The 144,179-nt window shown below is 42.0% G+C and overlaps 4 protein-coding genes across 4 annotated transcripts; 2 read left to right on the forward strand and 2 right to left on the reverse strand.

Moving 5' to 3' along the window:
- Positions 1-5,692: 5,692 nt before the first annotated feature.
- hmcn1 (hemicentin 1) lies at positions 5,693-100,951 on the forward strand. Its single transcript, XM_018754230.2, has 107 exons — positions 5,693-6,216; positions 22,353-22,423; positions 23,569-23,727; positions 23,812-23,934; positions 27,655-27,826; positions 27,981-28,087; positions 33,754-33,874; positions 34,016-34,279; positions 34,602-34,746; positions 34,841-34,962; positions 40,023-40,292; positions 42,942-43,083; positions 43,178-43,305; positions 43,588-43,701; positions 43,897-44,055; positions 44,150-44,344; positions 44,530-44,625; positions 47,513-47,640; positions 48,644-48,788; positions 50,312-50,424; positions 52,003-52,162; positions 52,367-52,538; positions 53,531-53,658; positions 55,053-55,325; positions 55,451-55,546; positions 55,644-55,838; positions 55,921-56,051; positions 56,477-56,624; positions 56,730-56,856; positions 57,216-57,370; positions 57,601-57,879; positions 58,124-58,405; positions 59,533-59,641; positions 60,032-60,201; positions 60,534-60,688; positions 60,789-60,912; positions 62,196-62,297; positions 62,433-62,609; positions 63,124-63,275; positions 64,026-64,149; positions 65,555-65,730; positions 67,196-67,292; positions 69,213-69,335; positions 69,796-69,957; positions 70,172-70,453; positions 70,863-71,030; positions 71,815-71,928; positions 72,042-72,128; positions 72,601-72,792; positions 73,215-73,388; positions 73,556-73,669; positions 73,767-73,912; positions 74,052-74,202; positions 74,448-74,636; positions 74,823-74,936; positions 75,451-75,638; positions 75,903-75,999; positions 76,130-76,291; positions 76,722-76,835; positions 77,214-77,416; positions 77,520-77,601; positions 77,856-77,987; positions 78,110-78,259; positions 78,357-78,510; positions 78,608-78,732; positions 79,192-79,375; positions 79,711-79,808; positions 80,498-80,776; positions 81,089-81,285; positions 81,382-81,463; positions 81,702-81,838; positions 82,067-82,208; positions 82,376-82,520; positions 82,622-82,749; positions 82,889-83,045; positions 83,245-83,366; positions 83,462-83,626; positions 83,715-83,822; positions 83,925-84,062; positions 84,173-84,307; positions 84,750-85,019; positions 86,246-86,436; positions 86,533-86,746; positions 86,833-86,967; positions 87,059-87,249; positions 87,504-87,585; positions 87,729-87,998; positions 88,079-88,249; positions 88,927-89,097; positions 89,249-89,419; positions 89,512-89,682; positions 89,885-90,055; positions 90,854-91,024; positions 92,111-92,260; positions 92,843-92,980; positions 93,079-93,200; positions 93,344-93,581; positions 93,670-93,732; positions 93,835-93,954; positions 95,113-95,247; positions 95,351-95,464; positions 96,876-97,001; positions 97,156-97,284; positions 98,292-98,639; positions 99,081-99,200; positions 99,518-99,644; positions 99,915-100,951. Exons 1-107 carry the CDS (start codon positions 5,907-5,909, stop codon positions 100,279-100,281), a joined length of 16,932 nt encoding a protein of 5,643 aa, XP_018609746.2. The 5' UTR covers positions 5,693-5,906; the 3' UTR covers positions 100,282-100,951.
- Positions 100,952-101,286: 335 nt separating this feature from the next.
- On the reverse strand, positions 101,287-107,640 carry arpc5b (actin related protein 2/3 complex, subunit 5B). Its single transcript, XM_018754287.1, has 4 exons — positions 106,978-107,640; positions 105,185-105,257; positions 104,120-104,296; positions 101,287-103,357 (listed from the first exon to the last, which is right to left on the reverse strand). The coding sequence occupies exons 1-4, from the start codon at positions 107,115-107,117 to the stop codon at positions 103,295-103,297; spliced, it is 453 nt and encodes a 150-aa protein (XP_018609803.1). The 5' UTR covers positions 107,118-107,640; the 3' UTR covers positions 101,287-103,294.
- A 3,965-nt stretch (positions 107,641-111,605) lies between these two features.
- Positions 111,606-127,896, reverse strand: LOC108935392 (cytosolic phospholipase A2). Its single transcript, XM_074559705.1, is given in 18 exon segments — positions 111,606-111,687; positions 111,689-111,741; positions 112,010-112,167; positions 113,326-113,515; positions 113,816-114,000; positions 114,641-114,862; positions 115,197-115,262; positions 116,537-116,626; positions 117,759-117,896; positions 119,827-119,941; positions 120,265-120,487; positions 123,715-123,851; positions 124,711-124,855; positions 126,073-126,110; positions 126,479-126,592; positions 126,722-126,870; positions 127,116-127,197; positions 127,793-127,896. Coding segments are annotated over 18 exon segments (2,220 nt in total). The 5' UTR covers positions 127,826-127,896.
- A 2,789-nt stretch (positions 127,897-130,685) lies between these two features.
- Positions 130,686-134,852, forward strand: ptgs2b (prostaglandin-endoperoxide synthase 2b). Its single transcript, XM_018753818.1, has 10 exons — positions 130,686-130,840; positions 131,047-131,163; positions 131,694-131,837; positions 131,968-132,111; positions 132,414-132,595; positions 132,698-132,781; positions 132,972-133,218; positions 133,406-133,692; positions 133,806-133,953; positions 134,276-134,852. The coding sequence occupies exons 1-10, from the start codon at positions 130,771-130,773 to the stop codon at positions 134,686-134,688; spliced, it is 1,836 nt and encodes a 611-aa protein (XP_018609334.1). The 5' UTR covers positions 130,686-130,770; the 3' UTR covers positions 134,689-134,852.
- The last annotated feature ends 9,327 nt before the right edge of the window (positions 134,853-144,179 follow it).

A 144,179-nucleotide genomic window follows, 5' to 3' on the forward strand; every position in this document is an offset into this window, starting at 1 on the left:
AGTTTTTCAAAGCCTTTGTCCGGCTGTGCTGATGTCATCCAACAAAGTCTGCCCATTGACAGAAATACAAAAACAAAAACAAGCACAGCAGTCACCCCAGTGAGAGTTTGTCCTGTGGTGATTAAAAAAACCCATGACTTCCAACTATAAACTTTGTGGAAAATCACTTGCACATGGAGAGAGCCAATGGCGAGTCATTTTCCCTTGCACTCCTTTTGAATAAGAAGAGCCTTTTTCCTTAATTTTTGACCAATATGTCATTTTAAACATTATGTTTTCACGCACAGTGAACATTTAAATATTTCTGTTGCCATATTCCCATGCATGTTCTGCTGAGGAAGTAAAAGAATAAAGTAAACAAGTCAAAATGTCAATTTTAGGTACTGCAGGGTTGCATTACAAAAGAGTTTAATTAATAATCATCCTGATTTTACACTTATTCTGAAAAAAGCAACCTTGCCATGCGATATATTCTTGGCAAGCATATAGGAAGCCGTGTGCGTATTGCTCATGTATTGCTTTGATTCAGTCTTTTTGTACCAATTTGTTTGTTTTGGCAACACAACCAAACATATTCACTGTTTGGAATGCATATTAAAGTGCAATTGCTGGGGTAGAAGGATTTTACATTTATATATTTAACAGACACTTTTCTCCAAAGCAACTTTCAATGAACTCTATGTAGTGTTATTAGCTCACACACCTTATTCACCAAGGTGACTAACGCTGCTAGATACACTACTTACAATGGGTCTCTCATCCATACACCAGTGGAACACACTCTCTCTGTCACTCACACACTATGGGGGAACCTGACCAGCATGTCTTTGGACTGTAGGAGGAAACCAGAGCACCCAGAGGAAACCCACTCAAACAGGGAGAACATGCAAACTCCACACAGACTGAGTGGGGATCAAATCCACGTCCTCTCGCACCACCCAGGTGCTATGAGACAGCAGCGCTACTCGCTGTGCCACCATACCACCCATGGTCAATTATATAAGGAACATTTAAGTGACTAATTTCTCTGACTTTCAACAGTTTCATTTGGACAAATTTTTTGGCGCAGCTATTAAAACAAAAAAAAAAAATTCAATATTTTGGAAAAGTCAAGTGAGTAAAATCAAAATCGACTAATAACAGAAAACAGAAATACCAACATTGAAGTTGTTGATGAGGATTCCTTGAGTCTTTAATGTAAACATTTGTCAAAACTGTAGTTTTACAAAGGAATTTATAATTTGTTGGGACATTTTTGCTAAGTAATACACTAGAAATGGCTTTTCTATATGTCGGATCCATTTTGCAGGTCAGGTTTCATAATCTATAGAATCTCGAGATTCTTACTTTTTTGTCTTGCATTTTTCATAAGTAAAGTTTAAACAAACTGAAAGGCAATTTAATATTTTTCTCAGTCAGAATTACAAAAGATACGTTTTCTTCAGGTGAACTCTCATGGCTTGAAAAAGCTATTTTGTTAGAGCACAGCTAAGCTTTGAAATAGGACAACAGTGTTACATCTGCCCCTTTGTGAATTTTATGTACCTCTCTTATTTTATGTTTTTTTTATGTTTCTTTTTACATATTGTCCCTCCCTCTTTAGAAATGTACAGGTTTTAGAACCAGATCATTCTGCACTATCATAGATGCAAGATTGTTGTTCTGAATGTTTCCTTGTTTTAAATTCCTTGCAGAAACTTTCATTGCGGAGCACTTTTCTTGATAACTTTGCTATTAATTTCATTTGTTGTTTCTGACACTGTTTTAGTATGCAATTGTATACTCACTCAACATAATTATTCATATGATTGCTGCAAGATGTAGTTTTCATGATGACCCAGATTTAAGTTATTACTCCCTCTTGTGGCCTACAGATGAAGTTACATATGTTTTTTAATTTAATTTTTTTTTTTTGCAGTGGTGAAATCTGATTGCTAAGAAAAACGGAGTAGTCAAAACCTCTCAACAAAAAACCATCATAAAAAGTATAAAAAGCTCCTCAAAGGTCACAAGTATATACTGTACTCATATATTTTTATTAGTTATTATGTACAGGGGGGTGCGGTGGCGCAGTGGGTTGGACCGCAGTCCTGCTCTCCGGTGGGTCTGGGGTTCGAGTCCCGCTTGGGGTGCCTTGTGGCGGACTGGCGTCCCGTCCTGGGTGTGTCCCCTTCCCCCTCCGGCCTTACGCCCTGTGTTGCCGGGTAGGCTCCGGTTCCCCGTGACCCCGTAAGGGACAAGCGGTTCTGAAAATGTGTGTGTGTGTATTATGTACAGTAGTAGTACATTAAAAATGGATTGTGATGAGAATTATGGACAAATGTGTTTTTGAAAATGTATTGTTATGATGGGGAACGTGGTGGCGCAGTGGGTTTGACCGGGTCCTGCTCTTCAGTGGGTCTGGGGTTTGAGTCCCGCTTGGGGTGCCTTGTGATGGACTGGTGTCCTGTCCTGGGTGTGTCCCCTCCAGCCTTACGCCCTGTGTTGCCGGGTTAGGCTCCGGCTCCCCGTGACCCTGCATGGGACAAGCGGTTTCAGAAAATGTGTGTGTGTATTGTTATGATAATTATGGATATTTGAAAACATGTTGTTATGAGAATTGTAAATATATGCCTGTATCTAAAAATCATGTTGTTATGAAAAATAATCATATATGCGTGTATCTATTTGACAGTGCCTGCTTTCTGTTGACTTGTGTTTGTACGTTGCAGTGCAATAACATTTTCAGTGCAGATGGGCACTGTTTGTGAATAATGTGTCCCCTAACTGTTACAGTTACAGCAACGTAGAAGTGTTCATGTTTTTTAAACAGGGGTGGCCAGTGTTGTGGACCAAGGCTGGAAACCAGAGCTCATGGAGGAAAACCATACCAGCACGAAAAATACATGCAAACTCAGCCCTGCTTATGCGAGATCCGAACCGATGTCAGCGCACGGCCCAAGAGCTGTGATGCTGTCCCACATTTGGAAATGTTGTCTTAATTTAATAAGTGCTCTTTCCTATGCCACTCCTGTTTTATTAATTTCAACTTGTACAACGCGTTGGAGTAGCACACGCTCACCTTCATTCTTTAAGGAAATTCACTCAGCTGCAATATGTAAATCTCTCACTTTTTGAAATGCGTTTATTCAAAAGAAACAGCCTTTCCATTTAACTGCCACTCTTTCAGAACTGAGAATTCATCGCATATTGAGCTGAATACACTGACAAACCGTAAACTATATTAGTGATTTCAGAGAGTGTCTGATGAGAAGACGAAACACCCACACTGTCTCGAGAGACAAGACTCATGGGGACTGGCAGCCTCTCGTCAACAGACTGAGGATGTCCCTTTGGTGGCCTTGGTCTGAGGGAGGAGATGGCAGCAGAACTGTATAATGTGTAACCACATGTCTTCTCTCGGAATTAACGTACTCATGCTATTATTCATAATTTATGAAGCAGAGTACAATTTACAGTGCAAGATTCTGGTATTATGAGTTTTGTTTTCTGTACTTATTTTCAGGATCTTTGCATGCATTTGTACTCCTGGAAGCCCTATCCATGATGAAATTGCACAGTATGCAGTGATTTGATTGAGTAAATGTGAACAGTAACATTGCTCTATCTTCTTTTGAAAAGACAAGAGTGGAGAAACAAAAGTGCAGAATTCCCATAAGGACTGCTACTTGTAGCTTTTCTTCAACACTTCCTTGGAATTTCTTTTTTTAGTGAAAGGAAGGAAACAGACACGTATGCAGAATTAAGTTAATCGCTGGAAGTACCACTTTCATCTAATATTATGGTGGAAGTAAAGATTTCAAATTTTCCTGGATTACTGTTGAAAAGAACAGGAAATTTGAGCCTTTTTTCCGTTTCAAAAATTACTAGAGGACATAACCACAGAATTAACATAGCCAGATCAACTTCGCACAATTTTTCTTACGTAGTTTGTTTTTCTCTATTTTATTGATTCACTTGTTTCCCCTAAAGTGACTAATAGCATTAAGCTATTTATAATAATTTTCCCCATTGATACAGCTAGGTTTTGTTGGAGCTGCCTAGGGTAAGCACCTTGCTCAAAGGTACTACAGCTCAAGCTGGGATTCAAACCCAAGTCCTTTAATCAAAAGGCAACAGCACTAACCACTACACTAGATCACAGTGCAACCCATCGCCTGTGTTATGACGGAGATGTTTGCAAAGTGACCACAAAGTGAAAGAAACATAAAAGACAGTTAATGTCTGCCCTTCTTCAAGCTCTTCTTGTTTCTGATTGATTGTGAAGAGTGTATTATAAAGCTTATATTGTGAAAATATATTTACATAGACGAAATGAAATCTTTGATCATATTGCTGGGGGGGGGGGGGGGGGGGGGGATATTGTTAATCCAAGTGTGTGTGCTTTTGTAAAATAATAACCCATGCTCTCCTTGACTTTTTAATGAATTTGTTGTGCCATTATGTACTGTAAATGTTAACACTGTTTATTGCAGTATAGAGAAAGGAAAATGAAAACTGTTTGAATTTAAATAAACCAGCTCAGTCCTGTCCAGTTATTTTATTTGGTTCTTAAAAAATACTTTTTTGGTTAGACTTTTCATAAATTAACTATCAAACTGATTACTCACACGTGTAGTGTTTCCACTTTCCTAATCTGTGTAAACCTGTCTGTTTTTTGTATTGTTTTGTATTTTTTGTATTGTTGTATCAACCTTTTTGCTGGAGTGTCTGTCAACGGCACAACAAACTTCTGTAGATCCACCTGAATGCCCTGTCTCAGTCCTCCTTCAATTATCCGTCACATAAATCATACCCTTACATACCCTTATGTCCAGTGAATATCCATTCTCATGCCTCAAGTTGCCAGGATAGACTCCGGTCCACCATGACCCATCATTAAGGACAGGTGGTTACTGATAGTGAATCAATGAATGAATATTTTCAAAAACAAATTGCAGTAGCTTTTCACAGACATTATTATTATACCTCCAGTAGGTGGCGCTGCAGCGCTATGAATTGCGACACAGGTTCCGCACTAACAAGTTCAGTACTCGTCGTTCGTTGGGAATCTTTTGACAAATTCGTATACATTCATTTTAGAGATAATCCTTTTTGAAGTTATGAAATTATGAACATTACAGGTACTTTATCACACCCCAACACTGGTGTGTCACAGCAAGATCATCTGAATCGAATAATTTTTACAGGCATCACTTGTTTCAATTTACATTTACATTTATTTATTTAGCAGACGCTTTTCTCCAACGTGACTTCCAATGAACTGTAGTGTTACCAGCCCACACCTTATTTTACCAAAGTGACTTACACTGCTAGATACACTATGGGTCACTAATACATACATCAACACACCAATATTTTCTCTAATAATCAGTGGACGTCATAAACGGCCATCCACTGTTAAACGGACAATTTGTTTGTCAGTGTTTTCTGCACAAACATCGCATCGTACGTGTTTTTTCTTTTTTCTTTTGGCTGTTCGACTGAGAGGCACGAGACCCCACGGGGCGCGCGGAACGCCGGCTCCTCCAATCAGAGCGCAGAGCGCTTCTCCGCACGGACTCCGGCTCCGCGCGTGCCTCCTCATCCTTCCGAGGAAGTGTAAGTGGGGAGTGGGAGTGGAAGTGGGAGTGAGAGGGTGAGGGCTCCCTCCACTAGCTCCTCCTTCACCACTCAGTGTGGTGTAGTTCCTCCTGGTCCTGGAGGAGCGAAAAAACGTCTCAGAGATTCGCAGCAGCACCAGCAGCAGCACCACTGACTCTCTGTCCTCCGTCTCCTTGCCGCCGCGCATCCTCCTCGTCAGCTCATCGCGCCCGTGGAAACAGATGTCTCCCCTGCCTCCGCGGCACTTTCCCTGAGCTTTTCCTCAGTCCGAACCTGAGCTCTGAAGAACTCTTGCTGCGAACATGATGATGATGGGCTTTGCAGCCTGCTTTGCGCGCCGCGGCTGTACGCGCGCGTGGGCGTGTGCGTGGGTGTGGACGCTGCTCCTCGCGCTCGTCCCAGCCACCCAGCAGCAGCAGGACGCGGGCACCGGGGGCGCGGAGGAGATCCCCGAAGGCGCGTCCACGCTGGCCTTCGTGTTCGATGTCACGGGCTCCATGTACGACGACCTGGTGCAGGTGATCGAGGGCGCCTCCAAGATCCTGGAGACGTCGCTGAGCAGACCCAAGAAGACCCTGTACAACTTCGCCCTGGTGCCCTTCCACGATCCAGGTAAGAGGGCAGTGAGGGAAGGAGGGAAGGAGGGGAGGGGGGGTTGGGTCACATCTGGACTGATGCTTACTTTGATCTCCAGTGGCTGCATCTCTGCTCAGAACCAGAACAGTGTGTCACCTACTAGCCCTGCAGTGTGTTCACGAACCCATCCCCCCCCCCCCCCAGACTGTCATCTCTTGCTTTATAAATCTATGACTGATCCTTATGAAACACTGAAGAAGCAAAAGTTGGGTTCCTTTCTTTGTCCACTTTAGTACTATATATGACAAGAGAAAAAATCTCTACATGCACTCTTTTGTTTTCGCTACATTAGTAAATAGGATTATAAGGAGGAAAGTCAGCACAACTCGACGTTGACCGGATTTACCACATTCATCCTCAGATTTAAACACGTGCAGAGCAGAGGAAACGGCAGTGCTTTCGAGCAAACGTACACAGTTCATTCACACAAGGAAGAGGATCTTTGCTCTTTACAAGGTGTGAAATGTGTTGGTTTGTCGACACGCGCTGCCCTGGTGGTATCAAAGCAGTGTGAGCAATGTTACACTGTGACACTGACCCCGTGACACTGATGTTACACCATCACCGTATCCCACGGTCCGAACCATCCACCAAAGTAAAGTCAGTAAGTGCACATGGCAAGCAATCTAAACACCTCACCTATAATGACTTTCTTTTTGTCAAAAATATGGGTTTCTAAACATGATATAGTATCATGCATGAAATACAAGGTTAAAGGCAGCTGCACGGTTAGTCAACCCCTGGTAATGAATTAAAAACGACTTTGTCAGCACATGCATTCATTCACAGAGCTGGCACATTTCTCCAAAGCAATTTTCAGTGTTGGCTTTTATACCAAGTTCTTTACAATGCTTTGCCCATTTGTACAGCTGGGCAGTTTTGCTGGAGCAATTCACAGTAACTCCTTGCTCAGGTCTGTGCTGTGGAAGTTCCTGTCACCAAGACAAATTCCTTGTATGTGTGAACATACTTGGCAATAAAGCTCATTCTGATTCTGATTCTGATTCTGATTCTCAAGGGCATTATAGTATGAGCAGGATTTAAACCTGCGTCCTTCTAGTTGAAGGCAGCGGTCCTAATCCCTATGCTACCGGCTCAACCTTTATTTACAATGATACAGTTAATCCAAAGACATTTGACAATGAGCCTTTTGCCAACCATTTGACTCATTGTTCTCTTAGTGCCCATAGTGCCCAGTCTCATTTGAAAGTGAAAACTTACAATATCCAGTGACCTCCTCAGCACTATCATGAGCTGCTATGAATGACTCTAGGTGGCTCCACTCCATTTGTGGCTAGGCTCTCTTGTTTGTTTGAAGAAAATAGCCTTTTTCTACCTTAGTACTGTACAAAAGAGACTGGCCAAGCCAATTTGATCATATCTGAGTTGAATGATGTCGGTGTTTGTCCCTATATTGCTGTTTACAGGAGGTAGATTCACTCCTTATTGTCCCACATTCCATAGTGTAGAAGGAGAAGCAGAGGTGTGAACAGCTGCCGAGAGAAACACTGGGAGAGCAACGGGGAAGGGAGAACTTGGGTAATCACTGGGCCGCATACTAGGGTCCTCTCGGGAGCAGACACTTACAGAACATATTTCCACACACACACACACACACACACACACACACACACACACACACAAAGCATGTTACTAGGCAGACATATAAATCATGACATATACAAAGCCCGTTTCTGCACATACAGATATATGAAGCATTTTTCCACATAGAGACACAAGCTGAACTTGTCCTGTATGGATGGCCATTATTAAAATAAACGTATCTAATCTTAAAGGAATGTTATAAACTGAATGAATGGTTGTGATTCTACTTACCTACTTGTTTTAACAAATGCAACTTGTGATTCATTTATGTTTACACCTGCACTGCGTCTGTTTTTGTTCTGCACACATAGATTTTCTCTAAATCAACATGTGGTATTGGTAATTATATACCTATTATCTTAGAAGAGAAATTCTGGTTCTCTTTAAATAATCTTTGTAGTAACTAAGAGAGAAGGGGGTGCGGTGGCGCAGTGGGTTGGGCCGCAGTCCTGCTCTCTGGTGGGTCTGGGGTTCGAGTCCCGCTTGGGGTGCCTTGCGGCGGACTGGCGTCCCGTCCTGGGTGTGTCCCCCTCCCTTTCTGGCCTTACGCCCTGTGTTACCGGGTAGGCTCCGGTTCCCTGTGACCCCGTATGGGACAAGCAGTTCTGAAAATGTGTGTGTGTGTAACTAAGAGACACAAGGGGTTCACATACTTCCATCAGTACTGTATATAAAGTATGTTTCTACACACACTGTACCAAATGTATTTTCCATCTATTCCTTGGACCACTTCGGTCTCCTTTGATGAACTGGTATCTGGTTATCGTTTCAAGTCATCCTCGACTGAAAAAAGAGAGAGAAAGGGAGGAGAGAAGTTCCATAGAGGCAACCTTTCAAACGTTTTCTAATTATTATTCCAGATGTTGCGTTTCTTGCTGAAGCCATGTTAAATTCACCATGTTAAATTCCTGAAGCATTTTTATACCATTTTAAGCTGCAGTTGTAACTCTGGCTGTTGTGCAAAGAAAAATGAATACTTTAAGGGGTTCATGCATCAAAGACATGAAGTGATGTGCATCAGTTCTATGTGTCATATGGAATTCGTAAGAGTACATTTCTATTCTGAAATAGTCAAGTGAAGCAGAGACCAATTTTATAAAGCACAGACAAGAAAAGGAATGATGTACCCATGAATATCCCAGATCATATATTTTGACTACCCTTTCTCAAAAAGCCCAGATTTAAGTGACTTAGGTCTCGCAGCATTTATTGCGGTATTGGGATATGAGCTCAATTCATAAGAGATTCACAAAACAGTTGGTTCCAGTGAATCACGTCTAGCTTTAGAATAGCTCCTTGTACTGTTTTATTCTTGTGTTCATGTATTTAATTCTTTCCATATGTTGCCTGGATGCTATATAATAAGTGATGCCAGAAGTACATTATTACACATGCAGTAACTCACATTTCTTATGCCAGAAGATAATTAACAGCATGAATGATCAAAAAATAATCTTTTTCAGTTACAAGACTATAAATGGTTGTTTACTACATGTGCCTTAGCTGAGTTTTTTTTCAGTAAAGGCCTGTCCGTCTTACTAAAGCTTCATATTTCCTGAGGAGCTTGACTTGCAGGAGATGAGAATACATTTTTATCCCTTCCCCATCCCACAGGGTGATAAGGAAGTGCTGCTTGTTTGATTTGGCTCACTTTGAATCAGGAGTACATCCACACTGTATTTACATTGTAAAGTGACCCGGTAAACATGCAGAGGGAAACATGCAGGCTGTCGGTCAGGCCACATCAGAATAAAACTCAAGGGGACTTCTTTTTCCATATGATATTATTTGCAGTGATGCACCATACATTGGAAGTCAGTGTTATTCCTTCTTTGATACCAGGAAACTTAATTTTCTGCTGTATGTGATCAGAGTAGACCAACAGCATGTTACACATATTAAATTTGCTCTTTAGTTGTTGTTTAGGATTTTGGAGATGATCAGAAGTCCCCATCTGCGACATCAGGAAATGACAAAGTATTGTGTTCTCAAAATCTGCGATTAACTTAAAAAACCCGTTTCTATAGTGTACAAATATTGTCTTGTTATTGCTGTTATTATTACTAATTTGATGCTTTTTCCAAGTAGGTTTGCAAGCTAAGCTGTTTATAATGACTTACCCATTTACACAGCTGGGTAATTCTTACTGGTGCAATTCAGGGTAAGTAACTTGCTCAAGGGTACTGAAGCAGGATTCAATTTGTCTGACGTGACATGCAATAGTTACCAACATGTTTTTCCATGGGAAATCTTTAAATAATGTACATGCTTATTAAAACACACACACGCACACACACACACAGAGAAAAGCTACTAGTTTCCTTGTTTTTGTTAAAGAGCTGCATTTTATTACTACTGGTAAAGTAGGTCAGTGTACCATGCTGGGTCAGCAGGAAACTTGTAGGCTCATCAGAGGGCGACTGATGGAAGTTCACACCACTCTGTTCAGGAAATGAGCTCATGCAGTGTGTCCAGTCCCCCTTGTCCCATCACACCGCTGATCTCTTGTCCATTTCAGTAAATGTGACACCCCTGAGCGTTTGTGCAAATTCTTAATGTGCTTAAATCTTCAGTCACTTTCAGAACTGAGCCGTATTTGGAGGATGTCATCTTGAGTGTCATTTTAAGGACAGTGGTGCAGAGTGCAGTGCACTTGGCATGGGATATTTAATCTGTGCAAGGATACATAATGCGACTGGCTGTCAGGCAGTCGGCCGCTTGCAGGAAAGGAGTTTGTTACATTTGGGAAGTTAATAATAGCCTCTGATTCCAAAGCAAATAGATTGGGCCTCTGTCGTAGGAAAATTATTTTGTGTGCGCCTGTGTGTGTGTGTGTGTGTGTGTGAGACTGTCTCCTCTGTGTGTAACAGCTGCCAGGACTGCTTCATCACTGATTTTCAACATTGGTTCAATCAGCTGGTGCTTTTTCAGGACAATTAGTTTAAAGCTCCAAGGAGCCTTTGCTCTTATCCGTCATTTAACCCTCATCTCAGCTCTCTACTCCAAAGATATGTTCAGTACCCTGTATTTAAGTGGTGAAATAAAGCTCTTGGAATGACACGGGAGGTGTTGATAGATGGCCTTTAAAGCAGTATAAGTTCAAAGCCTAAAACGTGCTCCTTTGTCAACTTTTAGGTTTTCTAGGGTTTGTTAGCTTTTTGCCTTGTCAGATTACAAGTGCCATGAAATTATCGTGAACAAAGCTATGACGCTATTATACAGGAATTCAAAGAAAAAGCCCTAAACAGGGATCTGGTGTGGAGTATAATTCTGTGTCTCACATCTTAAATGATGTGGTTATCGTATTAAAATGATCTTTGATTTCAGTGTCTCACTTACTTGTCTTTGGCATCTAGCTTTGAAACATAAATCTTCTCTTTTAATTTCTTTTGAAGAAACATATCCACGAGTTCCCTTTTTCCTTTTCGAATTTCATAATGTTATAATTAAAAAACATGTTGACTGCAGTAACTTGTTTGAGGTCAGCGGACAACACACAATGTCTTCAACCATTTGTCCCAAGTGGGGTTGCAGCAAACCAGAGCCTAACCTGGCAACACAGGGTGCAAGGTTAAGGGGCAGGGGACACACCCACATCTACCACAAGCAGGACTTGAACCCCTAACCCACCACAGCACAAGACCCAGCTAAATCCACTGTGCCACCATGTCCCTCGGATTAGCAGACATAAAAAATATGTATAGTTTCGGAAAAAATGATGTCATAAGCTGAAACTGCTAGGTATGCAGACTAACTATATTGTCTGCTTCAGTGATGTTATGTTAGGATAATGAGAAGCTCTCAACCCTTGTGACTGAATGGTTTTGTGAGGTCATGTTACCCCGGAGGGGATACATAAGAGTCCATACAGATTCCTGAACTTGAAGGTTAAATTGGCCTGTATCATCAAGGGGCTTTGAACATAGAAATGAGTTTCTGTGTGCAGTGTGACATTATTTTTAAGTCCAAATAATGTGAAATTGTTCAGCTGAATGTGTGCGAAGTTGCAATGTTAGCTTCATACATTTGAAATTTCAATCCTTTGAAGCATATTTCCTTTCAACATGAAATCCCATAATGAGCGCTGACGTGTTCCATGTTTGGTCAAGATGCCGAAATTGATGGTAAAGGTGTGAATTTTGTGTTTATGGTTTCATGTAGGTTAGAGAAATGCCTGGGAGATGCTTTGGTACTCGTGGCAGGAGGAGGCTCCCTCTCCACGGAGTTGAGCCATATTGTTTGAATTACTGTGCTGGCCCAGAGGAAGCTGTCAAAGCCATTGGTGGCTGAGATGTTTTTGGTATTTCGCTGAGCAGAAGCTTGGCACCCCCAGGGAGGCTGCATACTGCTGAAACGTTTTCTGAGCCAATGCAAGCACCACAGCACCGGTTCATCCGACTCCCTCCGTCTTCTCCGGGATAGGGTTAGAAGTGGGAGGGATTGCCATGCACTTCACACGGCTGAGTTTTCTTCGATATGCAGCAGAGTCAGGGTTAATGCTTGCAGGGTAATGAGAACGTGCACGGAGGAGATTCACAAGAACAGCAAACAACTGCTCTTTGTCCCCGTCTGTCCCCGTAGTCCCTTACTGGAAGTCCATCCTGTTGATAACAGGTACCGTTCCACTAAGCTTGACGCGTTTTGCCACACTAAACGAGACAGCTAAGTGAACAAAATGCATCAGTGTGAATGTTTCCTGACTGTATGGCCCAGGGAAAAGTTCACCCAAAATAGAGTTTCAACAAAAGAGAGTTTCTTCTGAATCCAAAGATAACAGAGAAGTCGCTAAAACACATTGTTAGCTGCCGCATTGCTGTGCACAGGTCCACCCACCACACTTCTGCCAGGCAACACAACAGAGGTTCTGCATACCTGATGTTAATCACATTTTTTGGAAAAATCAGATCCACATGTATAAGACATACAGTAGATCTACCCAGAGAGCAATCTGATTTGAGTTTAGTGGATGCTGCTACTGAGAGAATTTTTGTCACCTTCTATTTGAATTCAATTATGTATGAAAATGAATGAATGAATCCATTAATATGATTTTAGCATGAATAATGTGTGAAATTAGTGGAAAAAAAAAAATAGCAAAGCCCTAGACTCAATATAACATTTGTGCATGTTAACCTTCTCCAGGCAGACGTTGCAAATTAGCATCAGCTGAAATTAATTCTATAAATATTCATATGGTTATATATTTATGATTCTCTGCACTTAGATACCACTGCACTAGTATTCATTTCTGAGAGGATTAATGGTTTAATAGTCAAATAGTTTATTCTTATGGTTTAAATAATACACTATAAGTTGTCAGACTGGAAGTCAAGGACTGTCTGTATATTTAAGGGCATGTTCACAGCTACGGAAAAAGTGGCAAAAGCTTTGTTACTGTAAACGTGGGCCACAGAACCTAGAAAGGTGCCCTACTTCTGCAGTTAGGCAGCGAAGTTGACACTGGTGCTGCTGAACCAAATGTAGAAGGCAACTTGAACATAGCATTAAATAAGAGAGCCTCATGATGGAGGAGACGGCAGTAATGGTTTGGTACAAGTATTGATCAGGGAGCCCTAAAGAGGCCGGCAGATGCTGCTTGAAGCCTCCTGGTGGAACGCCATCTCCCTTTTGTGCTCTTTGGTCTCTCTGGAAACCAGAGACCTTTAACAAGCAATTCTTGGCCTCCCAGAAATGTTTCCTGGGAAATTCACCTTTGCTTATGTGTTTGACTTCCAGACTTGGAGTTTTGTAAGGTGCTGACTGTGACTTGTGTGTCTTCTGTCACTTCGCCTTGTTATTGACAGCGAAGATTTAACAGCCTGCGGAGGATCAAGTAATGATGGCCTGAAGCTGTTCTCACTGTGTTGGTGTACAACTTGCTTTTTCTGGGTTTTGATGCTTTGATCTGAGTAGTCCCAAGGCATGAGAGCTTTGCAGCAGGAAGATGCCGCACATTGTTGCCTCTTGTGTAACAAACGGGGGCCGAAGTGTATAATGCTGGCTTAATTTCAGCAGTCGTGTTAGACAGCACGCTGCCTTCTTAGTTTTCCGCATGTCTTTGTGTTACCTTTATAACAGCTGGCCTTCAACCGGTGCTGTGATGTCTGCTCCAAACAGTGTATGATCTCCTCTCTCTCTATATGGGCCACTTCTTCAATAAATACTCATGACTGATCTTTCAAAAATGGAGTGAATGTTTATGACATAATTTTTTTCAAAAAACTTTATTTTTAAGAGTATATCATCTGTCTCTTCTGTACAGACACATTTGAAAGAGCATATCAAAGACAGAAGTTTTCAATTTGCATTTTACTGTCATTTGCGTTCTGCTTTTAAACCTCTCCTGCCAAAGTCTGTCGCTTTGTGGTGGGTCATCATTATCCATTTTGTTTACAATTGGTCCCAGCTGTATTCCTGCATTGTTTGTACAGCCAGTTCAGGTTGTGCATGTGTCCAACAGCCAAACAGAGGTTACAGCCTTCAGGGGAATCAAAGTCAAAGTCATCTGTAAGAATAACATAGCCACATAGCCTTGAGTGACATCCTTGCACAGGAATCCTGGGGTTATCTATAGAGCTCATGAGGAATGTTATGACATAAGGAAGAATCTTCTAGAAGAGTGCTTTGGGATGAACAAACTTTGAAAGCAACTGTGAGACTGAATTCAAATATTCCCAAAGTTTAAACTGCTGGAAATCATTGTTATAATGGAATACAGTTTGGGGAATAAGATTTCTAAAACATCAGTTGGCTATGAAAAATTGAAGTGTCTACTGGAAGTAAATAAGAAAAGGTTTCCAATCTGATTAAGCTCTCATCGGGCAATCAGTTTCACTGAAATTGTTGTGGTGTCAGAATGCAGCTCGTGATTTTTCCTCATGAGTCCTGAGAATCGAATCGAAACGCTGCCGAACTTGGTGATGCTAAATTAACCAGTGTACCCAGCACTGACTCACAGTACCGCATCTCTGTAATCAAAGAGGGTATAAGAACTAGAAGGATCGTTGTGGAATCTACAGAGAGCTCCTCTGTCTCCTTAGTTTCTGTTGTGCCATTCTACTGGTTACAGCCATCATGTTCAGTGTTGCCCCCATCATCATCATTGTGTCATTAGTGTATCTTCACTCATCTCCATTATCCAGGAACACCAACACAATTGTAAATACACTCTGAAGTTGGGTTCTTTACTAAACACATTGTTGATTCCTTGCTTATGTATACTGTATTAGAACTTAACTCACCTTAGATTATTCTTATGTGCTCATTTTTTCTCAACATGATTCTATATTTAGTCCTTTGATTTTATAGTTGGAATAACTGGTCAGTACATGCTGGACAAGATTAAAAAAAAGTCTATTAAATCATACTGGTGGGTATTGTTGAAATATGTGGGACAAACCACGTGTGGCTGAAAAAATAAAGAAATCATTCAGATTTTTCATGGGAGTCAGTAATCTTCAGTACAGTTTAGTTGCTCTCCATTTAGTAATTTTTTCTACCCAGCTAACCAGCATGCTGGTAAACTGAGACCATTGCTACTATGACACTGAGTCGTGCTGTCATGAACCTTACCATTCAGCCTGCTTCCTCAAGGCTGTGGCTCCAGACACAGGCCCCTTTCTTGCGTTCACATCCTGAGAAATTGTAACCAGGCTCCTGTAGATCCGCCCTGGGCATATACTGAGTCAGAGACCCTTTGCTTCCTATGGCAACAAACCACCTCTGCTCCCACTTTTTCAAAGGCTCCTCCATTAAACCTATTGTATCGGATACAGCAGTGTATCTGGTATAACGTCAGATGTTCCTTGGTGGTGCTGCAGATAATCCCCCTCTTCAACTGATGCACCCCTCTTTGCTGCCTGACCACTACCTTGAACAGGTCTTTGAAGCACTCCCATGAAAGAAAGATGGTTTTTGGCTATGCTGAACAGGATTAATCTTTCCACTTTGGTTAGGTTACGGCTTCGGAGTTCCACAGCCTCTAGACTTGTTTTGGTCTCGCTTCTTAATACGTAATAAAGTGGTTCAGGACCCTGTGTGTGGCGGAGCGGTGTGGTCTGTACTCCCTTTCATAACAGGCCAACAGTCAGACGGAAGACAAATTGAATGATTGCGGAATGTTAGTGGTGAGGGTCTTATTACTCATTTTTTTTTTTAACTGAACAAATGTCAACCCAAGAGATTCCCTCACAGAGATCAGGCAGAGAGCTCAGTATGCTGCCCATGGGAGTGGTCTGTCACCACAAAGTCTCACTCATCAGTGGTTTATGAAGTCAGAGTAATAACTGGAGCGTAGCGGAACAAAGAGGCATTTCACACAACCTTCTTTCTGGGGTTTAAAATGAATGTGGTTCCTCTGTTTGGGACATGTGGTTTCCATTGGAGCGCAAGATTGCGTTTTATCATTTTATTTCTTTTGTCCTGTGTGACGCCCATCTGTGTAGCGAACTGTAATGTAGGAGTGCGGTGCGTTTAAATGGATTAACGTGACGTGCGGGGTTGTTCTAGATATTATGTTAAAAGTTATATTTTTTTTAAAGGGTAAACAATGTGCATGGCAATGCGTGAACCGTAAACATGTTACCCTGCTCAGAATTAAGGGTATTGAGTCTTAATAAGATATGGTCTGTGGGATAAGCCAGTGGGTCTGAGTTTCTCTTTCCATGTTCATTGTATTACAGTCCACCCCCTCTGACCAGTTGATCTCACCCATCAGAACCGCCCTACTGAATGTCCTTACTTTTTTGCTGTCCTGTGCCACCCAGACAGTACCATAACATCCCCCCAATAGAGGGATGCTGTATTGCAGAAAGTGGTCCATACAGTGCTCTGGAGATCAGGATCAACAAAGCCTCAAGAGAAGGAGCCTAGAGTCTGGCCCGCAGCAACCGGTGATTAATGGCCCTGTCACACTGCTGCGAAGGGGAGAGAGGAATGGAGAAGCAGCTAATTACTGTAAAAGACAGCCCCCTCAGGAGACCCTTACCACTAGGTCAGGAGTGTGTAGTCCCACAATGTGTTACCCTTACAGAACATCGGAAGGAAGCTGGTAATTGCACTGAGTTTTAGGGATTGCTTTCTTAAATGCATGAGTCCAGTAATGCAATTCAACATTTTTGGCCATTGCAAGCATTCAGGATGTCAACAACTTACACATTTCCCAGATTCTTACATTAGCCAGCTGCTTATTTTCCTAACGGGGAGGTATTCTTCCACACACTGAATTCTGTTGAAATGTTGCTACTGATTTTTCCGAAAACAAAAAATAAGAAATAGAGTAAAAATTACACACCAAATCAATGCTTTGGCACCTTTTTCTGTGCTGTTCACTTAAAGATGAGCTTTGGTTAGATGCTACACTGCAAGGAGGAACTTGCCTGTTGGTGTACAGGTCTGTATATTTTTATATTATTAGTTGTGTCACCTCCTTGACAGCAGTGTCTTTTTTTGTTGTACCAGAGGTTCATCAGCAGTGTGGAGAGGCCAGTGCATTGTTCATTGTGGCATCCATTTGTGACATTAACCTTCTTCTGCATGCTTCTCTTTCAAGGACTCAGACATTCAGTGTGAAGACCATTCTGGATGTTCAAGCAGGCTGTGCAACAAATGCTCAGTGATTTATTTTCATATATCATTGAGACATTACTGCTTGCACAGATGAGTGTATCAAGTTAACAAAATTTTGTGAGTTTTAGAATGTTTCATGATTTTTATACCACCTTCTACTGTAGTACCCTTGATCAAGGTACTTATCCTGCATTGCTCCGGTCAAAATTATGCCGATGAATAAATGGGTATACACACACACACACAATGAAATTGCTTGTACCAAGTGGAGTCGCAGTGAACCGGAGCCTAACCCGGCAACACGGGGCACAAGGCTGGAGGGGACACACCCAGGACCGCACGCCAGTCCGTCACAAGGCACCCCAAGCGGGACTCGAACCCCAGACCCACCAGAGAGCGGGACCCAGCCAAACCCGTTGCACCACCGCGTCCAATAAATGGGTAACTAATTGTAATTAATTTAGTGTGCAACATTGTATGTCCATCAGAGAACGGTGTCGGCTAAATGAATAAATAATCAAATAACTAACTAAATAACTTTTATGCTTGTCATTTTTGGGTCAAATCAAATAAACTCTGTTGAGGCACAAATAATGAGACTGAAGGTATCGTACTTTGGATGTATCATGAAAATTTTGGATTCTTTTGTAAAGACAGTAATGCTTGGAAAACTTGGAGAAAAAGAGGTGAACAGCCCCTGGTGGATGCGCTCAGTCAAAGTGACAGTGGACACACCTCTCCAGCCTAAACATGCAAATAGAGGACAGAACATTCCAGTGACACCCTACAGATGTAGTCATCAACTTGATGGCATATAATAACAACAAGAGCACCAGTCTTTTCATGTGGTATACATTTCTTTTTTCACACTTTGCTCTAGATGGTTTCTTGTATAATATAATGGGACAACATTTATCTAATAACAAGGCTGCAACAAGAATCTTTATTCAGATTCACCAAGTAGTAGCATATTGCCTGTGAAATAACGAGTGGTTCCAAACATATTTCTCCTTTGGATATGAACTGTAAGCACTGTAAGGAAAATAAAAGATGATATAAAAAATAGCAGAACAAGGATGACTCCAGCTTCTGCATTATGCCAATAAACCAGGACCAAAATGCTTCCAAAACAAGAAAAAAAATACCTATCAAGAGAAATAAGTGTTCCGGATAGCTCAAGTGCTCATAAATTTAATCTGCTATAGCAGGAAAACTGCTTAGTAATTGAAAAAGGAAGCAATGCTGCTGATTTATGGTGGAAAGGCTCTTATGATAAAAGAAATAAATGAGGGGGTTGGATATGCTTGGAATAAAGCATCATGTCGGAACATCTTGTTAAACGATTGCAAAGGCACCATGCAAGCTTAGTGAAGAATCCTGGGCTCCTGCACAATGAAAGAATATGGGAGCCGTTGAACCCTGAGCTCTGATTTATAGTCGTTTGGCTCCTGTTGAAAAAGTCAAGACCTGTCATTCGTCCTTGTTTGACGAGCCTTAATTTGTCTTTCATTGAGCACTGCAGTGGGGTATTCAGAGTTCAGGACTTCACCCTGAGAGCCAAAACAATTGAAAAGAATGTTCTAGACTGTTAATATGAGCACTTCCACAACCAGATCAACTTTCTCACCTGTGGAATGGGGAAAAACTGGACAGATCTCCTGGACTTCTATACTTTTTTCAATTGTGCTGGATGAGGCGAGACTAACTGTTGCCTTTTCTGAGGAATTTCCTCACGTTCCCCAATCCCTAAAGTGTGGGAAAGGTTGACCCAGTAATGTTTCATTGAAGGATAAAACACAGTAATAGCCATGACCTTTTTGTTTGTAGTACTGGAATTCCCCAGCATCCCTGCCAAGGGCAAAGCACATAAATGTGATTCCCAGTGAATGAGCTTAACCTAATGTCCAAAGCAAAGTTTGGATTGTGCTGGAAGACGGCCTGGTTTGCTTTGCTTCGTCTCCTCCTCCTCCGTTAGTACTTGAGCACTTGTGATTTGCCAAGGCAAGATAATTCAGTGTATTACCACAGACAAATGTTGACAGAAATCAGGATATTTTTTCTTTCCTTCTATCTGTTTAGTCCCTGAGGGGGCCCGGTGGCGCAGTAGGTTGGACCGGGTCCTGCTCTCCGGTGGGTCTGGGGTTCAAGTCCTGCTTGGGGTGCCTTGCAATGGACTGGTGTCCCGTCCTGGGTGTGTCCCCTCCTCTTCCAGCCTTATGCCCTGAGTTGCTGGGTTAGGCTCTGGTTCTCCGCGACCCCATATGGGACAGGCGGTTCAGGAAGTGTGTGTTTAGTCCCTAAGTATTTGATATTTCTATAAAAATTTTCAAAGAAGCTTGAACTCTAGATAAATGCTCTGAACTGATGAATATTTGACATGTTTATCATTGCTTTTTAAAATTTTTCTGGTCAAACTTCTAAGCATTCTTCTACACTTAGTTCAAGCACATGTTTCTGTTTACTCCATTTTTCTGGTCTTTATCGTCTGAAAAAAGTTTCTGTTCTAATCTAGCCTGGCCCAAGTTTAGCTAAAGGTTTAAAGGTGAGCATATTTTCATAATATTTTTGATAACTTTATTCCTACATTGTCTTTATGTACATTTGGTCCGGAGCGTACCCTGGCTCACACGCTATGGTAAGGAAGGCTTTGGAACATCATGACCCTGCATTGAAATGGTTATTGTGAATGGGAAAATAAGGAGCTGCATTTAACTTTTTTGATTCACTTCATTTTACTGAGGTGCTGTTCTTTCAGTGGTTCTGACTTATTTTTAAAGTTTGTTTTTAGCTTTCTACATTCAGTAGTCAAAAAAGTCTGTTACAGTTTCCTTAGCTTTCATTTACTCATTCGAAGTATGGTGGCGCAGTGGGTTGGACTGCAGTCCTGCTCTCCGGTGGATCTGGGGTTCGAGTCCCGCTGGGGGTGCCTTGTGACGGACTGGCATCCCGTCCTGGGTGTGTCCCCTCCCCTTATGCCCTGTGTTGCCAGGTTAGGCTCCGGCGACCCCGTCTGGGACAAGCGGCTCTGAAAATGTGTGTGTGTACTTGTATAAAGCTTTTACTGACTTAAAATTAGTAAGAAATACTAAAAAATACCTGAAAATTACAAGCAAATGTTATGAAGCATTGATTAAATAACATCCAGGACTCTGAGTTACCATTATAAGTGATCTCAACTCAGCATGAAAAATGTCATAAAGTTCCCAAAAGCAGGTTGATGAAACTGCAAACAATACATTTACTGTTTGCCACAGATCCCATCTACGCGTAATTTCACTGCAGGTCCATTTATCTGCGTATTTACACAATGTAGGGATATGCCGCAGCTGCAGTCACAGAAATCATCTTGTAAGCTTTATGAAAGCTTGTAAAATCTGAAAAATATGGTTGTAAATACTAAGCAACTCATCAAAGGAAGCAAAGTCAGCTTGATTAAATGATAATAAAACTCCCAGTGCTGGAGGGAAATGAAACTTTTCAACAGCGCATGAATTCACAGCACAGTTTGCATCATTTTAATCAATGAAAGATGGAAAGAAGAAAGAGCCTACCTGAGCCACAGGGATGATTGGAGTTGAAATGAACTGGTGAAAGGGACGCTTTGATAATGGAACCATCAGCAATCACTACCAGATGCTTCCATTGTTGTTGCATAGTTTAATGAACATCATTAGAAGCATGACATCAGATGCTTTTTATGTAAATTTTCCTTCATGGAATGCAGCTTAACATTTCATACAATTAGTTATTAAGCAGGGGGTGCGGTTGCACAGTGGGTTGGTCCGGGTCCTGCTCTTCGGTGGGTCTGGGGCTCAAGTCCTGCTTGGGGTGCTTTGCGACGGACTGGCGTCCCGTCCTGGGTGTGTCCCCTCCCAACCCCGCCTTGTGCCCTGTGTTGCCAAGTAGGCTCCGGTTCCCCGCGACCCCGTTGGAACAAGCGGTTCAGAAAATGTGTGTGTGTGTGTGTGTGTGTGTGTAGTTATTAAGCATTATTTAAATCACATGAAGAGAAGAACTGAATGGACCGAAAAATATTTTTAAGGTCCTCTCATACATTTTTGCTTTTGAATCTCAATATACATACAGTATTTATTTTTTTTACATGAAACAAGCTGCTAAATAGAATCATTTTCATTAGTAGAACAGCTGACTGAAACCTAAATATGGATGTTATCTTTTTTTTTTAACAGAGGTGATTTTTTTGGAGGACAAATTTATGTGACTTTTGCAGAAGTGATCAACTGCTGTAGTCATTTTAATAAACCACTGAAGGATGACAATGGCTGCTTCTTTGGGGCTGTCAGTCAACCCCCCTGGAGAAATAATAGGTCTCATTTGCTTGGACACACATGCCTCATAGGAGTGGGTGTCTGGCAGTCTATGAGGATTACACACTCTCACACACACACATTTTCTGAACCGCTTGTTCCATTTGGGGTCATGGGGAGCCAGAGCCTAACCTGGAAACACAGGGCATAAGGCTGGAGGGGGAGGGGACACACCCAGGGCGGGACACCAGTCTGTCTCAAGGCACCCCAAGCAGGACTTGAACCCCAGACCCACTAGAGAGCAGGACTCAGTCCAACCCACTGCGCCACCGCACCCTCCATTCTATGAGGATCATGTAGGGTAAAATTAAATCTGCACCGCTAGAGAACCATTATCGTGACCAGATGAAGTGCAAATGAGTGTTTTGTTATCATGCTGTGTAAATGCCATGCAGTAGAATTGGTAATGATTCCCGTGTGTAAGTGCACTGTCAGCTGAACTCAGGTACTTACATGTAAACTCCAGTATCCTCTGTAATGTGCCAGAGCAAATGTTTCCCAGGGCTGAAAGTGTTCTGAAAAAAATATTAATTTCAATGAAGTCATTGGTTTAAAAATAACATTGATTTTAGATACAGCTCATTATAATTTTTCCCTTTTGTTTTTTTGTAGAAATTGGACCAGTTACAATCACCACAGATCCAAAGAAGTTCCAGTATGAGCTCAGAGAGCTTTATGTCCAGGTAAAGTATTGAGAGTATCACATAAATGGATGTGATATGAAGAGACCTTTGGAGACCTAGTTGTGCATATATAATTCACCTGATTAATTTTGAACATAATTACAAATACAGAACTGAGAGATCTCATGAGTAAAAAGTGACAAAATATTTTGTGATCCTATTAATATGGCAATGTATGGAAGTTTTCAAAAGGTTCCCAAAAGGTTTCATAAGGTTCCCAAAGTGGACTGCTGTAGTGTGATTTTTTTTTTTTTAACTTTCAACAATGGGAAGGTTTTTTGAGTAAGGGAAGCATTAGTTTTACAACAGTATTGCAAGCAATTCAGCCACTGCGCAGGAAGGGAACATCTTTGGCATGTGTTGTGTTTCATGCAACAGAGCACCTCCTCAGAGAGCTTACTTCCTCTGCCTCTCGCATGTGTAACCCCCTTCACCTTCTCACAGCTTGCTGCTTTTGGAGGGTTCTGCTAAATAAAAGACATTCAGTCCCCCATGAGCAGGAACTTTAAATTTCCAAACTGTTTGCAAAATTCAAAAGGCGCCGTCTGCAAGGCAGTGTCGACACACAGCTCCGTGTGCAATGTTGACATGTCTGCTTGCTAATAAGATATGGAGACCTGTTGTCCTTGGGTGATCGTAGGGAGAACATGAGGGTGATGATTCGACTTTCTGGTGCCTTGGGGTTTTAGAACATTACTCTGCAGAGATTAGTGCTGCTGGGGGGAGGTTGGTGGGTGGGATTTGGGAAAGGAACACAGAGCTGCTCACATTCCATTCCTTCTGGAGGAAACAAAGATAGGACACTTCCAGATGTGCATGGCCACTTGGCCCCAAGCCATCTTGAACCCCACCACACATCTCCAGGTATGCTGGGAGAAGATCATTTCCTTAGTCCTGGGGGCTTTCTTGTAGCACTACGGAACTGCACTGTGCTAAACTGCACAACCACTTAATCAATCAGTGAGAATTCCCTTATTGAGACTTACAGGTCTGACCTCATACCACTGCTCACTATTACTTCTGTTTAATGTCAAATGTGGAAATAGTTTGATTTTAAGATGCTGAACAGCTCCATGATGAAATGTTTGCGGTGTTACAAGAAATATGTAGGGTTGGATCTATAGTACATTTTTATTTTCTCCCAGGGAGGAGGAGATTGTCCAGAGATGAGCATTGGAGCAATAAAGATTGCTCTTGAGATCTCCCTCCCAGGGTCCTTTATCTACGTCTTCACCGATGCCCGATCTAAAGACTACAAACTCACGCATGAAGTCTTGCAGCTCATCCAACAGAAACAGTCACAGGTAACGCTACGTCTATGCACGGTCCAACCACTGTAGTTGGGTTTCATGCTTTACATAGTCAATCAGTAATTATGTGTTGTCCAGGTTGTGTTTGTGCTGACCGGTGACTGTGATGATCGAGGCCACATCGGCTACAAGGTGTACGAGGAGATTGCTTCCACAAGCTCAGGGCAGGTCTTTCATCTGGATAAGAAGCAGGTCAATGAGGTAAGTTACCTTTTGTTATTGGTCTCTCAAGAGTTTTGTATTATTTTTTCACAGATCACTGACATTCATACAAACATGGTTTCTCTTCCATACCCAGCTCACATTTCTAAGTTTCCAGACTTGTTGAAATTGTGTTTATGTTTTGATACACTGTGTAGGTGGACCTAATGCATGTTTACCCCCAGTTTATACTGTAAAGTGATTAGGGCAGTGATTACTGTTTATCAATACAGAGTTTGTTATACAGCAGAAAATATGATCTTTGTTGTTTTCTAAAGGTTTTCTGTTGTCTGCATCACCATCAAGCTGTACAACTTCACTAGAAGCAATCTGTTTTAAGTTCCCATCATGAGTACAAACTGAAATACAGAAAGTTACTTAATTGCTCCCTCCACTTACTGGTGTGCTAATATCTCAAAAAAGGGTAAAAATACACATGTAAAAATACAGCCTCGAGTGATTTGTGCACAGGTTTAGAAATTAATACCCTATGCTTAAGTTGAAATAACCCATCCGAGAGTTGAGGAACGTATTTTAGAAGGAATTAAGGGACTGACCATTTAGCCTGAAATTTCCCAGAAGCTATTTAGCTATTATGTTATTGTTTCTGAGCAGGTGATTCAGCCTCACATATGCTGATATATGTGTATTTATACAACATTTAATATGTTATGTTTTTCACAGTTACTAATGTTAACTGTTTGAGAACTTTTAATTATTTCCTGCACAGTGAAATTGACAGTTTAGTTACGAGAGATGAATGTAAATTCTGTGGTGGGTTTAAGCAGACACGGGTTAAATGAAATCATTTAACTGTACATGTTTATGCTGTATTTGACAGTTTGTAACACAGTCTCAGACCACTAATGACAAAAGTTCCACTACATTCTTCAGAGTCATACTATAGCCACTGGTTTGGAGTTTTGTGGAGAAGGATTCATACTGCAGCAGAATAATGACCCTAATCATACCTTCAAGCTTTGCATGAACTACTAGGGAGTACTGTCATAGACTTTCCTCTACAGTAACCTGACCTCAATCCCGTGGAACATTTATGAGACACATGAAGACTGAGAAAGTCAAGCATTCAGTAACATCATGAGATGCTCTTTGGAACATTTTCAGATCATGCCGGGATAACGTGGGTTATCCGGTTTTGTGCAAACCATGCCAGTTTCAGTGCACACTGTCATTAAAGCAATAGGGGGCGATACCAAATCCTAAGAAATTCTGAAATTTTTTAAAATTTCTACATTTCACTGGAATTGTTATGCTGATGATATGACTTATAATGAAAAATTTTGTACTAAATTAGAAAGTAATGCAAAATAGAAACATTTTCATTGGTGGACTCTACTGTATGTACATAAATACATTTACTCATTTAGCTAATACTTTTCTCAACTTACAGCTTTAAGCTAACTGCAAACATTTATACAACTAGGTAATTTTTCTGAACCAATTTAGATGTCAAGAGTACCTTGCTCAAGGGTACTACAGCAGTAGGTAAGATTCAAAGCCGCAACCTTTGGATCCATAAGCAGCACCTCCAGCCAACTAAAGAGAATGAATTTCACTAAACATTCCTACTTTAATCTGCCATTGAAAATTTTTTTTAAAGAAATTCTTATGTATTCAGGGGGGCGCGGTGGTGCAGCAGGTTTGGCCCGGGCCTGCTCTCTGGTGGGTCTGAGGTTCGAGTCCTGCTTGAGGTGTCTTGTCCTGGGTGTGTCTCCTCCCCCTCCAGCCTTGCACCCTGCATTGCTGGGTTAGCCTCAGGCTTGCCGTGACCCTGCTCGAGACAAGCGGTTTCAGTCAATGTGTGTGTGTGTGTGTGTGTGTGTGCTTATGTATTCACCACGGCATATATATATGAGTGAAAATTCCTGATGCAAGCAGCCATTTTCTTTGTGGAGGAGGAAGGACCCCAGAAGCACAGAGGAATGGTTCCCATATGGTGGGGAACATACAGATATCTCCATTCTTCAGTGTTCTGCACCTGGGGTTCCCTCACATGACCCTCCCAGACAAAGACATGCAAATCTTTTGTGCAGCTTCTGGCATTTAAGTGGTTAACAGCCAACACTCAGTGGGTGTGGGGGTTATGGAGGGGTCATGTGGTTAAAAAAAAAAACAGAAGCAGAAGCTGAAAATGTGCACATTGTCCAGAAATCCACACAGATTCAAGATATTACGTTACAGGCAGGACCCAGGAGGGTTAAGCATTGCTGCAGTCAACCATTTGTTCGCAGAAGTTCTCATAATGCTCCATGGGACTTACAGGCTTGCAGCTTAAATTGACGGGATGTGTAATCCTAGGTAAAAATTCATACATTTCATAGGTATGGAACTGTCCATAGTTCCACATTCCCTTTTTCCTGGCGACATTGTGTGCTCGCTCAGAGATGGCTGAGGGCAAGTTAGCCCAGTTCTGATCACAGTGCCTTGTTCTGTACTGCCAACCAGGCACTGGCCCTGTGGAGTTTACACAGCACACAGCCATGCTCAGTTTACCTGTTGTGAGTCTTTAGATTTGAAGGCCAGTGTACCGTACTGATTAATAAGTAATTTATAAAAGAAGATGTAATTACATTACCTTAACTGTACTGTTACAGCACCAGTCAAAAGTATGAGTACACATGCTGAAACATTTTAACTGAATGCCTTGTGATTATGAAACTATCGTTACGGCAACAGGCGGTTGTTTTAAGGAATCTGAAATTCAGAGAAAAAAGGTTTTCAGTTTTTTTTTTTATTATTCTCAAATTTTACAGAAGAAAAAGCATTGTGGTTAAAGCTGCTGCCTTGCACTAAAAGGGCGTTTTAAGGACACGTTTGAATCCCACCTCTTGCTGTAGTGTCTTTGAAGGAGTGACTAATTAACCAGCGTTTAGCGGATGCCTGTGTTCAAGGAAACTTATAGTGATAGATGCACTGCACAATACTACCTTCACTCATTTCTACTTTAGAGCAATGCCACACAGTCACATATAGTACACCAAAGACAATTTAGTCACAAATTCACTTGAAACACGTCTTTGGATTTTAACCCACATCCAGATGCACAGGCCATATGTTGTGAGGCACCAGTTCTAGCCACTGTGAAAATGTGCCCTGAATTACCCCAGTAAAAATTTCACAGCTGTACGAATGGGTAAATAATTGTAAATAGGTTAACACTGTAAGCTGCTTTTTAGAAACAGTGTCCATAAAATGAATACGCAGACTAACAAAATTTGTACAGCATAAAATGTTTTCAGGTATGCAATAAACTAGTTTCCAACAAATGTGCTCTAATGTATGACTGGTAGTGTACATCTACTTTGGTCGCAGACAGGGATGCAAGGAAGACCACAATGTGGGTCACCAGTGATCTGAGATGAGACTGATAGGTACCAGTTACCAGGCATTACTGAAATGAGATGTAGTGATCTGTAGAATTTCAGCAGTGTGAGGAGGGAACTGGACAAGAAATGTTCTATTTCAGCTTTGTTTTTATGGTTTCCCAGGTTTTCGTTGAACTGTAACGTGTGCAATTCCAAACCACTCACAAACACATATATTTAATTTTGCTGGAAATTTGTTTAGGTCAAAATTAAATCCTTTTCTGGTTACTTTAATGAGAAATTTTGTTTGATTCCAGATGCACACAACATTCTTGTAGCAGTAGATCATTTAGTGGTGTACAGGCTAAATGAGGTGATTTTTCTTCCACTGTAGGTTCTGAAATGGGTGGAAGAGGCTGTACAATCATCCAAGGTCCACCTGCTGTCTACAGACCACTACACTGGTGTGTCCAATACATGGCAGATCCCTTTTGACCCCAGTCTGAAGGAGGTCACGGTAGCCTTGAGCGGCCCTGCACCGGACATCGAGATCCGGGACCCGCAGGGTAGGCTGTTGAGCACACATGTTGTGTTCTTCTCACATTGTCTTTTTTCTTCACTTTTGTATCATGCAGTAGCACTTGGCCACACGGTGAGAAATTGCTTAGTGACGACTTACAGAATCATAACACAGCTCCGGGGATTGATGTGTATTTGCAGGAAGACTAATAGAAAAGACCAGGGGTCTGAATGAACTCCTGCACATTCCCAACTCTGCTAAGATTGTCAATATCAAGGATCCTGCCCCTGGCATGTGGTCCATTAAGGTAAGTAGCATATTTCTGGTGTTCTTCAAACACTTTTTAAAATTCTCAGCCCTTGAGAAAGGCTTCTTTAACCATTTTAATAATATAGAACTGTGACTAAAATTCTGATGTTAAATAAGCTAAACCTGAAGAACATACAACAGGATGATGCAGTTCATCAAACTCTTGCTTTGCCTGGTCAGTTCTGATGTGCTGTGACATTTATTTGAAGGCATCCTTCCTGTTAAAGTGCCACTGGAGGGAATGACATACTTGCTTGCATGATTTGCGTAGCCAAGGCCTGGTGTGTGCTGTGACAGCAGGGTCCTGACCCTTCTTAGAATCTGGAACCAAACTTGACTGAAGAAATATTCCTACCAAAACAACCTGGTGATCACTTTGATATTTCAGGACCTTGTACAGTTCAGGCGACTGCAAGATGTGTATCGTGCAGCTTGGGTACTGACAACTGTTGTTGTGCCAGCTGTGGCTAAAAGAAGGGTTTTCCCCGACAAATCAACTGTAAAGACTCCAGGATCCAGACTTCAAACTGTTTGATTCAGTCATGGAAAGAAGGCCTTCTTTGTTTTGAAAAGTAAACTATGTTTACTGTGTGAATAAGCTGTTTATTTACTCGGAATAACTGTGTTTGGTTGCATAGTGAACCAGGATTTTTGTATTGCCCTTATTTTCCAGTGAAATCTGAAGAAAGTTGTTTCTGTGGCCTCCGATAAACATGGGGCTGTAAAATGCACAGCGTTTACCTCGTATGCGGCATTCGTCTGCCATGCTGCACTGTTGTACGCTGACCTCAGGATGCACTAAGCCAGACATTCCTGGAGTATTATTGAGTAGCGCCTGGGAATGGGCCCAGTGATAATACAGGCGTGCTGCTCCGCACAAACGCCTGTTATTACTTCTGCTAACAGAGGACACAAAACACACCGGTGTTTCACCACTCCATTTCTGTGGCTTGTGTCTGTTCGAGTGCCTCATTTTTCAAGGTTTCTGTCAAAATATTACAAGTGGACAACTTTATTTTTTTCCTCTCGAATGCCTCGCAGTCCGACATTAGTGAGAAATTATGTTGTTATTGTGTGTTCCTCCAGTGAGCAGAGCCAAGGATCAGAAGGAATGCAAACTTTTTAGTACATATCTAGGAGAAAAAAGCCACCTTCCCAGGCGACAACCAGAATTATTCTGAAAAGTTGCAACGTGTAGCGGGTTTTACTTGTAAACATCACCACAAATGAGAGATTTTACTTTAACTGTGATAGTCATCAGCTCTGTGTGAACATATTTGATCCGTTTTTAATCTTGTTATAATTGGGCTTAGTAGTAAATGTCTCTGTGCCACTCCACCCCTGCTGTCTGATTTCTTCTACAGCTGTCCAGAACATGATTTTCTCTCCAGTCTGCCAAATATCTAAATGTACATTGCAGTTAAGGGCAGCTGGTAGCGTAATGTTTGAAGTTACTGCCTTTGCATCCAAAGGTTGCAGGTTTGATCCCCACCTCTGGTTACAGTATCCTCGAGCAAGATACTTCCTGCAAAATGCTCCTGTCAAGTTATCCAGCTGCATAAATGGGTAAATAATTAGAATTGTGTAACTGTGACCTTAATATAGTTACATCTCAGAAAAAAGTACAATGCACCACTACCATTGAAATGGATATGTACAGAACCCGTCAAAAGTTTGAATGGTGTTTTGCTGGAGGCATTCAGTTTAATTTTCGTAGCTCTAACATTCAATTCAATTTATTTTTATAGAGCACTCTTCTCACGCAGTGACACAGAGCACTTGAACACAGGCATAAGGCAAAGAAACAAATACATCAGAACAAAGAAACAAAGAAGACAGTTGACTACAGACTAGTGCTTTTATAAAGCTATAAATACGCCTATTGGCCACGGAGGAAAGGAACAAAAACTCCCAACTGAAAGTCGAGGGAGAAAAAAAACCTCTGGGGGTCCAAGTGCCAGTAGCTGCGCACCCCTCCTGGGCATTGTAGATTAAATAAGAATTATAAGACAGTTTACAGGTAATAATAGCATTGTTGTTATATGATAACTTGATTTCCCAGTTCAGCAAGGTACATCTCGTCCATCATGGTGGTTGGTCATTATCTTCAGTCAGCATGGGGTGCTTCTGTAACGACTGGCCGGCCTCCTCGGGTCTTATTTACATTTAAATTACATTTATTTTTTTATTGTACGGAACAATGCTCAACAAGAAAAAAATTGTTAGTAATTTATCATGTAAAAAAAATATGTTTTGGTCCAGAGGTGGGAAAAACAGAAACGCAGCTAAGTGGAATTAATTTTGTGGTGATATGCCCGAGTGAACATGGAAGTCCTTAGTTTGGTTTTGAAAACCGAGACAGGCGATCCATTTCTGACAGTAACTGGTAGATGATTCCTCAGTTTAGGTGCCTTGTAGCTAAAGGCATGACCTCCTACTGAGGTCTTATTGGTCACGGGTACTTCAAGGTAACCCCCATCCAGTGAACAAAGATATTGTCCTGGGATGTAAGAATCAATAATCTCACAAAGATAAGCCGGAGCAATGCCGCGTACTCTCTTATAGGTCGGAAGTAGGATTTTATAATGAACTCTTAGTGTAACCAGGAGCCAATGCAGTGATTTCGGTACCAGTGTTATATGGTCATACTTCTGAGTTCTAGTGACAGTTCTCGCAGCAGCATTTTGTACCAACTGTAGCCTGGATACAATCTGGTATGGACAACCCAATAATAAAGCATTACAATACTCCAGCCTGCTTGAAACATTTACATTTATTCATTTAGTAGATGCTTTTCTCCCAAGTGATGTACATCTCCTAGAAAAAATACAATTTGTGCATTACCTTAGGAGAAAGAGACATAGCTGCAGATGTGTGATTCTTAGGTACAATTAGTTTGTTTCCTTCACCGTATGCACTGACCTTCATGACGCAAGTAGTAGTATAAAACTTTACCCAAATATTGCTGATTCCTAATCACCTTCCTAGTAGTTTCTTTTTTTTTTTTTGGAGATACATGTAAACATTTATGTTACATTGCAGGAGTGGCTCTGTAAAGGATTGATCTGAGCATAAGAGATCATGGGCGAAGTGAGTCTGGAAGAGATGAGTTTTAAGACCGTTTTTAAATGTGGACAGAGATTCAGCAGTTCTGAGCGAGAAGGGTAGGTTGTTCCACCACAACGGAGCCAGAACCAAGAACCTCTGTGCTTTACCTTCCGTGCATGAGACCACCGAGCGGGCAGATATGGAAGAGTATAGCAGTCTGGCTGGCGTGTAGCGAATGATCAAGTCCTGTAGATAGCTAAGAGCACTTCAGAAACAAAAGCATGAACAAGTTTTCAACATCCTGCTTACATTGGAATCACCTTAATTTAGCTATGTTTTTCAACTGAAGGAAGCACAACTTAGTCAAAGCATTTATATGACATACAAATAACAGCTTTCCAGATCCTTGACACAATCTGTATGCTTGAAGCTTATACCATTTGTGGTAAAGATTGGTGTGATTGTGTCAAGAGTTTTGGCATCACCACCCACCATAAGTCCTTTTTTTTTTTTTTTTTTTTACTGGCATTTAGAGATAAAAAACATGTCTTTCCAGCTCTTCTGCAGCATTTCTCAGACATGTAGGACACTTGCAGACTGGCTATCACTCTTCTGTCTGCTTTGTCCCATATAAGTGTTCTTAAGGTTTCTCAAACTTTTCACTTGTACTGTGGATCCTGGCAGTGCTGTGAGATGAACAAATCTTTTCCTCCCCTTCAGTTCTCTGATTTTTCCGACTAAATCTTCTCCATGCAAAGGACACCGGTGATGCGTTCCTTTGGTGTCAAGCTATGTTATATTTTATGACCCATGATAATGGTCTAGGAAGGCTGTAATTTGAAAAGTATGCAAACAACTTCAAGAAACTGTTGTATTGCCTTCAGCCATGCGTTGTTCTGCTTTTCCCCAAAGCTTCAGAGCGTCAAATCATTTTAAATCCTTCATCTGAGATAAAGAAAAGTAGAAAACATATTCAACAGAAACTGCTGGGGTGATTGTTTGGTTGGCCAGGCTTATCTTACCACCTACGGGCTTGAGCCTGAGGTCCGACATCTTTGCCGCTGTTTGTGTCCCAGGAGGCAGGGGACGATTGCGGGGTCTCACAGAAGGTTATTGTTTCTGTCAAAGCTGGCCTTTGAAGTGTCTTACTCTCTCCTGTTATTAAATAAAGATGTGTGTCTCCTCTCGTTATTGAAGCACAGTAAGGGAACTGTTACCGTACTGAACACTTTGTTCCTGTCAGTACAATGAGTTCATGCTTTTTATCGAGAACAGCCTCATTTTCACAATTAATTTCTGTTCCTTTGGTGGCAATAGTACTGATTGCTTACGTCCAGTTTACTTTGTTGCCTCACAGAGTTCTCTCATGCAGAAAGCAGCAGTTTACTTAAATGTAAAGTGTAAATTTTGAGAAGTTATATTTTTTGTACACTTTTCAGTTTAATGTTTTTGGATTTCTACAAAGATTTCAGCACAGAAAAACACATTGTATATACATATTTTATTCATTTTTGAAAACAGAAACACTCTTTTTCTTTACATGGAGTCTTTTTGCTGTTGATAAGTTGTGTGGTCATTTTGTTCTTGTCATTTCTTTTCTCAGTTAAGTGAAAACATTCAAAGCGAATTGCACCTGAATACTCCAGTACATAATATTTGTATTACCTAAAGGCAATGAGTTTGGGATCAGTCACAAAAATCATACTGGACTTCAGTTCATTTTGAAACTGTTGCCTTTAAATTAAGCCAATAGATTTTCCAGTTGTTTGCTTTTAAAAGTGGCGGAAAATAGAAAATGACCAGAATGTCCATTTGTCTCTGTTACACACACACTGAATGAAACCACTTGTCCCAAGTGGAGTCACGGCAAGCCGGAGTCTAGCCCGGCAACACAGGGTGCAGAGCAGGAGCGCGAAAGGACACACCCAGGGCAGGACGCCAGTCTGTCGCAAGGCACCCCAAGCAGGACTCGAACCCCAGACCTACCAGAGAGCGAGACCCGACCAAACCCGCTGCGTCATCGCATCCCGTGGTGCCTTCAAAAATGTTGATATTTACTTTTAATTAGACAAAGTAAGACCTCGGTTTGTGAAATGCGATGCCTATGTGTGTTATTCTAACCAGCGTTGGATTTAGCTGGTTTTGGCCAGTCTCTCCCAGTAAACCTATGTCAGTCAACACCTCCCTCATGTCCTCTCTGCACAGCTGTAAACATGGAAGGATCTCCTCAGTGTAGCCTTTTGAAGTGTGTGTTACACATCTGTAGGTTAAACAGCCAGGGGAGAGCACTGTTGTCTGAGACCTCTACATGTTGTGTGGCAGATAGAATAAATATTCTGTGACAAAGAAGAGAAGTGAAATAGGGGGGTTGTTTCCCTTTAGGCCATTCTGTAATGAACGCTCCCAATTTAGAAATGGCTGCAGCACTATGATGAGAAAAGCCTTTGAACGTGCTTTTTGCACAGCTATATATCAAAATGATTCTGTTTCTTTTGGAGAGCGATGCAAAGCTGCTCATGGCACATTTCCTGATTCTGATTCAAAACACAAGTGAGGAATTTGTAGCCCTGAGGAGTAGTGAATATTAAATGCCATTTGCTACCATCCCATTTGCAGACATCCAGTGATGGGCGCCACTCAGTTAGAATCTCAGGGCTCAGTACCATCGACTTCCGGGCTGGGTTCTCCAGAAAGCCCACTTTGGACTTTAAAATGACATCCAGCAGGCCTGTGAAAGGTCAGTGAGACATTACATTTTTCTGTTTGTTGCATGAGATGACTCATGTTTATATTTCAGAAGGTTTTGGATGATTGGCCTTGTTTATTTCACAGTCACCCTTAGACTCTGCTGATGTTCCTCATGATCTGTTTCTGCTAGGCATTCCCACGTTCATCCTCCTCAACACCACAGGGATCTTACCCCCAGCGCGAGCTGACCGCCTGGAGCTCCTCAGCATCACTGGTGGGGTGCTGAAGACCCTGCCCATTCGTTACTATCCTGACCGCGAGCCCTTCGGTATTTGGAACATTACCGAGATCGTGCCCCCAGCGGAGGCATTCTTCCTCAGGGTCACAGGCTATGACAAGGATGGATTCCTCTTCCAGCGGGTCTCCAGTGTCTCCTTCTCCAGCATCATCCCTGGTCAGTCCTGACTGCCTGGGTCTCAGAAGGGTTCCATGTAAAACAATACACACCACTTAGCACTTCTGCATCTTAAAATGCAGAGATAAGCATATGTAGGTCTGCAAAGATTGTTGGCAGGCTGTTGCTCCAGGGTTTCACAGCCCTGCCTCTGGAACCATTCCATATGTACTGCTGCATTTCTGATGTTCATATGGGCTCAGTTTTATGTCTTGGTTTTTTCAATAACTGTCAGTCTGGTTTTCAACAGTTTATAGACTGCTATGATTGAATGCCCCTGAGTATTATTTCAGCATCTGTGTCTGTCTGTGGTGGTTCAAAGATGCTCCTAGGGTGATGATGCCCCCACGCACCCATGGCTATTACTTGCAGAGAGGTGCCATCTCATGTCAGGTGGACAGCCTGATCCCATTCACGCTCCGCTTCAGCCGAGATGGAGTAAAACTTGGGGAGGACCAGCTTTTCAGGTATACTGGCTCTGAAAATATTCATTACTCCTTAAAAGCACTGTTTTTTTTAGTTTTTTGAAAATGTTCCCCATACTTTTTTCCTCATTGACAGAGAATCATCTAATGCCTCTTTAGAGATTGGGCAAGTCTCTCTCAAAGATGAGGGATACTATGAATGTATTGCCATCAACAGTGTTGGGACAGGACGAGCTCAGACCTTTCTGGATGTCTCTGGTAGGTCAGCTTTTCATATTAACATGGGATCCTGCTTCATAATGTGGCTGATATAATGTAAAGGATAAGGGACTCAATGTTTCTAACTCTAATTTTTAATCATTTGCCATTTATTTGCATTTCGCACATAATACATTACATCTGGGAAAGTCTATGCCAGGGTACTGGAAAGGAGAATCCGACCGATAGTCGAACCTCGGATTCAGGAGGAGCAATGCGGTTTTCGCCCTGGCCGTGGAACACTGGACCAGCTCTATACCCTCACTAGGGTGTTGGAGGGTTCGTGGGAGTTTGCCCAACCAGTCCATATGTGTTTTGTGGACCTGGAGAAGGCATTCGACCGTGTCCCTCGTGGCATCCTGTGGGGGGTGCTTCGGGATTATGGGGTTTGAGGCTCGTTGCTACGGGCTGTTCGTTCCCTGTATGACCGGAGCAGGAGCTTGGTTCGCATTGCCGGCAGTAAGTCAGACCTGTTCCCGGTGCATGTTGGACTCCGCCAGGGCTGCCCTTTGTCACCGATTCTGTTCATTATTTTTATGGACAGAATTTCTAGGCGCAGTCAGGGAACGGAGGGTGTCTGTTTTGGTGGCCGCGAGATCTCGTCTCTGCTTTTTGCGGACGATGTGGTCCTGTTGGCTTCATCAAGTCAAGACTTGCAGCGTGCACTAGGGAGGTTTGCAGCCAAGTGCGAAGCGGCGGGGATGAGAATCAGCACCTCCAAATCCGAGGCCATGGTTCTCAGTCGGAAAAAGGTGGATTGCTCCCTCCGGGTTAGGGGGGAGTTGCTCCCTCAAGTGGAGGAGTTTAAGTATCTTGGGGTCTTGTTCACGAGTGAGGGAAAAATGGAGCGGCAGGTCGACAGACGGATCGGTGCGGCGTCTGCAGTAATGCGGTCATTGTACCGGTCTGTTGTGGTGAAGAGGGAGCTGAGTCGTAAGGCGAAGCTCTCAATTTACCGGTCGATCTACGTTCCTACCCTCACCTATGGTCATGAACTCTGGATCATGACCGAAAGAATGAGATCGCGGATACAAGCGGCAGAAATGAGTTTCCTCCGCAGAGTGGCTGGGCGCACCCTTAGGGATAGGGTGAGGAGCTCAGTCACCCGGGAGGAGCTCGGAGTAGAGCCGCTGCTCCTCCGCATCGAGAGGAGCCAGTTGAGGTGGCTCGGGCATCTGTTCCGGATGCCTCCTGGACGCCTCCCTGGGGAGGTGCTCCGGGCTTGTCCCACTGGGAGGAGGCCTCGGGGCAGACCCAGGACACGTTGGAGAGACTATGTCTCCCGGCTGGCCTGGGAACGCCTTGGGGTTCCCCCAGAGGAACTGGAGGAGGTGTGCGGGGAGAGGGAGGTCTGGAGTACTCTGCTCGGACTGCTGCCCCCGCGACCCGGCCCCGGATAAAAGCGGAGGAAGATGGATGGATGGATACATTACATCTGATCTTAACTATGATGTGTTTGAAAATGCCTGACTGTAGTTAAATTAATACCATTATTGCTCAGGTAAAATCCAAAATCCACACAAAAGCAAAAAACAAAATGATCAGATTCTAATTGGTATTCATTGAAATACTAACCACTTAAAATTTTCAGTGCTCTCTTTGTCTTCTAGCTTACGTTATCTAGTGAAGTGACACAGCTAAAACCACGTTCTAAGCCCTTAGATACATTGTTAGATTAACAACCCAGTCATTTTCTAGAATGTCATAGCAATAGAAAATATTTTGCTGTTTCTGACTCCAAGAATCCCAGCATTACTGGTATTTTCTATGAGATCTCAGTCACATATGAGTCTTGTAGAGGTTCTGATGGGTCTGGGAGTCCAACCTTCCCGAGTGAAGAGTGTCATAAAGACTCCTTAAGGCAATTAGTCTCCAGAAGAGACCTTTGATAAATCTTCAGGAGAGGAAAGTGATACCCAATACCCTAGGAGGCAGCCTGGGAAATAAATCCAGAAAATTGTAAGGGAGAACACAGTTCTATACACTGTACAGTAAGCAGCATAAGTACTAGGATACTAACCAACCACCGTCAACAATCGCTCGTCCTGAGCGGGGTTGCGGCGAGCCAGAGCCTACCCGGCCAAAAGGGCAGGGGACGCACCCAGGACGGGACACCAGTACGTTTCATTTCATTTTAAAAATTACTTTTCCATCATAGTAATCAGGTAATTTTGACAATTAAATTATGGTGAATGCCAGTTGGAGTTGAAGAACAACTGGGCATCATAAAATCAACACTATAGGACATCCCTGAAAAAGACAGAAATTACGGGGGGTGTAAGGTCAACCAATTAAGACTACAACAACTGACGACAGAAAAATCATTGGAGCTGCAAAGGAGGAAAAATGACAGCATAGAAATTGCAGACAGTGTGAACAGGGCATGGGTGAGATAACCACAATCCACCGTTCAAAGAACTAGAAATACAGAAGCCACACTGCAAGATATGTAGTTTACTATTATAAAAGTTACATATGGTTTCTATATCTGTTAAAAGTAACATGTTTGATTTAACCTGCAAAGAGATCACCAGACTACCAGTATGTCCATGTTCATTCTGTGAAGCAAGCACAAAGTTTACAAGTTAACGAAAGTGGTGGAGAAAAAGCAGATTGCTGATTAAATCTGTAGGCACTGTGAGTAATGGTTCCTGGGAATCAACACACACATGCAAGCCATTAAAACTCATTTCACACCATTTTCTCGCAAGGCTCAGTGGTACTCAGTCATGACTGAAACATGCAGATGGTGGATCTCAATATCTGAGATAATTGCCTAAAATTAGATTTATAGGCTGTGTCGTGCGGAATTAAAACTAAGACTCTGTTTGATAACTGGGACATGTTAGTGGTTTGCAAAATAACATTTTGAGGTTTGGCAATCTAAGTGCTGAAGAAATGCAAAAATGCCTCTCCTAATGTTTAAAATACAGTGATGACAACTATAACAACATTGATTGATGACATGTTTGGAAAAAATTTGGAAAAGAAACACAAAATATTGGCAAATGTGTAGCTTTTATTCTAAGTGCTTGACTTAGAATACTTCCCTGATTAGGGAGTTGAAATATTCAGCTGTACAGTATTTACTTATATGTAGTTTATCCAAGGTGACTTACAGTTCTAGAGACACTACTCAGCATTTGCATTTATTCATTTAGCAGATGGTTTTCTCCAAAACAACATACATCTCACAGGAAAATAAAATGAGTTCATTTCATCAACAACCTACACTAAACTACCTAAAATCATTCATCCATTTATACAGTACTGCATTCAGATCCAGTGGTAGGTGTAAATTTAGTATTAAATGGTTAAAAGCAGAAATGTGTTTGCTAGAAACATTTTAAAATAATATATGCCTAAATTGTGCCAAATTATATAACCGAGAAACCTCAACCAAGGTAAAACCACTAAAAATTCAGTGATTGGTTCAGCTCAAGGTTTCAATTACTCTACAAGGCAAAACTCAAATAAGGATCCCTGGTTTTAGTTCATTTTTAAAAACATGCCATTCTTCTATTCCCTTAATTTTCAGTAGTTTACTATTTAATTCAAGATCACATTAATGTTGACAGTAGGCATTGCTATCAGATATGTGCATTGAAATGCTCAAAATAGGAAAATGTGATTATTTGCGAAAAAAACAGTACAAGTTCAACAGGGTCATTTTAAATGGATATGTGTGCTGTCATGAGATGGCTTTAAAAACTTTCTGCAGTATGTTTTTTCGATACTGTTTAAGCCACACGGTAAAGTTCCATACTTTGGTTACTTGTAGTAATTTGTTTTTATCTTATAAGATGTTACGGTTTTCTATCCTTATCTAATTTTTCTTTTTTATAGATTTACTTAGGATTAGTGTATTTTATAGTCTACTATGTCTATGATTCATTGTATTTTAAGACAATGGATTTCCATGATGCAACAGGGGGCCCCAAGTTGAGTAGTAAAGGCTGCCCTCTTGCCCCAGGAAACCTGGGTTTGAATCCTACCTCCTGCTGTAGTACCCTTGAGTGAGGTCCTTACTCTGGATTGCTCTAGTAAAAACTACTATGTACATGTATATGGCTATTCATAAAGGCAAATCACTGTAAGTAGATTAACATTGTAAGTTGCTTTGGAGAAAAGCATCCGATAAACAAACAAATACGTAACTGAAAAACTGATGTCAGTAGAAATAAAATGGTACATATCTGGAAAACTAATCCTGGTCCTGTGTGTCAGTGGCTCCATATTGTTTGTGTCATTATAGCCAGCCCAGACTTGGCTGTCTTGTCTTAAATGAAATGCTGCATATTTGATCCTCCTTATGCTCTTTTGGCTCATCATATCTGATATGCCTGTAGTCTATTAAAATTTATCCAAATATTTAGAGTTCTTCAGCTACAAAAGATGACACCAAATCTCCCCCAGTAGTGTTTAAACAAACGGGCAACAGAAATAGTTTGATTTCCTACCCTGTGCATCTGCAAAAACTTAACAGAAAGTGCCAAAGGCTCAGGATGCTTCCGACCTCAGAGCGCTCCACCGCTTGTGAAAATAAAACATTATCATAATTCACCAACCTCAGAGAGCTGCTGACTTTACGGACATTCTCTAAAATCCCTTTAGCCTTTGTCTCCTTTTCCCTTTTCCATTCTGTCCTCTTTTCCTAATGTTTTGCAAGCCAATATTGTTTTGGGGGGGTGACAAGCGGCTTCAGCCAGCATATGTGTGTGTGTGTGTGTGTTGCTTTGTGGGGACTTTTAGGTGGCATTGCTTTAATTTATTGAGACCCTGGAAAATATGAATTCTCTCACACTACCCCAGAGGTTAGAACATAATCCGTACTTTATATTTTTGCCTTGCATTTCAAATATGATTTATGATCTACTGTATATTGTACATGCCTAGCAGTTAAAAATAAAATTACTCAAAGACTTTCTGGGCGCCCCTTATGGAGGTTCTGGTGCTTGTCTCAGTGCTAATATACTGTGTCTGACACTATGCGTCTGTATCTGGCTTCTGTATTACCACTGTGTGATACATAATGTTTGTGGATGTTCACCATGTTACAGAACCTCCTCCGGTCATTAACGTGCCTGAAAATGTGACCGTGTCCCCGGGCTCTCGGGCGGTCCTCACCTGCCTGGTGGCCAGCACGGTTAGGTACAATCTCACCTGGCAGCATGGAGGAGTGGATGCACATCTGAACCCGAGGATGCGGAAAATGAGCAACCTCTCCCTGGAGATCCTCAAAGTGACCATCGATGATGCTGGCTGGTACAGCTGTCTAGCTGCCAACGAGGGTGGGGTGTCCGTCTCCAGAGTCTACCTTGTGGTACAAGGTGAGAGCTTCTGTGCTGGGCAGACCTGAAATCTTACTCATTCAGCAGCTGGTCACTTTGTGCTTTTATGGTGGTTATACCAGGTGGCCCTTTGTAGGGACAAAAAATGTTTTGTTAAAATATTGATGAATATCAGATGATTAAACATTTTTAAAAACCTTGAAGAATCCTGTTCAGCGAAGGTACTGTAGTCATTCCCTTTATAGGTATGAACTCTTTGGTAAGCCATGTGATCTTATAGGAAGGCAATGAAAAACTGTGCCTTTTCTTTGCAGTATTTAGTGTGTTGAAGGTTATTGGCTGCCGTGCATCTTTATGACACCCACAGATTTACACGTAGGGAGTTAGACACTTGGCTCAAGAATGCTGGAGGAAAAACTGCACTTAGACTAAAGTCACAGTAGGATATATCATTTTAATAGTGTACTGGATGTGTGAAAATTATTTATACTCTGGCTTATTTTTGGATTTGTGAATTTCTGCCTCTGATTTTTTTCCGTGAAAATTTTGTAAGTGCAAACATATGCCTTCCTGAATGAATATGAGCAGCTTTTTGTTGCACAGCTCAAAATGTTTGTGTGGCGTAGTAAATAGCACAAAAGTAAGGAGTCCTTGTTAGTGTTTGTGTCTTTAAGTCGTGTTTTTGTATTTGTATCTTTCCGTGAGATGTACGTCGCTTTGGAGAAAAGCGTCTGTTAAATGAATAACTGTAAATGTAAATGTATCTTTATTGACAATACTGTGCAGACTAAGCAAGCGACAAATGTCACTTGAACCCATGGCCTTCAGATTTTGCTGTCGAAGTATGTGTTGCCTGCTATCATTATGTAAATCATTATGTGACATTCGCATTGGAGATGGTCTTCGTCCGTCTGTCTGGAGTGCAGCTCCTCTTGAACAGCGCTATTTGCCCGTGAGGGTAGGTGGCAGCTCTGACTGCTGTGACTCACCTTGACCCGCCCCTCACAAACAGCTGTCGCAACAGCAGCAGGAGCACTCTAATTTGCACCTGCCCAAGAACCTACCCTAGTCATCAATGTATCTTTGAAGTGCAGTTGCTGACACAGGAAGGCTAGCGGGTGGAAGAAAGGAACGTGTTCCTGGTTCATTATCACATGCTAAAGACAAACCAGGCCTGACATACAAAGGGTTTCCAAGCCATGTCGTTCTCAGCGTGACCCAAACACTACAGATCACTTTAGTGGACTTCAACTGGAGAAACGACAATGAATTAGTTACTAGCGTGGAGTTTTACTTCGAATTGCTCCAATGTACAGTCAAGAAGTTCTAAAACCGGCAACTGTGTCATGCTGTTGTGGTTAGGAGAGAACTGTTATACTATTACATGTTACATGTATTTTCCAATGGCTTGCAGCCAGTCTAGCAAGGTATTGACTGTACTACATCATTCCTTGCTGGGTTTACAAGAGTTATTTCAAGATCTTGATGCTTCCATTTCTTATAACCACAAAAATAACATGTAATGTTACGGAATAGAAGAAGACTTACAATATATTTCACTGTAGGATTATTACAAGGGAAAGTGCCATTTGTACACTTAAACAATGTATTGATTTGCAAAACATAAACATCACAATTCAAAGGGTTTTTCAGCTGTTATAGATGATATGGTCCACACACTGAAATGCAAAATTACAAAACAATTTCATCCATTGCATGTATTGCCATGTGACAAGGTAGGATGTTATTTTAATGCTTCATATTATTGTCCTATAAACCTCCTTTAATTTTTTTTTGTAGCATAAGCACTCCTTTACTAGCATATTGGCTGCCTTTGCATTGTCTGCAAGCAGATCATTGTGTTCTTGATAACAACTGTTGCTTGGATACAGTGTTTCCAAGTTCCTTTGACCTCTTGGTTTGTATCTTGAGGCTCTGCAGGTAAAGTGCTGCACTCTAGGTTTGCAGCAGCATCGTAAAGGGGAGCAGATCCAGATGTGAAATGCAAAATTATTTCACAGTGACTGACATTGTCAGCAGCTGTGCCTTATTCCCTGCTCCTCCGCCTTCTGGGAAACGTAGAGGAAAACAGGTTCCTTCCTATGAGAAGGATCTCGAGGAACACCAGAGCTTTGTGGAAATCTTGGAGAAGCTGGATTGGGCTCAGGATCTTGGCAGCTGTTAATGTCAAACACGCCCATCCAGAAAGCAGCACCACATCATGAATCAGATGGAAACTACTGTGGATTCCATATCTTAAGAGTGTCTGAAAACCATATTCACATTTTTTACCTAATAAAACATTATGAAAGCAGAAAAATGATAGAGATTTGGTAAAACATACGAGTAACATTTTAGAAATGGAAAAAAAACGTCCCTTGCCTACATGTGGAATAAAGAGAAATCCATATTTTGGACACTAGCAGCTTTTAAAACTTTAAGAGCAAAGTTAAATATAAATTGTAAATGTGAAGCATACATTTTCCTTATTGAAGTGTCAAGTCGTATACTGTCTCTGAGTATCAAAGCTAGAGGATCATGAATTTCAAAATTTTAGACACAAAAACAATCAAGTAAACATGAGCGAGCTGACTTAAGGCATGCATTATTTTATATCAGGAAATGCCAGCTGCTTCTTGACAGGAAGACTCATCTGCCATATCTGATATGTCTTTGGACCCTCCTTAGATCCACCACAAGTCATGGTAGATCCCCGCAGCCAGACATTTATAGCTGGCCAAGAGGTGCGCATCCGATGCCTAGCAACGGGCTACCCAGCTCCTAGAATGGTGTGGACTCATAATGACATGTTTATCCTGACCTCCAGCAGGTAAGCCCTTTCTTATAGGCAGGTCTCTCTCTGTCTGTCTCTCTGCTTGTCTGTCTACGTAACTGTGGTTTCTGCTTTTTTCTTCATTTTTAAGGCATCAAATGACCACAGATGGAACCCTGATTATCAGGAAGACGGTTATAAAGGACGCAGGAGTCTATAGCTGCCTAGCCAGCAATGAGGCTGGGACAGACACACAGACATCCACGCTGACATACATTGGTAAGAGTCAGAGTTTTCCTTGCCCTGGTGGTTTATACTGCTGTTGTTACCTTTTTACAGTACATTATTCTGTTCTTTACACTGAAAACCATGATTAAGACCTGTTTTCTCATTTGCAGTGATATGTAAGCAGTCAACATATATATTGAGAAAATGTGTGTTTGGATCATATCTGGACAAATGTAGACATGTACACAATTCTTGTCACTTCTGGTACACTGCATGAAATGTCTTGAAAGCATTTGCATGTATTCCATCCATGTAGTACTTTTCTGCTTGCAGAGGCTCCTCAGGTTCGTGTGGTCCAGAATGAGATTCTGATTGGTTTGGGAGAGACCACAGTGATGGAATGCATAGCTACTGGAATCCCGCAACCTGAGATCAGATGGTACAAAGGTAAGGCAATCTTTTAGACAACTTAGGCGAGTGAAATGACTCAGATGTATTTGTAATGTAGTATTAGATCATTTATCAGTCATAAACAATTAATATATCCAATTGACATTCACAGGAAATTTGAGTGTCATAATCATTTTTATTAGTTTCCAAGTTTGTTAGTCCTTGAGTTTTCTGTTTCTCTTTGTATGTCAGGTGACCTGCAGCTGAAGCCGTCATCATTCATTAGCATTGAGACTCTCAAAGGGATCTTGAAGATCCAGGAAACTCAAGACGTGGATGCTGGAGATTACACTTGTGTCGCCACCAACAAAGCAGGCACAGCTGCGGGCAAAGTCTCCTTAGATGTTGGCTGTAAGCATCCTGGAGCATATGTTACAAAATCAATGTCCCACAGTTCAGCAGGCCCTTGGGATCAAAGGGTAACCCTAGCCTATCTCTTTTGCAGCCGCCCCAGAGTTCACACTGAAGCCTATGGATGTCTCTTCTGATATTGGTTCAAATGTGAGCCTGCCATGCCAAGCCCAGGGATACCCTGCCCCCCAGATCAGCTGGAGGAGAGAGGACAACGCTGCTCTCTTCTTCCAACACCATGCCCACAGCACCATCGTACAGAAGAAGAATGGAGACCTGTTCATTAGCAGTGTGTATCGCATGCTATCATTTAAACATCTGCGTTGGAGTTCTTTAGCTTTTCAGACCCTTCTAGGGTTATAGGTCCACTATCTACACATGGTTCTTAGTCAACATCCACAGTATTGATAATGCACAATATGTCTTCCAAGGAGCGTATGAAAGACCATTTACCTCAACTTTTTGACTTCTTAGATTTGTGGGTGGAAGATGATACCACATACATCTGTGAGGTGTACAACCAGTTTGGGAGGATCCAGGCAAAGGCTTCAGTAACAGTCACCGGACTTGGTGAGAGACATCTATATACAGATGCAAAATTGATTTTAGTGAAGTTTTTCTGTTCATACTGTTTATATGTGAATTTTTTGTGTTGCAGTGATACAATGTACAGTCTTTAGATGCATGATGAGATTCTGACTCATTGACTATACAGTATGTCAGGTTGCAAAATGTATTACTTTCTTAAGTTTTGTTTAGGGGATGCAGGTTAATATGTTTATATGGCTAATGAATAAACATTATTTTACAATGCAGACCACAAATGTTCTATTTCAAATGAAAGCACCTGGAAAATGATGTAGGAGGGCCATCATTTTTTAATTATATTGAATTCATTTAAAATATGGGAATATTGATGTTTCAAAAAAACATCTTTCAGATCAGCTGGAATGTGAAGTTCTAGGAATGTGGGTTAGGGAGGAATAATGTAAAAAACACACATTTCAAATATTTAAAACTTCTTTGGTTCCGATGACTCTGTTCATCTCACCATTCAACAATGCTATTAAAACTCATGATCATACTCACACCTGGTCAGTGAGTGTTTCACTGGTAAATAGGCTGTTGTAGTTTGGAACTGTCTTAATATAAGAGGAAGGTCAGAAGACCGAACCATAATGCTTCCATGGCATCCTCCCTAACTCACACTTTCTTTGAGATGTTGCCTCTTATTCAACACATTGAATTCCATATACACTGGGTCCTCATGTTATTGAATATTCTTGTTACTTTCAAAGAGTCATACATTTCTCCCTTTGTTTTTAATAGTATTTCCTTCACTTATCCATTTTCAGTAGGGGTGCGGTGGTGCAGTGGGTTGGACCACAGTCCTGCTCTCTGGTGGGTCTGGGGTTTGAGTCCCGCTTGGGGTGCCTTGCGATGGACTGGCGTCCCATCCTGGGTGTGTCCCTTACGCCCTGTGTTGCCGGGTTAGGCTCCGGTTCCCCGCGACCCTGTATGGGACAAGTGGTTCTGAAAATGTGTGTGTGTGTGTGTGTGTGTGTCTGTATGTATGTATCCATTTTCAAAAATTTGTTACCAGATGACAAATAAGTGAACAGTATTAGCACTTAAATGTGTTATTTTCCTGGCTGAACATTTGTCATAACTACCATCTGTGCAGCTTTCTTTAGTAAAGAGAAATGGATGGATGCAATGAAAAGGCTAATTGACCTAAATGAAGTAAAGCACTGCCACTGCTGACATCGCACTCTCTTGTTTACACGGCACACACTCAATACTCATAACAGTGCCACTCTTTGGAACTGGATACCAATGTCAATTAACATATCAATGAACATTAGTTAACATATATTTCTGAACTTTCTAGAGCTTCTACAGTTATACATTCACTTGCAACTCTCCAATAACAGTGATAAGCAAATGGAAATACTCAAGGCCAAATAATACTTTGAGTATGTAAAAATAAGGCAAGTCATTGCTCTAACCCTTATAGGCTAGTATTTTTTTCTAACATTTAACTTACTATTAGCATGTTAGGATGCACAGTAAATGATGAATTGTGCAATCTCACTAGTACAAGTAACAGAATAATTATAACTCATTACTCCCCAACTTTGTACAGAAGTAATTCACAGTAGTAGGTAACAACATGAAAGAGCAAGAAAATTTACATTGTATTACCCTCCAATGGACTGACTTCCCATCCAGGATGTACCCTCCTTGGCCTTGCGTGCTGTACTTCCTGGATAGGCTTCAGACTGCTATGCTCCTAACTTGGACAGGCAGTTACTCATACTGGCTGAGGGAAACATTAGAATGTAGATATTGTCCACTCTCTGTTTAGTGTTGTTTTCTCAATTTCCTTTATATGCTAGAGATGTAGGCTTTTCTTATGCACACTACATTGAATATCTTCCATTACACTTTTGTTTATTAACTGCTTGTCCTGATCAGGGTCACTGGGATAGAATATCTTCCTCTTTCTTACATGAGAAATTTTGTCCAACACTGACAAGGATGTGCCAGTCTGGAAGAGCAGCTGTACCGTCTAACTGTCAAAAGACTCATCATCTCCACCAGTGGTGTCCAGATGATGGTGATTTTGTGTATATCTACAAATGTGCGCATGGGTGTCAGCTGTCTTTGCTAATCAGTGGCTGGAGATGAAGGGCAGAGTTCTTGGATGCTGGTGAACCAAAGAGACTTTGCTCATGGAGAAAATGTAAATACAACAGAGTGTTTATAGCAACCAGGCATCTGAGGCTGGGGCTTCTTTTGGTGAAAAGATGTGGAAACCATATGGAGCCCTAAGGAAGGAGAGAATTTCTTAAAACATAATCCCACGAGGCGTGAACCATAGGCTGCTTTGGAGAAAATAATGGTGCCCCCCAGGGACCGATTAGTGTGCATGCATCTTTGTGTGAGAATGAGTGGGTGTATAAGTCTTGTGTTAATGTTTTTCTTTTGCAATATATGAGTAGAGAGGTCAAGGCCCCATAGATACACACGTCACGTAAATCATTAATTCTGAAAAAGAAGGTCCTCTGGTTTCTCCTGGGAGGAGAATAGCTGACAGACTGCAAATGGAAAGCTTTGTCTCTACTGTTCCCCTGGCATTGTGCAGGAAAGTGAGAGTGGAAGGTTTCCATCAGCTCTGTATCAGAATGTTCCTTGAGCACCAGAGGCCAGAGACTGAGGTTCGCTGAGGGCCTCATGAGGACATGCGGTTTATCTTTTTTCTCACTAACGCAGCTGTACCATGACTGGCACACCTATCTCCAGAGATATCCTTCTTGACAAATAATTCAAAGCTTCATAGACTCTTGTTCAGAGTAATTCAAGATGGGATTGCAGCATCTTGGTAATAAGACATAAAAGTGATATATTTTCACACCTTTTCCTACATGTGAATTTTTTTACTTTTTCTCCGCAGTGTCCCCAGCCATTGGTTTGAGCCCAGCCAACATTAATGTGATCGAGGAGCAGCAGGTGACCCTGCCCTGTGTGCTGCTGGAGGGAAACCCACTGCCAGAGAGGCGATGGTTTCACAATGGTGACCTGGTATGAACACACAAACACAGAAAGAGACCATACCTCCGCAATAATTGTCTTGTACAGAGCTATGGACACACACATATAGCCACAGAGGCAGGCTTTCCTCCTTCTGAGGTGATCTGTCTTCTGCCAAGAACACCCACACCTCTACCCTGGAATTAGACTCTCTTTCAACTTCATGGGGGCAAAGATGACAGCTGCAATTTGAACTGGCTAAGAGTACGGTTATAAAAACTAACATATGGATAGATAGATGATTTCAAGCATGACACTGGGCTTATTTCATTTAGGAAAAATTATAAAAACAGCAGATGATGTGCAGTACCAGTGAAATGTTTGAGTACAGAAAGCTGAAGTCAGCTCTCTACACTTGGTGAAAACTAGTTTTCTTCATAATTGTCAATTGATAATTGTCATCTGTAATTGATTTTATGTCTATGTCAGTTTGTGTTTTCCTCCGCATTCCTTCTGGACCAGATAGTTAGTTTATAACTTTGAAGTGTGTTTTGGGGTGTTATCTTACTGAAGAATGAAGAACTACCCAAATAATCATAATCCTGATGGGATGATCTGCCTCTGAATTATGCTGTGATGGCCATAACAGTTGAGGTTGCCACAGACTCTGTGAAGATCACCAACTCTATGACTAGCACAGCAACCTCAAAACACGATTGTGCTTCTTTCATGCTTCACAGTGAGAAACACAGGAAAAAGCCATGCATTTAATTTTTCTGTATCATACAAATCCTCAGCGGTTGCACCCAAATATATAAAAGTTTGACTTGTTACTCCATGACACTAAGTTTCACTCCTTAAACATCCAGCTTCTGTATTTTTTTAGCAGAAACAATTTTGGTTTCACGCAGTGGTGTTATACTTGTTGACTGTTCCGAATAAAGTATACGGTGGTTCTGTGAAACATGGTACTATTTAATGTCATTCAGTGTGTTAACATTGACTTTAGTTTTTGTAATTTGTTAATACTGTTTTTTTGGTGTTTGTGGGTCAGGTGGGCCCAACACCGTATGTGACCTTACGTCGAGATGGCAGCCTGCACATTGAACGTGTACAGCTGCAGGATGGTGGAGAGTATACCTGCCTGGCAAATAATGTGGCAGGTTCCACCAACCGCACCACCACTGTCAATGTCTATGGTAGGTTCTGGCCTCACTCAAACCGTGCATGTGCTCCTTCAAGCCTAACAAAGCAGCCAAAGGAATACAGGGATAGATGCTGCATTGCACTTGCTTCATATTTATTGTTAGTTAGAAAGCACTATTTGGTGTGTTCCAGGCCTTTTCCTCCTGAACCTCAAATTCCCAGGCTTAGCCTCAGAACAAAGGTCTTTTATTTGTGCTTTTTTCCTTTTATTTCTATCCAGTACAATTTCTTAACTTCGAAAATGCATTTAAAGCACGAAATGCTTCCAAGAAACCTAAAACAGCTGTGGAAAGTAGCAAACTGTTAATCAGACGTGGGGGGTGGCTTTCTCTGTTTATTTAATTGGTCTTGAAACCCAGTACAAGTTCACATTCACAAATGCAAATCAGTTGTGGCGTTCAGAAATGTGCAGCCTGCGAGTGACGTCATTCCTCTGTGTGGAGTGACCATAAAAAAAATGCAATTGCAAGCCAGCATGTTAATGCATTATTGAGGGTGGGTGACTTGGGTGGGTTGTCTCATTGTCTATGTCAGATGTTGCACAAAACGGACAGCTACAGTAATTGCTAATTGTTAAATTCTGCACAATTTGCAGCAGTTATGCCAAGTTTCCAGTGCTTAAAGCTCCTGCAGATGTCCTTGTTCTTATTAGTAAAACAGATAGGGAACCAGGGAAAGAAAGTAAGGGGTGGTGTAAGGGGAGATCCCACTGGTTGTGTACAGTCTTTTAAGTTACACACGGATACACACACAATATTTCAGCATTTTCGTTGCGCAGGATGTGCATTTGGATGTGGGTTTTCAGTCTGACTCTGTCCGTATGGAGTTGGAGTGTGCATGCTCCTCCCCAGGTTTACTAATTTTCTCTGGTTCCCTCCCACGGTCCAAAAGCATGACTTTCAGATGAATTCGTGACTTTACATTGCCCTTTCTGTATGACCATGTGGAATGACTGTGTATGTTTCACCGATGTGTTTATTTTAGGTATTTTAGAATTGTATATCTGTCATTCTAAGTTTTGTTGGATAAAGGTGACAGCTGAATACCAGTTTATAACAGTAGTGTAGAGATGTATGCAACTCTTGATAAGAAACATGCCAAGTAAATAAAAGTAAACATAATCATACCATCTTGAAAATAAACACTGATTTGAAAAGCAGTCCATTCCACAATATTATGATCTGCTCTGGCCAGCTGCCAACAGGAGAGTCAGTCAAAAGGTGTGAGCTTTCAGCAGGGACCAGCCAATAATATTTCCTGCCACAGGATATTGCTCAGAGCATGCCCAGTTCAGGAACTGCGGCAGCCTTAGCGACAGCCTCCACCGTGCCACAGTTTGGCTGTCCTCCCAAAAACCCACCGAGTTTGTAGGAGATTCCGGGTTAAAAGGTACATCATTTTAAATGCACTTGTAGAAATTCCCCTGCAATGATAATCATCTCCCCTGGGAAAAACTGGTTATAAGGTTTTGAATCTGTGCTCAAATTTTTTTAATTCCACACTTTTTACCTTCCAGTACCCCCAAGCATACAGCATGGGCCACAGGTCTTCAGTACTATTGAGGGAACAGCCATCTCACTGCCCTGCCGTACCACGGGGGTTCCCAAGCCTGACATCACCTGGTCAAAGGTAAAGAATAACCTGAGCCCTATAATAAACCTTATAATGAGAGCAATTCCCCAGCAACCACCTCTTTAGGTTTCAGTTAAAGATGGTCCAAGTCTCTTCTTCAAGGCCCTGTTGATATACATTTCTGTCTTCCAATCTGTTAAAGTAAGGACTGCACAGATTTATTTACCCTATAATTTTCAATCTGGTCAAAATGTATGCATGTTCCTTGCAATGTGCAATGGTGCAGTGGATAGTGCTGGTGTCCCTGCACCTGGGCTGTGTAATTGGATGTGGATTTGATCCCCGCTCATGCTGTGTAGTGTGTGCATGTTCATGTGGGTTTCCTTTGGGTGTCGCGGTGTCCTCTCACCATCTAAAGAGGTGTTAAAATTGTCCATAGCATGTTTAAGTTTTACACTGCTCTGGTGTAGAGCAGTGAATGATTGCAGGAAGTTTCATTTACATTTATTAACATTTACATTTATTCATTTAGCAGACACTTTTGTCCAAAGCGGCATACATCTCAGCAAAAGTACAATTTATGCATTACATCAAGAGATAGAGATATAGCTGCAGACATGAAAGTCTCAAGTAAATGTTGATGTTAATGTTGTGTAACTGACATTATAAGTCACCCTGGATAAAGGTATTTGCTAGACACTACTTTGTACATTAGTTTGGAGCCTACTGTTTGTTAAATGAATAAATTTAATGAGTTGAGTTGGTCAGTTTTGTCAATATCTTTACTTTGGTTTTCACTGGTTTAAAGTCATGAGATTTGGACAAAGGATCACTTTTTTGCTCTCGCTGGCACTGTTTCTATCCATATTAGAGGACCTCAGCAGTTTACACATACTCACAAAATCAATAGCTATAAATTTTATAACTGTGAACCGTGTCTGGAATGATGTCATTGGCCCCATTTAAAATTCCTTCATGGAAAATGTCCCACTTCCATACCAATCGGTCCTTTCCGTAGCTGGGTGTTGGAATGCCATGTGAACAAAAAGACATAGCCAGGGAATGCAGTTATTGTTCCATGGCAACACCTGCACCCAGTCACTTGTTTTTATTCCAGTCTCATTACCAACTCTGGACATTGCTATTGCAGTGGCATGTGACGAAAGACGGTAAAAGACCATTTGCTCTTGCAGTAAATCTGTGTGGTACTGGAGGAATGTGTGTTTTTTTTTTTTTTTTTGACTCCCTCTCGGAGCACGTTCATTCCTGCGACTTGTAAAAATGTATGCTGTTAAAGTGAATGGGACTTTAGAGGCTAATGAAACTCTATACTGCAGAGTTCTACTCCAGCTGCGGAGCTGTGATTCCTTCACCCGCCTTCTTTGGAATGAATGACAGCTTCATTTCATGCGAACTCACTCCGCAGGCTACTCCTGCAATAGTCTAAATGATGTCACAACATAAAAGCATTCTGTAAATACCAGATTTGTGTATTTTATCATTTTTTTGTGTATAAAGAGTTTAGGCTTTTGTTTTAAACATGTTCCTTCTGCATCCGCATGTATTTGAAGGTCGGTTTGAAATATTTTGTGGAGGCGAAATGATCTTCAAAACTCTGTCATGTGGTCTTCACAGAGGGGCGAACTGTTGGATGTCAGCAGTCCGGCTTTCTCTCTGGGTCCAGATGGCAGTCTGCACATCACTTCCCCTACTGGCAGTGAGTCTAGTGAGTTTGTGTGCACAGCAACCAACGCTGCTGGGTTCAGCTCCAGGAAGGTCCAGCTTACTGTGTATGGTAAGCCACAGCCTTTCATACAAAATGATGAAAACCTCCCACAAACTCTCTGAAGTCTGTTTCTCAACTCATGAGAACCTTATGTGTATTGTAGAATACAGCGTTCATTAAACCATATTAGTGACCACTGACACTTACCCTTTGGCCAGTTTTCTGTTGGACTCTCAACCACTTGTCTTCGTGTGCATACATCTGTGTGTGCAGTGCGGCCCAGAGTGAGCGGCACTGGTGGATTTCGGGACAGAAGCGGTGAACCAGTTGAGGTGACAATGAATGTGGGGGAAGATGTTATCCTACCATGCGAGGTCCACGGTGTGCCTCCTCCCATCATCACCTGGGCCAAGGAGAGGCAACTTATCTCCCCCTTCTCCCCCAGGCAAGCTCTCTCCCTCCCTCTCTTCATGGCTCATATCCCAAATGGCTAGACTTGCTCAGGAAATCTGATATGATGCAGCAACGTGCTTTTACACAGTTACCCCTAATGAAGAACAAGTGGAGATGGTGATGGTCAGCTTAGGGATGCTGCCTCTGTGGTCAAAGTGAAAGGAGCAAAACCCTTCATTCAAAATGTTGCTCTCATTTGTTCTTCCTCTGCACTTGGAAGCAAACGCTTCTCACCACTCTCTCCAAGTGTGGATTTTGGACTGATCCTGCAAATTGTGTCCATATGTTCAGGAGGCACGTTAAACCGAAGTCAGGTTTCCCATGTCCTTCCGGGATTTCTCTGTGCAACTGGGGAAATAAACACGACTTCCACACGTGGGGCAGGGTTGCCAGTTTGTTGAATTGGTGTCTCAAAGAACACAAATGCTGGGGGTTCCTAATCTGTCAAAGTCCATCAAACTGATAAACAGCCTGCAATGCATAAACCTTGCAATGTTGTAGAACCACATTTAGGACCAAGAACAAGGGGATGGTTTATAAGGTTCTGGGTCTTGGTGTTGTGCTTCTTTCTAATTTTTTTTCCCAATTTTGTAATCTGATAAATTTTAAAAATTGGGAATGGTAATCCTTTCTTAATCTCATGATTGTGTCTATGGAAAGTTATAGTTCAGTTTAGTTTTTAGGCATTTGTGTAGCAAAAATTATTTTCATAAAAATGTGCTTTTCAGCGCTGTGAGTAAGCACTTGTAATATAGTGTGTATGGCTTTTCTAGTACAGACTGAGGGTTCTTGGTTCACTCTTACTCTAGAACCCTTGATCAGCATTCTTACTCTGAATTGATACAGTAAGAATACACTACTTCATAAATCATTTTAATTATTTTATTGCAAGTAGCCTTAGAGAACTGTTTCAACTAAGTAAAGAATAATTATAATACGTGAACTATAATTGAAGTTTCAGCAACACTTCTCCTTGTCTTGCAGGCACACTCAGCTGCCCTCTGGATCAATGAAGATCCTGGAGACCAGGACATCTGACACTGGCACATACCAGTGCGTGGCCACAAATATCGCTGGAAACGTCTCCCAAACAGTGAAGCTGAGTGTTCATGGTGAGGGTGCCAGTGTTCTCCCTCTAGGTCACGCCAAGAGAAGTTGAGCTCACCCATGCCTATCTACCATAGCTTTTATCAAACATGCTGCTCTCATCTCCCTTCTAAACAGCTGCCACTTTCCCTCTGAACACTAAGGAACTTGATTGAACTTGAAGTTCTTAAGGTTTCTTTTTTCTTGCACTGCTTAGTGGGTCTGCAGAATCATTGCTCTGAGAACAGGAGAAGGCATATTGCCAGGTCTGCACAGGGAAGCAATTTGGCAGGCTTGGCACTCATTCACTGAAGTCTTATTCCCTATCAGCTTTACTGTGTTTGGTTTTCTGAATCATTCTGAAACTCAAGCCAGTAACTCTGCCATGCATTATTAGTGTGACCTCTAAATTCATTTAAATGGGTTTCAGCCCTGTTGCTCATGATAAATGGACTTGGCAGTCACTGCCAACAACCTCTTGTTAATGACTTCAGTTCACACTGACCAACTGTAACTGGCTGTGTTCAGAAAAACTGTTGATCAGAATACACCTGGTTAACATGCTTTACTTGACATAGACAATCTGCTCCTACATGTTTGAAAGTCACAACCATAGCTTCAGGTCCATGGTTATTAATGGGAATGCTGACTTTGGAAGGCAGTTTTCATCAGAGAAATTTTTATTTATTTGGTCTCTGGGAAAGTCTTGTTTTTGTGTTGTTACAGATCTGTTATGTTTTCTATCAGGGAAATATGGTTCATCCTTAAGTTCTTTGGGAGCATTCTTTGGATAGCATGTGACTTTATGAGTGCTATTATTGGCTATTTCTGTCTAAACCATTTTGTTGCTGTGGCCCCCTCTGAGAGTCAGACACACTCATTAAGTCATTTGAATGCCAGAGTTTTGACACCATAGTGCTGGCCAGGCCTTGTTTAGGAAGAAGTTTTGACTTACTCATCTCCAGGCTCCTGGCGTGACAAATGAGTGTGACACAAAGAGGATGTTTAAAACTATGACCAGAATAAATGTAATTGGATAGCATTGCCATGGGGAAGAAAGTAATGTTGTATAAATTGTTTAAAGCACTTAAATTTGTTGAACTTGTCTGTAGACTTAAAGTTCAGCTCTGTGAATGCTGAGTTGTAATCGTCAAGAATCCTGGTGGTCTGCAGTACGTTAAGCCACCTAGGTGGGGAATTTTCTGTATTCTCAAAAGTTCAATCAAATGCTTGCATTTTATATGCTGTCTTTTTGAATATTTTAAAACAGCATGTAGCATTTAGGTTTTTTATCATTGCTGATAAAGTGCCACATTATCCGTATTTAGTGGGAAAGGATGATTATAACATTTGTGTTACTTTTTGAATGCAAATTGGAATGAAATGTTGGTGAAGTCAGGTCTGTTTCTGACATTACCAGTGCCACCGAGGATCCAGACTGGTCCGCGGGTCATAACGGTCCTAGCCAGACATCCTGTTGACCTACCCTGTGTAGCCCAGGGTGTGCCAGCACCCACAATCACCTGGTTGAAGGATGGTGCAGCCCTGCTGGAGGACGGAGCACAGTACAACATCCTCCCTGATGGCACCCTCACGATTGGTGAGGCGGAACTGTCTGACACAGGTGTCTACACCTGTGAGGCCAGCAGCGTGGCAGGACGGGATGAGGCCTATATCCAGCTTCAGGTTCAAGGTGGGCTTTGAAGCCCCCCTTACTTCTTATATGGTAGTCTTTTCTGATAGTCACTGAAGTGATGAAGAACGGGATTTTTGGCGCTGCAAATGGTGTGTAAGGGTGTGTCCTCTGTGATCCTCTAGTTCCCCCCACCGTTGAAGAGTCAGAGCCTCCGTTCAATCAGTCGCTGCAGGAGAGAGTGGCAAACCAGCGCATTGCCTTTCCTTGCCCAGCCAAAGGTGTGGATTTGATGCCTTCCTCACAGTTACCCAGATGACTCTCCTTATAATGTTTTCCAGAAAAGTATTTTTTTCTACTGGCTTTGTTCCACCCCAGGGACCCCAACACCTGTGATTAAGTGGTTCCGAAACAGGGAGGAGCTCACTGGAAAGGAACCTGGTGTATCCGTCCTGGAGGATGGCACACTCCTGATCCTTGCATCCGTGTCTCCACTTGACAATGGCGAATATATTTGTGTGGCATCTAATGATGCAGGCTCCACTGAGAGGAAGTATCATCTGAAAGTCAACGGTTAGTTGCTGATTATAGCAGCATAATTTGGGTTATTATTATGTTGCTGGCAATGCCTCTGATCCTGCTATCCCCTTGGCAGTGCCCCCGGACGTGCAGGACAATGACAAGCCGGTCAATATATCAGTGGTGGCGAGCCAGTCCACCAGCCTAGTGTGTGACATCACAGGCAGTCCCACACCTGTTATCACATGGTACAAAGATGGAGAGCCAGTATGTGGTATTTCATATCTGTTAACACAATGTTATTTTGCTACATATAAGAAAATCCTGTTCGTATACTAGATTATGCAAAATTTATCTAAAATTTTTAGACATTTTTGAGATATAGGGAATGGCAGATATTGTAGATGTGGTTGAAATGTGAAGGTCCAAGGTCTGAATCACTGCTCCTCCTGTAGCTCTGCTGAACAAGGTAGTTAATGTAAACTGATACAGTATGAAAAATCCACCTTGAAAAAGGTGGCCAAATAACTAAGTAGTTTAGCATACAAAACCTAACATTGAAAGTCCTCTTGGGCAAAGATACCTCAGACATGTAAATTATAACAATTCCGTTGTAACAGTTTCGTTGTGTGTTTCTCCATAGTGCAGGAATATTTAAAAATTTAAGAGCTAACTATTCATTTTGGATCCAGGTAGTCCCCAGCAAAACAGTTCAGATCCTGCAGGAAGGCAAAATCCTCAAGCTCATGAAAGTTGCCACCTCTGATGCCGGCCAGTACAACTGTAGGGGAATCAACATTGCTGGGAGCACTAAGAAGAACTTCTTGCTCGATGTCCTGGGTGAGTGATTAAGGGTTGCTTCTCGCGATCAGAGTGCTAGAGTTAAATGTCATGTAGAGTACTCGATTCTTACTGTGAAACTTTGATTATGTTTTCTTTTGCCAGTACCCCCAAGTATAAGTGGAGGCAGCAGCCCCCATGACATGTCTGCTGTTCTCAGTCAGGAAGTCAACCTGGAGTGCAAGGTCAAAGGAGTGCCATTTCCCACTGTACAGTGGTACAAGGACAGGAAGTGAGTGTTAGCCCTGTCATCAGTGATAATACTCACAATCCTTCTTGTTCATTGCTAGAACACAACTTCACATATCAATACATCCTGCTAACCTGAGGCTGACAAACTGTTACCACCAGAAACAACAGAAGACTATACAGTTGTTTTTTCTTAAATATCACTCTTTCCTGAAGACAGATTCAGAGCACATTCTCAAGGTTGAAGCTTTCCACATTGTAGTCTGAGATCTGTAACAATGGTATTCTGGGATGGTGTTGGCTTCAAGTGTCATTGAAATGATACACACAAAAATTTACAATATAACCATACCTTACACTATCTGCTATGATTTAGTCTCTTTGAATGCTTTTTAATGGCAGGCCGGTGTTCTTGGGCGACCCAAACGTGGAGGTCATGAACAAAGGCCAGGTGCTGAGGATTAAAAGTGTCCGGCTGGGGGACGAAGCCCACTACCAGTGCATCGTGATGAATACTGCAGGCCGACTGTCCAGGGACTTCAATTTGAGCGTGTATGGTAAATGTCCTTTAAAGTCCTGCAGATGTGATTCTGAAGGGAAGTGGGAGAGATACATCACAAATGCTCTCAAGAAGACTTAACTCCAGTAAACATGCTTTTTTCATTTTCAATTGTGGAAATGCAATTTTTCTACATTTTTTTAGAGTTTGTTGTGTGTCTCCATGGATCACTGATGATGGCAGTCTTAACTTATCCAGCAATAATGTTCTTTTTTTGTTTCCACCCAGTAACCCCCAGTATCAAGGGGGCAAACATGACGACAGAAGTGAGTGCTCTGCTTAACAGTGCGGTGACATTGGAGTGTGAGGTCCGTGGTGTTCCTGTCCCCACCATCACCTGGTACAGGGACAGCCATGCTATACTCTCTGGCAGACATGCGCTCTATGAGGATCGGGGCCAGATTTTGAAGATCCCTGTGGCTCTGGTCTCTGATGCCGGGCGCTATATCTGCCGTGCCACCAACATGGCTGGGATGGCTGAGAAGGCCTTTGAGCTGGACATCTATGGTAAAAAAAAAAACAAAACAAAACTTTTTTTAATGCACAAGTGGCTGTAATATATTGTAATTACTTCTAACAGATAGCAATTGTGCAATGCACAAGTAGAGTAAATGAAACTTAGTTTGTGATGCTTCTGTATACTCCGATTCATATCTTCTTAGGTAGACTCTATGAAATCTTCTAAATTGTGGTTCCATTCCTTTCTTGTGCAAGCACTACTGCAGATCTCACATCCCCTATGTTTTTGCAGTGCCCCCAACAATAGAAGGGAGTCTCAACTCTCCAGCCGAGAGGAAAGTAGTATTTGGCACATCCTTGATGCTGGAGTGTGAGGCCGAGGGTCACCCTCAACCCTCACTCACCTGGCTAAAGGACGGAATTGCTGTGAGAAGTGGTGATGCCATCAGAATACTCCAACAGGGAAGAAAGCTGGAGATCCCTCATACTACCATGTCCGACGCAGGCAGATATACCTGTGTGGCAACCAGCATTGCCGGCGAGAAGGAGATAAAGTATGACGTCAGTGTTTTAGGTACCATTTCTATACTCTGGTCCGTTTTTTCTGTTGTTCACAGAGACTCTTATTGTTCACGGAGACTCTTAGTAAAGAAACTCAGCCATTTACCTGATAACCTCAAATTATAAATTGCTTTGGAGAAAATTTCAGATAAAGTAATATTTCATAACTTTATACAACACAACAGGGCTAAGGGTCAGGAAATGCATATATTTCAAGTGTGTACATGTTGTATTTCTGTGTTTGCTTAGGTTATTACGGGGGGGTGTGGTGGCACGGTGAGTTCAGATGGTGCCCACTGTGTGGTGGGCGTACTGTCCTGGGTGTGCCCCCTCCCCCTCCAGCCTTGCGCCCTGCGCTGCTGGGTTAGGCTCCGGCTCACCGTGACCCCACTTGGTACAAGTGGTTGTTGACGATGGTTGGATGAATGCTTAGGTTATTTCCATGAAATTTTTCCATCTTGAAAGTCATAGGTAACAGTTATCGGGGGTTATTTTCCTTTCAGTTCTGCACATTGCATGATGACTAGCCAAATGGGTAATCTCATGGATTTTTGTTTGTTTCTGTGCTGGCTTGGCCAGGCTGTATAGAACATGCTCTGAACTTAAAATCTTTTTGATATTTGCCATCATGTGCTGGCATCTTGTATTTCTTGACACACATGTTAACCACACTTTAGTGTAAATTTAGGTAACAGAATTTGAAAGGCTTAATTTATTTTGGTTATGCTGTAGTAACAGTTTGGACCCAGTGGTCCAAGGAGATTACATTTTATTTGCTGATGTCTGTTGTAAAACAACAAATCTGAATGCAAACCTGAATCTGTGTCACTGCGTGAGAAGAGCGCATTATAAAAATAAATTGAATTGAATGCCTGTAAACTGCCATGGACTGGTAATGTTCAGACAGTTGTGACTTAAGATTTCCATTGTTTTCCATCTTATAAAGTGTTTGGTTACTGCATTCTTTTGCGAGTTTAACATCCGTGTGTAGTAAGGTCTGTAAAGTACCCTGGATAAATCTGAGTGCACCCAAAGGGATCAGTTTGAAATTCTGAAATGAGCATCATAGGTTCAACAAAAAGTTCCAGTGCTGCATTACATAGCTCTTGTGTTCTGTTTCTTCTTCGTTGTCCCACTCAGTGCCACCTTCAGTGGAGGGTGAAAATGAGACCATGGAGAACACTGTCATTGTAAACAGCCCCCTTGAGCTAGCATGTCATGCTAGTGGGATTCCAGAGCCTCTCATCACGTGAGTGTCCTCTAATGACAGCTGACTCTCATCCGTTCAGGGATATAGTATTTTCTTTGCTGACCATTATAGAATATAACTCATTCTTAGAAACCACAAAACCCAAGAAGAAGCTATTTTCCTGTATGCAGAACAATTGTTAAACTGTCATAAAGCTTTATCTGACAAAAGAAGAGAGGAAAGTGACTTCTATAGGCCTTGGTATATCAACCTAAACGACATTCATGATTATCAATAAAAAAGGAGCAAAAGGTTATCTGATTCTAGTAGCAGAAACTATATGAAGGTCAGGACTACATCTAAAATCAGACAAGGAGAATTCAAAGAAGCGCTTGAGATCATGTCAGCATCGGCTGGCTGAGGCTGGACTTAGTGCACTCTGTCCTACAGGTGGCTGAAGAATGGACAGCCCATCAGACAGGGGGATGCCATCAAGATAGTGGCTAAAGGCCGCAAGCTGGTCATCCCTCGGGCCCGGGTGTCTGATGCAGGGCACTTCAAGTGTGTGGCCTCCAACGAGGCAGGACGCCAGGAAAAGAACTTTACCGTGGTTGTTCATGGTAAACCAGCATTGATTTTTATTTTCCTATTAAATGAAAGTGACTTACATACTTCTGAACCAAAACAAATTAATTTGTTTTCTAATGGGGATTATTTCTCTCAAAATGCATTCCACCAGAAGTATCTACCCTCAGGTAAACACATTTAAATAAAAATAATGTATAATTGTAATTTCCTGTGTTCTTCTGTGTCTTTATTTCACTGCTCTATATTTCTCTCGGTGTTGGTAAAAGTGTAAATATTGCAGTACTGGTTATTATTATTATTATTATTATTATATTAACGTTAGCAAGTATATCACCGATTATGCTGTTCTATTTTTCTCTCTCAGTCCCCCCTTTGATCCGTTCCACTGGACCATCTGAGCGCTCAGTGATCCTTCACAAGTCTGTCACCTTGCAGTGCGTGGCTAACGGCATCCCTGCACCCGGCATCACCTGGCTGAAAGATGGGCGCCCTGTCACCAGCACCAACAGCCACTTGAAGGTAAACTTTGCATTCTTTCCCTCTTCTAATTAGCCATCTCCTGTTATGCCCTATGCTAGAAGACCCCAGACTCAAATGACCTGTCCAATGATGTCCCCAGCTGGAATCAGCTGGAAGGGTGCTGGAGATTGTGAAGGCCACCCTGGAAGATGCTGGGAGATACACATGTGTAGCCACCAACGCTGCTGGGGAGGCACAGCAACACATCCGCCTCAGTGTCCATGGTATGACACCCTTTCGTAAGGCAATGATTGTTAGCATATCTATTTGTGACTTCATAACCTCCCAGCATTCTCTTGTGGAGGAGAGATTGTAAATGAAATGATACTTTTTGGCTTCTGCATTCAGCTGCCATTCTGTGTACAGTCTCGTCCACCTTACAAAGTTAATGCATTCCTGAAAAATCCTTTGTAAGGTGAATTCTCACAACTCAAATACGTTATTAATTAATATTAATATATTAATTAATTAATTATCATTAGTTTACCATTTCAGGTGAGCTAGTGACTCTAAGTTGCCCATAGTGTCTGAATGTGCTGTATGTGTATTAAATCACATTGCTTATAGATGCTGGAATAAAGCCAAAAAACTTACCTAATTATGTTACAGTAAAAATCTTGCAGGATACAATACAATAAACTTGCATTTACACAAATAAATAAAATATACAATACTCATACAGTATGTGTTAAAAATAAACTGTAAAAACACCAGTATACATAGAGAAAATATACGTATAAATACTTTGTGAACAAACCCCCCGTGTTTGCATGGGTTTCCTCAAGTGCCCCTGTTTCCTTCCACAATTGAAAAATTTGTATTTCATGTGAACAGGTGAACTAGTGAACTATTGACTCTAAATTGCCCATAATGTGTATGCACGTCTGTGTATGTATGTATGAATGCGTTTGCCTGTTTTACATTACTGTATCCTCTTAAATGTAAATGTTCCTGCCGCAGTGGGTGGCACGGTGGCACAGTGAGTAGCGCTGCTGTCTCACAGCACCTGGGTGATGCGAGAAGATGTGGGTTTGATCCCCGTTCCATCTGTGTGGAGTTTGCATGTTCTCCTCATGTCTGCATGGGTTTCCTCCCACAGTCCAAAGACATGCTGTTCAGGGTCCCCCATAGTGTGTGAGTGAGAGTCTGTGTTCCACTGATGTATGGATGAGTGACCCAGTGTAAGTCACTGCGGTGAATAAGGTGTGTGGGCTGATAACACTAGATAGTATCCATTGGAAGTCGCTTTGGGGAAAAGTGCCTGTTAAATAAATAAATGTAAATCTCTTATGCCGCTCAGCTGTTGTAAGGTTTTCGATAATTCCAGTTCGGTCCTTGTAAACACAAAGAAATCCCTTGCAAGCCAAAGTAGGGCTATTACATTAAATTCTTTGTAAAGCTGAAATCTCGTAACTCAAACGTTTATTTCTCAGAGAACGACTGTACTTGTAAACAAGTAGAAATACCACTGAAGGCACTGATTGTTGACATATATATTTTACTTCAGAACCTCCCAGCATCCCACGGGGAGGAGAGACTGTAAATGAAACTATACTTGCTGGCTTCCCCATGCAGCTGCATTGCAAGGCTACAGGAAGCCCCCTACCAGGTAAGCCCATTGCTTGTTACTGAACCTGGTGACAAGGTGGTTATGTACATATGCACAGTTATTACAAGTGTTATATAGAAGTTTTCTGATGGAAGGGTTCCTGTGACATCTCACCACCACCATGTGTCTTCCCAGCCATCACCTGGTACAAGGATGGTAGACCTCTGACCAGCACAGCAGAGGTTACTCTCTTGAACCGTGGTCAGGTACTAGAAATCGACAATGCTCAGATGACAGATGCTGGCCTGTACAGGTGTGTCGCAGTCAATGTAGTGGGATCTGCAGAGCTCTTCTACCACCTCCAGGTGTACGGTGAGTGTACAGGTCCGCATGCTGTGTTCATGTGCAGCACCCTTTTAAATAGGTGCACTCATGGATCTCTGTAGGTGACAAAACTGACAGCTCGAAAGGCAAGGTCGTTAATTGTCTCTGTGTAAATGTTCTGGTGAAGTTGATTCAGATATGGTGCACCTGGCCAATTCAGTTCAATTCCGCTTATTTTTACAGAGCACTCTTTTCACACATTGAAACAGAATGCTGAACAAAGGCATAAGACAATTAAACAAGGACCCTTTCGAACTTCACTTTAGAAGTTCTTTAGAACAATTAAATACTCAAATAAGACAGTTGACCATATACTAGAATAATATATTATCCATGCATTTACTAAAGTTATAATTATGCCTACTGGCCACAGAGGAAAGGAACAAAAAACTCCAAACTGAAAGTCAAGGGAGAAATAAAACCTCTGGGGGTCCAAGTGTCAGTGGCTGGGCCAATGTGTCATGCTGCTTTTCTGTTTTTTTTTTCTGTTTTCTGTTTTCAGTGCCCCCCACCATCAGCAGCAGCAGTGGCTTGGTGACCGTGGTCCTCAATGAGCCCGTCAGGTTGGAGTGTGAGGCCAGCGGTGTGCCCATGCCAAGTCTCACCTGGCTCAAAGACCTCAGTCCTGTGTCCAGCTTCTCTGATGGCATCCAGGTAAAGCAAGGCACTTTTGGGGTCTTGCCACATTTCTGTGGCAATGCAGTTGCACATTGAATTGTCAAACTCTTTTTTCAACACATCTTAATTCTACACACTGTCTACGCCCAGGATCAAAATTTTTGCAGGAAACACTTTTTCACAATACTGAATTTCTAATTCTAATATAACCAAATGCCACAGTTATTATTATTTAAGCATTTAGCTGTCATCTTTTTCCAAGGCAAATTGTAATGAGGTTTGTACACTAAGACATTGTAATGATTTACCCACTTATCCAATTTGATCAAGGGCACTACTGCTGGTGTGGGGTTTTAGCCTCACCTCCAGCTGTAGTACCCTTGAGCAAGGTACTTACCCTGAATTGCTCCAGTAAAATTACCCAGCTATATAAATGGGTAAATAATTGTATCCTTAACATTGTAAGTTGCTTCGGAGAAAAGCGTCAGCTAAATGAATAAATGTAAATGTAAATGTAAATGTTTTGAACCTGGGTACTTCAGTTGCAAAATGATAGCCCATCTATGACAGTATCTCTTATACCATTATAATCCAGTTATAGCAAAGGAATGTTACACTACAGTAATTCATTTTTTACTGCAGCAGTTCAGATGCATGTCTAAATGGTGCTTTTCATGGTATTTGAACATAAAACCTTTGCATCGGTTCCTTGATCAATATGCCTTAGAAAAATTAAGGGCAATGCTTTTTTTTAGTAACAGCTCTCCTCCTGTCGGGTCCCTCCAGGTACTGTTTGGTGGCAGGGTCCTAGCCATCAGCAGTGCTCAGGTCAGTGACACAGGACACTACACCTGTGTGGCAGTGAATGCAGGTGGAGAGCAACAAAAGGAGTTTGACCTACGTGTCTACGGTGAGTCCTGCTCTCAAGAGCATCACCAACCTACCACGATACTGTAACCCTCACCCACCACTGTATTGTACTGTATCTACTGACATGACCCCAGTGGCATTTAAAACAATTAATTTCATCTGAAGTATGAAGCATGCAGTAAGACATAACACTTGCGGAAATGCTATTTGTTTTTTAATCTGAGCTTCGGTGTTTGCTTCCAGTGTGTAAATTCTGTCACATTTTGTTTTCATATTTCCTTTATCGTGCAATGAGCTATGTTCTGTGGGTTAAGTAGAAGTTTCATGTGTTTTAAATCTAGAGCAGATGAACTTTAAATCAACACGTGTTTCTTTAAAAAGAACAAGACCGTTTTAACAGAAATACGACCACATTGCATTAATTAGTTTTAATTAACATTCTTTGACAATTTCCTTTCTCTGGAAAAATATTTGCTCCCCTTCCATGAGCCTTGTCTTGGAGTTCTGGTTTTGTCCACAAGGAGAAGAATCAGAGATAAAAAATATATTGGCAGCCAGTCAATGAACATGGCAAAGTTTACAATTAAACATTATTGGGGAGTCAGAACATGAGTGTGGGTGTTAAATGGAGCGAGAGGGAGACAGAGGATGGAAGAATTTCAGAACCACTTCCGTCTGTCGCTAAAGACATTATGTAATTAGTTTTGCTTGGAAACGAACACGCAGAGAACAGTCTTAATAAAGCCTTTAATGTCAGGGAGGAGGTCAGAAACAAAGGCATGTGAAAAGTATCTTTTGCCAGGATTTTTGTTTTCTTTACTAACCATTTAATATAATTCCCTCAATTTCTGAGGTCCGGCTCTGCTTCAAACAGCTGAACCAGTGGTGTTGTAGAATACACTGCAAGTTCATAGGGATTAGCACTTGGAAGGGATCAAAGACATGCATCCTTTATATTGGTACCAGAATCGATCCAGGCCAACAGATTGTTGCCAAGCTGCGTAGACCCCAGATGTTTTCCTTTTACTAACAGACATAAGCCACAATTACTTTAGTTGGTCTTCTAAAAAAAAAAGTCTCTCTTTAACATCTGTGGTGATGCTAGATTACCTGTTTTCAAAGTGACACAGATTGCAGTCTAGCTTTACCATTGTACAGCTGAATACTGATTTTTACTGAAGCAACTTAGGTTCAATATCTTGCACTGTGATCCTTAACTAGTGATCTTTTAATAATCTTCAGTCAACATCATTAATGCATATTATGCCCTACATCAAGGAACTCTAGTGGGGTCAGAGCAGAACAAGACTGTCTTGTTATTTTTCAGGTCACCAGAAGGAGTTCTGCTTCAGCAGTGATGCTTTAGATGGATACCTGTGTTTCGTATTCTGCATGCATAACTTGAGCCTTTCCCTCGACCTGCGGCTGACTATGTTCTCCAACAGTGCCACCCAACATCATGGGGGAGGAAATGAATGTGACAGTGCTGATGGGACAGCAAGTGGAGTTGATCTGCCAGAGCGATGCTATCCCCCCTCCTACACTCTCCTGGCATAAGGATGGCCATCCACTTTTCCCGAAGCCTGGCCTTAGAATGTTTGAGGATGGGAGCATTTTAAAGGTAACACACGATCACCAACACCCTTCTTTATCCAGTTCAAAAAGAAATATAGTGCGGGATGACTTCAGGACTAGTGATAGCATCTCCAGTATGCTGCTTATACACAAGAAGAATTGCCAGATACACCAATCAGCCAAAACATTAAAACCACCTGCCTAGTATTGTGTAGGTCCCTCTCATGCCACCAAAACAGCTCTGACCCGTCAAGGCATGGACTCCACAAGACCTCTGAAGGTGTCCTGTGGTATCTGGCACCAAGACTTTAACAGCAGATCCTTTAAGTCCTGTAAGTTCCAAAGTGGGGCCTCCATAGATCGGACTTGTTTTTCCAGCACATCCCACAGATCCTTGATCACATTGAGATCTGGGGAATTTGGAGGCCAAGGCAACACCTTGAACTTTTTAACAATTTTTTCAGTGTGGCAGGGCACGTTATCCTGCTGAAAGAGGCCACTGCCATCAGGGAATACCATTGCCATGACGAGGTGTATGTGGTCTGCAACAACCCTTAGGTAGATGGTACATGTCAAAGTAACATCCACATGAATGCCAATACCCAAGGTTTCCCAGCAGAACATTGGCCAGAGCATCACACTGCTTCCGCCAGCTTACCTTCTTTCCATAGTGTATCCTGCTGCCATCTCTTCCCCAGGTAAACGACACACATGCACCCGACCATCCACATGATCTAAAAGAAATCGTGATTCAGACCAGGCCACCTTCTTCCATTGCTCTGTGGTTCCGTTCTGATGCTCATGTGCCCATTGTAGGCACTTTCAGTGGTGGACGGGTCAGAATGGGAACTTTGACCAGTTTGCAGCAAGCTGCGATGCACTGTGTGTTCTGACACCTTTCCATCATGGCCAGCATTAAGGTTCTCAGCAATTTATGCTACAGTAGCTCTTCTGTGGGATCAGACCAGATGGACTAGTCTTCGCTCCCCATGCTCATCAATGAGCCTTGGGTGCCCATGACCCTGTTGTCAGTTTACCGGTTGTCCTTCCTTGGACTACTTTTGCTCGGTACTAACCACTGCATACCGAGAACACCCTACAAGACCTGCCGTTTTGGAGATGCTCTGACCCAGTTGTTTAGCCATCACAATTTGGCCCTTGTCAAAGTTGCTCAGATCCTTACGTTTGCACATTTTTACTGCTTCCAAAACATGAAGTTCAAGAACTGACTGTTCATCTGCAGCCTAATATATCCCACTCCTTGACAGGCCAATGTAACGAGAAAATCAATGTTATTCTCTTTACCTGTCAATGGCTTTAATGTTTTCGCTAATCGGTGTATGTGAAACACCAAGCATAAACGTGCAAGACATTGCAAGAGCAAGACATTTTGTTCACTCTTATTCTGTCCTCTGAATTTAAATACATTCTGGAATGAACATGTTTGTAACATTTTTATGTGTAACACTATAACTATGTAATATGTCAGGACATTTTTACTTTATTTACAGATTGACAGCTCTCAGATTCAGGACGCAGGTAGATATACCTGCGAGGCCACGAATGTTGCAGGGAAGACAGAGAAACATTACAACTTGAATATATGGGGTGAGATCATCTATTGTTCTTTTGGTTAAATTTTTCTATGCCACATCTTGGAATTTATTTCATGGTTTTTGTACAAGGTTTTTGGTTATTGTTGAAAAGTATTTATGCAAAACTTGACAATAATCCTGGATTTCTGTTTCCAAGAACAGCTGGTTTCTCACTTACTAGTTAGAGCTCTCATAACAAACAGTCATAAGCAGGGGGTCAGAAGTGTCCTGAATTAGTCCAGCTTTGTCCAGGACCCAGATGTTTCCTAGAGTGGGCAGCCAGCACTGCAGTCAACCATCTGCAGTGCATCATGGTCAGTGATGTCACTGGCGGGGCACGTTCAGTCTGCGTGATGAGGTGATGTCAGTGCTTTGTGGAGTGCTAATGGCCAGCCTCACCTTCCGTACACAGCATGAGAGGTTCTTCTGGTGCACACTACACAGTGAGGTTATGCCCCAGTCCACTACTTTCAGACCTGTTCACTGGAGCTCATTAAAGTGAACAGTCTGCAGGGGACAAGGCGTGCATCTGATGCTGCATATATTTAGGCATGAGTAAATTCCCTCAAAGAAAAACAAAAAAGAAAATGGAACAAGCAGTTTACACTGGTAAATTTGTTAGCTTTTTATTGTGAATGAAGATTGATCCCAGTGAAACAAAGTTTCTGCATGATCAAAGAGTTGGTTCTGCTGCTGAAAGCCGGCTGCTCAACGGAAAGAGCTTGCTTCTTTTAAACTTGCTTTCTGTTGTTCTGTGGAAGGACTGAGTTCACAGTAACATGCTAACCCTGCACCTGGGTACTTCATTCCATAAGTTTTTGATTCCATAATCATCTCCTTTTGGAAGTTTTAGTCCCCAGTATCAGTGCAGTGATGGTTTGTATTATAAAACTTGGAAAGCTAAGCAATTAAGTGGTTTGATATCAACTGTGTTTTGTATTCTGACTGGAAATATGCAGTCAGTTCTGTCTTGGTCGCAGATTTTAGCTGAAAAACTCTATCATGGTCTCCAGTTTGAGGAGAGCAGTCAGTAATTTCATGGTGTCTGATTTCAACAGAAAAGCTCAATCTTATATGAACCTTAGCTAAAACAGTTTATTCGATCGTGGAGTCTTCAGAACCAGACAGTTGATTCTTTTGGCCAACGGGCTGACTCCATCATGGTCTCTAGCTTTCCAAGAGACAGTCACATAAAACCTATATGAAAAAAATGGCAGTGAAAAAAATAAAGCAGACAGATCCTTGGACAAAAACATAACATTTCTCTTCAGAACACCAGACTTTTGTGGCACTGAAACAGATGGTGCCTTTTCCCTTCAGGATAATGACAAAGCTGTCTATTTCCAGTTTGAGAGTTTAAGCAAATAAAATGTTTTTTCTTATTAATACAATTTCAAAATTAAGTTACGTTGGGACACTTGCAACAAGATCGCTGTATTTTCGAAGGCTTCTGGATAGAGACTGCAAATGGACCATATAGGCCAAACTGCATAACTTTTTCCTTGTTGCTTGGTCTGAACTTATACTACTGTTTTTACTGGCTGTCTGAAAATGCTTACAGCAGCCAGAGGTAGAATGAGGAGTGGGCTACATGTCCAAATTCAGTGCTTTTTTCTTTGCTTTGTAATAAAATACCGTTTTCTTCTCACTGACATGCAAAATGTACTCCTCCATAATAATAATCCAGGTTTTTCCTTAAAAACCTGTTAAGAACATTTGTTGAATGACTGAGTGCTTTCTGTTGTAGAGGATGTGAAAAAGATATTTATTGGTTGTATGAGTTGAGCAAATGTGAGAAAACTTTCAGTGTTAGGGAAGAATATATTTGAACCCTGTGTTTAGAGTGTGTGTTGAGTTGGAGGGTAAAGATTGTTTTAGGTTGCCCTCCTGCACTAGTGTGACTCTAGAATGTTCTGGCTCTTTGGGTCACCAGTGCCTCCCAGCATCCGCGGCTCAGAAGAAGTGTCTCAGCTGACAGTGATTGAAGGCAGTCTCATCATGCTGCTATGTGAATCCAGTGGCATCCCCCCTCCTAGCCTCAATTGGGTGAAGGATGGTAAGTTGTCACATTCATGCTTAAAAAATAGCTTTAAGATGAACCATTTGTACAGGTTTGCAGGAGGTAGGTCTTCATTATTACAAAAACACACACAAACTTGTTTTTATTCTCTCTGGCTTTGTGCTTTCTTCCCTGTCCTTCTTTCAGGTTCTCTTCTATTCTAGTTCTTCATTTGAGTTGCTTTCCATTAAAGGTGGACCCGTAATGAACTTTTGACATTACAGATTTTTTAAAGGGTATCATCCTGTTTTGCTCCTGAATTTCAGTAGTTTTCACTTTGGTTCTGGTCCCTGTAGGTCTTCCCTTTGGTTGAGGACATTCTTTCCAGGTTCTGTTTTCACTGTAGCTCTTTTAGATTTTCTTTATTAATTATTCTTTTTGCTTTCTGTATGATGTAGAGTGTAGCATTCTCATTGTTTTTACTTTGTGAGATCTTGGGTTCTGTTTGTGTGTCCAGGAGCTCAGCTGAAGACAGATTCTCAAAGCCGGCTTCGCATATTATCCGGAGGTCGGCAGTTGCAGATCTCCAGTGCTGAGAGGAATGACACTGGATCCTATACTTGCGTAGCCACCAGCATGGCTGGAAAAATTGCAAAGGAATACAACCTCCAAGTATATGGTACAGCAATTATCAAAATTCTCTTCTCATCTAAACAAAACAAGAAAATATAAAAGTATGTTTATTGAGTATAAACCTTCAGTCTGTTGCTAAAACTGTGTGTACCTTAAAGGGTATAAGGGTGAGCAGGATGATGGAAAGAACAGCTGGAGAAAAAGATGTGTTGTTTCTACAGAAGGAATGTTCTTGAACTGACCTTGTCTTCTCATTTCAGTTCGCCCTTCCATCAGAAACAGTGGAAGACATGCGAGTGATGTAACAGTGACAAGGGGTAATAACATCACTCTGGAGTGTGAGGCTGAGGGGGTACCACGCCCAGCAGTAACCTGGCTCAAAGATGGGCGTCCGGTGGTGAGCAGCAGGCGAGTCTTGGTCCTCAATGAGGGCCGTCTGCTGCAAATCAAAGACTCAAAGATATCGGACACAGGACGCTATGTGTGTGTCGCTGTAAATGTGGCAGGGCAGACAGACAGCAAGCACAACGTCAATGTTCACGGTGAGTATCTCTAAGTATTGATGGCCTGAAGAGTAGGTGTACCGTAGAAGAGAAAGGCAGTGCTTGCTTTTTAAATTGTCAACAGAAAAGAATTGGGTCATTATAACATAGGAACAGAATCGGAATATTGAGAAAATGCAAATGCCTTCTGATGAAAAGTAAACACAGCAGAAGGACAAAAAGTTAACAATATTTAACAGGGGTGGTGATGACGACAAAATTCCAGTACGCTTGCGATCATTTAAGTCCAGACATAAATATGTTTAATGCAAAAATTGCTCTGATTAAATCACAGTAATTTTTTGGTCAAAAGACCTTCTTCAGCATATCCAGAACTGGCCTACTAATGTATCCTTATTAGGGTGTTGCTCAGCTTTTAATTTCAGCATATGTTTCTGGCCCTTCATAGTACCACCCAGCATCAGTGGTCAGACTCAGGTTCCGGAGAACATAAGTGTGGTAGTGAAGAACCCGGTGGTGCTCACCTGTGAGACTTCAGGCATCCCACTGCCCACTATCACCTGGCTGAAGAATGGTTGGAAAGTCAGCACGTCCAGCAATGTAAGAGTCATCTCAGGTGAGTGCTGATTTGGTTCACGATGGCACATCTTGAGTTGCCGTGGATTGGTTGTTCTGTTTTTGTGTCTTTGATAAGCAGCTTTTAGTGCTTGTAGACTGTTGCAGAAAAAAGATTGTAGTCAATGATCAAAATATAATTTAAATGTTAAAATTACTTTTAAAAATAGTTCGTAGTGAAGCTGATGACAAGCTTTGCAGAAATAGTAATGCAGGTAAAAAATCTTTCTGAAATTTTTCACAAAACTATAGTTGTAGCAGATAATGAGCATGAAGTAAAAACATATTTTGTCTGTGAGAGGGGATTTACTACAACAGGTAGACTTGGTGCCGTAGTAACTCATACAGGGCATTTACTATGATCGCAGTCCTTGATCACAGTCTGCCCGCAGCTTTGTTTGTACCTCTTGGAATAAGCCCTCAGAAATCAAAAATGGTCACATAATTTCCCCTTGGACAGCTCCATCTCTTGTTAGGTAGTTATTATGTGTCTGCAGGTCATTTTAAATGTTTACTCAGGTGATTCTTGCAGTGGCTTAAAAGATGATAATTGTTTCTTTAAGAGGGTAACAGAGATAAAATGACACATGATCTCTTTGATTAACCTAACAGAATATTTTAACAGCTGTTCACTTGCACTATTCCATTTCATCTCCTTTACTGAATTCATGTATACAGCTTTCTGTTTTGGAAACTCTCATTTTCTTTCCTCCTACACATTCAAAGAAAAATAATCACAGCATGGATTAATCAGGCTTGCTAATATAAATTTGTTGTCACTCCAGGAGGTCGAACACTGAGGTTGATGCATGCTGCAGTGGAAGATGCTGGGAGGTACACATGTGTTGTATCTAACATTGCTGGGGAAGAGAGGAAGAACTTTGACCTTGAGATCCTGGGTAATTTACTGGTTAAGCTTTCATAATCCAGAAAATCCCACAAGCTTTGAGAACTGACTCTATGGCAGGCCATGAACAGGATGCATTCTGTATCATTTTTTCTTCATTTGCAGTTCCTCCAAGCATTGCTGGTGATGGGACTGTTGAGGATGTCAAAGTCAAAGAAAGTCAGAATGTGACACTAACGTGTGAGGTCACAGGTAAGGCTTAATTAATTAACCTCCCAGCAAATCTGACTTCAACATAAAACAGTCCTCCTGGGTCTGAATTTATTTTTCATTCCAACATACTTCTGAAACATAATATATACACACACACAACCGCTCGTCCCATACGGGGTCACAGGGAATCAGAGCCTACCCAGTAACACAGGGCATAAGGGCGGAGGGGACACACCCAGGACAGGACACCAGTCCACCACAAGGCACCCCAAGCAGGACTTGAACCCTAGACCCACAGGAGAGCAGAACCTGGTCCAACCCACTGCGCCACCGCACCCCTGAAACATAATAGTTACTGTTTAACTTAGGCCAAACATACATCATGTATGTAATTCCTTACAAACAATGGCATATGTTTATTGTCTAGCACTGCATTTTCTGCCTTTATTATATTCCTCTTTTCCCACCCAGATGCTTTATTTGTATTTGAGGTGTTATGTCTCATGATCAGGAAACCCTGTACCAGAGGTCACGTGGCTGAAGAACAGGCAGCCACTAGAGGAGGATGATCGACTCAAGGTGCTAGCGCATGGGCGCTTCCTGGAAATCTTGGGTGCACAAGTTGCCGACACGAGCGAGTACAGCTGCGTGGCATCCAACACAGCCGGGGACCGCAGCAAGCACTTCAGTCTCAGCGTGCTAGGTAAGCCAAAACCCCACATGGTCTGTGAGCACAAAGTTGATTAGGGATAAAATCTCTAGCCCAAATGTTGCAGTTTTGGGTCCCAGGAGGTGCGTTGCTCTGGTACCTTTGATTAAGGTTCTTAAAATTGAGTAAAATTGCAAGCTATGGAAGTTGCTTTCGGTATAAGCACTTACATGAAGTAATGGAGGTACAATACAGTATGTACTGTAACTGCACTATTAGGGATAATACATGACAAAAAATAAGTGTAATTTTCACTCTATGATGTTAAATTTTTAGGTGCTGAAATAGTGGTATCCTTCTTTTAAAGCAACGTATTAAAGCTCTGTGTGTGTGTGTGTGTGTGTGTGTGTGTGAGAGAGAGAGAGAGAAAGAGAGAGACAGTTTACAAAGGCTAACCTAAACTACCCTGCACACAGTGTCTCCAACCATCCCAGGGTCTGGCCCCGAAGGGTCAGCGGAAGAAGTTACCGTGACACTGAACAGCCCCACGTCCTTGGTGTGTGAGGCGCAGAGTTACCCTCCTGCTATTATCACCTGGCTGAAGGATGGAACGCGCTTTGAGTCTACCCGCAACGTCCGGGTTCTGCCAGGTCAGAGGTCACACACTCAGAATAGGTCTATTAACCTTCAAACTTCCGGTGATAGTTAAAAAAATGAAGTAAGTTGAACTTTAGCTATTGATGCTTCACCTACACTAAGGTATCAGCAGCAGTTGAACACATTGGTCTTAATATCTCATATACTGTTATGTGATCAGGTGGACGTACCCTACAGATCCTCAATGCCAAAGAGGAGGATGCTGGCAGGTACACCTGTGTGGCCACCAATGAAGCTGGTGAGACGCTGAAGAACTATGAAGTCAAGGTTTACAGTGAGTAGTGTTCTGGTTGTATCAGTCCAATTCTGACATTTTTTGGGTTCAGCTCTGGTCTCATTACTTTGAGGTGGCTGTCTGTGTCCCCCTGCAGTCCCACCAGTTATCAGCAAAGACGGCATTTCTGGGGAGGGCTTTTCCTCAAAGGAGGTGAAAATCAAGGTCAACAATACTTTGACCCTGGAGTGTGAAGCCCAGGCCATTCCTGCCCCCAAGCTCAAGTGGTACAAGGATGGACAGGTGGGAGCATCACATGTACATACACACAAACACAAACATGAGACATGCAAACACACAGCCAGGCTCACAAACTGCAAAAATTTGCTTCGCCCTCTGATTGGGTTTAGTGTAATTTTTCTTTATTTTTTTGGACCTTCAGCTCCTAAAAGGAGATGGTCATGTAACCATCACTGCCAATGGTCGTATAGTCCAGATCAAACATGCCCAGGTGTCGGATACAGGCCGGTACACTTGCGTGGCCACCAACATTGCTGGGGAAGATGAGAAGGACTTTGATGTAAATATACAAGGTAAATTCTGTTCCAGTTGTCCGTCCATATGCTCGAAACTGAGCTACAATAATTAATTTCTTCTTTTCAGAGTGCTCTCTCTAGTGGTGCCTTGCAGTGTTTCATTCGGAACAAAACTGCCTGTCCTGACCCATAAGATAATTTAATTTTATAGCGCTATGTCTGAAAACTGCTTCCAGTTTTTGTAATACATGTCAGGTAGAGTAATGCTGAAATTGGTGTATTCTTTTGCTTCCTTGCTGCAGTTCCTCCCAGTTTTCAGAAGCCTGAAGGAGCAGGAAATAAGACCACCCCAGACAGTGAGACTAAAGATGTGGTTCTGAACAATCCCGTTTCATTGTACTGTGAAACCAACGCTGTGCCCCCACCTATACTTACATGGTACAAGGATGGGCAGCCATTAGCCTCCAGTGACAAAGTGCTGATCTTGCCTGGTAAAGACCAAAATTCTGTTGTTACTGAGGATGGAGGAGAGGGAGTGTGATCAGTTTACTGCATATAGCTCTTAATGTTTTTATTGCACGATTTCCAGGAAAAGGGGCTTCTAGGGAACCGGAGAGGAGCAGATAATGAGGAGGTGTTATTTCCTTTCTCCCTATTATTCCCTCACCTTATTGCAGGGGGACAGGTGCTACAGATCCCCAGGGCTCAAGTGGAGGATGCTGGGAGGTACACGTGTGTGGCAGTCAATGAGGCTGGGGAGGATTCCATCCAATACAATGTCAGAGTGCTGAGTGAGTAACACTCTACACAGGTCACAACCTAAACAGTGTTTTGAGTGGGCTGTTTCCCTTGGAAACAGTATGTTGTGAAGAGTAGCATGAGGCTGAATAAAATTCCTTCCAAGACAACATTGGAAGGAATTCCTTCCAGCATTCCATTGAACAACACTGAGCTTTTGAACACTGGATGTCTGGACAGATAGCCAAATGGAATAAGAACTGTGGAATGAAAACAATGCTTTTTCAGTAGGATGTTACACTTTGAAATGTGAAAACCGTGTGCTATGATAGACTTGTGCCATAAAGCACAATGTCCTACTTGGAGGCAACTGCTAAAACAATTTGCTTCTTCAGATCTATTTGCAGTGGGGAAAATAATTTTGAAAAGTATGGTTCTGTGCATGAAGCTATTGGAAAAAATAAATATGTGTTCTGAGAGTCTTCCAGGATGCCCCTGACTTGCTCCTGACTTTGAATGTTTAAAGGGACTGTGTGAGTACAAAGGTAATCCTCTACCGTGTCACAGTTCCCCCTACTATCAGGGGTACGGGTGTGGACCTCCCAGAAGAGGTGATCGTGATAGTGAACAAAACCACCATGCTGGAGTGTCATGTGGACGGCAGCCCTACCCCAAAGATCTCTTGGCTGAAGGACAACCACCATCTGATCCCAGACAGCAGACACAGACTAATTTCCAACGGAAGGACTCTGCAGGTGACCGAGAGTTCCTCTGTTGCTTTTCTTTCTTCATAAAATAGACGACTGAAACGTTAGCCCACCTTTCATTAAAAATTCAAATTGTCATAGAATTTGCAGACTCCACAACTCCCTTTAATTTTGTTCTATCAAAACAGTTGAGTGCAGCTTAATGTGCATGTCCCAAGTTAAAACTGTCCCTGAACGTATGTCCACAGATGTCTTCTGTGTTTATGACTTGAAAAATGCTCAGTGCTAAAATAAGTATGGGGTGGCTTCCAGGTGTTTAATGCTCGGGTCACGGACACAGGACGCTACATCTGTTTGGCAGAGAACCTGGCAGGCAGTGCAGAGAAATCTTTCAATCTTAATGTTCACGGTAAGCAAAATGGATCCTCACAGAAGCAGTCCGTTGGTTTACTATGAGTCGTGATTTTGGTTTTCCATTATCTCTTATGTTATATGACAAGCGTTCTGGATCATTGACCATTTGAGCTTTTGACCCACAGTGCCACCGTCCATTGTTGGTACGAACCCAGAGAATGTCAGCGTGGTGGTGAACAACTTTGTCTCGTTGACTTGTGAGGCCACAGGCTTCCCCCCTCCCACCCTCAGCTGGCTGAAAGAGAGGAGGCCAGTGCAGGCTAACACCAATGCCCTGATAATGCCAGGTAACAGCCACTTGTCCAAAACTGATCTTGACATTTGGAACCTTCAGCAAACCTGTTTTAATTCCACCGTATAACCAGTACTTTTTCGTAATGTTTTCTGACTAGCGGTGAATCTAAATCTCATAACCTAAGTGGCGGTTTGACTTTCTTACTCTGTCTGAAATGCTTTGTTGTTATTTACTCTGATTGAGGAAAAGCAGCTGTGACAAAAAGTCACAGGTTAAGATCTAGAGACAATAAAACCTGTTGTGATGTTCGTGGTGACGGAACTTGAATCTTCATTTTGTTGATAAAATGTACTGTTGTGTAACTAGTTCAGTTAGTGAAACTGTATGGTGTCTTCATGAAGATGTCATCAAGCCACCAATGAACGGAATTACCTTCTGTCAAAGTTGAATGCACATTTCTTACATCTCTGTTCTATCTCCAGGAGGTCGCACCCTGCAAATCCCACGGGCAAAGGTGTCTGATGGTGGAAAGTACAGCTGTGTGGCTATGAATCCTGCAGGAGAGGCTCAGAGGCTCATCTTCCTGACAGTCTTTGGTCAGTATACAGGTTTTTAGACTCCCCCATCTAACTGGACAGGGTTACCTGGAATACCTGACAGCTGTTTGGTTTAGCAGTTCTACTAAACTGCTCCACTGATACAACTATGGTCATATTTCCAGATGGCATTTGTGATATGCATGTAGCAGAAGCAAGTGTAAACTAATCCTGGAAACATTTCCGACAGCTTAAGTGGTGTTTGGATTTAGTTGTGTGGTGGATTACTGATGTACTGTATTTCAATGAATGGAATGCAACTTTATCAAAGCAAACAAAAAGAGATTAAAAATTACAGGATCTATGCCAAAAGTTTCTTCTGCTGGGATGTTTAGCGAGGCAGCAATATGAGCATGGTCCCTCCATGTGTTCCTGCAGTGCCCCCCAGCATCAGGGACAGTAGCGGAGACCTGCCCGTGCAGGTGAGTGTTCGCGTGGGGAATGCGGTAACTCTGGAGTGTGAGTCCAATGCCGTACCCCCGCCTACCATTTCATGGTATAAGAATGGGAGGACGGTCACGGAGTCTGCAAACCTTAGGATCCTGGCAGAAGGACAGATGCTGGAAATCAAGGGTGCTGAGGTGAGCCAAGATGCTTCTGCATGGGTTCAAAAGCAGCATCTGTTTTCACTGTCATGTCACATGATGTAACTCGTTGCTGGTTCTCTTTCATTCTCTCCCTCAGGTATCTGACACAGGCCAATATGTCTGCAAGGCCACCAATGTCGCTGGCCAGGTGGACAAGAACTTTCATCTGAACGTTAATGGTAAGATGCTTTTGACAGGTAGTGATCCATAGTAGTGCTTACGGAGTTTAACTGGAGACTGGACTGCCTGTACGCTAGATGGCATTCACCTCATTTGCTGTGTGTAGAGACAATTCTTTGTAGAAATTCCCCTAAACATATTTATTACATAAGAAAAAGATGTCAATAATGTCTTTAACCAGTTGCAATTTAAGTGCCACTGCAGTGGGTATGAAGTGAGGAAGTGAATTTGAGAAGATATGTTCTTCATGCAGTCCTTCCCAGCATTGACAACCCTGAGGATGAGCAAGTGACAGAGATCATAAGCAACCCAGTCACTTTTGCCTGTGATGCCACTGGCATCCCCCCACCCAGTGTCACCTGGCTGAAGAACTCCCAGCCCATAGGTAAGCTGACGTGGCCAGAGGGAAGCAGTTGAGGTGTGACTTGGGCCTTGTAGTGGCCCAGTTGATTCTGAAGGATATGTTAAATACTTTCCTTTCCAGTGACAAGTTGAATGCTTTCCTAGAGAATGCTGAATCCCTGGAGATGCACATCCTCTCAGGAGGCAATAAGCTCCAAATTGCCCGCTTGCAGCTGTCTGACAGCGGCACCTACACCTGTGTGGCATCCAATGTGGAGGGCAAAGCCCAAAAGAACTACCACCTTGACATCCAAGGTTAGGAAGAGTCTGTTGAAGTGGATACCTACAGATGGACCCACACATAAGCACCCTAGTGGTCATTTCTGATCTAACTGAATGTGTTGTTTTCCAGTCCCTCCTAGCATTGCAGGCTCTGAGTTACCCAGTGAGGTCAGCGTGTTGGTAAATGACAGTGTCCAGCTGGTGTGTCATGCACAGGGGACCCCAACACCTACCATACAGTGGCTGAAGGATGGCGAGGCAGTTATGAGCTCTGAGAACCTCAGGTAAGTCCTGGGCATAGGAATTTGCAGAATATGGGAGACCTACACCAAAACAACTCAGTCACTTTTGAGTCTTAATATGAGTGTCATTTCCCCACAGGATCAGCCCGGACGGCACCACCCTGAGCATCACAGAAACACTCACCTCCCACATTGGGAAGTACACTTGCGTTGCAACCAATACTGCAGGAGAGGAGGACAGGATATTCAATCTCAATGTGTACGGTGAGATTACACTTTAATGAGCTGTCTTTGTTGGCCGTGCTATTCTAATTGATCTCAGTATTATTTCATTTTGTTAAAATTAATTTGTGTGGGCCTATGTAAAGGGCTGGGAAAATATTTTGTTCTAAATTTAACAAATACCTGTATAGAGCTGGTTGATTTTGTCAGACATCAAAGCTACCTGCAAATTATTGTGCTGCTGAACAATGTTCAATAAGTTTTCAAGTCATGGATTGAGTTTAAAAGGCTTTATTGATATTTCTATGTATCAGTAAGTCGCACCAACGATGGTTTGCTCACCTCTCCTAAGACTCCTCAGTTAAATCTTCGAAGAGGGTTTTTCAGGGACTGCTGGTTACAATTTATTGACCGTCTATGGTAGACTGGGCTGTGACATTTCTGAGTTGCTATGAGGGTGAGATGTCTCTGGGTTGGTCTGAAGCTAAGTTGTTTCCACAGTGCCCCCTGTCATCCAGGGCAATGGAGAGAACACTCAGCTGCTTACAACAGTTCTGGACAGCTCCATCAGCATTGAGTGTGTGGCCACCGGAACTCCTACCCCACAGCTAAACTGGCTGAAGAATGGCCTCCCCTTGCCTATAACATCCCAGATTCGCCTGTTGTCAGCTGGACAGGTCCTCCGGTTGGTCATGGGTTCTTCTCACAGGGATTTTATATACCATTAGCAATGTGCATTACCTCGTCACCTAATGAGTCTGCGTGTGTGTGTGTGTGTGTTCTGTGACCTGTTGGTTTGCTGTCTTTGTATTATGTGTACAAAATATAAATTGAAATAACTTTTATCATTTTTAATGTAGCGTTGGAAAAAAAGATTCAGAGCCGTAAAATTCATAACTTTTGTAGTTTATAGATTCAAAGGTGACAAGCTTTGTGAAACTTAATAGATTTAGCTGTTTTTACAAGGAAGCCTTCTCAGTTTAAGATAAGCACTGATATCACTTCTCCTTTCATGATCAGCATTACCAGGGCACAGGTGCCTGATGGAGGCGCGTACACCTGCGTGGCCTCCAACCGAGCAGGTGTGGACAACAAGCATTACAGAGTGCTGGTGTATGGTGAGTTTGATCCCACAGCTCTCTCCCTACTATTAGCAAATTTATCTGATACCTTTATTTATGTTCACATCCATCATTTATCAATAACTAGTGCATGATTTCAGTGGCCCAGAGTTTATCCTGGAAGCACAGGGTATTGACGCAGGGTAAACCCTGGACAGGACACAGTCCTTCACAGGGAGATTTCACATTCACACATTTAACTCACACATGCACAGGGGAACCCAGTACCTACCATACAGTAGGTGTATGATAGGCTTTTGGCATAACTGCTTTTCCAAGTGGGTAGTCACACAGACAGGCACTGACTCATACATTCACACACTGAAGGAAATTAAAAGTCACCAGTTCACCTGAAAGACATGTCTTTGGACTGTACAAGGAAGCCAGAGCACATAGAGAAAACCTGTGCAACTCATTTTTTTTTTAAATATCAGTTACTCACTTCATCTACTTGTATTTACAAGTATTAAACAGGCTGAAACACCACCACTGGGATGAATTTGGTTTGGTTACTTTCCTTAACTATACCATCAGATGAGTTTGAAACACCAGCCATGGTATAATTTTTCTCAGAAATTGTGCCTAAGTATATTTGCAGAAGTTGATAGCATTGTCTTTTTAGCCCAACAGAAAGTTTTGGCTTCTTATCCACTGTTGCTTAACCATTTTTACTGCTTCTCTCTCAGTGCCACCCAACCTGGACAATGCAGGTGGCAGTGAAGATGTGACAGTGGTTAGGGGGCAGCAGATTGTGTTGACCTGTGTCTCAGGCGGGACCCCCGCACCCAACATCTCTTGGCTGAAAAACAGTGAGCTCCTGCAGAGGGGTGCGAATGCCGCTGTCCTCAACCAGGGAACGACTCTACAGGTCTCCCAGGCCCAGCTGGAGGACACAGGTCGATACACCTGCGTGGCCACTAATGAGGCGGGCGAGGTCAGGCGACACTTTGACCTTAAAGTGTTGGGTAAGGGCCGAGCCAGACCCTGAAAGCTAAGCATAGACACGAAAGTTACAGCATGTGAGACATGTGCAAATGAATATTAAGAATAGAACAGGATTCGCTAACTTAGTTAACGAAGTTTATTAGACTATACTAATGTCTACCAAATGATAATCAAACCACTATTGATAGCATTTTCGTACTTTAAACACTGTAGTCCAATCCAAATGGCAGTATGTACCATTTGTATATGTAAGCTGGTGTTATACTTGTGCCAGATATTATGACGCTGTGTTGATTTAATTGTTGTTGTTTCATGGGATTTCCCTATCGAAGACCCCCCACGTATCAACGGCTCAGGTACACCCACTGAAGTGTCCGTGGTAGTGAACAACGTTGTGGAGTTACTTTGCGTGGCTACAGGGATCCCAAGCCCCTCCCTCACTTGGATGAAGGACGGAAGGCCTCTCCCCCAGGCCAATGCTCTTCGCATCCTGAGAGGTGGGGAGGTGCTGCAGGTGCCCTTGGCTCAGGTATTTAGGCTGCTCCTTTCTGGCATATATATGTGTGCTTTCAGCTATGATGTCTAAATGTCACTGTATATAGTCACCTGTACATATGTGACATAGGTGGAGGACACTGGACGGTACACTTGTTTGGCCACCAGCTCAGCAGGAGAGGATGATAAGGAGTTTCTGGTTCGGGTTCACGGTGGGTCCAAAAGTACATTTTACAATAGCTGTTGCTGAAAATAGAGAGTATATCTATCAGTCGGCCATTTGTGATGAAACTGTCATCAAAACTTACCCTGCAAAACGGTGCTGTCTTTGGTCAAGTTTTTCAGCACCTGTTAAGTCAATGTTATAAAGTCATGTGTCAGCTTTGTTGTTCAATCTAAGTGAAATATCAGTAGCAGCAATAAGACGGGACGTGACGTGTGATGTTCTAGTTCCTCCCAACATCGCGGGAGAACGTGGTCCCCAAGACGTTTCTGTGCTGCAGAACAGACAGGTAACACTTGAATGCAAGTCTGATGCAGTGCCACCCCCCACCCTCACCTGGCTGAAGAACAGGAAGCCACTACAGGTAAGCCCACTTCTATGATCCCAGAGACAATCGCAACAGTCTGATGATACAGATACAGATCAGAAAACAGGCACATTTCATTGAAATACCTTTTGCTTGCTTAAAATTGCCAATTTAACTTGAATGAATACAAAGTATGTTGCTGTTAATGTGGTATGATGGTGAGGTGAATAATGTTGATGCCAGCATCCTTTTTGTTTCTGGGCTTAACTGGTTTACTCTGCACAGGCTTCTCCACGGGTGCGAATCCTGTCCAGTGGACGATACCTCCAGATCAACAATGCAGAGTTGGGGGACACTGCTCAGTACACCTGCATCGCCAGCAACATTGCTGGCAATACCACACGGGAGTTTAGTTTGGTGGTCAATGGTATGCAAAAAAATATATATTCGCTTAATATCAAATATGTACATTTTTTTGTCATTACACTTCTGATAAAGTTCCAAGGTGTGCCAAAGTGTGTGAATTCAGGTAGTCTCCTGTAAATACTGTCACCTATTAATGAAATGTGTGTGTGTGTTTGGTCTGGTTCGTAGTGCCCCCAACCATCCAGGAAGGTCCTGCAACACTGTCTGTGCACTTTGAACAACCAGCAGTCCTGGAGTGCAATGCGAGTGGGGTACCAACCCCACGCATCACATGGAGAAAACATGGAGCTGTACTGACAGGAAATAACCCCAGGTAACCTACTCATAATAGGTGAAGGTGTTAGATACTGTGGCAGATGTAGTGGAAAAATTAAGCTTTTTCTTGTGAACTCATTTTTCCATTTTTGAATCTAGGTATACATTTGCAGACGATGGATCGCTACACATCCACTCTGCTCAAGTGACAGACACTGGACGCTATTTATGCATGGCCACAAACCAGGCTGGAACACAGCGCAAGAGGATAGATCTGCAGGTTAACGGTGAGGATGAATGGTCTTCAGTGTATAGCTCTAAGGTATTCTTTCAAGGTATCTGAACTACCTCCTAATCTTTGAAACCATGTCATCAGTCGACCAGTGATTGGTAACAGATTCTTCCTTTCCCTGTGGTGGGCAACAGTGCCTCCGAGCATCACCCAGGGACCTACCAACATGACGGTGACTGTCAATGTGCAGACCACGCTTTCCTGTGAGGCCACAGGCATCCCCAAACCATCTGTTACCTGGAAGAAGAATGATCGCCTACTTAACACGGACCAGAACCAGAATATGTACAGGTTGACTGAGGTTTCCTGAGTTCCTTCCGTTGACAGTGCTTCCATGTTGTTGCCACTTTTACTGCTATGTTGTTTCTTGCCACTACATGTTCTTGTGTCATGTAAGCTTTCTGTATCAGTGTAACCTTGTGCATCCTTCCAAACAAGGTAAAAGCTCCTAAGGCCCATCGCAGTCATTGGTCCCTGTTGTGGTTCCCAGGTTGCTGTCGTCAGGGTCCCTGGTTGTCATAGCACCCACTGTAGAAGACACTGCTCTCTATGAGTGTATTGTATCCAACGAAGCGGGACAGGATCAGAGGGTGATCAAGCTGACAGTGCAGGGTAGGGATGAACTGTTAACTGTGAGATTTTGTCCTTAAGGTTGGTTAGTTTCACAGCAATTCATTAAGTTCACCCATACTGTATGCTGCTCCCAGTTCCTCCCTTCATTGCTGATGAGCCCACAGAGCTGGTGGTGAGTCGGCTGTCTCCGGGAATCATAAGCTGCACTGCATCTGGAGTACCAGAGCCAATCCTGCTCTGGAGCAAAGATGGAGCCAGGCTCCCACAGCAAGGTGACGGATTCAGGATCCTTCCATCAGGTGAAAGACTCCTTCATGCTTTTACTTTGATATGCTAAAATGAGGTTTTCTGCAGCCTGAGTGACACTCTGCTATATGCACCATTCAGGTTCAGTGGAAATCTTTGCTGCTGAGCTGAGTCACACAGGCAGGTACACATGCATGGCTAAGAATGCTGCTGGAACTGCCCTCAGACACGTGCAAGTCATGGTCCACGGTGGGTGCTTATTGTAGTCAGTCTAGAGTCTTACTTTAAGGAAGCTGTCTAGAGATGCCCTGCTGTCCATCTAATGAATCCCTTGTCTTGTCCACCACCCAGAGCCCCCAGTGATTCAGACCATCATTTCAAACCTAGACGTCATTCTCAGCAATCCCATCACCCTTCCATGCAGAGCCAAAGGATACCCACAGCCTTCCATCACCTGGCAGAAAGAAGGCATCAACATCCTCACCTCTGGTTAGAACTGCATGGTGAAACCTTCAGAGAGAAGAGAGGGTGACAGTGTGAGCAAGTTACCATGATGGTTTTTTTTTTCTGAAGGAAGCTCTACTACTTTCACTTTCCAGGTGGTGGTTTCGCGATCTTGCCCAGTGGTGATCTTCAAATTGCACGAGCTAAAGTGGAGGACTCTGGGAATTACATGTGTGTAGCTCAGAATCCAGCTGGCACTGCTCTGGCTAAGACCAAACTAAAAGTGCAAGGTACATTGTTATCGCATTCTCGACTAAAAAAAATCCTTACTGAGATTGTATCTATCACAATGCCAACATTGCCCATTGGAGCTTACATGTCACTTACTATCTTTCTGGTCTGTGATGTATATATTTCTGAATACTTCATTGTAGATGGGGCGCGGGGGCGCGGGGGCGCGGGGGCACAGGGGGTTGGACCACAGTCCTGCTCTCCAGTGGGTCTGGGGTTCAAGTCCCGCTTAGGGTGCCTTGCGATGGACTGGCGTCCTGTCCTGGGAGGGGTCCCCCTCTGGCCTTACGCCCTGTGTTACCGGGTAGGCTCCGGTTCCTCGTGACCCCGTATGGGACAAGTGGTTCTGAAAATGTGTGTGTGTGTGTGTGTGTGTGTGTGCTTCATTGTAATTATGAATACGGTTTTTGTGTCATCACTTTGTGTGTTTTTCCTCTGCAGTTCCACCAGTCATTATCTCACAGATGAAGCATTACGTTGTGGCTTTGGACTTGTCCATCACACTACTGTGCCAGTCGGAGGGGCACCCTACCCCTGAAATCACATGGCACAAAGATGGGCAACAAGTTACAGAAACCATGCGACAGCGAGTACTGAGCTCAGGGTCACTACAGATTGCCTTTGCCCAGCCTGACGACACTGGCCGCTACACCTGTACTGCTGCTAATGCTGCTGGGTCCAGTAGCCTAGAGATGAACCTCATCGTGCACAGTGAGCACCTGAATCTCCTTGCAACATAGCAGAGTCTAGAAATAACTCCCTTTTCCAGGCCACGGTGTTGTCTGGTTTTTTCCCATGTGACTATGTGGTATGATCAAGTTCTAAAACTTATCATTTATACTGTACTAAAGAGTACTGTATTGTTATGGATGCTTGAAATGTCATCCAGTCTCCTTCCATTCAGCTTCATTTTGATTTATGGGAACAGAATAAAGTAACACAGAATGAGTTCGGGTGAACTGAGAAGATGTAATGTGACAGCAATGTTTTTGTCCTAAGCTATACATTTATTCATTCAGCTGATGCTTTTCTTCAAAGCAACTTACAACATTAAGCTACCTATAATTATTCACAGCTGGGGAATTTTACTAGAGCAATTTAGGGTAAGTACCTTGGGTATTACAGCAGGAGGTGGGACTCAGAGGAAATAAAGAAAAAATTAAAATAATCAAAATAAAACTGAAAGAAAGGAGAGTTTATAACATTCTAAGCATCCATTATATTACAAAGAACGTAGTCAGCATCACAGTTAAAGACTTCTAGCATTGTTTCCAAAAGTGGCAGGAATGTTGGGACACAACCATATCATCCAGACAGATTAATTTGAAGGTACACAATTGTTGAAATACATAAATCTCTGAACTTTTAAATCACACAATGTACTTATATCAATGGCTTTTAGAGGACTAGCAAGGGTTTGAAGGTTCCCGGGACCACTGGGCTGAGCATCAGTGTATAAGTGTAAAAAGCTATGACATAACTAGTATTTTCAGTTTAAATATAATAACAATAGTGAATTCTCAACAAATGCATTTTGTTTAAACACAGATAATGTATGCAGCCAAAATCTCAGAGATGAATATTTAAGACGTTAGATGGAACAAAAAATGGAATACACTGTGACCTAATTAGGCCAGGGATCATTAGCCTACGGTTAGAACAGCCTTCGGTAGATACTTAGACTTTACCTTTGTATGTAATAAACTGCAGTCCTCTTTAATGTGTTAATTTGCACAACTCTTGCACGCGTGCACTTTATGTAGTCTGTGTAGGTAACTCTGTGTTGTTTTATGTAGCACCATGGTCCTGGAGGAACGTTGTTTTGTTTCGCTGTGTACTGTACCAGCTGTATATGGTTAAAATTACAATAAATCCTCTCTTGTCTTGTGTGTAAAACCCTCTCTGTTCTATGCCTTCTGTGCCTGTTCTTTTTCCAGTTCCTCCATCCATCCGTAGCAGTGAGTCAGAGCTATCTGTGGTGGAGAACTCCCAAGCCATCCTGTCCTGCTTCGCTGATGGAGTTCCACAGCCACTCATATCTTGGGAGAAAGAAGGAATCCCCCTCAGAAATGCTGTGGGAAAACACACCATTTTGCCATCAGGGGACCTGATCATAGAATCCTCCCAAGTAAGTCACATAATGGCTAGGGATCTACTTAGGCTGAATCGTTAGCAGAACAGTTAACAGCACGAAAGCATTTCGATCGACTTGATTTTTTCACAGCATGAGGATTCTGGAAGTTACACCTGTTCAGCCACAAATAACTTGGGTGAAGACAGCAGGACAGTAACCCTATCTGTCCACACCCACCCAGTCTTCACGGAACTGCTGGGAGATGTGTCTGTGAATAAAGGAGAGTACCTCCTTCTGAGCTGTGGAGTAACAGGCATTCCCCCTCCAAAAATCACCTGGGCATTCAACAACAACATCATTCCAGGTACCTGCTGCACTCATTGTTGTGGAGGAAAACATCTGTGTCCTTTAGAGCTGATCCAGAATAACCTGTATCCATGTGCCCGGTAGCTCGCTATGATCACGTGAATGGACATAGCGAGCTGATCATTGAGCGCGTCAGCAAAGACGATGCAGGCACCTATTCTTGCACTGCTGAAAACAGCGTGGGTTCCATCAAGTCCCTGGGCTTTGTGTCCATTAGAGGTAGGGTAGGCCTTCACAGCACTGACTTTGAGTTGATCTCCAAGGGCAGCAGTTGGTCAGAGTTAGATGATGCCTTTTATATCCTGTCCAGAGCCTCCAATCATCGATGGAGACTTCCACTCCAACCGAATTGAGCCCCTTGGTGGAAACGCTATCCTAAATTGTGAGGTCAGGGGAGACCCACAGCCGACTATCCAGTGGAGCAAGAAGGGCGTCAACGTCCAAATCAACAACCGCATCCGACAGCTTGATAATGGCTCTCTGGCCATCTACGGCACTGTGGTAAAGTATTACATCTAATGTACTTCTCATTTCTTTCTTTCTTAATGCCTTGGGATTCTAGTTAAATCCTGATTACATGTCGTGTATGTCTGTTCATTTGGATGTGAAACTAAACCATTTAGCTGGATAAGTTAAAGGGAAGGGAAAGGATGGTGAAGACCGCCGTTTTTTCCATGTTGTCATACTAGACATTTAAACTTTTTGCATTTATTGATGTAGATTTTTTTAGGCTGCTATGGGATTTTTTTCCTCAGAATGAAGATGCTGGAAACTACATATGTATTGCTACCAATGATGCAGGGGTTGTGGAGCAAAGTGTCACCTTAACCCTACAGAGTAAGCCTTCGCTCTTATATGATATGATGTTACACAATACAATGTGATGGCTGGATGTCCTGTCTTAGGACATAGATGACAATGTTTTTTGTTAATACAAATAAGAACATGGTTGATAATCATTTGTTGACCTCATCTCACAGGTTCCCCAACCATCACAGTGGAGCCTGTGGAAACAGTGGTGGATTCGGGTGCCACCGTACTGCTTAACTGCCAGGCAGATGGGGAACCGACTCCTGTCATTGAGTGGTCCCGAAGGGGACAGCCTCTACTGAGCAGTGACCGGGCCACTATCCTGTCCAATGGCTCTCTCCGCCTGGTGGGAGTGCAAAAGGAGGACACGGCTGAGTATGAGTGTGTGGCCCGCAACCTTATGGGCTCTGTGCTGGTCCGTGCGCTGCTGACTGTACGTGGTGAGTGGTTCGACATGCATCTTCTTGGCTTCTCCCCTATACATGGTATCCATGTTGTGACACATCTGGTTGCTTTCTAGTGCATGGGGGTTTCTCAGAATGGATGAACTGGGGCCCTTGCAGTGTCAGCTGTGGACTGGGGGTGCAGAGGAGGCTGCGACAGTGCAACAACCCCTTGCCTGCCAACGGAGGGCACCACTGTGCAGGGTCTGATGCTGAGACACGTAGCTGTCAGGGCAAACCATGTCCCGGTAAGTATTTTAAAAATACACAATAAAGTCATGAGTAGGGGAATGTCTCTGTTGCCTATGAAGACACAAATATTATAATGAATGGAATTTTAAACAGGAACGTTAGAATGATCCACTCCATATTAGATACAATGAGGTGTCAGTGTTTAGCTGTTTCTTAGATTACGTTTATTAATTTAGTAGATGCTTTTTTCCAAAATGATGTGCGGATTACGGTAACAAATGTGCATTTCACAACAAAGGACTTTAGATGCATGCATGATTTTCAAAGCACATTCGGTCTTTCCAGTCCCACAGTTTTTACACCTGTACTATAAGAACTGATAGTAAATACAAAGGTGACCTTGACAGGTGACAATGAAGTTTGCAGAGCAGTTGTGCTATCAGGAGAGAATTGTGTCTGAAAGAGATGTGTTTTTAGATGCTTCTTGAATGTTGAAATGGATTCAGTAATTTCCCTCTAGCAATTTCCAGTGCGTCAGCCTCCTGCCAGCTCACACAAACTGTTCAAGCGAACAGCATTTCTTCTGTCTTCCTTCTGTTCACCAGCAAAGTGATCCCAGTTAGCCTGGAAGTTGCTGAAGGCTCTTCTTTTGTACTCCCATGGTTTCACTCTAAAGTCGTTTTTGTCCATCTGTAGTGTTTATCACTCTTAATAATCATGTTCATGTGTGCAGTGGATGGAAGCTGGTCAGAGTGGACAGCTTGGGAAGAGTGCTCTAGCACCTGCGGTCAGGGAAACAGGACCAGGGTGCGCACATGCAGCAACCCCCCAGCCCAACACGGAGGACGTCCCTGCGAGGGCAAGGCAGTGGAAGCCATCGTGTGCAGCATCCGACCCTGTCCTGGTGAGTGACAGGTGCTCTTCATAGCAACAGAATGCTCCTTGTATCTCTGTGTCCTCCCAAAATTGCTGCAAAGCCCACAGCCACCACAGTGACTCATAGTAAGCATCGAGTGGTAAATGTGGTTGTTTTCGATTTACTGTCCTCTTTACAGTGGCTGGTAACTGGGGTGTCTGGTTGCCTTGGGGCCCCTGCAGTGAGACCTGTGGCAAAAGCATGCAGACGCGGATCCGTTTGTGTAATAACCCACCTCCTTCATTCAATGGGCCAAAATGTGAGGGGCCAGATGCACAGACACAGGTGTGCAAAGATAGACATTGCCCAGGTAAATGAGGCTGGAATGAAGCGTCTCTTCTGATTTCCTCTGAAGGTATGGCCTGCTGTTAGTAATCGCAGTCTCTTCGTCCCCTTCTTCAGTGGACGGAAAGTGGTCAGCATGGGTGGGCTGGGGGCCTTGCAGCGTGTCTTGTGGTGGGGGGACACGCCAACGCACACGCTCCTGCACCAGCCCAACGCCTCAGCATGGGGGGCGGCAGTGTGAGGGGAGTAACATCCACATTGACTTCTGCAACAGTGAACCCTGCCCCAGTGAGTGACCCATTTTACCGCCAGTGCACTTCACAGCACTTCTACCTGTTTTTGCTTCAGTTACAAAGCACCCATTTCTAATTCAGCTTCCTAGTTCCCTGAAACAACCTCAGTTTTATTATTAACTTTAATTTTAATGTGCCATATTTATGCTCTCTTGTGTTGTGCTGATTATTTTGTTCTTGTATGCACATGTCCTCAGTCCATGGTAACTGGGGTCCATGGAGCAGCTGGGGAACCTGCAGCCGGACATGTAACGGGGGTCAGATGCGTAGATATCGCTCATGTGACAATCCAAGACCCAACAGCGGGGGCCGTGCCTGTGCCGGGGCTGACACACAGATCCAGAGATGTAACACAGCCAACTGCCCAGGTGAGGCCAACACTCACCACACCATTGGGAAATCCTCTATGACCAAATCTGTACAGTACAACAAAAAGAGGAATAGCCTTGCAGGTTCTTTGAGTGATGAGGGGGCATGGTGGTGCGGCAGGCTTGGACGATGCCCTCTCTGTGGCGGGTCTAGGGTTCGAGCCCTACTTGGGGTGCCTTGTGACAGACTGGTGTCCCATCCTGGGTGTGTCCCCTCCCCCCTTGGCCCTGCGCCCTGCGTTACTTAGGCTCCAGCTCGCCGTTACCCCTCTCTGGACAAGCGGTTGTTGACATTGGTTGGTTGGTTGGTTGGTTGGTTCCTTAAGTGAAAGATAATGTGTAGCATCACTTGCAATAGTTCATTGTATATATTCCTTTCTAAAAGTGAAATAAAGACAAAATATCCAACCAATCAACCAATTTCAATAACTGTTTGTCCCAAGCAGGGTCACATATGAGCTGGAGCCCATCCTGGTGGCATTAGGCGCAAGGCTGAAGGGGTGGGGGACACACCTTGGATGGAACGCTAATTCATCGCAGAGCTACAACTAGGTAGCCAGTCACACAGACAGGCAAAGGTACTGGATTGCAGGGCAAGCACCTTGCTCAAGGGCACCACAGGCAGAGGTGGGGATTGAACCGGCAGCCTCTGGAGCCAAAAGCAGCCGCTCCAAACCTGATGCCACCAGCCATCTATAAGACAAAATATGAATGAGTCATTTATTTCTGACACCTGAATCTCCAATAATGTGCAGCACCACCTTGAAGCTTTAGCACCACTGTTCTTTTGGTCTCTAGTGGATGGGAACTGGGGACCGTGGCAGCCATGGGGAGCATGCTCCGCATCATGTGGTGGAGGGGAGCAGACACGGGTTCGACTTTGCAACAGCCCCCCTCCCACAAATGAGGGTCGTTCTTGCCCAGGGGATTCTTCTCAGTTGTCCAGGTGTAACATTCAAGCTTGCCCAGGTACTGAACTTTCTATTTATTCATTTGGCAGACACTTTCTTGTAAAGCAGTATACAGCTTGGAGTCAATAGGATGGTATCTCACAACGGACTAAGAGCTTTAGATGCAGACACATGATTGTCAAAGAATGGTTTGTCAATTGTCAATGCCACCATTTCTGCCCATGTACATTACATGAGTAGCTGCATATAGGATTGATTCTGACAGAAAATGCAGAGGTGATTTTTACACATGGTGTGGTCAATAGAGAAGTTGGTGTGAAAGAGATGTGATATTGGGGTACAGATCCTATGACCATTTTTTAGGCTGTTTCTTGAATTTTATATGGATAGCCACAGGGAGCCAGTGGAAAGATGCAAGGAGAGGAAATACAAAGAAATACTTTGGCAGGTCAAACAAAACATGTGCCGTGGCATTCTGGATAATATGATAAGTCTTGATGGTAGAGGCTGGAAAATAGTAGAGTTGTAGACCAAGTGGGATATCAGCATGTCCCCGACAAGGAGCTGTATAGACTGCGTTGTGAGATATTTTCAGATCCTGTGGATGTTACACAGGAGGTATGTGCAGGATTAGATTATGACTTTAATTTTTGAGGAACAATGACAGAGCCAAGACAAGTGGTGTAGATGGAGACGAGCAAAGCACGTAGCTCAGAGCATTACAAAACATCACATGAGAGACTGAGGGGAAGACAAGGAACTACACCAAACCACCTGGTAAGGTCTACTCTATAAGTACATCACCAGTTTAGTGGTGATCCTTTCATTCCAAGCTTGTTGAGAGAAGAAAGTAGGATCCAATGGTTGACTGTGTCAAATGCTGCAGAGATGTAAAAAAGAATGAGGACTGAGGAAAGGGAGGCAGCTCTAACTGAGAGGTGAGCGTCTGATACTTTAAGGAGGGCAGACTGGGTAGAATCGCCAATCTTTAGAATTGACTGATTATCCATCAAGAAATCGGTGATTTCATAATATAATGCTACCCAAACATTTTCTATTGGTTGCAAGTTATAATAATTCATTAACAGTTTAACACACAAGGTCTGCTATAACATCTCAACTGAAAGTGATACATTTCTCTCAGGTGGACCTCAGTGGGCTAGGGGAAGCATTATTGGAAACGTTAATGACATGGATTTTGGAATCGCCATCGTCAATGCAACAATTACTGATGGTGAAGAACATGGGGGCAGAGTTGTACAGGCCACCATTTCCAATGTACCCAGAAGTCTTGGTGAGTAATATAATGCTTCCTTAATAAGCAACTTCTTACATCTGTTCTTCCACCTTTCAACTCTGTGAGCCTTAAGGGCTTTCACTGTCTGACCCAGTGAAGGTCACCTCATGAATAGATACAGGGTGACTGGATGACTAGCTGACTGTTCCACAAATTGTTAACGCAGTATTGCTTACAGAACTGCTTCTTCTAGTTTTGCAATATTAGTGTACTCAAGAAGGGTGGTTTTCCAGTCAGCCTTGGATTCTAAGAGGTTTTATCCCCATTGCCAATTGTTAACTCTTTTGTTTCCTCTTCTGTGGCCTTCTGCATTTTTTCTTCACAATTACATTCATATATGTTTCGTTCTTTGTTTTGCTTCTTGTTACAAGTCTTTATATACCTTTTTTGCTCTTACTATCTAAGTAAACCTTTTGGGCAGGGTGCTATTGAAAGACACATTGAACTGCAGTAGATTTTGATCATCTGAAGTGGCTAGTTTGTTGGTGATTGATTTTTATTTCCTTTTCCAAAAGTGTTCTAAATACAGTATTTGACATAACTTTCTTAGTAGTTCTTCTGCTGTGTCCTTGCCTCTAGGACCTGCAATGAGGAAGATCATCTCCATCCTAAATCCCATCTATTGGACCACTGCACAGGAGCTGGGTGAGGCCATGAATGGTTTCAGCCTTACAAGAGGAATTTTCAGAAGGGAGACCCAGGTGGAGTTTGCCACAGGTAAGGACATGTACAATAGATGAGTTTACCAGTTATAATTTGTTGTCACTTGTTGTCTTAGAATTTTATGTTGTTTTATGTTCTCCTTTTTATTTCAGGAGAAATCCTCAGGATGACTCACGTTGCAAGAGGGCTTGATTCTGATGGAGCTCTGCTGTTTGACATTGTGATTAATGGACATATCTTAGAGTTGCCCTCTAACTCTGAAATTAGTGTGAAGGTACAGCTGGTAGTTTTTCACGGAAACAGCTGGTTATATTAAACACTTAACTCACATGGATATAAATTTCACGATAATGCTCATCTGGAAATTTCTGGAATTAACCAGAATTTAACATGTGGTGTGTGTTTGTGTGTCTCTAGGACTACAGCGAGGACTACATTCAGACCGGCCCTGGGCAGTTGTATGCGTTGTCCACTCGCATGTTCACTGTTGACAGGGTGAGTGTGCCGTACTCCTGGAATCACACCATCACCTATGAGCCCTCCAGAGGGAAGATGCCATTCCTGGTGGAGACCCTCCGTGCCTCTGCCATCAAGGCAGACTACAGCCCATTGGAGGAGCTATTGGAATACAAAATTCAAGCTACCATCTCGAAAGGTTTGCTGGTCTCTCAATGGAATTTGGTGTCATAATCTTTAGAGTGTGATGTCTTCAGCAGTTTGAGCTTGGCTGATGGGTGTTTCAGGTGACCGGAGTAACCAGTGTCCAGTTGGCTTTCACCTTGAACCTGCTGGACCATATTGTGCAGGTAAATTCTTTGGTGTTAAAACCTTTGAGTTTTGGTACATTACCCGAAGTCGAAGTGAAGGAGAAATTTAAATGTTCCTTTCCATTGTTTTTCATAATGAAGATGAAAATGAATGTGTTGCTGGGAACCCATGTTCTCATACCTGCCACAATGCCATGGGAACCTACTACTGCTCCTGCCCTCGGGGTCTCACCATATCTGCGGATGGGAAAACGTGTCAGGGTAGGGCAAACACTCACCTTTCACGTGTATTAGCTGTCTAGATTATGTTGGTGGGCACCCTCATATGCCACCAGGGTGCAGATGTAATTGTTAAGTGAAATAATTGAAGAAAGAATCATTTTAATATAGAATATGAGAGATGATCAGTTCTTTCTGTCACATAAACTAAATACACTGTATTACACAGTCATTGCCCAGTTAATATCCATTAACCATGTGATTGGGTTAAATACCTTCTCCTATGAGGTTTGATGACTGATATCATTTTAGTTAAACAATTTGGAGATGGCAATGTATAGTAATTTTAGAAATTTGTTGAAATACACTACACATTTAAAACATGCTCCGGAATTGCTAAATGAATTTGAAATATTTTAGGTTTTTGTGCATGCAGAAGCACAGTAACACCCAACTCTTGGTTTATCGTCTGCTGGCGCGACCAGTGTATTTAATGAACTAATGATGGGGAGGAGTTGTGGCACTGCAGGGCTCAGCCTGGTGGTGAATTTTGTTGCTGCAGTTGCTATCAAAAACTCCTGCTATGTGCATTTTACATGATTTGTTTTGTTTGTTCATAATACACTTGAGAAATCTACCCCATACAACTTCATCCCTAGTCACCACTCAGCATGCCACAATACCTTAAAATAATGTGATAATCTTCTACCTTTTTTTAACTTGTCATGCAATGCCAAACGTACAAGTACACTATAGCACCAAATAAAATCGATAAAACACGCACATGTATATTTGTTTAGAAAATGTATCTGTATATTTACAGTTAATTTCATTGTATTTTATTTTCCCCGACCAAAAATATAAGAAGCTGTAAAATTTAAAGTTAGTTACATTGCAGTTTAATGTAGGCTTTAGGTTTGAATTTGCAAGTAATGAATACTGAAATTTATCATAAACCTGTAAGAAATACACATGCCTAAACTTCACTGCCAATACAGAGGCAAATGTTGACACTAATAGGTCACATTGATAATATTGATAGGTTTCGCTGGTCTGCTCAGAGACAAGAGAAGAAAAACAAACTTAGTGAACATGGTCTGGAAATGACGTAGTTGGAAAAGTATGCTGTCCTTAGCTGTGTATCCTGTCAATCAGGCAATGGATGTAAACTGATGCTGCTTGTGCTGTGTTCGACTGCAGACATTGATGAATGTGCTCTGAGAGAACATCTGTGCCATGACAGCCAGGGATGTGAGAACACCATTGGCTCGTACCGCTGTGTGATGCGTTGTGGACGGGGCTTCCGCAGGACAACTGATGGATTAAGCTGCCAAGGTTTCGGTTAATTTTCTCGCCTAGTTTTCAGTGCCATGCCCAACTGGATCAATCTTGGACAGTTTGTACGTACCTCCCAGCATAATTTTCCTTTTTTAAACAGACATCAATGAGTGCCAAGAGTCCAGCCCCTGTAACCAGCACTGTCTCAACACCATCGGTAGTTTCCTCTGTGCATGTGAGCCTGGATACCAACTGCGGAATCATAAGTGTATCGGTGTGTATCACCTCTCGCATATTTCAGACTGGCCCATGTAATGTTTACCCACGGAACTCTGCGTTTAAGTTCTTTTAGTTCAGAAAATAGCATATACAGATAGGTTGTACTGGGTTACATTTACTCTGTTATTTGAGCTCCAGGCAATTTCTGTACAAACTGTACTTTTCAGAGATGCTTTTTACTTTTAGTCAAGTACATTTATAAAGAAACAAAGTGCTTTTACTCCATTACATTTCTGTCACCCTCTTCTTTTTGCAGCTTATGTTTTCTGTGGATTTATTGACTATTTTCAGCAAATCATTTACTTACAATAATTGTTGATGTAACTTCTGAATACCGTGAACATGTTTCTCCAGATTTAAAGTAAATCTAGATGGTTTTTTCCGCTTCAGTTCTTTGTCACACCGCTGCATCCCAGTGGAACTATCAGTCTTGTTATGTGTAGGTTATCTAATCTGGCGACATATCTACCCTCGCTCTAAAGAGTATCCCGACTACACATCCAACACCCACTCAACAATACCTAGCAGACTGTGGTCTTTCCATTGTTTTGCATTTATTTGATTAGTCTAATTGATAATATCTAAGTGTACTGAGAGGGAGTGCAGTGGTGCAGCGGGTTTGGCTGGGTCCTGCTCTCTGGTGTGTCTGGGGTTCGAGCCCTGCTTGGGGTGTCTTGTGATGGACTGGCGTCCCGTCCTGGGTGTGCCCCCTCCCCCTCCAGCCTTTAAGCCCTGTGTTGGTGGGTTAGGCTCTGGTTTGCCGCGACCCTGCTTGGGACAAGCAGTTTCAGTGCGTGCGTGTAATTGTACTGATACAAAATATTTAGTTCACTGAAAAAACACATTTTTCCTTGAGTTAAAGCTGAATATTGAAAATTTTAACATTTGATGCTAAATAGACTAAATTTTAGTAACTTTTTTTTTTACCAAAAAATGTTTGGATGAGTCGTGTTACTTGAGTAATGTTTGTGGCTGTTGTACCCACCTTTGGTAGCACAGCTATTTGTGACCCAGATACACATTGTCTACAACCGCTTGTCCCAAGTGGAATCGCTGCAAGCCAGAGCTCAACCCAGCAGCGCAGGGTGCGGGAGTGAGGGGAGACACCCCGCAGAGGGCACCAGTCCACCGCAGGGCACCCCAAGCAGGACTTGAACCCCAGAGCCACCACACAGCAGGCCCCAGCCAAACCTGCTGCGCCACCGCACCCTCCGCATAGCGACCCAGATTTGTCATAAAAAGAAAAACGAGCAAAGCAACAATGACAAAACTGAATGTATGCTTTGTATTTTTTTCAGATTACAGTTTGTTTTCTTTAGAAACAGCTCTTCAGATCAGTGAGTAAATGATAACTCAAATGATGGTGAAAGGATGAGGTCTATTATGATGATGTGTACCTTCTTCAGACATCAACGAGTGTCGGCAGAGGGTGTGCCGCTCGGACCAGCAGTGCAGGAACACCAAGGGTGGGTACACCTGCATTGACCTGTGTCCAACCGGGATGACTAAAGGAGCCAATGACACCTGTGTGGGTGAGTGGCTGTCTCTCTGTCGCTGAAACACATGACTGCAGGGAGAGAATCGGGAGTACTGTTCCATGGTAGTTGTCAAAAACACCCTGTAATTCAACCGGCTGATGCAATGAGAGTATCAGTTTAATCCTTCTCTCCTTTGCTCCCCCTGCAGATATTGACGAATGCAGGGATGGAACCCATCAGTGCCGGTATAACCAGATCTGTGAGAACACTCGTGGTAGCTACCACTGCACCTGCCCCCGAGGGTATCGCTCCCAGGGGGTTGGCCACCCCTGCCTCGGTACGTATTGTAGGGGTACCCAGCTAGCACACTCCTGGTACGCGTCACACGCTCCTCATACATCTGTTGCTCCTTGCTTCCTCACATTGTCTAAGTGTGCTGCTGTCTGTCCTGCAGCCCATACAAACCCCCAGCATCTTACAGCCCTTGCATTCCCTGCAGCAGTCACAGCTGTTGCTGTCACTTCCTCTCCTGCTTGTTTGAAAACACAGGATGCAAGCATAACTGGTGTACAAAGAGGGGAAAAAATGGAACACCAGCTTTATGTTGGATGGATGGGTTTATTCCCTAAAGAGAATAAAACTGTAAAAAGTGTAGCATTGCAGTTATATAAAATCGCATGTGAGAACTCATCGGGGTTGTAAAATTCAAAATAGCCCTTCTCTAGCCACTCCTTGAACTCTTTTAGGTAGTGATCCTATTCTGCATCCTCACTCCATTTACTTTCCATCTTCCATCTGACCTCTGCCCTTTTCATCTCCTCCTCACTCCTTTATTTCAGTGTCAGACTCTGATCTGTTCTGCTTTGATATGGTATTCATTCACTACCTCTTGTAGGTATATAGTATTTTTTACTCAGTAGGCCTGACCAGGAGAGCTTAAATTATGGGAACATTGAAGATTCCAAATGATGGAGTACACTTTAGATACTCAAGTCTACCATTGGTACATTACCTCCTTGATAGCTCTGTCTAGGATTGCTTAGAGATCACTGAACCTGCAAAATGAGATATGATATTACTGACAAAATTAATAATTTTCTAATTCATTAACTGTGTTTACACATTGAACAACATAACCTGCTGCTTAAAGAAAATGAGGGATTTAAAGTCTTTTGGCACAACTTACTGTCTGCAAAACTGGATTGAACATACTCCACTGGAGCCAGAGACTGATCGCCGTTCTCCTTTGTTTTGTCCTCTCCTCCTTTGTCTCTACCTCCTCCTCCTCCTCTTTGTCCTCCTCTCTTCACGTTCGGTCGTTCTGGGGGCTTGTTGTGGGGACAGACATTAATGAATGTGAGAGGGTACCCCCGCCCTGTGCCCACCAGTGCATCAACAACCCTGGCAGCTTCCAGTGCCTCTGCCCGCCCGGCCGCCACTTGCTGGGTGATGGCAAGTCTTGCGCAGGGCTGGAGAAGCTTCCCACTTACGAGAGCTATTCGTATGGCTTTAGAACATCGCAGTCGTCGCCTGACAGAAGCTTCTACCACCGGCAGTACCACAGCCTGTCTTCTCAGACATACCATTCCTACTCCAGCAATAGTTACATTAGGGGCCCTTCTCCACGCACCCTCAGGGACACTAGAAAAGCCTGTCCTGGAGGGTTTAAAGCAGCGCATGGCCACTGTCTAGGTAAATATGTACCAAAGTCGAGGTCTACAGTATCTGTTGGGTTAGCCATGTTAATCTTCCCATCAAAAGGCCACTGGCAAATTTCTGATCCTTGAAAGCATTGTGACAAGTGGACATACCTTTTAATTCACAGGGCTGAATTTAGTTGAGCACACTGAAGAAAACACTTGAACTTAACTTTTGTACTCAAATCTTCATGACATTCTGAAGAGATCACTGAACCCCCAACATGAGACATGTTATTCTTGTGAATTATGTGCAAAAACATGGACATAAATTATGGCTTAGTCAAATGTGCATGGGACTGTAAATGGAAAAAAAACTGAAATGCCCAGTTTTTAGTGACGTTAGTTATAAATGGTACGTATGTATAAATATCCTGCAGTTTTGTGCCACTTAGCAAACTGGTGACTGATATGGGTCTATTTTGTGTCATTGCAGACATCAACGAATGTGAAAGCAAAGACATGTGTCAGCATGAGTGCATGAACACACCAGGGAGTTATAGGTGCCTTTGTCCCAACGGCTATCGCCTTATGACCAATGGAAAGACCTGCCAAGGTGAGCCAGACAGCAGCATGCCGCAAAGGCCAGCAATATACCAGTAAATCAGTGTTCAGTACTCTAAAATGTCTTAAAAGTATACAGACAAAATTTAAAAAAGAAAAAAAAAAATTCTTTCCTCTTTAAATTTGTCTTGTCTGAACAAAAAAATGCTTCATAGAACTGTTTCCATTTGCTTTCACACAGGAACGTTTACAGTACTGCAGTGCTGCGATGATTGGAGGTGTACGTTCAGTGCTTGCCATAAATACTTTTAGTGCCATAACAAACCCCATATATAAACAAACTTTTCACTCCTTTCTGTTTGTCTACAGACATCGACGAGTGCCTGGAGCAGAGCATTCAGTGCGGCCTTAACAGGATGTGCTTCAATATGAGAGGAAGCTATCAGTGTATAGATACCCCCTGTCCACCCAACTATCAGAGGGACCCCTCGACTGGGTAGGCATGGAATTATCATTAGACAATCCGAACACTACGTGTCATTTTATACACAGCAGGTACTCAGAACAATGCACCCACAGAGTCTAAATACCAAGTCTTTGGAAATGCTCTGAAACACTCCAGCCCTACAGAACATGCTAACAGAAGTTAAAATGTAATATTTGGTTCTAATGTACCGAAGACACACTTGACTTAAAACATGAGTATTAAATTGTCCTCTGCCTGCTGCATTAGTCAAAGTGTTAAAAGTTTTTTGGACTCTTACAGGTTCTGCTTGAAGAAGTGCCCTCCCAATGACCTGGAATGTGCCCTCAGCCTCTTTGCACTGAAGTACAGGTTGCTGTCTTTGCCCTTCGGCATTGTGGCCAATCAGGACCTGATCCGTCTGGTGGCCTACACTCAGGACGGGGTGGTCCACCCCCGCACCTCCTTCCTGGTGGTGGACGAGGACGTCACCTTGCCCTTCGCCATCCGTGATGAGAACCTGAAGGGGGTGCTGTTTACCACGCGGCCGCTGCGTGAGGCCCGCATCTACAGGATGAAGGTCAGAGCTCTGTCGTACAGTGCCGATGGGGGCATTGACTATCAGACTACGTTCATCGTGTACATTGCGGTGTCCACCTACCCATACTAGAGCACTTTAGGGCAAAGACAAGCCTGAGTGTATATTGTAGTGTGAGTGGTGGAGAGCAACCACTTGAAGAAGTGACTGGGAACGCAAGGCTTTGCACCGCACAGAACTGCAAGCCAAGGACCATTCCAAAGGACTGAACACTGCCCACTAGTGTCAGCTTGAGTGTTTACGGCATTTGGATTCAAAAGTAGAACCTAAGCCATAATTCAGTTTTCACAATCCTTCCGTTTTGTAAAAATAAACAAGAAACAAACGAGCGTTTCAGAAACATTGGGAATGTTATATTTCCAAGGACAAAAGCTCCTTTTCAGAACAGATCAGGAAATAATTGAGGTGAGACTATAGTTTGTATTATTCCATTATGTGACTTGGAACAACTACGTGGGATTTTCCTTCCAAAATTAGTTTTGTTGGTCTTCAGTCTAGCTGGGTGAATTTTGCCAATGCTAGAAAGTTCATTTTAATTACTAATTACCATATTTTTGACAAGTCATTTAGCTGCCCAGTAATGCCCTTTGTAAAGGTTAAAAGCAGCATGCTCTGTGGCTTTCAAGGACCATGCTTGGTCATTAGACATTTTAACCTCCTTTCCGTGCTTCTTATTGGGTAAGAAAGGTAGACACATTTCCCATAAGTCAACTGTTCCCAGAGCAGTACTGTCATTCTAAGAGCCCTGTGTGGATGTCCCTTTTTCACCAGATTACATGAATTTGTTATGGACAGTTATTAGTGACATCACCACTGGTTTATACACCTTGGATTGCTTCACAGGTCTCTTTTACTCTGATACCAAGATGTATTGTATTTTTGAACTGTATATATGTTTTGCAATTTGTTTCTCTACAGTACTGTAATTTTTCTAAAAGAAATTAAAAGTATTCTTCACATCAATAAGTGAAGATACTGCAAAAAGTGTCCTCTATGCATATGTATGGGTGAATGTACATTTCTGTAAGGACTGGTGAAAATTTGTTAGACACCAAATAATACAAAAACAATCCTGCAACATACAGGTATTTTTATTTAGTGACAAATGCACAAACATAAAAAGGAATTAATAAGGCAGTTTGTACAACATTTCTGCAGTATATTTGCACTTGGACACAAGGACAATACTCATTACAGCAAATAACCAGTTCCTTTCCTTTACACATTTCTTGTTTGGTCAATGGCATAAAAACTTTTGTTACTTATATGGATCCACATGTGCCTCACATAACTAAAATCAATTACTTTTATAAAAACTACACAATATGTTCTAGTAAATAGGTTGACAATTGTGTTTTTGCAGCAAAATGGAAAATAACCCAACTACTCAATTAACAAATGTACCAGTATAAATACACCTGACAGGAAAAGTATGTTCACATGTATCAGAGTATGATAAACTGTTTGGTTGACTTTGCATGGCCCTCCCCTTGTTCTTGACTAGAGCACCAGTTACTTCTACTAAACATTCCTGAAAAATTGAAGTATATAAAGTATACATATATAAAAACTTTTACTAAAAATAATCCAGAATGAGTAAATATAATTTATAGCAATATTGGTCCAGAACTCAGTTCAAAGATGTGGCACAAGCAGCAAAGAAATGCCAGCACCATGGCCCAAACTGAAAGGAGAGCTCACCTGTGAGCAGAGGTGGCTGGCACTGGCTGAAGCAGTCACTAACTATGAGGTTGGCCCATGTTTCATAAGTACATCAAGTACACAACCTGGGAAATTCAGTCTGTGACTGCAATTAGAGTGCACACTACGTCAGTCAACTGACACTGGAAATATACAGAAAAAGAAAAGCTCCCTTTTCACTGTAACAAAGCAGGTATCAGTGTGCTGTGAGGAGTCTGGAGGAGGGGATTTGTCACACTGTAAAATATGGATAGATAAAAACATTTAATACATTTTGGCAAAATAAGGTCTAACATACACAAAGTATTGTTGCACATGTAAGCAGGTAACTCCCATGTCAATAAATGTGGATTTCATTAGATTAAATCATTCTCCTTTGATGGGCAGTTTTGTTTTTTTTTTTTTTTTTTTTTTAGATGAACTAGTTTAGTTGAACAAGCAAAGTGGATCTAAACACTGAGAAATGTGCTCCTGTGGTGACCTGCAGTGGCAGTTCTGTTAAAATTACGAAACACGTAACAGGAAAAATTCCAGTTCTGGTTACAAATATTAACAGCACAGGAGCTTGCAATATACAATCAGAGCACTTCAGATTTTAACAGATATTGAAATGTTTTAAAAGTGCATAATTCAGCAGTTAGATTAACAACAGGTAATAGTAGGAAACATGAACCTTGTAAGAATTCATCAGCTTCAGTGTCAGCGCAGTTGAAAAGAAGAGGCGTTACATTAACACAAATGCTGAAAGACAGCAAAATGCACATTAAATGTAATTTTAAATTTATGTCTGAAAAATGCTTAAGGTCTCTAAGTTGAAACATAACCAGTCTAATGGCCCCCAATTATGACTAGATGGTGCGTGGCGATAGCCAACATGGATTACGGGAGTATTACAAAGATGTGAAAAATGAGGACACGCAGGAGGCAAACTCATAAAGAAATCTTGAGTGCTTGGACTGCTTCCTAAAATAAAATGCAAACCTGTGTGATTTCCTGGATACATAATGCCCTTTGGAAAGCCAATCAGCTTGGAGAAAATTAAACATTAAACAGTTGTGCCCTTAATGAAAGTTACCTTTGAATAAAAATATTCCTGAGTGCATTAATGTGAAGTTACAAATTAGTCGCAGAGCTTCTTTTGTACCAACATGCCTGCTTGATCGCGCACAGATCGTTGGCCGGTCTGATCCGATCATATCCAGTTTATAGAGGTACGGCAGCCTCCTGACGTCTGACTGGGAGGAATGTGAGGAAAGGCTTGAGCGGGTAGGAGACAAAGATGCGAAGTGCATACAGCGAGTGGGGTGTTCTATGGCACCCTGCAAAACCCTTGGCTTTTATGTACCAGCCAATCCTGACAGTGCGAAGCAAGCATGAGGGTCCTTTAGACCGTCTTCCTCGCAGTCAGCACTCTAACAATAGAACCAACCCCTCCAGCAGACAGGGCCTGGAAGAGAAAAATCCTATTCAGCTGTGGATCAGCAGACAGTGCAACAGCAGTAGAGCAGCAGGTGATTCAGTGGTTACAGCTGTTGCTTTCCAGCAGAATAACCCAGGCCTGAATCCCACCTCCTGATGAAGGCATCACTGAATCAGGAAATTATATCTTGCTTGGAAGAAAAGTATTAGATAAAATGAATTAACTAAGCGAAGGGGGCGCGGTGGCACAGTGGGTTGGACCACAGTCCTGCTCTCTAGTGGGTCTGGGGTTCGAGTCCCGCTTGGGGTGCCTTGCGACGGACTGGCGTCCCGTCCTGGGTGTGTCCCCTCCCCCTCTAGCCTTACGCCCTGAGTTGCCGGGTAGGCTCCGGTGCCCCGTGACCCCACATGGGACGAGCGGTTCTGAAGATGTGTGTGTGAATTAACTAAGCAAATACTTTACAAACTACTTCAATTTATCATGCTCTGTTGCACTAAATATTCATTTAGCGACACTTTTCTCCAAAGTGACTCACAATATTAAGCTATCTAGAATTATTTACCTCTTCATACAACTTTTACTCTAAGTAAGTACTACAGCAGGAGGTGGGATTGGAGCCTGCAACCTGAGTCTAAAGGGAGCAACTGTAACCATTATGCTACCAGCTACCCCATTCATCAAATAATCCTGACCTCATTGACAAGAAATGGCTTCATGTGATGAATGACTTATGACTCAAGTCAAAAATAGTCACACCAACATGAGAACACCACTGAAGGGCTAATGTACCTTCTCGTGCCACTGCAAAAGAACTGCACTGCTTTTCTCAGAAGGCTTCTCAAACCCCTTGTAGATGTATTTCATGAGGAGGTCCACGCCATTCTTGTCCAGGGACTGCACAGCTTTCTCAATGTCGCTGCTCTTGAAGGAGCTGAGTACTTTCAGAACCAGACCCTCGGCTCGATCCTACCCAGCAGCAAAAACAAAAGGGAATCATTAATCCTTTTATAACAGAGAGGTCATTGTATTTTTTATTTAATGGCCATCAAAAGACACTCAATTCATTTAACAAATTTTGGAACATTAGAACAGTGCTTTCTAACAATGCTTATAAATAAAACACCCGTATTAGGATGTTTTAAAGCAAATTTAAACCTTTTACTTTTTTTTATTTACTTACCTTTATCCTGCATGTAAAATGGCATTTTCGGTTAAAGTTCAGTAATTACATATTGTCAGTATTTCCATGTTTCATGCCTCCATTTCTCACACACACACACACAAACACAAACACACACACACACACACACACACACAATGTCTACAACTGCTTGTCCCGAGTGGGGTTGCGGCAAGCTAGTGCCTAGCCTGGCAGAGTAAGGTGCAGGGCCTGGGGGAGAGGGGACACACCCCAAGTGGGACCCGAGCCCTAAACCCACCATACAGCAGGTCCAGGCCAAACCCACTGCACCACCGTGCCCCCCACCTCCATTTCAAATTATTTAAAATTTTATACAAATAATTTTAACAGATGCATCAAATTTAATTATGCTTGAAACAATAAAGGAGAAATGAAGCAGTCAAGTAATGGTTCTCTGGTCAGTTAATTGTGCACCTATTTTACACTTGTCATAATATTCAAATTCCCATTGCCAATTATATTTCACAATTTCATAATCAATAATGTCCTCCAAATAGTAATAATGTCCTCCAATACATAATCTAATGATGTGAACAACCCAAAAGAATATTTCAATAAAACCATTTTATAACTCCCAAATGTGAGCCTTTCTACACTTCCTCTGTGCAGTATCACTGGAACAGTGAGTGAGTGAATAAATGAATGAATTTCACCTTGACATTCTGGTTCTTTGTGTTGATGGGGGGGTTCTTTAGAACAGCCTGCAAAGCTCCTATCAAGTTCCCTGTTCAAAGAGCAGTTAAGGAAAGCAGCAAAAACCTTGACTTGGACCCTCTCCCCAAGGCTAACAAAAAAACAAACATTTCTTGCATCGAAACTGACTTAACTGTGACTGCAGGTAGCACTGAGGTGAGGACTGCTATCTTATAATCTGAAGAATGTTTGTATCCCCCACCTGCTGTAGTACCACTGCTTGAATAACTCATCCTGAAATGATACATAAGACTACTGTGCAGTAAAAATCAGTAAATCCTTGGAAAATTCATAAACTTGTATTGTCAATCACCTTGGACAAATGTGTCACCTAAATAAAGTTTAATACCTGTCTTTTACATTTATTCATTTAGCTGATGCTCCAAAGCAACTTACACTGTTAAGGTTACAGCTACAAGCTTACTATTATTTATCCATTTATAGAGCTGGGTAGTTTTTACTGGAGCAATTTTAGAGTAAAGTACCTTGCTGAAGGGTACTACGGCCAGGGGGGATCAAATCTGCGGATCTGGAGGCAGTAGCTCTAACCACTATGCTACCAGCTGTCCCTGCTCTGTACTTTTAGCTCTGTACTGTGTTGTTTAGACCACCAGCAGAAAGGTACAAGTACACTTACTCTTCAGAAATTTAAGAAAAGTTCCTTAGACATGTATCCAGTTTCAGCCTGCTGGGCATTTACTTTCCGATGTGAACCATTTAACCTATTTAACTTGTGGGATACTGCTGTTAAAATGAGAAAAATGGCACAAGCATACACTTCTGACTGGACAAAAAGGGACATTTATTTTATAGAGTGACCTCTGTGCCCTTTATCCTGTGTGACGCTCCTGAGTCGAGGACGTAAGTAACGGACGTAACGGCAAGTGCGTCCGTTGCGCCGCGCACGAGGCAGGAGATGCCGGATCCAGGAAGAGGAAGTAGAGCGACACTCTCTATCGACATATAAGGCGCTCATGCACAATTTCCTCATCTGACGCGCCGCGTGAGTCGGACAGACCGAACGTGGCAACCGCTACTGTCAGAAGAGCATTTCTGCTTTAACAAGCGCGAATTGTGCACACAATTCAAAAGTCTTGAAATGCAACTTCAATCCTAAAACCTTGTGTATCCTTTCGGAAATCTCTATCTTCGTGAAGTCTGGACACAAGGAGGAATCAAATCAATGCCACACACCGCCCTGCTTGGAGCTTCACTTACACAAAGAACGCGTTTATACCAAACACATTAACGCCCACGCTATCGGATATTTGGAAGTGATTCCCCACAAATAACAATTTTAACGGAGAACGACGTATGCGTTCTCAAAATAAGAAGCTACACCTGGATCCCGTGAACTCGACCAATAACTAAACCATGTAGCTCTATCACATTTTGTCTCCTTCAAATACAGCAATTAATGGACAAACTGTGTCATATTAAGAAACTGGTTTGTTCATGCAAAACGAAGCAGCGTGCTACTGGTAAAATATTCATGCTGAAAAGCTGTACGATGCACGCATGATTTAAATTTAATGATCTCCTCCATACAATCCCCCTGCTTTTCCGAGTAATTATTAATAACGTTTTTGACAGAAATGTGCCCGACGTGCCGACGAAGGCAGTCTGCAGGCCCGACGCGCGCCACACCCTTAAGACAGGCGGACACACACACCGCTCCGCTTTCATATGCAGCGGCTGAGGGATACATGAAACAGGTACGAAAACAGCATTGAGTCATTGAGCTGAAGGATATTGTCTGATGAAGGAGTCCACCTCCGCCTCGTCCGGACCCAGCTGGTTTTCCGCCCCGTCCTCCTCGTCCACGAATTTGTTCTCGTCGTACTCATCCACGTCCACCTTCCTGAAGCGGTCGGATACGGTGTTCTTCGACATGGCGCCGCACACTCGCTGCTTTTGTCTCTAACGCGGTATCGGAACGCCGGGCGGGAGAGGCGGCCCTGTGTGTGCAGCGCTGCTCGGCTCGGCTCTGCTCCGCTTTGCCTTTCTTCCTCTTCCTCAGACACTGAGCGCCACGCCGCGCCGCCTCCCGCACGTCCCCGTCACTGAACCCTTCCCAGCCCCTGCTCTTCGTTACATATTATTCAATCCTCCACCGTTTCAAACGTTTGCCGTGTAGTGGCACATGGCCCGAGCGAGAGGACAGTGCAGACGCGCCAGGCCAGGGCTTCATTCAAAACAAAAGTGTTTTCATTCATTAGAAAGACGGGCGCTTCTCCACAAGAAGGACAAGGATCCACTTTTTCTTTAATTCTAAACCAGGTAAAAAGGGAAAAAAAAAAACAAAAACATAATGGCGGCAGAGCTCCTTAAAGAATCAATTTTTCACGTTTAAGACTAAGTTCAGGGATGTCACACTTGTACTCAAACGCTGTGATTTAGATGAACCCCAGCACCGAGGAAAAGTGCCCACCGGCAGTGTTCTTCCCCATGGGAATAAATACCTTTTGCAATACTCGCATAATTTTCAGTGTACGTGTGTGTACATGATCTCTCAGCACAGGAGCTACATTATAATTTTGGGGTAGAAATCTTTTTGCTTCCACACTCACTGTGCTTTATCATACAAAACATGCACTTCGAAGACATTTACGAGCTATATATGTATTTATTGATACGAATATATTTTACATTTTAATACGTTATTTTCGACAAATCTCCTAAAAGGCTATTACGTATCCTAAAATCTACCTTTGTACTGCATTTCGAAAATCACAGAAGGACATAACGTTTAGTGCCTCATGTGTCATTCAGAATGAACTCAGTAGCGCCAGAAATCCGAGCGGACAACCCAGGAACTACACACTGCGAAATTCACTGACCTTATTCAGCCCCGTACTGTAACGTTTCAGAAATGTTCGTATGTATCCATCTATCATGTTGTTGCGTACGTATTTCCGTTATGGAAAGTTCTATTTACATTTATTTCTGACCATGTTTATAAACATATTCATCAACCCCAAAACAAGGCTAAACGGCTGCAGTAGCCAGACTGGGAGCTTCTACCCCCACACAGGACTGGAAAAATGATCGAAATTAATCACGGAGAGAGGGCGTGGTGGAGCAGTGGGTTGGCCCGGGTCCTGCTCGCCGGTGGGTCTGGGGTTCAAGTCCTGCTTGTCTTGCGACGGACTGGGGTGCCTTGCGACGGACTGGCGTCCCGTCCTGGGTGTGTCCCTTCCCCCTCCAGCCTTACGCCCTGAGTTGCCGGGTTAGGCTCCGGCTCCCCGCGACCCCGTATGGGACAAGTGGTTCAGAAAGTGTGTGTGTGTTAATCACGGAGAACCGCTGTGCAGAGTACGTTTCAAAATACCGCCAGTTTTTGTAAGTACCAGTAGTAAACTGCAGGTGGCGCTGAAACGCAATGAATATGAAACAAATTTCACCCCTTTCCAAATTAAACCAGATTGAACAGTGTGTGGTGGGTTCTTGTTTTACACAAGTGGAAGCGATGACACTTTAAAATACCGCCATATAGCCTCAAGAGTATTTTGTTTAAATCAGTCTGTTGGCCGCTGGAAGCTAAGGGTGCGAGTGTTACGTTGAAGGTGTTATCCGCATTGCTTCGACGGTCTGATTCTACCAGTAAACATTGTGTTATACTTTGTTTATACTTGAGCCTTAATATAGAAATTTGGTGATTTGATCTCGACTGTATTCCATACTTAGTTCAGGAATTTAGTCAAGAAAGAAGAAACAGTGGACCGGAGCGTAAATTAGTTTTTTATACAGATTCTTAGGCAAAAATAAGCTAATTATTAATTGGGGCAACATCCGTCACTTTGCTGTTGCCCCAGTTGTATATTTGAACGGTTCTTAATGTATAGGGTTAGGGTTATGATCCCAGCACGTACGCAATTCAGTCAATGTTTACAAGAATTCGGTGAAAAGGAATAATTATAATACTGTCCTGTTTATGATCAGTAGTTCCGTGAAATACTGAAACTCATCATCTTCATAGTTTCTTTTTGGTTAAAATAACATTCTTGCTTAATGTTTATATTAAGTCTTAATCTTGAAGTCAACGCGTAAATAAGAAAAGAATAAGCTGGAAGGAGTGCACAAGATTAAACGCGATTCGATTTATACTGAACTTTTTCTTTTTTTTTTTTTTCTTTTTTCAAATCCTAGATCCTGCAGGAGGAATTGCAGAAAGACTGGGATTTTTTAAAATGCGTAACAACACATTCCAAGGGCGTGTTTCATGTGCTGCTGTATACAGATGGCGTCATGCCATTTCGCGGTGACTCAGAAAGCGGCCCGTGGGTCCAATGCGGGCTCTTGGAAGTGTTTACCTTATTAGGCTGCTCACAGAGGAAGCTCCTCTCACGCATACGGTGGTCGTGAACAGGAGACGCTCTGAATATTATCTCAAATACTGACTTCTTACAGATTCGTCGATCCAATGCACAACTTAAAGTTCTTGACGTGTAGTGCTTGAGCGTGAAGTACTGTAACGAGCCGCGTTTGAGCGGGAAAATGCGTTTGTTAGTTGCGTTGGATTGTGGGAAAATGGAGTCTTGTTCAACTGCTGTGAGAACTCAAGAGGAATATAAGAGGGTGACTGTGTGGGTTAGTGAAAGTGGAGAGGAAATCTTGAGAGGTGTTAAGCGGGCTCGGAAGGCTGCCTTAAGTTTAGGTTCTTGAGGAAAACGGGTCCTCGGACCGAGTGTATTATTTCCTCGTGTTCGCGCCTTTATCTCTCCTGTTCCAATAAATATTCGTAATGAACACTGTCCGTTCCTCCTCCTTCGCCCCCCTCTGAGCTCAGAGCGCAACGCAATACAGTGCTTTCCAGGCCCAGGGTCATTGATCCAGGTGGCTCGTACACGGGACGCAGCTGCATGACTATCCACCGAAATGGTGCGTTTCAGCACGACCACTTTCTCCATAACATCATTTCCACAGCGCGTCAGTTTCCTCGGTGCAGGGTCAGTGATTCCAGCCGTCCTGTTAGTGTTTCATGCACCAAGGCAAGTGGAAGGACGGACCTCACACCAGCACAATGGACCTTTCCTCATGCTTGAAGCATGTCTTTGTGAGGCGGATAGATCAGCAGGGCTCATGTCGGCCTTAATAAACCATTCCAGAATAGGTGCACTATATATAGTACATGGGCTAAATATTTTATGTAATTGAGCTGCGGGTAGCACTGTTGGCGCACAGCACCCGGACTACGTTCGGACATGGGTTCGATGTGGGCTCAGTCTGATCATAGGCTGAATTCAGCTGTTCTCCCCCAGTTCAAATGGGTTTCCTCCCAGTGCTCTATACTTTCCTCTTTGTTTTTCTCAAATGTTGGTGTTTAATGGAAATTGCTTTAAAGATTAAATCCAGATATATTTCTTCTTTATTGTAAAGTGCTTTGAGAAGCTGGGTTTAACTGCACTACTTTATTATTAGCAATGGTTGTAGTAATTACACACACACACACACACACACACACACACACACACACACACAGATTAATTGCTTGACTTCCTCAGGGTGAGGGCAGTCCAGATGCCACCACATCACAGGGTAGTAAAACATACATACATTCACATGTTAAGGAAAACACACACACACTCCACACAAACTGAGCCAGATTCGACCCTACAGCCAAACAGCCCAGACACTGTGAGGCGGTAGCCCTACCCGTTGTATCACTCTGCACCCAGTAGTTATTATTATTATTATTGTTATTATTAAAACACTAACTAAACAAGCAATTCTCTTTGTCACTTGTAATGCTGGTAACCTCTCTCTGCTATTTGTAATTCATCATTTGCCATAAAAGAACAATAAATCAAAGTAATTTCTAATGATACTGCCTTTCAAGAAAATTCTATGCATTTGATCACTTTCAAGTTTTATGTCAGCCTTTCTTTTGCCTTTCAGCCTTTTGCACTTCCTTTAAAATTGTTTTGTTTTAGGGTTCATTAATACCGTTCATGATACAGACAAAAGAAATTTCTTAAAGATGCTTGCCACCAGGCATACAGCTAACTGACAAAAGTAGGAAAAGCCACAACCTACACAGGAGGATTCTGTTCACCTTGCCCATTCCAAATGTCACCAAAATGCATATTTTGAAAAGAAATGTCCATTTTGGTAAGACGTTTTTCTACGCGGAGAGCTGATGGTTCTGGTAAGAATTATATTTGCTGTGACTCAAAATTCTCTTAAAAGGCACCTTCATTTTACGAAGGAAGCTGTTTTATAAAGATAATAGATAGCAACACCTACGACATGTTTAAATTCACACATCCTAAAGGAATTGAACATAACACAGAACACTGCCAAGCCAAATGATTTGCAGACCTTTTTAAATGAATTCCATAATACATTATGTCACTGGAGAAAAAGCCAACAGTATTCCGCTCAGATATGTGCTTTCCCATGGGTTTCTCTCTTCAAAAAAGTCTTGTTTTCAATTTCATTAATTGTGAGACAGACAGAAGAGAGAAGGATTTTTCCTCCTGTACAAGATACTATCCTTGATGGCATCCTTGATCACCTAGAAAGTAAGAAGGATGCTGTAATGATTAAGCCCATTTAAGTGTGTTTGATAGAGCAGCACACAGAGGTCATAGGGATATCACTACTCCCCCTTGCTCTCACAAATTATAATGAAAACACACTGAGAGCCATGAATGTATGCTGGAATTCATTAGACCTATGTGGTTATCTTGAAATTCCAGAAAGTTATAGCTGTGCCTATTCATTGCTTCAGATTTGCAACATTTGGGAAGATTTTCTCATTTAAAATGTAAAGCTGAACTGACCTCAATGTTGTTAAGGGTATTGAATTCCATTAGGTCATGGAGCTGAGTAAAAGCTTTATTAGAGTAATGGAAGTTGAACGTTGAGTACGGTGTCTCGGGGTCATCAAATATGTCAAAATCGGCTAGTTCCTTCTCCTTTTCAGTCTCACGAGGTACTCCTGTGAAGGATGATTAACAGTTATCAGTTATTTTGTTGTTCTTTTTCTTGAAATCTACTACAGTTAATAAAATAGAATTTTCATGTTTTTCATAGTTCTAATTGGGAATGAGGGGTGTGGGGAAGCTAACGTTTGTAAATGTGTTCTTGTGGCTTGACTGTAGTTTCTGTTAAATTATGACATGTAACATTTAAATTTACATGTAGGTCAAATGTTTTTTAAATGTTGCATCAAAGAAAGTCCCAAGTAGTAGCCCGAGTCAGTTTTTTGTAATAATGCTTTTACTGATAATATATATTGATAAAATAGTGCTACCCTGCTCTAGAGGTGGCACAGTGGTAGTGCTGCTGTCTCACAGTGCCTGGCTGGTGCGAGAGGACGTGGGTTTGATCCCTGCTCAGTGTGTGTGGAGTTTGCATGTTCTCCCTGTGTCTGTGTGGGTTTCCTCCCACAGTCCAAAGACATGCTGGTCAGGTTCCCCATAGTGTGTGAGTGACACAGAGAGTGTGTTCCACAGATGTATGGATGAGTGACCCACTGTACGTAGTGTATCTAGCAGTGTAAGTCACCTTGGTGAATAAGGTATGGGGGCTGATAACACTACATACAGTTCATTGGAAGTTGCTTAGGATAAAAGTGTCTGCTAAGTAAGTAAATGTAGAGAGAAGTTAGTGAGGAATATTTTGGTAAGTGACGCAGAGAATATTCTCTGGGATATTCCATTTCAAGTTCATGGATCTTGTGTTAATGTAGTTATTGCAACCCAGCGAGAAATTCTTAGAACTGAGCTGCAGAGTACCTCTATATGAGTTCGTAATTGTGCAAATATATTCTTAACTACGGGTGTATGGATGAGTGATCCAGTGTAAGTAGTGTATCTAGCAGTGTAAATCACCTTGGTGAATAAGGTGTGTGGGCTGATAACACTACATAGCATTGTCACTTTGGAGAAACGTGTCTGTTATATAAATAAATGTAAAACTATATTCAACTGAAAATATATTCTTAGTACATTACACAAAACTTCCAGTATGTAACCAAGAAACAAGAGGTTGACATAAAAAGGCAACCTATTAAAAGGTTTGTAAAACCTCAAAAACATAACAAAACTGAAAGTAAATTCATGTAAATGGATTTTTTTCTAACTGTTCGCTTTACCTGGAGACTTGAAATCCCTGAAGTTGATGTTGGCCAACACAAAGTGGATAATGGTGGGACAGTACTTGTAACCCTTTTTGGGTGTGAAGACGTAACACTCCTTCAGGCCTTCACGGTCAAATACTTTTGGGTCAATCTTGGGAAAGGGCAGTTTGTTCATACGGGCCCACTTTTCAGCCAGCAGCAGTTCCTGGGGACAGAAACATAAACACTTGAGGCTTTCAAGGGCCACTGGTGGCCAGGGGCTATATTTCTAAGGAAGAAGTTACTCAGATTAAACTGCTCACATATTATAAAAAAGTTGTAGAAATGAATGGGATGTTTTCTGAGATTTATTCATCTGGAAATTTTTGGTTGCTGTCTCTACTGGGTAAAGGTCATTTTCTACATCCTGTGTCTGCTGTGGCATTGCATGGGATGTGAAGTCTCAACATTTCCAGAAATGACCTGGAAGATGATGCATTGAATTGACTGTTTTCTGACCACTAACCTTAAACGGAGGGCTGGAATCACTTGGCCTGGCAGAGAAGTCAAAGGATATGATGAGATCCACGCCTCTTTGTGGTCGAAGTATCAGTGGGTATGGTAGATTGAAACACAGGCCGCTGTCCACAATATGGATATTCTTACTCTTCACATCCAGAGGCTCATAGATTCGATCAAACTCGTCTGGGTCTTGTTACAGAATGTAGTTTAAAGAACATTTAATTGATGGAAATGTGGAATTGGCAGATTTCTGAGCAATGTTTTGAATGACACCTCAAATAGCATAACGACGGTTCTGGAAAACAGTGTGGGCTATAGTGATTAAGTTAAATTAACTATAATTTAGGGTGTGAGCCAGTAACTCAGGTTTTGGCTCTGATTTAGAGACGGGTCTTGCAGCAGGGTTTTAGTCTGTTCTGGTCTTGAAAAACTATAAAATAGTAAAAACATTGTAAAAGAGCTTTGTGTTCTGCTGTAGCTACAAGTTCCTGCTAAGAAGCCAAATGATTTATCCTCCTCTGTGAATACTGGATAGTTGGAGTACTAACCTTGAAAGACGTTTTTTTCCATTAAATACTGAGTCCCTTTCTTACGTCATTGCTTTTCCTAGTTTTTTTTTCAAGTATGCACCAACATGTGCTTTTTCCTTAGACTGATGATGCTAAAAGCATTTCAGATGAGGTCTGGTCATTTGTTATTAAAATAAATAAGAAGGTTTATGTGAAGTACAGATGTTACATTTACTCATTCTATAGCCATGTGTCCTCCAACTCTGCCGAGAGGTTTGGGTACAGTTCCATACAAAAACACGGAAACGGGAAGAGATGACCTGTGATGACATCCGCCACCTCCTCCTCCTCCACTGGCATCTCGCACATGACGTCTCCCATGGATGAGAATGGCTCAGACGCATGCAGGTTGAGGCCCAGCATGAAGTTGTGCACCTTGCCCGCACGACCCTCGCGGTTGTTCAAGATGGTGGAGTCACTGAACAGAGAGGTGAACATGCACTGCACCCAGCTGGCCTGGGCATGTGAGTGGTGCTCATTGCCTGCCAGAAGTAGATAACTGAAGAATCAAGTGCACCGGTTGTGTTGGCAAGAAAGTAGATCAGTTCTCACATTTAACTAGTGGAAGAAAAAAGTCAGATTTGCAAAACAAACCACTGTTTGCTTTTCAAAGCAAAAGTGTAGAACTTAACATCATTTTATTTTGTGTAATCAAGGTCATTTTAAGTTATAAACGAAAAATAAACATCAGGATTTTGCCTTGCAATGTCAACAACAAAGAAATCATAATTACTGTAAGTACTGGTCCCACAATACAGTAATGTACAGCATTTCACACACAGCTTACAACCCAAATTTTGTCACTCTGTTTCTCACCTTTATGGAATTCCTCATCATTGTCTAGATTGTCCTCTTTCACAATGTGTTCAGGCTTTATTTGTTCTATGAAACCAAAATGTACACACAGGCCTTTTAAAAGACATTCTAAAAGACCTCCACTTTATCTGAAAACAAAACATTCAACATACCATTACAGCACTATGCTTATTAAATATTAAACAAAATCATATATTATTTACATTAAACATACTTGTGGTTTATGTACTGGCTGTATACTCCACTTTATTCCATGTCAAACCAAACAGTTACCCATGAAATAAACAGTGAACCATCTCTCAGAAAGGACATAAGCAGGGAGAAGCTATTGCACTTTGCAGCTTAAAGTCACACCCAAACACTGAAATTCCAAAAGTTTATTTTAGAAAACTTCTTTGACCTTTTAGGATGCTCTACTGGAGCATTTAAATGCCATCATTATTCTAGGGATCAAATGAAGCAGTTTTTGCACAAAAGGACGTGCACAATGGACAACCACAAACAATGAAAGGGCAGGTTCTGCCCAGACATAACAATGCACAGTGAGAGCATTCCAACCTGAAAGCAGTGCGTCATCCATGTCCTCCCTCCTGAGGTGTCTGCCTTCAAGGATCTACAGAACACACTACACTCACTGCACCCAATGGTGTAACAACTTTGGATATTGGGGGGACCAAAAAAAATAGCAATAGTACTTAATGGACCTATACACAAAAACTGAGTGGACACATTAGTCTTGCTTGAACACTAACAGGGATGCATCTACGACTACACCAAACTACTTTGTTCTAACATGAGAGCTGCATGATGACTTGACTCTTAGTAATCTTACCACACAGCTTTAGATGGTCCTCTCAGTACTTCAGTAGATGCATATGCTCAAAGTACTACTGTTCTAATGCATTAGCATTGCAATAAAGGTCAGGTCTGCAATAATAGTAAATACACAGATGCTGACAAGCCTTTATTCACTTAGTTGACACTTTTGTCCAGGGAGATTTTAGGTATGCAATATTGTTAAGCTACTTAGTATTATTCCATATTTATACAGCATTTATACTATTCATACTCAAACAATTCATGGTAAGTGTTAGAGCGGAAGCAGGAGTTCAAGCCAAAGTGCTTTGACTGCAAAGCAGAAGTGCTACAACTATGCTACCGAAAGCCCAAAATGAAGACAAAAATTAAAGGCTCAAGCTTCTCATAACCCCAAAAGCTGACATATGAAAGCAATGGTTCTTTTACTTTCAGTACAGGGGAAAAAAGACACTGAAGACCCACAGAGGTTATGAGTCGTTCCACCCAGAATGTTAAGAGGGAGGCGAGGCCATTCATCTTACCAAGTTCCTCTTCCATTGTGCTGCCTTCACTGTTGTCTTTTACCTCAAGAATTCGGTTAAAGAGTATTGAGAAAGCACTACCCCAAACTCCTGCAAAAGACATACATTTTTTTAAGAGACCACATTCCATGTTTCCCTCCTCTGATTAGTGCTTCCAGTTTGCTTCTACAGACAATAGACACATCACCACTGTGTACAATGTATAGCATTTATGGAACATTACCCCTAGGCTGAGAGAAGAATAAACAAGCTTTTAGTGATTAAAAAAAAGTTTCTTTTCAATTATGTAAATCCTTATCATCAAGTCAATGAAGAATTCTGAGAAACGCCAAGGTATTTACACAGCACATCGAAACCCACGGCTCTAGAGCTCTTGCCCTGAATGGCAAAAAACCCAGTGACAGAGCTATCTTGTTAAACCAAAATAAAACCACAATTAAGAAAAATGCAGATGAAAGAAATACGTTTTTAAGAGTGTTACACAGAAGAAATATTTATAGCCCTACTGCAAAATTTACTGATATCCTGGAATCTCTACTGTAGTTCTAAGAGTTACTGTGAAAAAAATTGATTGTGATAAAAGATAGGTACAGACAGAGGTCATATTCGTTATACACACAGACAGGCCATTACAAATGAAGACTCAACAAGTCTGTGTTCCTTTGCTCCTATGTCACCTGAATCTAACCCTCATTGACCACCCAGTCCACACTCTGCCACACAGTGAGTGTAATCTGTTCACTGGGCACGGAATGCTTCCAGTCTTGACTCAAGTGAGTTAAACTGAGATAAACATCCCCTGATTCACAAGTTTCTCACGATTCATACTTTTCAACAGAAAGGAAAAGCATGAAGGCTCACAGCCTCGAGATGAAATATAGTGGTAAGATGAAACAAATTTATGACATGTTCTAATAGCTCGGGATCTATACATACAGTATATACATGGCTTTAATTTGCCATGCTTGTAATTTCTCTGCAGTGGCAGCCTTAGATTAAGAGAACGTCTACAGTCTGATTTTTTTTCAAAGAGAGCAGATTGACCTTGTGACATTTTGAAGTCATACAAGAATAGTTTCTGTTTGTTAAGGAGAAGTATCACCTCTTTAGTTGCAGTGCACTTGTGTGAAAGCAAAGGATACACTAACCTCAATCTGGAGGCTTGTGTCATAGATAATTAGGAGGTACAGTACCTCATCACAAGCAGAAACATGTCTCTTACCCATAAGGAAGTGCATGGGGCTCTCCTCATACCGCTTCACCACGGTGCCCATGAAAAACTTGCTCCCAAACAGGTCAGGGGTCATGAAAGTGCCATACTTGGCCATTCCTATTTCATAGGGGCTGAACTCCACCCAATCTGACCAACCAGATGCAAAATACACACACATACACAGAAATGAAAAATATTAATAGAAAAGTCACTTCTGTATAAACAGACAACACAGTCATTTAAGAAAAAATCATTCTTCCATTGATATGTTCATACAGATAGGAAAAGCCACATACAGTAACTGAGAAAAAGTGTTTCATTTTTTGGTCTGGAGACCCTCCATGTAACATACTTTCAATTAAGCATTTTCTTCAAACCTGAACCTCTGAACCTTTGTACACTGCATTTTAGCCAATAAAAGTAATGGTAATACTCTTGTCACTCCAAACAATTTTGCTCAGTGAAAGTATTTTACATATTGTACTCACCTGAAACTGAATAAAACACACACACACACACACACACACACACACACACACACACACACACACACATTTTCAGAACCGCTTGTCCCATACGGGGTCACGGGGGACCGGAGCCTACCCGGTAACACAGGGCGTAAGGCCAGAGGGGGAAGGGGACACACCCAGGACGGGACGCCAGTCCATCGCAAGGCACCCCAAGCGGGACTTGAACCCCAGACCCACCGGAGAGCAGGACTGTGGTCCAACCCACTGCGCCACCGCACCCCCTGAATAAAACACTTCAAATGTAACTAAATAGTTTGAATGTGCCATATTTCTTCTGATAGTAAATATTAGATATTTTGGCCACAAACAGTTTACATAAAGGAAATGTGAAAATGGTCATACTGATCTCCATAATTTTTTTTTTTTTTTTTTTGGGGGGGGGGGGGGGGGAGGGCAATGAAAATTTTTTTCATTTACAATTAAGATCTTTTCTGTTGTTCTAAATTTGTAGAGCATACTCTCACCACGAAAGGATGCACACAAAGTACAAGGTGTGTGCTCTTCTGATTCTAAATCTTTCCAGTCCATGGACCCCATGGCATCATGAGGATTAGCACCAGTAAGAAGGTGAATCCTTTACTCAACAGAGGCACGCAGCAACTCAGAGGTGTCCGACAACTACACAAGCAGAACATGCTTATGCAGCAGTGAAATCAGGATCTCTTAAATTTTAGTTCTCAATACCACTGCAGTGAGGTCGTTATGTGAAAGACATAGTACCGATGCTACTATTAGCTAGAGCATTCAGGGATATCTAGGTTATAGGACCTAAACTACAGTGCATTCAGAAAGTATTCAAACCCCTTCTTTCTTTTCACGTTTTTTTATGTTCAACCCTAAAATCGTTTAAATTAATTTTTCCAGAATTTTTCTGGGGTATTAAGTGTAGTGTTTGGGGTACTGTTGAGGGGAAAAAATAATTTAAAAAATTTTAGCATAAGGCTTCAACATAAAAAAATTAGAAAAAAAAGTGAAGGGGTCTGAATATTTTCTGAATGCACTGTATCTAGAGTAAACTGACTGGCTGAGACCCTTCAGGCCCCTTCATCTAAGACACACCATACATGTTGGCAAGTAATTTAGTGAGGTATGTTACTCATTGACATACAGTATACACAACCCTTAAACACTTTATGAATTTGTTACACCTACTCTAAGTCTGTTTGTTGCAAATAGACCTGAAGTCAGTCTTTGTAAACATTTCCATGTTTTGGAGGTTTTATTCTTTCAGTAGGCTGAGTCACTAAGGTATTTATTTAGCTGCAGTCTATCTTACCAAAGGCCCACATAATACAAATAGTGACAGCATTTCCTGTGAGCACCGCTGTGTACTAACAGTGCATTTGAGTACTGGTCTAAAATTAACCCAGTTAAGAACTTCCTGTATATGCACATTGTATGTGTATACAATGTGCATATACAAGCAGTAAAAAGAAAACATAGAAAACACAGAAAATGAAACACAGAAAACGATGCTCCAATTAGGTTGTCTTATGGAAAGCACAAAGAACGAACACCAGTACCCAAACATTTGCAGAGATGAATACCTGCGAACATCAGCTCCGAGACATCTGGCTTCACATGCAGACAGGTAAAGAGGGGCAGTGGACTTTGGCCCTCATTCACCTTGTCCTGCATCTGGCTTAGCTTTGAATCCATTCGCTGGAAAGCAGAGACCACCAAGTTCCACGACAAATCTTAAGCAATCACCCTTTCTATGAGTGCTTCATGCTTCAGGTCATGATGCAACAGAAAAGCCTTCTTGCTAACCATTCCTCTCTTATAATAACTGAATTACTCTATGTGATTTGAATACGAACAAATGGGAAGCTTTATACTAGTACATTTTATCTAATGAAAGTTTCAGTGTTAGAGGCAGAATGTAAATACAAGAACAAAGAAGACATGATGAGACAATCAAACACAGGACAAGGCAGTTTGCTGATTGTCACAGTGTACAAGCCATGGAGGCAGCAGTTTCTTACTCCTGGAATGAGGGTCTCCCCAATGAGCATGCCAAAAATGTCTGTGAAAGTGACAGGCTGTCCCGCCGCTTTCTTGGACCACAGGGAATGGATGTAGTGCTTGATGTGCTGGGGAAGGAGCAGCCGCAATGGGGAGCTGCCTACACTCTTCATCAACTTCTGGTTGATCTCCTGGGGTCCCTTGGCTGGAAAGCCAGGGTCAGAATACAATGTGGACATGTACCTAAGGAATCAAAAAGGACCAAGCACAGTCGTGTTGAGGGAAAGTGGCTTTCAGGAGAAGGACATTACAATAAGAATGTTTTTCCAGGCATTCAGATTCGATTAATTTCCTTGTGTTTCTTTCTCAGCTACATTTTCTTCATATTTCTTGTGCAGGACACTCACAGTGTCTACAACCACTTATCCCAAGCTGAGTTGCGGCAAACCAGAGCCTAACCCAGCAACACAAGGCACAGGGCTGGAGGGGGAGGGGGACACACCCTGGATGGGACAGTCAGTCCACCACAAGGCACCCCAAGCAGGACTCGACCCCCAGACCCACCACACAGCAGGCCCCAGCCGAGCCCCTGCGCCACCACGTCCCCCCTGTGCAAGACGTTTCCTAAATTCTGACTGTGAACTGCTGCTTTTGAGACAGAATTTGACCTGTAATATTTCACAGTAGAATGACTAGGATTTTCTACTTATATAAAAAAATGCTTAAAGATTTCACAAGTAGACAACTGTTTTTATATATAGTACTTATATTTGTAGTATTACAGCTTGTAAATTACAGGCAGTCCCCGAGTTATGAACGTCTGACTTACATACAACCCGTAGTTACGAATCACCCCCTTACTGACCAGAAGTTGAATTTTTTATCACCCTTAGGTAACAATCAAATGAAAACTTCATAATTAAGAATATTATATTCAAAATTCAAGTTACTGTATATACAATGGTTAGTAATAATAAATGAGTGCTACTTTACGAAGTGCATCAAAACATTGCGCGTCTCCAGCAGTTCATTGGCTCATAGGCGAGGTGCGTGAGCCCAAGGTAGGACAAAGACTTCCTTCTTTTCCTGTTAAGTGTCTCGTGTGTTACTATATTTGGCTTTATTTGTTTTGTTTTTACCCTCCTAACCATAGCACCAAAGCGTAAATGTGATGCAAGTGATGGTGATACATTAAAGAAAAGGGAAACCATCACAAGTGAAACTTAAGTGGGAATAATCAAGAGAAAGGTGAAACACCAACAAAAACTGGAAAAGCAAACATTGAAGTTTCTTTAATGTTTTGCCCGAGCACGCGCACACACACTCTCTTTCTCTCTCTCCACTCGGCTATAAAAGACACTTCTTGCCAGTTGCGGAATCTCACTGGAGACAACCCCCCCGCGTTCTCAAACCTGCCTTGCTTTGCTCTTCCAAGTCCTGTCCCTCATCGTTCCTCAGGCCCATTCCATGTCGCTGTGATAACAGCTGCCCGTCTTGTCCCTCGACCACAATTTCGGATCCTCGCCTTTGTTAGTTCACCAATCGACCGACCATTTGCTTGTCCCCGACCATGAGAACACGTTTAGTCCTTTCATTCTGAATAAACAATCCTGCACTTGGGTCCAGCCTCCTCCTTGTCCTCTGTTCATCATGACAGTAGCAACATTTATTATTATCATCTCTTTCTACGTCTTTCTCCATTATAAATACTGTAGTTACATTTATTATTATTATTGTTATCATTATTATCATTAAATCATTACATTGTAGTATTATTATTACTGTGTGAGTTATATTAAAGATGTTTTAGTGTATCCAAAGTGTTTCTTTAATGTTTTTTATGCAAAGGAGGATACATGATATACTATATACTAAGACAAACATTTGACAAACTGACGTTAGATATCCATAATACCTAAGTGTTCCGACTTACATCAAAATCCGACTTAAAGACAGACCGAGGACTCAGAACTCGTTTGTAATTTGGGGACTGCCCGTAATGCAATTTTAAAAGTCAGACATCCATGATTCATCCATGTCTGTGTCCAGTCCCTCACTGTTATCACTCATTAGTCACAGTTTCTGTAATTAGGATAAATAAAAACAAGTTTCACACATAACTAAAATCTTGACATGAGCGTGTCTCATTGATTTAAGTAACTGAGTTAGTAATTTGAGCTGTAATCTTATATTGGCATTAATTAACAGCTGTCATTGTTTTAGACTGAAAATGTAATAGAATGTTGTTTTTTGTGTTGAATTTTGTATTATATTTTATGTTTAACTTTTTGCTTCTGCTCTAAATTATGAATAAATGTCAAAATTAGTGAAACATTTGTTATTATATTGTGGCTGTGTTTTTTAAAGGTTTACTGGGTCTATAGAGTAAGCTATAAATAAAAATGTAAGGAAGGGTCAAGTTTATAAAATTAATTTTTAAAAAATGATGACTTTATAAAATAAAGTCAGGGTGATGCTTTGCATGGACTGGTATGAAGAAGACAAAGGCTACATGTTATATTTAAATAAATGAATAATTGGACCATGCAAAACACAATAGCGCAAAACAGTGTAAGCAAACACACACGAGTATGCAGGAGAAACAGTAGAGTGCTGGAACACAACAGAGCATAGGAACATGGTTTCCCTATGAATCCAGACCAATTCATGACAAGTTTTATTAATAACTGCAGATGGGACACATGAAAAACTGAACATCAAATAACTGGTCATGAGTGTATTTATCTCCACAAGCCACTGAATTGATTTTTTATTTTACAGGACCCCATTATGTGAGGGATGGGTGTACTTTTCTTCCCAATCTATTTTGTCCTCCACCTCATTACTTGAGAAATAGATTTTATATCAGAACAAAGTCTGGAAGACACTGAACTGACGAACATGGGAAACATCTGAGCTTACACTCGGCTGCAAAACTCAGAACAAACGAAAATTTAAAGGCGGCATAGTGAGTAAGCATTTCGTTAGCTCTGTGTGATGACTTTCTGCTGAGCAATAATACTGTGTACCAACTCACGGTCTGACAACTTTCACCACCGGCAGCCGCCAGCTCCTAATAACTGGCAGGTCACTTTACGGAGGCCAGCCAAAACATTCCTGGCTGTAGGAGTCCATCTAAACTCAAAACAGCAATGCTAACTGTAAAACCGCCAGGAATTTCTGAGACACAAGACAAATGATGCAGCTCATATTTGGTCATCTGAGCTGCAGAGCCAAAACTGTATGCACTAATACTAAACCGCAGTAAAAGAACAAAGATAAGAAATGTGTATAACAAAAGTGAGTTATAAATAATCAGCATATTGGAGCGTTTTACAGTTTTACTGTGCCAACCTTTTAACCAGGTTTCTGTGGAATTTTACACATCTTTACACATTAAAAACTGTGTTACACAGATAGAACAGAAACTGTAACTTGAGGAGTTTGAAGACGAAGAATGTTATACTAACCAGGTGGATCCAGACAGTCCTGCTACATATGTGGCACAATCCAAAACCCCTGACTCGTGCAAGGCCTTCATTACCCCAGAGAAGCCCACCATGGCCCTGAAGCCTCCTCCAGAACCCACTATGGCTATCACTGGCACCTAGACACACAAGGCAAGAAAGCTGTTAGAAGCTGAGAAAAGTATAGCATTGCTGCTTCACCATCAATTCCTGTGATCTTGCATATACAACAGAATCAGAGATAACAGTAAAAACATAGTGAAAACAAAGGAAAGGAAAAAAGCGGTTCACAGTAACGACTTGTCAAATGAAAAAGTGGTTTCATTGCACTGTCATTTTAAACCAAAAGAAGTCAGGGACAGCACCTTCTAAATGCTCATCTGTCCAAAATACATTTGTATTCTGGCCAATCAAATACACACACACACACACACACACACACACACACACACACACACACACACACACACACACACACACACACACACACACAGAAGCTGCTTGTCCTGAGCAGGGTTGCAGTGAGCTGGAGCCTAACCTGGCAACAGAGGGCATGAGGCTGGAGGGGGAGCAGAAACACCCCGGATGGGATGCCAGTCCATCACAAGGCACCCCAAACGGGACTTGAGCCCCAGACTCACCAAAGAGCAGGCACAGGCCAAACCCGCTGTGCCACCACGGCCCCGATCAAATACAGTTTAGTTAAAAATATTATCAATTACAATGTAACACAAAAAGGATGTGTTCAAGCCTGTTAACAGGATTGCACAAATAATTAAGAGGAAAAATTGGCATCTGTGACTCACAGTATATATAGCTACAAAATATTGTAAGCATTGCTTAATTTTCATTTCGTGGTTATAACCCGAAATCACATAATTCAACAGAAACATTCCTATTGAATAACTGTGTCTAGGAACATCCACATATGAGATCTTGTCTTTCACAGAGTGGCTGGAAGACAAGTAAGAATGGTGTCTTTCCAGGAGCTCCACTCACTTCCTGGAGCGAGGTGGGCAGGAAGCATCTCTTCTCCATACTCAGGAGCTTCTTGATGCCCAGCATGACCCTCTGCTGGCGTATCTCCCGGAAGAGCTTCTCCTTATCACAGAGTGCCAGGCTTAAACGGAGGTCCATGATAGAGCTGAAAATAGAATAGAATAGAATAGAATAGAATATACTTTATTGTCCCATTTATGGAAAATTTGCTTTGGACAACCAGTGCACAGCATTGGACTCACATAAAACAATACATACCATAACATACAATAAATAAGAAATAAAGCAACAAGCAAAATAGTATATTAAAAACCTACTTGTATACCAATCTAAAATCTCAGTAAAACCAGAAAACCAGAAGAGTGACACAGCAGGGCCAGATGACTTGGAAACTGATCTCACAATTGCAATAACAGAAAGGACCCTATGACTTCACTTTTAATTTCCTTGCTACTACTGGTTCATACTAGAAGGGAAAAAGTTTTAGAAAATAATTAATCTTTTGTCTGCAGGTGGGGGCTTCCAGTCAATTCAGTCTTGCTCAACTTAATGTTACAGTATGTAAGTTGTGAATAAAGGCATTACTGCATGAGTCAACTTAAAGGTCTTTCATGAGAAAGGTAGGTCTCAAACCTCAACACCAGGCCTGTACTTAACCAGTTGAATCATAATGCTAGGATAAAGTGCCTGTAATGCAGAAAACTGATTGTATTGACTATTATATCTTCTGCTTTCAAGGCACATCTGATTTAAATTGTCTTGGCTGCAGTTGTTCAGCGTAAGGGTTATGTAACAATACTGCGGGATGTTAGATGATCTTCATTTGATCTCTAGATTAAGGCTTTATTTACATTATGCTGCACAAGTTTATTATACAAATGCTGCACAAGTTAATATTCTTTATTTAACCAGAAAACAGCCATATTGACACCACTGAGTGACAAAAACCTTGTGGATTTTGGACACCAAGTGTATCTCTGTCCCAAAACATCAAAAGGTCATATGAAAAGGGATAGCCTACATATTTTCTTAGCAGTTTGTCTTTGCGGTTTATTACTGTACAGGACCCTGTTATAAAAAATTTACTGTATGTATATGGGGCATCAGGTATTGCAATGGTTAACACTCCCACCTTGCACTCAAAAGACTCATGTCTGAGTTTTGCCTCTTACTGTAGTACTCTTAAGAAAGGCACTCACCCTGAATTGCTCCTGTAAATATATCCCAGCTGTATAACTTGTTAAATGATTGTAAGATGCTTCTGCAAAAAGCATCAGCTAAATAAATGAATGTAAATATACGTTCTACCATGAATACCATCACATTCAATCTTAGCCCACAGCACACAACTCTTCTACATACCACACCTCCAGGGACATCGCTACATACACCTTGGTGACCTAGTAAAACAAACCAGGGTCAATTATAACACTGTACAATGGCCTGCTAACAGCATGATACTGCACTCATCCAGTACGATGAAGATGGATTTAACGGAGACTGTGCAGTCAAAACATACACATGCATGGCACAGTGAAAGGAAATTACACTTTTTGAAGTTTACGTTATGCTAGATTTCATCGTGTTTTACCTCTGATTTGTTTTATCATAGACAGTTAATTACCTCACTTAGGGCATTGGGTGGAACTGTGCAACCTGCTGCCAGAACTGCAGTTACTCATCCGTGCTCATGATATTTTTCAGTGTTCTTTGCAAGTTGAAATACAATCATTTTTTTCTGTTACCAGATTCTGTTACAGGTTCTTACCTTGCCAAAGAGAAGGGCAACCAGTTGTGGGTGCCCTTCTCTAATTTCAGAAATGGGGTATGTTGCAGTTCCTAGTGTCTCATCCACAACATAGTTGGCATCCATTAGTGTGACCTGAATTAAACCAATTGAGATAACTCGCTGATGATGACAGAAGGAGTATCTCACTGCGCATTTGAGTAACAACAGAGTAACCATAGATCTTACAGCACAACATCAATTTAACACCACACCACTGTTCACCTGAAGAACATTTTCCTGACTGGGATCCAGTATGAACTCAAATGTCTCATTCCATTCAGGATTCACATTGTTGTCTATGTGACGTGTCCGTTTTCTTGTTTCAGCGGTGGATGGAATACATAACTCTACGTAGGGGTCTGGGGTATCCACTGCAGTCACAAATAGAAAAACGTGAACATGGCTTTTTCCACATTCATAGTGATCATGTTGTTTCATAGTGATCATGTTGTACAATAAATGACCTGTGTACATACTAATAATAGAAAACATCAAAGCAGGGGTAATGGGGACATATCCCATTCTTTCTGTTTGAAGTGCACATTTTCGCTCTCATATTCATAAATGTATGAAAAGAATACAGGACAAATAAGCAAAATCAACAAAAAGAACTCACAGAAGTCTCCAAGTGTTCCCTTGGTAACATTCTCAGCTCGCACAACAGTGACTTTAAACTTGTGTGAGTACTGATTTTCCACCTGTAAAATACAACATGTTGTTCAGCTAAAGGGGGGTGCAGTGGCACAGCGGGTTTGGCTGGGACCCACTGTGTGGCAGGTCAGGGTTAGGGCATCTCCTCCAGTGTGTGTGTGTTCGTTCGTCTGTCCCTCCAGCCCTGCACCTCGTGTTGTCGGGTAAAGCTCCGGCTTGCCACAACCCCCTGCCCCCGCCTTGGGACAAGCGCTTGTTGACAATGGATGGAATGAGTGTGTAGTAAGAGTCAGACTTTGTAAATTGGTTTCCATCATGATCTGATCCTGGAAATTCTAAAGCTTCAGTGAGAGGGTTTTTAAGACAAGAAATCCAGGTGTTTGCCAAGCTTGCATTCACACTAATGCACATCTGGATCAACAACCTGAGCTATGAACACCATCAATCTTCTCTGCCATTTCTAAGACAAAGAAATATTTATGGTTACCGTGGCATTAATTTACCACGTAAAGCAACTTCTCTAGAGCTGACTGGAATACACAGGCTTACAGCATGTGACATAAATGAAAAAATTCTGTCCACTGCACACTGAAGGCAACATGTTGGTATATCACATCTGTGGGCTGTAATGTGTTGACTTACAATAATGTACTGGTGGCGATCCGTGGTAGACATGGTGATGGAATGAGCTCTTGGATGAATCAGCTGTCCAAAACGTTGCCCTCCCTGTTCAGCAGATCCAGACGTGTCTGCATTTACTGACCTTGGGAACATGATGTGGGAGAACATGATGAGATAGGGACATGAACAGATGAAATCAGTCAAAGAAAATGATTGCAGTGAGAGAAATAACTATGCATTACACACCGCCTAAGGCCGTGCATGCAAATGCCACACAATTGCCTTAAAATCATCCAAAATTGTGGAGAGTATAGTAGGTGAGAGAGCTGGTAGCCTAGTGGTTAGGGCTACTGCCTTTAGACCCAAAGGTTGCAGATTAGATCCCCACCTCCGCCTGTTGTATCCTTCAGGTACTTTCCCTAATTTAAAAAAAAAAAAAAAAAAAAAAAATGCTTCAATGAAGTTACCCAGCTGTATAAACGGGCAAATAATTGTAAACTTGTAATAATTGTGGCCTTAACATTGTAAGTTTTGGAGAAAATCATAAGAGAAATAAATGTAAATGATGACAAAGAGCACTGAAACCATAGAGAAATATTTCTGATGTGAGTGAAGCGGACAGGGTAAGTGCAATAGGAAGAGACAGTAGGGCGTCTTGGGATTTACTTACTATTCCCCCCCCCCCGGTAAAAAGAAACAAAATGACGCTAAACTAAGACATCAGGAATAAATTTAAATGATCATGACGGCCAGGAAAAGGGGAAAAGACGATGACAAACACACATGATTAGTGAAAAGTTACATCAGTAAGCTTGAAAATATGTAACAGCGGTGTCGGTAAATGCGATTTGATGCTGTTACGTAACAATGAATAAAAACTCCTGAGTTAAGCTGAGAGAAGCGCAAGCGAAGAGCTCCAGACTGTCATTCTGTCACTTATTCAATTATTCCAGTTATTTGAAGGCCTACAGCTAACCCGGCAGAGTAAGAAATAAAATACATAAGACGCTATAACTATAACTTTTTGACACGTGTCATTAGAAGAGATAATAAAGCTCCATGATCCATTCCATAAAACAAAGTACCGTTATTCTAGTTGCGGTCATGTCATATGCAGCGGTGGTTTTGCAAATCTAGATTTAATATGTGGTACTTTAGTAATTCAAGCGGAATCTTTACTGTTTATTTTACAGAGCTACTAATTATACACATCCACTTACCTTCTGCTGAATTGTGAAGAGAAAAATTAAGAGAAAACAGGTCGCATTCCGTTCCGTCAGCGCATTGATTGTGCACTTTGGGATGGGACGTCTGAAGGAGGGGCTACAAGTTTGCTGTTTATATGCAAAAAAAATAAATCTACATGTACATTGACCATAATGCACCGTAACGTTGATTTCAAAAGTAGAAATACCGAAATCTGGTGCTGACCTCTTCAAATGTTCTCGAATAATTTGATAACTTTCAATCAGTTCGATGCCGCAATGCTAACTTGAGTCCACTAGAGGGCGGTCAAAGTGCATCTTCCAAATAATATAACCACACTATCGTGTGGTCATACTAATTTATTCTTCAAATGTACCTCAACAACAACAAATACCAACTGCCTAATGTAAAGTGTAAATTTACATATATATATACTCCATTTTATAGATACATAAAATTTGTAATTATTACAACTTAGCATTTTGCTAATATTCTTTTTTTATTTTTTCACATTTTCTTATCTTTAGTTGCACATATTGGTTGCTGTAATAAAACTACATGAGGAGAAACAGTCTGTGTTGACCTCTTACTGGCAACTTCTGTCCTCTTGGAGTATTGCAGGTTTGAGAAGACACATGAAGTGGTGTCTTGTCAAGACTCATGATGCAAGGCGAGGATACTCTCGATGAAGCAATTTGGAGTTGAGGGAGAGTAGTTCAAGTTCAAGTTGTTTTTATTGTCATTCCTCTATACAGCTTGTGTACAGCGGAACGAAATGTCGTTTCTCCGGAGACCACGGTGCAACACAGAATAGAGCGCAAGACAGTAAATAAATACACAGGACAGGATGTGGACGCGGGTACGGCTGCGAGCTGTAGGCAGTTGTGGTGTAGTGTAGTGCTGGGTTAATTGAGTAGAGGACACCAGAGCCTGTGGCCGGAGTTGCCAGCTTGTGTCTTCGCATCATCTTGGATCTGTGGTTGTGCCAAAGTGTTGCAGTCGGGGTTATATTTGTATCAGGGTAAGACATCTCTGAGGTCCACAGTGTCACTTGGCAAATGTCACTTCTTACAGTACAATTCAATTAGATCCTATGACATACCAAATGTAGTGATATGTGCTATTATCCAGGTAACTGCATCAAAGACTGCTCAGCAAGAATGAATACAGAATGCATGGTACAAGGTTGAAGGTTACATATACACATCACATTCACACACACACTTTGAAACCTCATTGTAAAACTTTTCTTCAGCAGAATGTTATAAACTAAAATTTAAAATGGCTAAAATGAAGAGCACTATGGTCTGGAAACAGTGATTCGATATCCTCTCCACTGTATGGCCCGAGGAGGGTATAGACATGGGGTAGGAGCAGGTATCAGTCTCTTTTTTTTTTTTACTGTGGAGGTCCACACATTCTGAATCCGCGCTGCTGCTCTCCTATGTGATGTTTGACGTGACATTATTACCAGAACCCTCACGTGACGTTCTGTTCATAAGTAAAAAATAAATAAATAAATAAATAATATCGCCTTGTATAAAGGGGGGGGGGGGGGGGGAGAGTTGGCAACACGGCGGGCAGGTGGCTTCTGTGCCTACATGACGGAAAAAACGTAGGCTCTCGGTCATGACCCCTCCCATTGCAGGTGTCTTTTTTTTTTCCTTTTTTTTTTTTTGGTTAGAGTTTAAAAGGCGCGCACCTCATTCACAACTTCAGAAGTAGCTGGTGGTGGAAGAAGAAGAGGAGGAGAAGATAAACTAGGACTTGCGGCACTTCCACAAGACACTGGGATGATCAGAACCGTCTCTTTTGTGGCGCTCCTCTTACTCTCACTGGGCTCTTTGCTCTGCGAAGCCGCGGGTGAGACGTTTTCACTCTTCACTTTAGTTTACTGAATTCAGTTGAGCTGTAGTGTGGTTTCGTTGTGCCTCTAAAACAGTATCGATTCGAATTGAACAAAAAAAGGCTTGTCATCATGCCATGGTTATGATAAAGTAACTGTGAGTGTGATGCAAATAGCTACGTGTGTTAACGCAGTCAGTGTGTGTGTGACGTGCGCGTTGCAGGCGACCCATGCTGTTCCCAGCCGTGCCAGAACCGCGGCGTGTGCACGTCCGGAGGAGGCGACCAGTACGAGTGCGACTGCACGCGGACCGGCTACTACGGGCAGAACTGCAGCACCCGTAAGCGCGCGCACCCCCCGCCCCGCCCCCGTCCTCGGCGCGCGGAGAAGCGCACATTAATTTACGCTTTTCTCCACTCTATGTGGTGTTACCAGCCCACACATCTTATTCACCACGGTGACTTACACTGCTAGATACACTACTTACACTGGATCACTCATCCATACATCAGTGGAACACACTCTCTCTGTTACTCACATGCTTATTATGGGTGACTTAGTCATCAGTGTACTGGAACACACAGATGAGTATTTTGACTCTGGAGGGAAACCAGAGCACCCAGAGGAAGCCCACACAGACATGGGAGAAGATGTAAACTCCACGCAGACTGAGTGGGGATCAAACCCACGTTCTCTCACACGGCCCAGATGCTGTGAAACAGCAGTGCTACTCGCTGTGCCACCCTGCTGCCACACTTAATTCATACTCTCTATTTGTGGGGGACATTGATGTCACCTTCGGGTCATACGGTAATGGAGCTGTGCGGTTAAGTAAAGTGACTTTTTTTTTTTTTTTTTTTTTTCCAACAGCTGAATTCTTCACATGGATCACGACTTCGCTGAAACCGACTCCCAACACGGTGCACTACATCCTCACACACTTCAGAGGCTTCTGGAATATTGTCAACAACATTCCCTTTCTGAGGGACAGCGTTATGCGATATGTGTTGATATGTAAGTACAAAGGAATTCGTGTGTCTCTCTACTTTCTTGCTGCCATATTTCAGTGAGAATCGAATGCATGGAAAATGGCGTATATGTGGAAAACTAATTGCGTGCAACAACGTTTCTTTTGATGCCACAGCCAGATCTCATTTGATAGATAGCCCTCCTACATTCAACTCAGATTATGGTTACAAAAGCTGGGAAGCGTATTCGAACCTCTCCTATTACACAAGAACCCTTCCTCCAGTGCCCAAGGATTGCCCAACACCTATGGGAGTTGCAGGTGAGCGCATCGCAAACCGGTTTTTTAAGATTTTTTGTTTTTTTTGAAAGCCTCTTGGCGCTATCTCTCTTCCATTACATCAGATATCTTTCAAGAAGTTTCCCTGAAGCAACTCTCTTCAAGGCAAACAAATGTGTTGCTTTGGATTTCCCCTGAAAGAGACCTTTGTTATAAAGGAATTTGATGTGCAGAGCTGAGCATGAATTGCAGATTGCAGGCATGAATTGTAATATATTATGTTTGAATGATGTATTTTATTCTAATAAAATAATTGTGTTTTTGTCTCTATGTTTCTCCGCCAGGGAAGGAAGCCCTGCCTGATGCTAAGCTAGTGGTGGAGAAGTTTCTTTTGAGAAGCAAGTTCATCCCAGACCCACAGGGCACAAGCCTCATGTTTGCCTTCTTTGCTCAGCATTTCACTCATCAGTTCTTTAAATCTGACCTGAAGAAGGGGGCTGCTTTCACCAGATCTTTAGGGCATGGGGTAAGCACCACTAAAACCATTGAAAACCTTTGAACATTCCTGTGACATCATTAAAAACATGTGAAATCTTGAGATGTTCTGACTTATTAATTTGGATTGTAGGTGGACTTAAACCACATTTATGGAGAAACGTTGGAGAAGCAACACAAGCTTAGGCTTTTCAAAGATGGCAAGCTAAAGTATCAGGTACTTATTCCAGAATAAAATTATGATCTGTTATTAATGTGTGGTGGTTTAATTATACAAAAATTTTTAGCCTCAAATTTGTAATCTCCTTGTTTCTGTGAATTATTTAATGTTCAAGTTTTTCTTATTTTTTTTTCCACATAATGGGAAGTGTGCAGACTTCTGACAGTTTTTGCTCCTGTGTCCATAGGTACTGAATGGGGAGATTTATCCTCCAACAGTAAAGGATGTCCAAGTGGAGATGCACTATCCTCCTCATGTTCCTGAGGAGCACCGTTTTGCAGTGGGTCATGAAGCCTTTGGCCTGGTCCCAGGACTTATGATGTATGCCACAATCTGGCTGCGGGAGCACAATCGAGTCTGTGATGTGCTGAAGCAGGAGCATCCCGGCTGGGATGATGAGCGCATTTTCCAGACCACGAGGCTCATTCTAATTGGTGAGGGGATGGTACAGAAAATCCTCTTGGCTTACCTCACAGGTTGTCTATAATGACTATATTTCTACTGATCTTTCTGTGAGGGGAATTCTATCTTTGTCATTTTTTTATTATTGTTATTTGTGCAGGGGGGCAACTGGAAAGTTCCAGACTGAGGTCTAATCATGTTTTTCACTTTTCTCCACAGGCGAGACCATCAAGATTGTGATTGAGGATTATGTGCAGCACCTGAGTGGCTACCACTTCAAGCTTAAGTTTGACCCTGAGTTGCTCTTCAACCAGCGCTTCCAGTATCAGAACCGAATCTCATCTGAATTCAACACTCTTTACCACTGGCACCCCTTGATGCCAGATGAGTTCCACATCGAGGGCCAGGTGTACAACTACCAGCAGTTCCTCTTTAACAACTCCATCGTGTTAGAACATGGCATCAACAACCTAGTGGAATCCTTCAGCAAGCAGATTGCAGGCAGGGTAAGAACAGAGCAGAGCCAGAAATGCTGTTCAACTGGAGTGATGTTAAGGGGAGCCGGAGAATTGTTCTCCAGCAGGACATTAATCACATACTTTCACTCTTCATTGAACAGGTTGCGGGTGGTCATAACGTGCCGGCAGCTGTGGCTATGGTGGCTACAAAGTCAGTTGAGCACAGCCGGGAGATGCGTTATCAGTCCCTGAATAACTACAGAAAGCGCTTCAATATGAGGCCTTATACATCTTTTGAAGAATTAACAGGTGAGTAGCTAAATTTAATCTTTTTTTTTTTTTTTTTTTTGTGGGAGGAGTTTCATTTTTCTTGTCAAATTAGGTTTTGCTGTACTGAATAATGTTACAGCATAATGAACTACATTGTAAATAGCATGCATCTTTTTTCTCCTATAAATCATTCACGTTATGTTCATCTTTAGTTCAATGGTTGCATGTGCAAATAATGAGAAAGTGAGATAAATATACAGACTTTATAGAATGAATAACTGAATGATATTGCCATCAAGATAGTGAAGTTTGTTTGAAAATGCCACCATTATTAAATGCTTTTCTTGTGCCCGTTTTGCAGGAGATAAAAAGATGGCATCGGAGCTAGAGGAATTATACGGCGATATTGATGCGATGGAGCTGTATCCTGGTCTTCTTGTGGAGAAGCCAAGACCCAACGCCATCTTTGGAGAGACCATGGTAGAAATGGGAGCTCCCTATTCACTGAAAGGACTGATGGGAAATGCTATATGCTCTCCAGAGTATTGGAAGCCAAGCACCTTCGGTGGGAATGTCGGGTTTGAAATTATCAAAACAGCATCGCTGAAAAAGCTGGTTTGTAACAATGTTAAGGGACCTTGCCCAGTGGCATCCTTTCAAGTGCCTGATATGAAAAACACTGTGTCAACCATAATCAACTCCAGTACAGCACATTCTGCACAAAGTGACTTAAAACCAACTGTCATACTGAAAGAACGAACATCTGAGCTGTAACGCTAACAAATGAACACTTACCGCTTGGGAAAAATATTTATTTATTATTTATTTATTTATTAACTAATTTTATTTATTTATGTATTTATTTATTTAATAGGTTATATGTGATCAAGACATCAGAATATGTTTTATTGTATTGTAATGTTACATGACATTTAGCATGTGCACCTTTTTTTCTTCTAGAAGTCTCAAATTTAATCAATATTTAAAATGTACATCAACTGGATGCTGAATATGTATTTGTTAGTTTGAGAAAATTAGATTTAAGTTCTTTTTAACAACACTGATCTTTTTGTCAGATTACAATTACATTTTTCTTAAAGTGCTGTGAAAAAGTCAGGTTGGAGAGTTTTGTTATGTTCCTTAGCCTGAGGAAAAACCTACAATGTCTAACCAAGACATGTTAGCTTCACATTTTGTCTGCTTGGTCTCAGGCAGGGGTCCATGCAAAACACACTCCATCCCAGGTGAATACTTGAACTGAATATAAGTTTATGATGTAGAAGTAAGTGTGTCTATGCAAATACTGTCTAGAAACACTACATGAATTGGTACAATTTTATGAGAACATCCTCTTTTGTACAGTTCTTTGCAAGTTTTGCTTTATTTTTGACAGTGTTATTTTGATACTTGAACTTATCACTGAATTAAAATATTTGTACAAAAAGAACACGCTGTTTGCTCTTCAGTATATTTTTGACCCTTCTCGTAAAGACACAATGTCAGTTGAATTTTGCCAAAGATACTTAACATACTAAAAACATTTCTTACGCTTAGGGTGGCAACAAAATAAACTTTTTTTTTTTTTTTTTTTTTTTTTTTTTTTTTTGAGAAAATACTGAACGCTTAAATGGGCCTTGTCCTGAAAAGGTGTTTTTTTTTTTTGTTTTTACATGTTTGTTCAAATTACTCAGGCTGCATATAACAGGGTTTGAACTTCTAATGTCTAAGGCAAAAAGTACATTAGTGGGTAAAAATGAAACACTTTTGATTTCTGTTTTTAAGAATGCCCTAAAGACATATGTGAAGTTGAGCAGTGGAAAATTCCAATGTCCTCAGTAACCACTGTAAATTTCTTCTGGTTATACCTTTGGACCTGATGTCACATGAAAGAACAAAACCTTTTTCTAAATTTCCACTGAATTCATGTTTGCATATAAGCATACTTGAGAGTTGTACTTTTTTATATTACCTGTCAGAGGCTGCCCAAACATGTAGCAAAGCACAGTAAATGAGGTAATGCCTGGCAGAACTGAAACTCAAAATTATTGTAATAAATATCCTAGAATGAGCTGTGCAAATAAGAGTTTTATTGTAGCACAAGTCTGAAAATATTCATTTCAGAATATGGAGCTGCTTTATTTGACTCCTATTTTAATGTAAGGGGTGTTGAACTAAGAGTGTCCCCATTCAACTTTTATTAGTCCTGGAGTTGACAGGACTAATGTTAAAGCTTAATCCATGAAAAATTTTTCACTATACAAGTGAACAGTATGAGACAACTGCTCAGTCAAGTAATTGTGTTGATCTTAAAGTTTTATTTTCTTTTAAAAGCATTACAGTATTGTCCTATTCAGAGCTCTCCATTTCGCAGAGGAATAATTGATCAGTTCTCTGATCAAATCAATTATCAATACTAATGCTGGCTAACACCTGAAACTGAGTTTTAAGCAGTTACAGCCTTTGATTATGATCTTAAGCATTTAATGAAATAAATAGATGCAGTTTTGCTTGCTGCACTGCAGTAACCAGGCAAGGTAATAGGGTTAACTGTTCATACAGTGTAAAAAACTGATGTGCACACCTACACTTTCTACTTCTGTTCAGCTAGATTTAGTTATCAAAGAAATTTCAGGGATGATGTGCTGGGTATGACTAGCAATAAAATGGAATTATTAAAATCAGAAATGCAAAAATAATACATATACTTTCACACCATCAGTCTGCATCCTGACTCCAAAGGGATAAAAAAGGGTTCAGTCTCAAGCAAGCCAAGCAAGACAAAAAAAACTGGCAAAAGCATGAATGAAAGAGAAATGGCACTGCAGGAATGCTGATGTGCTTCCCAGCACAACATCTTTGTGACAACACAGTTTCTCCACAGCCGGGGAGGCACTAAAGTTTCCGAGACCAAACAGTAGATAGTTTTGCCAGTTTCAGACTGACATCATCCTCCCACCCCACTTCCCTGCACAAATTCAATGCAATTACTTTGGCAAACATACCTCCCTCTTTAACATTTGCTGCCTTCATTACTGTGAAAATATACATTAATAATTAATTCATTGTAAACTGACCCTTTTATCCAAAGCAGTTCACAGTTCTGAACTCATTTATACAGCTGGGTATTTTTACTGGAGCAATTTAGAGTGACCCAGGAGCACTAAATCAGTAGGAGAGAGGGAAAGGCTGAACCTGCAATATTTGGGTTAAAATCCAGTGCTTTGAAAGCTACACAACTTGCTGTATTTCATAGTTTGTAAGATGTAGTGAAAAGTGTTAATGTTATGTAAAAATTAGGAAAAAACACTAAAAACTTGTTTAATGGGGATGCTGAGAATGTTTTCATTATGATAGCCTTGTAATCTAAATAGAGAAGCGCATGGTATACATTTACGATACCATATTACGCTGGTCTCTTTTAAATCTGTAATCGGTCATTTTTGTGAGGTCCAGTTCAGCCCAACGTGCAGAAGCCCACGAGAAGAACAGAGGAACGGATGCCTTTGTTTGTGAAAGAGTGACTAAGTATGAATGGCCAATTAGCAGACCTCACTGGAGAATCATGAAAACTGCCACTGAAGTTCCAGTCTTCCAGCAAAGCCTTGTTTGTTGAAGTGATTTGGGAAGACATGGTTCACACTCTTCTTTGAAAACTAATCAGAGCACATAACTTGGCCTTCCAAGCTTTGAATTATTCACGGCTGGTCACAGGAGCTGCTACTGACATGCTGCCAGGCTTCATCTGGAACCACACGTCTCCAAGCTCAAAGCAGACAATCTGTAGAAAAGCGGAGTGTTTCAGCAAATCTTAGATCGGGGGCTCATTCCATACACTGTGGAGTGCTATGGGATAAATGCCCAGGAGGAACTGTTCAATAAGACAGCAATTTTGCTGAAGAAAATCCCCTATGAAACCTTTGGATTTTTTGCCTGCACTGCACAGACTGGGAATGCCTACTATGTGAACAATGCAATGAAGCGGAAATGATGTCTACTGTTAATAATGAATTGTATTTAGGGCTTTCTGCTACGCCATGTTACGCATGGCTTACATGCACTACACACGCACTCCTATTTTGATGGCTCTTCCCCATTCCTTGAAGAAAACAGCACATCTCTATGGCGAGGGGAGATCTTATCAGATCTTTTTCGAGATCTCTACCAATACAGTATATAGTAGAAACACTGAAGTAACTTTGTTTCCACTGAAGCGACATCACATTACTGTCACGTTCACGCCCACAGCCCAATTTCACATAAATGTTTTTCATGGAGATTTTTTGGCAGCCGTGCAAGGCAACTGACTCGCACTTTGTTTGCACAGCTTTCCTGGATAACTCAGTGACAGGATTGTTCAGAATTATGTTCTTACTCTTCAGTTACGATAAATCTTCAGACAGTTTACTGTGGAACTATTCTACATTATGGCAGTTTTTAGAGAAATCTGAAATCTAAGACCAAAGCTGAGCTGTTTCCTTAGCGTTATTAATCATTATTTTTTGTTTCTTAGTGATATCATTTTAAATCACATCTAACTAATGGGGGGGATTGCTAGTCAGACGTGTAATGCTTCATTTTCTAAATGAATAGTTCTTGGTACAGACAGTCACCTGAAATGTGGAAGTATAAATTATGCCAACTGTAAATCACTCTGGAAATTACCTTTGGCAGTAGTTCATACTAACATTTAATCTTTTACATCCTCTTCAGTGACCTGCAACATAAACAATGTTGAGTATCTCATCCTGAATACAATGAAGACTTGCTACTTCCTTAAATGATAATTACTGACAGATCATAATTATAAAATGTGCTCCAAGAATGAGTGATCAGGGCATGTCTTGCATCTGAAAATCTGAATGTTACAGTTAGGAAACATTTGCTAGTGAGCTTTAACCGGTGTCACTGTCATCTCTGAGCAGAAGATCATTCACAGACTGTATTATATCTGTAATTAGACATCTGGCACAGTGGATAGCAAAGTGGTTAGACCTGTCACCTTACAATGGGAAGACCCAAAATGAATGGCTGAAATCTTTGCTCCATATCTAATGTTCTTCATTAAGGTACTCACTGAATTGCTCCAATAAAAACTGTCCTCTGGGGACACACCCAGTACAGGACACCAGTCCACTGCAAAGCAACCCAAGCAGGGCTCAAACCCCAGACCCTCCACACAGCAGGCCTTGGCAAAACCCACTGCGCCATCTCACCCCCCTTGTACTTTTTGACTTGTATCCACAAATTTTCACACGTAGGAGGCAGCTTGGGTTCCACATTTTAACAACAGGGTCCCAAGAGGGCTTCTGCTGTGGAGCCAAGGTAATTGACCTGAATCGCTCCACTAAAATATCCAGCTGTGAACTGATGAACGTATAAGTTGTCTTGGACAAAAGCATCTTTCAGTGGTCAAGAATAATTTCACTTACGGTGAAAGTCTCAACATCTGAAATATTGTATACTCACCTTACTTACTCGCACCTGCATCACTGCGCCACACCTAGAATCTCATTTTACACCTATCTCAATCTGTCTACACATTACGCACATTAGAAATATTTCTCAGGACCCTGCCCATTGCTCACACACATACTACTGCACATCATATTGACGTGAGAAAAGCCTTGATATGCATACCGCTGGAAAAAAAAAAACTTTGCTGAGACATTCCACTGTCATCAGTTAGTGTCACGTTTAATGACTCAACGATTACATTAACACATAAGAGACGTGACAATATTTTCGGTGCCACTCCTTTTGTTTGCACACACTGCATAGAATTGTCACGTCCGACGAGTAATAACCCATGCAACAAGAGGCGTAACTCTGTCGCATCAGCCCAAACCCGCACACCTGTTCATAATCTCATACTCAACAGCTGTAAAAGTAACAAAGAACATAGCCAAGGTTGCGTATTATTAATCAGTGCCCTACTGCCTTTCTTGCGATAGCCTAGCAACCCTTCTTTATTCACTGATTTCCCTCAAGTCCTGTCCCGTGGGCGTTAGTGTTCGAGTCCTGAGTGCAGTCTAGTCTGAGCTATTCTGTAGGCCTGTCCAGTTCCTGTGTTCCAGTCCTCTATTTTGTGATGCCCCAGCAATGTGTTTCATTTGCAAAAATATCACGTCCGTGTTTTTGTTTTATGTTGATTATACCACACATGCACTGTATCTTTCGGTTTGCACTGTGCACTTAGAAAAACACTCTGTATGTGGGGCCATTATACTTTACGTCTGAGCCCAGACTTCACAGCAATACGCATCCGAGATGGACTCACGTCCGGATGCACACAATAGAAGAATCCACCACCAAACCCAGTTTTCTGCCCTCGATCGATCCAGGCGAGAAAATGTGGACAGAACCACCAACCCCCCCTCACGAACTCCCAGGCAAAAAAGTGCAATATCTACACATATTGCTATGACAAAACCCCTCCCAACAGTGGCCTTTCTCACAATCCTCCCCAGGTATTGTTGTTGGCTAAGTTATCATCGGGTATTCATTCACTGGAGTTAAGCTGTTTGTGGACAGTGGTGCTGCTGGGAACTTCCACCTTACAGAGCCAGTCCCTGGTTTCCCCTCCTCCACCTCTAGATGTGGATGGTTCTCCTGTGAAGCAAGTCAAAACCCTTCTGGAATTTAAACAGCATGTTGGCACAATTTATTACTTGGTAGATTGGGAGGGGTATGGACCTGAGGAGCAATCATGGGTGCCTGCGCGTGATATCTTGGACACAACCATTATTGATGATATTGACATATTAATAGATATTAGATTTTCGTTAAAATAGTTTGTCCAGATATTAGTTAAAATAGCAATTGAGAGTAAGTGATATTTCCTTCTCAAGGGCACAACAGTTGAAACGATGTTTGAAACCAGGGATCTTGAGATAAGACAACAGCTCTAACCATTACACCCTTCCTGCAACAAATATACTTTAGGTTTTTTTCCAAATTATACTTGTTGAATACTGTCATTTATTTGCCTGTATTTGATACCTTTGTTGGAAAGCATTAAAACTTTGAAGGTCTTATAATTGTTCCCAAACTGGTTTTTTGTGTACTGGCTTGGGAAGCTGAGTAATCAGCTCTAATTAAGGTTTTTGGCAGGTCTCTCTCTCTTCCTGAGTTTCTATACAGTTTGTCAATCTTACAGCATTAGATTTTTCTATTATGTTCTACTGGGGGGGCTCTCATCCTGGACAGTCACCAATATTCTTTTCCTAGAGTTCAAATAGCAGTTTACTTCATCTTATGGTTTGAATCTGTGTGAAATATAAAGTACACACTGGCATATCCTTGACTAAAACATGCAAATGTTTTGGTCAAAAGACAGTGCAGAAAAATTATCTCATTTTAATGTGCTTTAAACAAAAAGAGACCGCTTCCTTTCAAAGCCACTGGAGCATCTCCAAATGAATACACCAACAAAAATGATAATAGAGCAGCTTCTAAAAGACTGGTGTTACAAGGATTATTGTCATTCGTAGTGGTGTGGGAGTAACTGGCTCCTAGACATCATTTAGGAACTGATTTACTTCATGATTCATCGAAATTAATAGCCTAACGCCCACAAACATCATTATTCCCTCCGTAATTCAAGTTGTCACATGGATAGTTTTACTGTTTTGTTTTGAACATACATAGACAATGCAAAATGTCACTGATTAACATTAGGCATTAGCTGTGAATACAAAAACTAGCTGCATATTGCATAATTTGGGAAGGAATTCTGTAGTCAGTGTTTGGGTTCCATGGCTGTGTGAATGGCTACTGTGATGTGTTTTTTTTTCTTCATTATAGCTTCTCTATAGTTATTTGATTGATTGTGTCTCCAGGGTTATTTGTCTGTTTCATTTTACAGTCATTTAGAAAAGTAATATCCATACATTCGAAATGCTATTGCACAATACAGTGGAGGAACCTGTCTGGTTGCAATCCATTAGTTTGAATACATTCTATTGGTCTCCCACAGCAGAGGGAAATCCCTGGTCTCATTATTAAACCTTACATTACCATTTGCGTATTATGTTTCATGTTAGAGGATCGTAGCTACAGTTCGTTGTGATTCCGGTAAGTTTAACTGTTGCTACTACTATATCCCGATGCACATTCCTCTTGTATAGTTGTACAGTTAGACAGAAGCAATCGGTTGTGTGTTTGTGCAGTTGTTGGTTGGATTTATTTATTTATTAAGTTATTTAATTGAACGGGGGGCGCAGTGGCACAGTGGGTTAGACCGGGTCCTGCTCTCCGGTGGGTCTGGGGTTCGAGTCCCGCTTGGGGTGCCTTGCGACAGACTAGCATCCTGTCCTGGGTGTGTCCCCTCCCCCTCCAGCCTTATGCCCTGTGTTGCCAGGTTAGGCTCTGGCTCCCCGTGACCCCAAATGGGACAAGCGGTTCAGAAAGTGTGTGTGTGTTCAGTTGAATTGGCAGCTTGTTAGGTTGCGTGCAAAGGTAAAAATACTGTATCCTGTTTTGTGGAGTGGGCATGACTCTGTCGACTGGATTAATTGTGTCTGTTGTTTTCGTTTCCATTGTAGTAGTAGTTTTGATTTCGATTAGGACTCGCAGCTGACATGGATTAGCCTGGTTCAAACAGCAGCTGGTGACCCACAGCGACAGCTTCTTGGCGCGAAGACTCGTCGTGCAAAGACAAGGGAGTCTACCTGTGGGAGTCCACTGAGGGAGGCCTTCGCCACTACGTAAATTCTGCCATCACCATCGTGTTCTGTGACCTCCCCCTCTCACTCAGAACTGCTGAATCTTTCTACATTTAAAAAGGGTCTTAAAACTCACCTCTTCCAGACTCACATGCCCATTGTCTCTTAAGTTCATTTAAGGGATAAATGTTCATGCACTATAACTTTAAGGTCATGCCTGGATCAATCCTTTATGCAGCTACTTCTGTAATATAACATAAATGTTTATATGTATCTCAAAAAAAAAATGACTTGGAAGGTGATCAGGAACCATTGATATTCTGATAAAGTTGTATGCTGCTACTCGTGTGATGAATATTGGTGCATATGGTGAAAGAAACAAACTAACTGTACTTAAGAATCAAACATCTGCAGCTATGTCTCTCTTGCTCCTAATGTAATGCACAAAATCTATTTTCTATGAGATGTACGTTGCTTTGGAGGAAAGCGTCTGCTAAATGAATAAATGTATAATTAAGTTATTCACAGGGGTGTTTCTACATTTTAGTGCTATGTAACTGAAAAAGTTTTCATCTTAAGATTTAGCATTTGCAAACTGTTCTCATTTAATTTTAGGATGGCCAATGTTTTTTTTTTCATAGAAAATTTGAATATTAGATATCTGAGATATGACCATTTTTGTTTGAGTATCAGTGATACCAGGGGGCGCGGGGGCGCGGGGGCGCGGTGGCGCAGTGGGTTGGACCGCAGTCCTGCTGTCCGGTGGGTCTGGGGTTCAAGTCCCACTTGGGGTGCCTTGCGGCGGACTGGCGTCCCGTCCTGGGTGTGTCCCCTTCCCCCTCTGGCCTTACGCCCTGTGTTGCCGGGTAGGCTCCGGTTCCCCGTGACCCCGTAGGGAACAAGCGGTTCTGAAAATGTGTGTGTGTGTGTGTGTATCAGTGATACCAGTTACAATAATTTTTACTCAGTCTAAATAGTTGTTTTCTATTGAAAAGCACAAGCAATATATTCACACCTTAATGCTGGGAACAATGTATTACCTGCTTTTAAAATCTTACTTAATCTGAGTCAGATTCAAACCCAAAGCTAAACTCATAGCCTAGGTTCTGTGAGGTTTCCAGTTTCACCATTATGCAACCCTTCAAAAAATAAAAAATAAGGTTATAAAAAGTTAAAGCAAATTTGTTCACTAGTATTTAGACCCTTTGTGGACTTAGTTGAAGCACTTTTGGCAGTGATTACAGCGAGGCTTGGGTATAATGCAACAAGCTTTGCACACCTGGATTTGGGGATTTTCTGCCATTCTTCTCTGCAGATCCTCTCCAGCTCGGTCAGGTTGGATGGGGACCATCAGTTTACAGCTATTTTCAGGTTTCTCCAGAGATGTTCAAGTCTGGGCTCTGGCTGGGCCAACCAAGAACATTCACAGTTGTCCCTAAACCATAAATGTATTGTCTTTGCTTTATGCTTAGGGTCATTGTCCTGTTGGAAAGTAAACCTTTGGCCCAGTCTGACTTCCAGAGTGCTTTGGGGCAGGTTTTTATTAAGGCTATCTCTGTATTTTGCTCCATTCTGCTTTCCCTTGTCCCTGACTAGTCCCGC

The sequence above is a fragment of the Scleropages formosus genome, chromosome 9 (genome assembly GCF_900964775.1).
Source record: "Scleropages formosus chromosome 9, fSclFor1.1, whole genome shotgun sequence".
NCBI classification, from domain to species: domain Eukaryota; kingdom Metazoa; phylum Chordata; class Actinopteri; order Osteoglossiformes; family Osteoglossidae; genus Scleropages; species Scleropages formosus.

Excerpts from the sequence above, each read along its gene's own strand:
- hmcn1 (XM_018754230.2), top strand. The coding sequence starts at position 5,907 with ATGATGATGATGGGCTTTGCAGCCTGCTTTGCGCGCCGCGGCTGTACG. Across the intron at positions 82,209-82,375 it reads GTTTAGTTTGGTGGTCAATG|TGCCCCCAACCATCCAGGAA; the intron begins GTATGCAAAAAA and ends TCTGGTTCGTAG. Across the intron at positions 92,981-93,078 it reads CCAGGTGGAGTTTGCCACAG|GAGAAATCCTCAGGATGACT; the intron begins GTAAGGACATGT and ends TTTTTATTTCAG.
- arpc5b (XM_018754287.1), bottom strand. The coding sequence starts at position 107,117 with ATGTCGAAGAACACCGTATCCGACCGCTTCAGGAAGGTGGACGTGGAT. Across the intron at positions 104,297-105,184 it reads CAAAGAACCAGAATGTCAAG|GATCGAGCCGAGGGTCTGGT; the intron begins GTGAAATTCATT and ends GCTGCTGGGTAG. Across the intron at positions 103,358-104,119 it reads TTTTGCAGTGGCACGAGAAG|GCCCTGTCTGCTGGAGGGGT; the intron begins GTACATTAGCCC and ends TTTCTCTTCCAG.
- ptgs2b (XM_018753818.1), top strand. The coding sequence starts at position 130,771 with ATGATCAGAACCGTCTCTTTTGTGGCGCTCCTCTTACTCTCACTGGGC. Across the intron at positions 131,164-131,693 it reads CGGGCAGAACTGCAGCACCC|CTGAATTCTTCACATGGATC; the intron begins GTAAGCGCGCGC and ends TTTTTCCAACAG. Across the intron at positions 132,112-132,413 it reads AACACCTATGGGAGTTGCAG|GGAAGGAAGCCCTGCCTGAT; the intron begins GTGAGCGCATCG and ends TTTCTCCGCCAG.